Source organism: Danio rerio, chromosome 18 (assembly GCF_049306965.1).
Source record: "Danio rerio strain Tuebingen ecotype United States chromosome 18, GRCz12tu, whole genome shotgun sequence".
NCBI lineage: Eukaryota > Metazoa > Chordata > Actinopteri > Cypriniformes > Danionidae > Danio > Danio rerio.
In genome coordinates this window covers 37,971,039-38,115,217 of record NC_133193.1, presented here as the reverse complement: position 1 = coordinate 38,115,217, position 144,179 = coordinate 37,971,039, and the positions used below count along the sequence as shown (strand labels likewise).

The following is a 144,179-nucleotide window of genomic DNA, read 5'->3' as shown; positions in this document are numbered from 1 at the left end:
GGCCCCGAACTACAAAACAAAATTTAAAAGAATTTTAGTATTAGTTTTGCTTAAGTTGACTGATTGTTTGATTGATTGTGTATAAATAGCATTATAATAATTATATTGCAATTATTCATATCACTTATTGTTCAATTATTCATATTGCAATAATTACTCATATCCTAGTGAGTATTGATGGCAGATGGTCACAGATCAAATTAACCAGTGGATTAAATGTGAACAGTTGTATACTGAATATGTCCTGTAATGGAAATTGAGAATAAACTTTTTTTTTTTTAATGAAAAAACCCTTTACCCTTATTTTCTGATTGTATTCTAATAAAAATGATTACAAATGGTCATTATATCATCACTAAAAAAGTGTGATGGTGGCCTAAAACCTTATCCCAGTACTGAATATTATTAGGTCATTCCAGGATTTTATATATATATATATATATATATATATATATATATATATATATATATATATACTTTTTAGTGGTTACTTAAGAAAACACTTTAAAACATTTACATTTTAATAATCCTTTATTTCTTGAATGCTTGTCAGTACATTACACTTTAACCATATTTTAAAGCCAACAGCAGCATATAATTATGAAATTATATATAAAGATGTGCTTAAGACCCACTGTACTTAAATGGGTAAAAAACACAACTTTACCCAACTACAAATAATTCATGACATGTCTTGAAATATTACAACTAATTTGCAATTCATATACTAAGAATATTATCTTTGTAATACAGTGTTCTGTTTTAAACTGCAGTAACATGTACAGATTTTTCATAAGAGGTTGATTAAATTGCACTACATCAACAAAGAATGATTTTTGGCATCAAAAGTCATTATGTTGCAGTCATATTGCATCAGCCAGATAGGAGTGTCAAATGTGTTTATGTTTATTCAGTTCTTTCACACGAGTCTTACCGTCACTGAAAACCACATTTCCTTTTTTTGTATACTTGGTGGTTTCTCTCGCTTCTGCTCCTCCTCAGTTTAAAAGTCATGGAAGGACACAAGCCTTCCGCTCCACCTCCTTGTAGTACTTGGGTGAAAGCCCAGCTGCCCTGAGTCAAAAGAAAAACACATTTTCCAAAACAGGTCAGGTCAATTCACAGAAGAAACAATTAATAAAAACAGACAAGACAATTAAATGACCCCAGAAAAACATTTATTTTTTCATTGTACAAATCACCAATATTTCAAGCTTTTGTGTTTGTATTTTTTTTTCACATCCTCTTTCTAAAATACAGGGTCTAAAAAATGCACCTGGACACTTAAAATGTTAATAGCAAAAAGAAGAACATTGCTAATGGGAACATGTTCACAGCTAATGTGCTTCAAATAATCTTCTAAAAGTAAATGTTTTTTAGTCCTGCTATCTTTAAGTGTAATTATTGGTAACACTTTAGTTTACAACCCGCAAATTGCAGTGAAATAGCGGTTTACTTTTCTGTAAGTATAGTATAAGTATAAAGAACGTATGTGTAGGTATAAGGAAACAAACTGTAATGCTTGGGTAACTAGGGGGTAACAACCAGATATACAACATGCAAAGTACAGTGTATATTGAATTTACAGTGTACTTTTCTATAAAGTGCAAATGAACAAACCGTAATGTTTGGGTAATAAGGAAGTAACAACAACATATTCAACACGCAAAGTACCACGCAACTATATTGAATTTACAGTTTACTTTTCTGTAAGTATTGCATACATATAAAAAATTATGCAAGGGGGTGTCAACCTTATGCAACCAGCAATAACCTGCGTCAGTACATTAATAATAGTATGCTTATTCAGTGCTTGGGTTTTATATGGTGTGTTTGATAAATAAATAGTTTACAGCGGGTAATCTATCATAATCTATATCATAAAGATTTTTTTTTAATTAATTTAGTTTTGCATAACACAGCACTTTTACTAATGGGTGCTTATTGAATGATTTTTGACAAGTAGTACTTTCTGGGCAACAACAATAACCACCTGTTTATTAATTAATTTATTTATTTATTTATTTATTTTGTTTTAATAACTCATTTCTAATAACTGATTTATTTTATCTTTGCTATGATGGCACTAAATAATATTTTAGTAGATTTTTTAAGACACTTCTATACAGCTTAAAATGACATTTAAAGGCTTAATTAGGATAACCCCATTTTTTTTCCTAATTTAAAATATAAAAAACGTTTACAGATTCAAATTTTTCTGCTCCCACAACTCTATGGCTAGTTGTTTTGAAAAATTTAAAGATGTTTTAATATAATGTTAACATATTCTTCCTCTGTTAATTTATGTTTAGAGATTTTACTGCAAATGTCATAATCCATAACGCTGGAATTGCTCTTTTTTTTTTTTTTTTTTTTTTTTAAATTTCACTTCAGACAAATCTTTGGTTTTTAACAAAGTAGATTTTCTTTTGCATCAAAACCAACTAAATCCATGTCTACTTTTAATGCAAAACCCTCTAAATCCACCATTGGGACAAGGCGTGTAATTAGAATTTTTTTACCTGCTGTTCTTAGAATGGTTCGACATAGTGGGAAAGCAGCTGAAAAATAGTTCAAAAGAAGTGAGCCTGTGGCCTGAAGAGGGTTGATTGGTGTTTTTTTTCATACTGAGAAGACTCCAGAATATGCCTTTTTTGTCTTATGCTTTCTTTCTTTTTTCTGCAGAAGTTGCGAGGAGAGCTATTCACCTTCATCACTGTTTACTACAACACTGTTAATGGCTGATCAGACAGGAAACATTACCTGAACATCATTCTCACAACCCTCTTGTATACTCTTGAGATCTCTCTGTAGATACCTTCAAGGCACTTAACCATAAAGGGGGGCCAAAAGGGACGTGTAGGTATTTTTGTTCAATGTGATGTGCCTCGAATTTGGGCCAACCAAGACTCACATTATTCTGAGACATCAGCCTACATAAGTTTCCACCACTAAGGTGCAAGCTCAGATAGTGAAGTAATGTAAGTGATGACTTTAGAGGAAACAGACCCAACTTTGCATTCACTGCGTCTTGTTCGTTTTGTGGACTGCACACAAAGCTTTAGAGATGCTAAGCAGCTGTTTGTGTGCTTTGGGGGTCAGTGAAAGCACAAGGCAAAGTTGTGTTCAAACAGATGTTGCTATTGACCTTTATGACTATTTGGAAATGTTGGACTATTGTCAGAATCAGGGGAGTAGGGTGCATACCAACTCATCATCACATCATCGACCACCCCCATAACCCCATCCCCCCACAACCCACCCTATTCACCCCTCTTGCTTTTCATTTTCGAGATCACTAACATCACTATCAAAACCCCTCAATAAACACAGGGAGAACATGCAAACTTTACACCATAATGCCAACTGGCTGAGCTGGGACTCGAAGCAGCAACTTTCTTACTGTGAGAAGACAGTGCTAAACACTGTGCCACCTTTTTGACCCCATCAAATTGCACTAGCCTTTTTCATGCTACTCAGGTCTGAGTAGCATTAGACATTATCTATTTCGATATGTTGTTTACATGCCCACTTTAATATGGAATGCACACACCCGTCTGTCCTGTTTTCTGGCTTTCTTTCTGTCTATATAAGTTCAGTTGAATTATTTCTGAAGCACAATCTTTTTAAAGGAAAATTGTGACGTAGAAGCAAAGTAATTGGTTTAAATCTTTCACATTGCTGAATATTTATTTTATTCGGGTTACAGAAAGGTTTATCCCACCTCTCTCAAACCGAGTACAAATTCATTTGGTTTGAGCATTTTTATTAGGATTGAGGTGTTTATATGGAGCATTTTCATTGGGATTGGACACTTAAACAATAAAGATGCATTTTTCAGAGGTGACTGGTGTTAGCAGGAGTTAGACAGGATGTGTTTATTTTTACTTAAATACACATGCAAACACACAAAATAAATAAAATAATAATTCTGACCCACATTCATGAATGAGGCCCAGTGTGTATAACCCCGTTTTTTCTTTTTTTACACTTTTCTACTTTTTCTTTTCCTTTTGTGGAAAGCATCCAAAAGACCATGCATTGAAACACTAAAATCTGTTTCACATAAAGTATGTGCTGTGGTTCAAATTATTTCAATGACGCATTTTGACGTAAATGTAATGCCTCCTCCCCTGGATATTTTGGCTTTAGTTCCTAAAGAATAGCAACCTTAAAAGTATCACCCTAAACTTTGGTGTGAAATGTTGTTGCCAGTGAAAAGAAATGTATTCTAAACTATTTTTAAGGGTCACTGTGTCTTCTCACCTGTATGTAATCAATAATTTATTACTTAAAAATCAAACAGTTACTATGTAACCCTCGTTATGTGGGAGGGGGGTAGGGGTGTGGGGGGGATAGTCAGAAGCTAATCACCTGAAAGAGTAAAAAACAGGCCAATGAAATGGCGGCGTCAGTGTACACAGCTTGCAGCAATCACAATCATTTGTGTATAAAGATGCCAGCTGTGCATCGCAAAGATACCTTTTCTAGCTGAAAGCGAAAAAAAGTGTTAGAGGAGCGTGAACACGACACAGCAATGAAAGGGCTGGGTCTGCCTCCTTTGAAGGCATCGCTTGCCGGCTCACTACCTGTTCTTCAAATGGTGTGGTAGGAACCTTGGACACATATCCAGGCCAGGGTGTCAGGATCACAAGAGAGAAAGCCGGGCCGAATTCCAGGCACAAATCACTGACCGAAAATGTCTCTATGTCCCCGACCCTCTTGATCAATGCCAACATGATCAACAGAGAAATCTCAAGGATACTGAGTGGAGTGGTTTGAACGGGTCTCCGCGTAGGCTCATAAGCACTACAGAGAGATCCCAAGAAGACATGAGAGGAGTGCGCAGTGGATCTAATCCCCTCATGCCTTTTTGCTACCGGATGATAAGGTTATGCCTCCCAACGGTGCCACCATCCACCACACCAAGATGAGCAGCAATGGCAGCAAAGTAAACCTTCAATGTGTAAGATGACAGCCTCTGCTCTAACCTATCCTTAAAATAAAAGAAAGCACAACACTTATCTGGCAAATCCGGGGTTCTTATTAGAGAGAAGCGCACCATTCAGTGAATAAACTCCATTTCAGGGCATAAGCATGTCTCGTAGAGGGTGCTCAAGCCTGAGTGATGGTGTTATCCACTGCAACCGGTAGGTCATCTAAGTCTTCTTGCTCAATCTATGGAACACATGTCCAGGTTCCAGTGATCTGGGCGTGGGTGCCAGATGGAGCCCTGTCCATGAAGAAGAAGGTCCTTCCACAAAAGGATCGGCCAGAAGGGGGGTGCTGGAGGAGTAAAGGAGAGGAGAGTTCTGATATCCAGGTCTGGTTGGGCCAGAGAGGTGCAACTAGCAAGACCCGCTCCTCGTTCTCCCTGACCCTACACAGAGTCTGTGTGAGTAAGTTCCCTGGGGGGAACACATATTTGCGCATGCCCCGAGGCCAACTGTAATCCAGTGCATCCATGTTGAGCGAACCTTCTCCGAACTTCTCTGAAGTGCGTCCATATCAGATGAACAGACTTGGGGTGGAGCCTCCATTCTCCTGGGCTGCCAGGTTGAGCTTGCCGGGGATGTGAATGGCATGCAGCGATTTCAGCTGCATATGACTCCATAGGAGCAGACGGCAAGCAAACTAAGACATGTGGCGGGAGCGGATACTCCTCCTTATCAATTAATTTTATCCTCCTTACACTGGCTGCCTGTTAAGTTTCATATTAAATTTAAAATATTACTTCTCACCTATAAAGCTCTAAATAATCTAGCTCCTGTTTATCTAACCAACCTTCTGTCTCGCTACAATCCAGCTTGCTCTTTCAGATCTCAAAACTCAGGGCTTCTGGTAATACCTAGAATAGCAAAGTCGAGTAAAGGAGGTCGAGCCTTCTCCTTTACGGCTCCTAAACTCTGGAATAGCCTTCCTGATAATGTCAGAGGCTCTGACACACTCTCTCAGTTCAAAACTAGATTATAGACCTATCTGTTAAGTAAAGCATACACTCAGTGCATCACTTAGCGGGTTTCCACACAAGTTTCTACATCTTGTTTATATACACTATAAACAGCAGCTACGCTAATTATTCTCCATTTCCACCAGGGGATACTCATCCCGAGACCCTTAGATTATGCGGAGTCACTGATTGAATCCAAGACCAGTGACGAATTGATCCCACAGTGTCCATATCCAGGACCAGGCCGTATCCTGAGCTGCTGCTGCGCTGTTGGTCATAGGGGAGTGGAGAGCATGAGACTGATTCCAGTGATGCTCCAGGGACAGACAAGTTTTCGCTGAGGCCAGCTTACAGCCTTCACGCATGAGACTGCAGCTCTGCACAAGACTTTTGGCCAGCGGAGTAATTAAAATGGTCGTGCCGAACTGAGTCTGGTTCTCTCAAGGTTTTTTTTCTTCACTCTTCTATTGGTAAAGTTTTTTTTTCCCTCTCCGCTGTCGCCACTGGCTTGCATGGTTCAGGATCTGTAAAGCTATGCATCGATGAATTTGCTCTTCAGTGTTTGGACTCTCAGTAATGATTTCAAACCACACTGAACTGAGCTAAACTGAACACTAAAAACTGAACTACCCTGATCCAGTTACTATGACCATTTATGTAAAGCTGCTTTGACACAATCTACATTGTAAAAGCGCTATACAAATAAACCTGAATTGAATTGAATTGAAAACTCCACATACGGTTGAAATACTCCACTGTCGCCGTGCTGTCCCCTCTAGTACCAATAAAAAACGATGGAGAGCAAAATACACTGCCAACAGCTCCAGGCAATTGATATGCTAATGCAACTGGGATCCTTTCCATGGACCCGCAGCTGCATGCCCACAACACATGGCCCCCCAGCCCTTGTTGGAAGCATCTGTCGAGACGATGACATCCTGGACACTTGTTCTAGAGGCACTCTGGCCTGTTGAAATGCAGTGCCCATACAGGGGCTTAGGGCATGGCGGCACAGTAGAGTGACAGTTACTCAGTGTGCTCCCGCTTGCCATGCACGTCTGGAAACTTGATTGTGACGTCAGTGCTGAAGCGATGTCATATAGAGCAATCTGAGCGGCAAGACAGCAGCTGCGGATGCCAAATGCCCCAGGAGCCTCGGGAATAATTTTAAAGAGGCCACTGTCGAACTCCCTCAGACAGATCAGCATAAGCTCGGCACTCTCGGGAGAGGCACACAATCATGGTGATTGAGTCTAGCTCCAACCAGAGAAAGGAGATTCTCTGCACCAGGGCAAATTTGCTCTATTCTCAGTTGGTCAACCTCAACTGGTCGAGGTGCTGAAGCACCCTGTCTCTGGGCAGAATCAATTGATCCCGCGAGTGAGCTAAAATCAGCCAGTCATTGAGATAATTGAGTATGCAGATGCGTAAGAGCCGAAGGGGTGCTAGGGCACCCTCCGTGAGTCTTCACCAAGCTCAGAGAGAGCCCAAAGGGGAGGATTTTGTATTGCCAACCTCGACCCTCGAACGTAAACTGCAGAAACTGGTGGTGGCATGGAAGAATAGAAACATGAAAGTACGGCCTATTGCTGCAAACCAATCCTGAAGAGGCACACATCAGAGGATGCGCCTCTGCATGATCATTCTAAATAGCAGCTTGTGTCAGCGCTAATCAGGCTGGCAAAGGTTGCGCAAGTGGCAATTGTGCTGGAAGCGAGACAGTCCTCCAACACAGTCAAAGCTGCTGGCTAACAAGGGTGTGCTGAGAAAGCGGACTATGTCAATGTCTCACATATCAGCCAGGTTTATCCATAGCCCGCTTGGTGGTACGCAGAGCATAGTCAGTTGTGGACCAACACCTGTGCTTGAAGGCCATAGCATGCAGGGCAGAAGCAGCCTGGCCTGCGGCTGTGTAGGCTCTGGCCCTGAGGTTCACAGATAACTTGCACACCTTGGGCGGGATAACACGCATCTAGACGCATAACACGCATTTAGATGGTCCGACAGGGGGACTGGGGGATGAACAATCTCCAGACCCAGAGCAGAAGCAGCCCTGGAATGCACGGCCATCACATCAGCCTCTATATCTGATGCCTTAATCACCACCCTGGAGGGAGGGAACTGGTTTGGATCCTCGTCAGATAATGACAGCCCACCCTCTGATGCAGTGATGTACATCTGATCCTTGGTGTTATTAAGTGAGAGGTGACCATCCAAGAGAATGGAGCATTTCCCTTACTTGAAGCTTGGAAGGAGTGCGCTGAAGAGCGGGGGGTCCAAGAGCCTGAGGGCGGTAACCCTCACATCTGCCCGAGTGGTAACCGCAGTGGCGTAGCGCAAAATGCGGAGGTTGGGGGGGTTGGGGGACGGGCGTATACACATATACACATAGATGTACACATATACACATATATCTGTGATCGGGAGTTTTCCTGGATGTTAGTATGCATTTTTTTTAATTATGAAAATTTTTATTTGACATCACTTTTCTACATTGATGGATCACTTATCGCACGGGCATTCCTGACAAAAAGCTTGTATTTGTGTGTATGGAAATGTACTATTCACTCTCCCTGTTAAATTTGATCTAATCATGTGCTGAAACATAATCATACTGACGGAGGGAGCGATTCGTTTGTGAATGAATCTCCGTTATGAACGACTCTTTTGCTAGCCGACAATAATACAAGTTTCTGGCAGTGCAGCATCTCTTTGTCATATTTCTTTTGCATTGCTTGCTGATTTATTCAACAAACCTAGCATAAACCGAGTGTTTAGTGCGGGTTGGTGCTACTTTGCCTTATGGTGAATGCAGTAAGTAACTATAGCTATTATTATCAAAAACGTGACCTGTTTAGCACAAATTTCAAAACATACAAAAACGTAAAAAACTTAATCCTATGAAATGTTCTGCCTTTGTGCTTTGTTTCCTTTGTTTGCTCGTTACTACACTCGTAGACAGCGCTTAAGTCCAGCATCTTCACGTAATAACACTGTCTTGACTAGTGCGGTTGAATGACATTTGTCCTGGGAGCACTGTACCAATGTGGCGGCGCTATGGACGCATGCTCAGGGTCCCTATGCGATATCTAGTGTATATATCTCTGTCACAAATTGAGGAGCGGGGAAAGGAGGCGGGGTGGCGTGACAACGCGGGGAATCCTTTACAAACTAAGGAGCGATCACAAACTGAAAGTGGCGAGAGCGTCAAAGTAGCCAGAAGTCATTCATTTTTTAACGAGAACTGGTGGTGAGAAACAGCGGCGCGTCTTCATTGGCTATGACGCGGTCCAGCGGCAAGCAATTAGAATTAAGTAGTCCACCGCTTGAGCGGAGTTCAGAGAACACAGACCTGTAAACTTTGGTTCCGACCACAGTTGTTCCCAAGAGTTTGATTATTGCGGTTCCTGGATTTTCAATTATTAAAAATCACGACGACGTGGGGCCCTTAATCACGCGGGGCCCCCCCCCCGCGGTGCGTGCCCTGCGGGCCCGTCTGCTACGCCACTGGCCAACCTACTTGCAGGGGTGGTTTGTTCTTTTGCAAGAACAAGCCATAATCTTAGCTGCGCAACAGAGAATGCCATCGCGGTGACGGCATGCGGTGCCCGTAAGCACTGCATTATCATGCTGGACCTCTAAACTTCAGTGCTCGTGCTCATCCTTCGGGGACAGGAGACCATCTCATCCAGAAATGCACAGTCAGAACGACATCTTGAAAAAGATGTCGCACGACGAAAAAGAGCTGCACGACCGTGTTGCTTTTTTAGTACCCAGAGAATGCCCAGGCAAGGGAGAATACCCAGCTCAAACGTCTGCCACTGCGTGGAACACACTCTTTCACCGGGAGAAACAGTCTGTCAAACACTGGCAGCTTTCTCGTTCCCTTTCTCTTTTTCTTCTTTCGAATGAGGTTTTGAAGGAACCTGAAGACTTTCTTAGTATTGTGAGGCTTTATTAGCGAATAGGTATCTCTGCGATGCACAGTTGGTATTACGAATGGTTGTGATTGCTGCCAGCTGTGCATTTTATTAGTCTTATAGATGACTTACGATTTCTGACGAAATCCCCATAGTGGACGTTTCCACATGACATTGAACCCCCCCCACCCCCCATGTTTTCTTTTATGTTTTACGTTGAGAACATACTTGAGTTCCTTGAGCTTCTTTTCTTTAATCTCATCCAGTCGGGCTCTGCGATTGCGTGCCTCCTCCTCCAGCCGTTCTCTCTCTCTGAACATCTCCCGGCGCTGAGTGACGGCCTGCATCTCTCTCTCCCGAACCTGCTGCCTAACAGCATCTGCATGCTTTTGGATTTGCTGCTGCCGCTGCTCCTCTTTTTCATATTCTCTCTCAATGAGCTCCTGCTGTGCCCTGGAAAAAGATTACAAAGCATAAATATTTTATCTTAGTCCATTCTGTCTTAAACTTTATAATATAAAATGTTCTGTCTTAGTGTAAACTTTCTGGTTTGCATGGATCTTTGAGATGCTTGTATAAGTTTCAGGTTGACACACCTAAGGGTAGATTTTGTAATACTTAAAATATTGAGAATTATTTTACATATGTATAACTGAAACTAGTTGAAAGCTCACACTGAGAATGAATGAGAAATGGCTCTTTCCTGTATAACCGTGAATATAACGTATGTGCTATTTCTCACTTAGCACTAGAGGGATCCCTCACGCGAATAGTGACACTGTTACCCCGGACTTCTACATAATCCTTGAACCTGATATTTATTGCTTTTACCCACATGGTTTAAGCCACATAAATCCACCATCAAGTTGTGAAACCTTTATTTGGAAAGTGGCTGAAATTCCTGTATCTTTCTGCCTAGCCTGTTATGACCTTCTTTTAACTTTTTTTTTCCTGGCCTGTACCTGTAAAAATTTGCTGCCTGCAAATTATTTTACAGTCTATGTGCACTATTCCAGTACATTCAGCCTTTCTTTAGGTTCTTATTGAAAATCTAATTCATATTCTTAAAAGTATTGTTTTCAACATCTTCAGAGTCAATACTTGGATAGCTGAAAGCTCCACAATCAAGAAAATCCACCAAAGGAAGCAGTCACACTGATAGAAATACAAAAAAAAAAAATACAAATAAAAATGGAGAGAGTGATGAATGACATCTAATTTGCCATGTTTAAAGTGTTACATTGTGTGAATAAAAGTGACCTTACTTAAAATAAATACACATTGGGATTGAGAGACACTCCTTGATTTTACCATCATTAAATAAATCCTTAATTAATGATTATGAGCTTCAGACTTTTTTGTGATACTATGTATTATCTGTTCAGTCTGTAGGCATGCACTGATAATTCATAACCAAAAAAAAAAAAAATACAATACAAAATACAAAAGATGACTTCATGATCATTTTTGCACTTGCAGATAGGGTTTCTTTAAAAAGTGAAATTGCCAAACATTTGCCTGCCATACAAAACACAGCATTTTAAAATCAGAATTCACAAATCCATGTCAACCAGGATCATTTTGCCAATATTATTAATTATTTTTATTAATATGATATATTACTGAAATTGTATATCATCATTATATTAGTGTATACACATTAAAATTATGTATTTTCATACATAGTATGTAAAAAATATATTACACACATAAAACACACACACACACACACACACACACAAATAAAAACTTTAGTACATTTTTAGTTCATTGTTGTCATGTAAACACCCTTAGTTTTAATGTTTTTTTTTTCCACACAGTATTTCATTCCTTTATTTGGTAGTCAGCAGATTGTTATCATAGTTGCTCATTTGTTATCATAGCTACTTATACCTAGAGCACAACACCTGTCCTGTGTTGAACTTATTTATTTTTAGACAAAGCCAAAAAAGCATTGTATTAGTATAAATGATTGATTTTTCTTTTATGGTCAAAATCATTAGAAGGTAAAAATCATGTTCCATGTAACCATTTATTACATTTCCTACTGTAAATATATCAAAACTCAGTTTTTCATGAGTACTGTGTGTTTGTACCTCAGAACCCTTTCAAACTCTGCTCTCTCTCGTCCAGCTTCAATGGACAGCAAGTGTTCCTTATGAGTGACTTGCTCCAAACGAGCAGCTTTCAGTCTCTCTTCCACCTCCAGCTTTCTCTTAGCCTGCTCCTTCTCTTTTCTTCTCCATTCCCTCGCAGCCGCTTCCTGGTTCCTCCGTGCTCTGATCTCATCCTTACGGTTCAGAGAAAAAACTCATTTATGCAGAATCTAGACTGTAAATACAAAGCTGTCCATTCAACACTGTCCATAATCACTTAAATTAACTATCAAATTAATTCCGCCATCATGAATGTCCATCTCATATGGTACAAATGCACTGTATCCATTAATATTATCTTTACCTGCTCAGCTTTATGGTCCCTGTCCCTTTCTTGAAGAGCTCTCAGTCGTGCCACTTCCTTCTCTTTGTCTTTCTTGATTCGTATCTGCTCAGCTTCATATTCTGCTTCTCGTTCCTAAAAACACATCTTAGATGTATGTGGCTCTCATAGCATTTAGGTATATTCAGGACTAATCAGGACTAATTACACAGACTATATACATCTCTCAAACACACACATGCTGCTGAGTCTTGTTTCACAGTTTTGTGACATTAGGACGCGGTTTCCTTGCCCTGCCGTGTTTGTGTGTTTGTTTATGTTGTCTGCTACCTGCCTGTTCTGACCTAACGCCTGTTTTTTTTTACTATGACTCTGGATTTGCCTCCATACATCTGTTTGCTCCTGATTGTGACTGTTGCTTGTCCAACCATTCTCAATAAACCTGTGTTTGGATCTGCATTTTTTTATCAGTGTCCCACTTCACATTACACTACATTTTTGTTTTTAAAGATGAGGAGCTAATTTTTTTTTTCTGTTTAAACAAGTGTTTCTTATTTCTAGTCCTCATGATCCACAGCTCTGCTTATTTAGCATCATTCTCTTATTAAACACACCTGATTATTTGAACTGGGAGCTTCCTGCATAAATGGACAGGGTACACACAGGGTGCAAATTACAGGGGGGGTTGGGGGGATTGACCCCCAGATTTGGGCTTCTGCACATGCACAGATGTGTTGCTCAGCCACTGAAATCTTCTGGCGAAAAATTGATGTGACTATTTTCAGTTTCATAAGGGACCTTTTACAGCATCGATAATGTAGATTTTTATTTAGTTTAACAACAGAACGTCAGTAAATAGCGCTATTCCACCTAGCCTGCTTTACTGAGCTGAAGTTGCTTTTATATTCACAATGGTTCATTTTTGAACAATGACAGCCTCCCTATACTGTTTACCATGGTACTCTGAATGTTCGCTATAAAATAGCATGTAACTGTGACTTAGTAATAAGTGAATTCCTGCACATCGCCAGCCAACCACTAGCTACATTTCTAACTGCCGAATGACATGAACTAGTGGGTTGTCTGCTGTCATGTCGCGGTGTGCATGTTTGCAGTTTCAGGAGGTGTAGCTTTGAAATACTGTCCCTCCCCTGCCATCCAAAGATAATATGCTAAACGGTTAGCATTTTGGCAGATCACCTACTGCACCTTTAATAATAAAAAATAATATATAATATATACATTTTACCACCCTATAGCGGTTCATACCACTGTAGATTCATAATGGAGCCAATGCCTATGTGAGAAAAATACTAATTCAACAGTCTGAATCTGGGAGATATACACCACCGATATACATCTTAAGTGTTAAAAATACACCTTTCAAGTAAAATAGCTGTTAGTATTTAGATATAGCCCAAAAGTAAAGTCAAATTAGACACAGTTTTTATAGTTTAAGTTAAAGTAACCTCTGAAATAGCTAATCAGACGTTACTGTAGGTCGAAATACACTAAATATCCCTCAAAACAAAGTAAACCTGAATAAGTTTATTAGGAAATTATATGTAATTTCATTAAATACATTCATTTGATTCAATAAAGCATGTTAGGCAAATGAAGATTACCAAAATATACATTATACATTAACCCCCATTCGTCAATGTATAATTCGCACCCTGGGAACTTTGGAACTTGTTAGCATTAATTGAATCTAGGATATTTCTGCTACATATAAAGATCGTATAAAGATCTGATAAACATTTTAAAAGGTCTTTACTTCACTTTGCAACATTTGGAACATTCTGGGATCATTCGTTGATAAGTGCGATGCCCTGCTTGCAGTTTCTTCACACACAGACAACACTTACTACAGAAGACCTGCCAAGACACTTGAAAAAAAAATAGAGAAAAAGCAATAAAGACTTTCCTTACCAATTTATTGCGTGTGTACTCTACAGCACGTAGATCTGCTAATCTTTCTTCTTCCTTCTTTTGCTCTTTAGCAAGCAGATTCTCTTCATTTATCTTTTGAATCTCCTGAAGCAATTTCTTCTGCTCCTCCTTTTTCTTTTCTATACCCTGTGGTACCATCACACACAGAAATAAACTCAAATACACTGCGGCTTAAAACAGCTACTCGAAATTTGAAGTGATTTAGATATTCCGTTGTGAACCTTGAGCTCCTCCATCTGCATCCTCTCCATGTTTTCCAGCAACTGCTGACCCTCCTGTTCCTTCATCTCATCCTGTAGCAGTTTCTCCTCCTGACGTGTCTGTATCTGGTCTATGATGCACATCTTCCCCCTTTAATTACCCCCACCCATTAACTGTAGAGAGCAATACATTGTGTTGCAGTGTGTTCAGAATATAGAGTGTGAGCATGCTTACTGAATCCTCTGCTGTTTGCGAAGCTGTTCAATTTGTTCCTGAGCTTCTAAAGCCTGGCGGCGCTCCACCTCCATCATGGCGTCCAGTCTCTTCTCCTCGGCCAGCCACTCTGCAGAGTTTAGTTTCCTCTCCTGAATCTGTACATCCCGGACAGCATGGCACTGCACTTTCTGAATCAGCTGAACAAGCAGAAAGACAACATGTTGGCAACAACTTGTGGCTCACAGTTTGACATTTTAGTCTGGTGCTTTTTACCTCATTGAGCTTCTTGACTTCGTCCTCTTGTTCCATTCTCAGGGTGTTGGCCCGTTCCAATAGATACTGGGCCCGGTCCCTCGCCTCAGCTTCGAGCTCACTGAGGTTCTGGTTCTTCTGACGAGATAGGTCAGCCTGGCGCATTTGTGCTTTCCTCTGCTCTGCAGCATCCTTACAACATCAAAAGAACTAGATTTACTGAAGGACATAACAGTTTTTACTGTTTGTACAATGACAAAGTGATTCAAAGATGATTCCTTGGACTAACAAAAAAAAAAAAAAGTTAAGTGGTTGTAAACAATTTATTTGTGTGGAATTTAAACAAACAAATTTACTAAATTTTAGTTGTTTAACTTCAATCCATATACGTTTTTTGCAGAAATCATTTATTTTTTTCAGTGTATGACAAATGGCAGAGAGGGAGTCCATGAGCAGCACTAAGTTGGTGATGTTAGGTAAATTATAAGGACCGTCCCAGACTCTCCAGAGATCTGCTTTATACAGTAGGCAATAAATCTCATCATCTTTCATAGGCCCCAAAAATGCACATGCATACATATACGCATATGCATAATGCACATCAGGAATCACAAGATATCTCTAGTAGACCAAGCAATTAAACAAAAATTCCATTAAATTTGACATTCGTAGTATCAGATGAATGTAAACTGTCCAAGATTTCTTTGGTGCCTCGTATAAAGATTTTCTACAGCGTCAAAGTGTTCAGTTTATGGAAAGTGTTCATAGTTGATGATAATTCTAGGTACAGTAATTCAAATAGTGAAAACAGTGCTTAACAAAGAGATCATGAGGGGGTTTTCACCTCTGTACCAACATTTTCTTTGTAGCAGATGAAGCAGGCAACCAACATATTTGGACCTTTGCAAAAGACAATGTCCAGCACAAAATCCCAAAGTTTTGTAGGTATCCAGACACTGGTTCACAAAATTTACAATAAAGATCTGGGAATGTTATGATATTTGATAAAAGATTCTGAAGTGCACAAATGTTTATTACAAGCACTACTACGTCATACACATAAAAATAAGAAGAGTCAAATTTGATTTCATTCCAACTTTTTTTGTAAGTTTACAATGGATGCTTGTTAATTACAGTAAAACAATTTATTCCTTACACATAGATTTAAAAAGATTACTGTAATTTGGTATATACACTGCTGGTCAAAAGTTTATGTTATTATTATTAATTTTATTTAATAATTTAAAGAAAATTATTCTGTTCATTAATGTGGCATTCATTAAATGTAAAAAAAAATATTGTTAAATAATTATTTATTAAATATTTATTTATTACTTATTTTATGTAGTTACTATTACCATCAATAATAATAATTATAATAATTAATATCAGAGTGATTTCAGAAGGATCATGCAACTCTGAAGACTGGAGTAATAAAGCTAAAATTCATCTTTTAAATCACTGGAATAAATTATTAAATTAAATGATAAACTACTTTTGAACAGTTATTTTAGAGTACAATAACATTTCACAACTTTACAATTTTCTATAGTTAAATAAATGCAGCCTTGGTGAGCCGGATACGCGTATTTCAAAACATTTAAAAATCTTACTGACGATTATGTATTTTTTCAAATACAAGTATTTTACATTGCAATACACCGCATGCTGTAATTCTCTAAATAGAAGCCTTTCTGTGGTAAAGTCTGTTAAGTTGCTGTAATAAAAAAGTAAGCTGCAGTATAGATGCAAGTTATTTTTAAAATGTAGTATCTAACATGTTATGCCTCTTTAAGATGCTTCTCATTTGCTTTTCAGTTGATGATGATCTGTATAACATCGAATTAAAATGCACATTACAAAGAACTTCAAGGGACCTTTAATAGCAAAATGCAAAAATATTACCATTAATGAGGCTGTGAAGAACATTCCACCAATCAGTACTATTGACTTTTAGCTTCACCAAGACTCGTGAAACACCATGAAGACATAATCGGGTCAAATGAAAGATTGTAATGTTGTCATTTACTTCAGAACTGTTTTTTTTTTTTTAGTGCATGTAATAAGAAAGGTAAAAATACTTCTAGTAGCAGGTCTGCTGTAAAAGTAGCTGGGGACTAATGCAGCGGTTACTGTTACTTTTAGAGTCCAAATGTATGATTTTAAAGTACTAAGGTCAAATTTCAGAGTTAGATTTTAAAATGTTTGGCTCACCATGGCTTCCTCGAGTGCTTGGCGTTGGGCCTCTAGCCTAGCTGTTTTCTCTTCTTCACTGGGAACATGAGACTCTGCCATGATTCGCCTGAACTCATTCGAGGAAAGAATGACAGATTGCCCAGATGGGTCCTCACTTGGGATTCTGGTTCAAACGAACAATACACCAAGAGCATGATTAAAAATGGTGAAATACAACTGGTGAAATTATGCAAATCTGAGATAAAGACATACGCTTAAATTATTATGTAATTTGTTAAAATTCCTATTTTTACTGTTTTTCACATTTGCTGATAGACATTGATTTTTAATGTAGATTTAAAAGTCTGTTAAAGACAATTAAGGGTGTGATGTTGTTGTGGCAACCAGATACATTGCACACAAAATACTTGTCCTTTGACCGTGCAAGCAATAAACATGTAGAAAGCAAAAATGTTCAACACAATTTCAAAGTAAGCTTTAATTTAGCAAATTAAGAATTATCCACAGTGACTGCACTTGCCTGAGATCCCTGATGAGGTCTTTAGTAATGATGCGTATTGTCTCTGACTTTGGCTCTTTAGATGAAGGAGCAGAGTGTGACAGTGACCTTGTCCTCTCATTCTCACCTTCAGGATGGTTGTGCATATCAGCAGTGGAATGCTGATGAAGATACCAAAAGACAATTGGAAATAACAATCCATTTAACAATCTATAAAACATGCTAGTACCTTTTTCATGCTACTTGTCTACTAGAATTTATTTTTTATACTAGTTTCATTTTCATTAAGTATTCATACTTATTTGCCACTAAGTGCGAATAAAGTTATGAGAACGACTTTCTTGAAGTGTTTTCTTACAGACTGATACTGCATGGCACTTAAAGATAGGCTTCATTTTGTTCTAAATAAGATCCTGGCCTATATCTAATGCCACTCCAAAGCCTCCAAAACCTGTGAGGAAAATAATATATAGTATACTTTAAGTTTTCTTTCTTTTTAAAGATACATTTTTACACTATTAGTTCTTACTTGTTAGATACTTATACATATTATATATATATAAACTATAGAAAGATGAACTATTTCTTCATTTAACTCACTCTTCAGCAGGTTTCGTCTTAGTTGAATGAATTACTTTAGAATATGTTTTACCGGTAGATGCCCTTCCTGCCGCAAACCAGCACTGAGAGAACTCTACACTCTCTCTTACCCACACATGATGGTCAATTCACAGTTTATCCAATTCACCGACAGTAGACCACGTCTTTGGCTTGTGGGGGATACCGGAGCACCCGGGGAAGAACTCTGCAGAGAAAGGCCTTCTATAGCCCAGTCGGGACTCAAACTAGGTACTTTCTTGCTGTTGTCCCAACATTGCTGCCAACCGAGCCATGTGCCGCCCTTATTTATTAATGACTTATAATTAGATATTATTGATTAGCTACAAGTACTAAAAACTTCTAACTTAATACATACTAGTTCACACATTTGAACAAAACTGAACATTGAAAAAAATACATTATTAAGCCCATTCTATAAAAACTTAATTAGTTAGAGTCTACACTGTAAAAACAACTGCTGATATCCTGACAACAACATACATTTTTATTAAACCAGTAATAATTCTGTACAAAACTATGCACTCTGTTTTAAGTAAGTGTTCAGGTAACAGAAGCCTCAAAACATTTGGCTGTGTGAGAACTCACACTCTGTACCCTCCTTCACTATACCCTACACCTGATTAGTCTACTTGACCGAGTGAAAGAACAAATAATTTAATTCAGACACTGGTAAACAGATTGAAAGAGAAACAAGAAATCATTTAAAGCTAAGCCACAGCTTTCGATGTGCAGTAATCGGTTTAATTAAAACACATAAAACACACTATAATAACACTAATTGGGTTGGGTCTCACCTCCAAATTTTGATTCAGAGTCAATAAATTGAGACTTCCACATTTAATATGGGCTTTAGATTAGCTCATAAGCAGTGTGTAGAGATCTTCATGGCTTTGGTCAAAATAATTTTTATTTAGATTTTTAAAAATAGTTTTTATAACTTCAGTAATGAAAAAATCCTTAATCTTTCACTTTGCCCAAAAATCGACATCTATAAAAAGTGACTGTAAACACTAAAATTCAAAGCTTTTGAAAATGTATTTGTCCAACAAAATCCAACATAAAGCCGATCAATCATATACCTAAATGGAAGTTTAGTGTCATAGAAATGTTGGATATTATGACATTTGGTCCCACTTTAAATTAAGTGTCCTTAACTACTGTGTACTTACATAAAAAAAATACAATGTATTTACTGTGTTTATAATGTATTTGAGAAAACTTGTGGTGCTTTTGAGTTGGGATAGAGGTTGGGTTACGGACAGGTTTGGTGGCATGGGTAGGTTTAAGGGTGGATTAAGGTGTAAGGGATGGTCAACAGTGTATTTACAAATGTAATTACAGATGTAGTTACATACATGTATTTAATCAAGCATAAGTACACAGTAAATATATTTATTTACACAATAAGTACATTGTAACAAACTATTAATTTATGTGTAAGTACATATTAGTTAAGGCCACTTAATATAAAGTGGGACTCCTGAAGTAAGATAAATATTATCTATAACATTAAAATAAGCATATCTTTACATAAACATTTAACTGAAAAAATAAACATTTTCAAATGGTTTATTTATCTTAATGGTTAAAGACTTGTCTACTTTCTATAAGTTTTCGGTTGGCCTTGACCTCTAGAAAAAGAACTAAATGTTTAAATGCACCCAAGATATTTTTAACAAATTTCCTGTTCCCAACTTCATGTGAACATTTTGGCAATGGCCCCTTCCTGTTCCATAACATGAGATGATCAAGTTGGTGTTGAGAAACATTTACTTCCATGCACCACTCCTGACCTTAACCAGACATAATTCCTTTGGGATAAATTAAAGAAGAGATACAGGCCAGTAGACCTTCTAATTCCCACATATAAACATCTAGAAAAAACGGTCAATAATTCCCACACTCTGAAACCTTCCAAAAAAAGTGAAGCTGCTATCGTTGCAAAGGTGGGGTCAACTTCATGTTGAACACAGATTTAAACTCTTGATTAGTAATGTGATGTGTAATGTGTATTTAAATAGCACATTTATTGTGTATGGCCATCCATCCAAAGTGCTTCACAATCATCTCTCCACACCACCACCAGTGTCCAGCATCCACTTGGATGATGCAACGGCAGCCACAAAACAACGACGCCAGTGCTCTCACTATACATCAGCTATTGGTGAAGACGAGAGATGGTGAAAGAGTGAATTCTGTGAATGGGGATGATTGGGGCTCTACGAGAAGTGCCATGGGATTTTTTAATGACCACAGAGAGTCAGGACTTTGGTTTAACATCTTATTTGAAAGATGGCGCTTACTGACTGTGTTGTGTACCCTTCACTTCACTGGGGCATTAGGACTCACACAGACCGCAGGTTGTGTTCCTCCTGCTGGCCTCACTAACACCACTTCCAACAGCAACCCGGTTTTCCCAAATGGTCACCTATCCAGGTACTGAACAGACTCAACAATGCATAGCTTCAGTAAGGTCTTGGGCTGCAGGGTGATATGGCTGTGGCTAAAGTTATGGATTTGTAAGATCTCAGCAGAGGGTCACTATAACTCCAAAAACAGCATCATCATTATCAGCTGCAGTTATTACATCACAGTTCAAGTTTTCATGTCAATGATTACCAAAGAAACATTGATGTTTTGCTCTTTGTTCTATTATTTATGTTCAATGATTGGGCTTCCGAGAATCCTGAAAGGTCCACATTGATAAATAATGCGGCAGCTGTTTTAACGTTAAAATATGATGCAGTTGCCTCTTCTTAGTTAATAAATTAGTTTGACAACAAGCAGGAAATCTTCATAGGCCAGTGACAATACCACATTGAAATTGCCTATAGGTGTAAATTATTAACATGCTATAATATTACTTTATTGTTTGCGTGGGTTTCCTCCGGGTGCTCTGGTTTCCTCCACAGTTCAAAGACATGCGGTACAGGTGAATTGGGTAGGCTAAATTGTCTGTAGTGCATGATTGTGTGTGTGGATGTTTCCCTGGGTTGCGGCTGGAAGGGTATCCACTGTGTAAAACTGTGCTGGATAAGTTGCCGCTTTATTCCGCTGTGGCGACTCCGGATTAATAAAGGGACTAAGCTGACAAGAAAATGAATGAATTTTACACATCATGACAATGGTGTGTGATGATATTTACTGGTACCTGAATAAGTAGTAGTTATAAGCTATATAAAAAAGTACAGCATAATAATTAAGTACGAGTATCTAGCACTATATTGAATAAAATACTAGTCAAAATAAAAACCATTTTCTAAACAGATACTTAACCTAAAGAATAAACACTAAGCTTTATTTATTTTAGTAAGCTTTAAGTATTTTATGTTTTGTCAGTTTAGTGTCTAATTTGTACAAATTTGTACGAGTTCAATTGTACGAAAATGTACGATTTTAAAAGACGTGACAACCAGCCTTGCCCCTAAACCCAATTGTCATTGGGTGATGAGCAAACTGTACTTAATTTTATGAATTAGATCGTCCAAATTCATATGAATTAGCCACTAAATCAAAAAGTTCCAAATTGCCGTGAAATTGAGGTGTAATTTATTGAAAATATACTGTATTAGCATCTAAAAAACTACAATGAAAATGAATATCAATAATTTTTATAACTATAAAAAACTGTCCCTTTATCTTTGTAATGTGTATGTGCAGTTTACCAGTTTGGGGCTCCCAAAGAGACTCTCGTCCACATGAGAGGTCAGAGCTCGTGTGCGATAGCGGCGAGTGAAAGCACTGCCGCCTGAAAGCTTTCCACTTGAGGATGCAGCACTTTGAGGCTGAAAGCATGTGAATCAAAATCATTTTTATATTTCCTGGAACAAATATCCTGTGAACAGCTAATTATAACTATAATTTGTGACTGATGATTACTACAACAAAAACAGTTCAACTTTTTTTTATTTTTTTTATTATTATTACATTTTACAACATTTATGTAAACACCCATAACTGTTATCTATGGAAAAGTGTACCTGTTATGTTCTATAGACACCATTATTGGTTGCAATGTAGTCACACAGCCAGCATACTTAAGTATTAGGCCTGTTTGCAAGCAGTACATAAAGTCTGAACAGTGTTAAAGATTATTTTTAAATGTTGCCAAAAAAGCAGCTGTCACGATGTAGCAATTACCTATATGTGTGTTTAAGTAAACTCTTATCAGCATTAATATACAATTTTTTCAGCTAAATTGCTATGTTTTTCAAAACTAATCTAAAATGCTAAATAATAGGCCTGATTGTAGGGATAGAATAACGTTAAATCCATTGGCATGTATAAAGTTTGGGTAGTTAGATTCTTAAGTTAAATTCTGTTAGAAATGAAAAAGCAATAACATTTTATTTATTTAGTTTTCAAAAACATGTTATTTAGGTGGTATTTATTTTGTAGAACATATTACAGAGTAACAATCCGATAAATGCTATTATTAGGCATTTTTATGAAAAAAATGAGACAACGTTACAGATGCACACTCAAAATCATATTGTTTTGATCACTGAACAAAGACATGCCCTAATTCAGAAATAAATAAAGCAGCTTATTAATAGCAGTTTATAGTTTAGTATCGATAAATTAAAGCAGAAATATTTAACAACCTTCGGACAAAGAAAAATCTAATAAAGCAGTACTTACCATTTCTTTTCAGCTGTGATGAAAAGGCTCAAAGGACAGACGTTAGCACGGGTACACAACAAGGTAAACACCTGATCGTCAACCAGGAATTTATGAATGAAACAGGTGTTGAAATGCCGCTAAAATAAAAACAACCGGAGAACAGCAATAGTGTTCACCAGTGTCCACAGCTACTTGCAGTGAACTGTAACGTTGCGCACCAAAGAAGTGTTTGTTGTTTGGCTTCCATGGATACGCCGTTACTGCGGGGACTGCCTCGCTTCAGCCTGCCTTTGTGTACAGCAGCAAAAGCGCATGTTTGCTGTTAACAAGAATCATCAATTGATTATACGGTTATCACACGCGTCTTCAGTCTTTTATTTTGGAAACTCTCATGGTTGAAATATTGTCCAAAGTCTTTTATTATGTCACGCATTTTGCTGAGAAAAACAAAACAAAATCTATAATTTTTATGGCTATAAATTATATTCTGTTTAATAGTAGCCACTAGCCAGCTAATGGTCTTGGTTTCTAGTGGTGATGTTTGCCTTCTATTTACAGCAATAATCATTTTTAATGAAGTATTAAATTTGAAAACGCAATAAAAATCATTCATTCATTTTCTTTTCAGCTTAGTCCCTTTATTAATATGGGGTCGTCACAGCGGAATGAACCGCCAACTTATCCAGCACATGTTTTACACAGCGGATGCCCTTCCAGCTGCAACCCATCTCTCGGCAACATCCATACACACTCACACTCAGACAATTACCTAATTCACCTGTACTGCATGTTTTTGGACTGTGGGGGAAACCGGAGCACCTGCAGGAATCCAACTGACCCAGCCGAGGCTCGAATCAGCGACCTTCTTGCTGTGGTGCGACAGCCCTACCTACTGCGCCAACGCGTCGCCCCAACAAAAATCATTAGAATGTTAATAAAAAATAATAATTTAGAACAAACAATTAAGCTATCCCCCCTCTTGTTTCTAAATAAAATAATGCACTGAAATGAAGTTTACAATGGACCAATGCAAGTTCTCTGTATGGTGTTTAAAAATAAAATTAACTTTTTTTCTAATGTTTTATTTGTACACTAACAAGAAAGGTTTAAATTCTGATATGTACAGGGTGTTTATAATAGTCAAAAGTGCAGAGGAAGTTACAATTAAAAGACCAGGAGTCAGAAATACTATTCCCAGACAGCACACATACGTTGGGCCGACGTCGGCCGAAGGTCAACACGTCGGCCCCTTTAATTCTAACATCGGTATATGGTCGGCCAAACATACGCATGATCGTTCGGTCGTGTGTTCTATTGTTCCAGCTCAACAAACGTCGGCTCTGCATCGGTTAACGACCAGAGGCCGACGAAGCACTTCATAAGCACTTTATCTCTCATGCCCATGAAAGAATCCGGCAACATATTTGGTTTACAAGTAGGTTTTTGCGTGCATAATAAATTAGACAAATGCGACATGCATCATGTCTATACTGCGTCGGTCGGTCCAGCTTTAAATAGCCTACATTAATACAGTAAAACTGACCAAAATGCCTACAATACTTGATTTCAATTCATTAAAATATAAAAAGTTTTATTGTTATGCTTTAATAATGAAAACGTTGTTTTTTTCTGGTGTTAACTGCTGTTTGCTTTTTTTTATTGTGGCTTTTTCTAATACATTTTCCCAGTGTAAAAATCAAGTATGTTCTGCAATTCGGCTGTTTAATTAAAATAAACACCTTTTTACAGAGTGACATCTTTGTTTTATATATACTTGCATTTATATTTATTGGTTATTTATTTTTGACAGTGAATCTGATGCACAAATAAAGTGTTTGTTTTGTAACAGTTTAGTAGTCTATAAAGCTCGTCTTAAAGATAATAGCGTATATAAAACTGCTAAATACATTTTAAATTCAAGATTTAAAATACAAGGTTATTATTTAAATTGTCTATGGAGTGATCATGTTTATAAATGTAATACTGCAAGACTTTAATGTGCGCGCGCGCGTCTTCCAACACTGGAGCGGAGGGGATGTTGCTATGGGAAACGAAGCTACAACACGACACGACACCACCTAAAAGACACAACACGACTTCTCTCAAGCTGCCGTTTTGACTGTTTTCAGGTAAGTTTAGTCCCTAAAACAAAGCAAATACTACATAAAACTGTTCCTCACACATTTATTATTGGCAATTGATGAATATTCAGTTGAATATTATGTTATATAAGAGTGGTAAGTCTTCGTAAAAGTCCGTTAGCATATTAGCACTGGTAACGTTAGCGTCGGGGTAATATTACGTTAACTTACTTAATGTTAGCTCTTGTTAAACTTGTTTGTTAAAGTTTTGGCTTTTATTTATTCTTTATGTGTAGATGAGAGGTTTTGTCAATGTTTTATTGAATGCACTTCATATGTAGTCTAAAATACGCATTGTAATGTTACTGTAAAGGACCGTGAATCAAAAGTTCAATCGTGTTTTGATATTTCATGGTATCTTAAACTAAATGTTAAGTAAAAAAGTGTTCTGTGGTTTCAGGAGTGAGAGAATAACCTCCTGCTACAGAAAATATAACTCAAGATTCCTAAATTTCTGAAGGGAGCTGATCACAGAGATGCAGGAAAGACAGGTAACTTTAAGCAGAGGATTAATTCATATGAATTTCCATTGCACATCATTATGCACATGTTACATGTCTATATATTATGCATCTGTTACTTGTCTTTATTGCAGTTGTTTTAAGAAAGTTTTGACATTTGAAACATGTGAGTGGTATTAAATTTCACATCACATGATTCTTCAGAACTTAGTAAATATATAGATTTGCTGCTAATGAAGTAATATTTGTGATTTTCATTTTGTTTAATTTTTTATGATTAATTGATTTATTAAATCTTAGAAAAAAGTTTACACTAAATTATTTGTCATCACATCTGTTTTTAGCATTGATAGCAATCCGAAATGTTTCTTGAGCAGCAAATCAGCACCATTTGATAATCACCATTATATTAGTTCAACCTCAAGCACTAAATCAACATCTTAAAAAAAGATTTCTGAAAGATCAAGTGACACTGAAGACTTGAGTAATGATGCTGAAAATTTAGCTTTACATCATAGCTATGAATTACATGTATATTTACACTGTTCACCCATCCCTTACACCTTAACTCATCCTCAAACAAGTCAATTTAAGCCCTAAATGAATAATTTTTGATTTGTACAGGCATGATATGCAACTTGTATTCAGTCGTTTTGTTTTTTCTTTCTTTTGCTTTTGTTTTCCACATCAACTGAAAAGGAGGTCTAAGTTTAACCTAAGTGCCGTGTTGCTGATGAACATCTTTATATGTAAGTATATTTTTGACTGACTGCCAGACACTTGTCAAACAGTGATGAGCAAACGAGGTGCCGTTCTTTTAAAAAGATCAGTGAGATGCAAGTCTGGAGATTAATATACATTTTAATTCAAAATTGATTTATCTGGAAATATTTCATAATGTTTTGAGATATGTGCCCTATATGCATTTAGATGTCCATGCATGTTTAAAATACTTTTAAATTTAACAACGGCTGCAAGTTATAAAAACATAAACAAACACAAAAATGTTAATGTAAATTGAGAAAACATTTTCATCAGTTTGACAACATACACAATCTCACAAATAGCATAGAAAAAGTGACAAAGCTGTCTTCTTTGTCTGTGTTTTATTACTCTCTTTGCACTCTCGGCCACTATGTAACAGTGATTAGTATAATGTAACAGTAGACAGATGAGGAATGTGAATATGTAGTTTAATTTTAAGGAGCATTACTACTGGAACCATTTTTTTGTACAAATATATATATATATATATATATATATATATATATATATATATATATATATATATATATATATATATATATATATTTATTTATTTATTTATTTATTTATTTATTTATTGATTTACCTGTTAAAAAAATTAAGCAAAAAATTAATTAAAAGGTAGATCAGCTCCTGACAGACATGTTAACAAATCAGTTTAACTCTTATTAAATTTATTCATTCATTTTCTTTTCTGCTTAGTCCCTTTATTAATCTGGGGTAACCACAGCGGAATGAACTGTCAACTTATCCAGCATATGTTTTACGCAGTGGATGCCCTTCCAGCTGCAAGCCATCACTGGGAAACAACCATATACGCTTATTCTCACTTATACACTACAGACAATTTAGCCTACCCAATTCACCTGTACACCATGTCTTTGGACTTGTAGGCAAAACCGGAGCACCCAGAGAAAACCCACGCAAACGCCGGGAGAATTTGCAAACTCCACACAGAAATGCCAGCTGATCCAGCCGAGGCTCGAGTCAGCATCCTTGCTGTAAGGCAACAGCACTATTGTGCCACCACGTCACGCTCTTATTAAATTATATTTATATAATGTTGTGTTTCAGTACATGCTATTTTGGGAAGACAAAATATATTCATAAGCTCTCAGAAAATTCAATAAGAGAATTAACTGCACAATTACTTGAAATGTGTGGATGGGATTACATTATTTGTTAACCCAAAGTGAGTTTCTCTTTCTTTGCAGTATTGGATGCCTGATTGCAGTTCAACTCCAAACTCAGTTGGACCAGCTGATCAGTGTCTTCAGTATTACCACAAGCTACTGGGCAGATGTGTGGACATGACAGCTATGAGCCAAACTTGGGACGTTTGGTTTTTAGGTAATACCAGTGACAAAGTATTCAGTAAATTGCTTATAATAAAAGATGCTCACTGCTTACCCCCTTATAGTTAAGTTGTTTGCAGTTTCGTTGTTGGAAAAATACCATACTTTTTCCTTTTTTATCAGCAGGTGGAGAGACCGTCTGGGCAGCAGAAACAAGACAACTTATCATAGTTGAGTTGAGATTAGTATTATTAGCTTGACTAGTTTGGTTGCAGACTTCTTCAATACTTAACAATTTGTATAAGTTACAAGATCAATGGTCCTGCTATCAATGTTTTTGTAACTTAAATTCATTACAGTTTAGATACAATCAAATGTCCAAACCATCTCTGAGTGAATGACATCAAGGAAACAGGATCAAAAGATCATTTATTATAGGCCGTTTCATAGGTAACAGCACATCCTTTGTGAAAAATAATTTATTTTTGTGTCATCATCACAAGACAAAATACATTTCAACGGATTTCAGTTGGTTATATTTTTTAGGTTCTCCTGATCATTCTGTTCTCCTGGTTGTGAGGATGTGCAGAGGCTGTATTTGTCAGTGTTAAAAGACTTGTGCAGGTGTATCCAGACATACAAGCAGCCGACAAAGAGTTCTGGAGCAGGACAGACAGGTAGTTCACAGTGGCTAGGCTAGAAGTTTATACTTGGGTGACCAGAAAGTGGCCTCCGCTATTTTGGGGGGTCCATACAAATACACCAGTGTAAGCGATACTATTGCACAGAAAAAATTAAATGAAAGAATTAATTAATCGGTTGAACACAAAATATTTTAAAGAAAGCTTAAGTATCAAGGTGGCAATATACAGTATGTTACATTGTAGTACATGAGCTGGCTAATACAGAGTCGTAAATGTTTAGTTGTTAAGATTAGTTAAATACTAAATCCTAAACTTGAGACCGGCTGCATATACAGCTTTAACTGAACTGAATTTAACTAGAACTACACCAGCATTCCAAGTGCTCTAGACTAGCTTTTTGCACTGGTGCGTCTAAAATGTTTGATGGCATTGCAATTAACACTGCAATTTTACATGTTAATTTTTTTTTAAATCACAATCCATATAGGCAATATTGACTTGTAAATGATTAACTAAAATCGGGTCAACACACATTATGGGGATTGTGTGTAGAATTATTAGGAAATTAATGAATTTAATCCATTTTGAAATAAGACTGAAACATTAAAAATGTGGAAAAAGTAAGCGCTATCAATACTTTCCGGATGCATTGTATATGGTTTTTAGTGCGTTATCAAAGACTTAAAAAAATAGTCCAACATTATCTACAGCAGCAAAAGACCCTCCACATCAAAAGCTACTGGTCAGCTCACGATTCAGCAAACATCTGAAAAACAAATAGCTTATTATGCCTTCACAAGAAATCAGTGTTTTTGAGTCTAATGAAGATAGTACTATTTTATTAAATTATTGTTTAGCCTGGCATGTTTACTGTTACAAAATATTTTAAATGTTTCTTAAAATAAAACATATTGTGTTCAATGGGGGAAAAGTAGCTGTTTTTTACACAGAGATTAAAAAAACACATTTCAGAGCAGTAATCACAATACTGTGAAACTGTGATATTTTTATCCAAGATTATACCCTCAGAATTTTTTTATTTATTTATTTTTTCAGTTGTCCTATATTCTGTTTTTCTATGTTCTTGGAAATGCTGCTGTGTATGAAAATGTGACGATATATCCAGGTTCTATAGTTAATTCTGAAATAAATCTTAAAATGAAACAATATTTAAAAATGCAATATTTAATGTGTTAGACACTAAATAAACATGTCAACTCATTTATATTAATCTGATTCCTTAACAGGGCCGCACGGTGGCGCAGAGGGTAGCACGTTTGCCTCACAGCAAGAAGGTTGCTGCTTCAAGCTTCGGCTGGGTCAGTTGGCGTTTCTGTGTGAAGTTTGCATGCTCTCCCCGTGTTGGCGTGGGTTTCCTCCGGGTGCTCCGGTTTTCCCAAGTCCAAAGACATAGGTGAATTGGGTATGCTAAAATTGACCATAGTGTATAAGTGTGTGTGAATGAGTGTGTATTGGTTGCAGCTGGAAGGGCATCCGCTGCGTAAAACATATGCTGGATAAGTTGGCCTTTCATTCCGCTGTGGCGACCCCAGATTAATAAAGGGACTAAGCCCAAAAGAAAATGAATGAATGAATGAATCCTTAACAGTTAAAATTAACCATTTGAGCGTGCTTAGTGTGGGGTATGTTGTGCCATTAAATTGTCAATAGGTTTTATTTTTTTCTACATTTTAAATCTGCTTTAGCTTTCCTCTTTCCTATAAACCTGGAAATATAAAATATATATATTTTTGGTTTTTAACAAATTGCTTATTTTATTCTTAGATTGGTGTACGCTGATGGTCTGCTGAGAATTCTGCTGAGTTGAAGGGATCCTCCTGTCAGACAACCTCTCCAAAGTACAACAGGACTAGTAAGTAACATCTTAAACATACACTACTGTTTCATAGCTTTTAGGTTGGTATGGTAAATTCCAGGGATGTAACGGTATCAGAATTTCACGGTACGGTAAGACCTCGGTATGAATGTCACGGTACGGTATTTATTGAATCATTTACAGGAAAAAACAAAACTTATGAAAATACTCCAAAAAAGTGCCAAAAGTGTCAATGACATACAAATTAGTCATCTATCTGTAAGCTTTGAAACACTAACTTCAATTTTAATAACAAAAAAATATTAAACCATGTAAAAAAAATAAAGTTTCAATTTAGTATTGTTGAAAACTCATCACATTCAACATTTAATCACTCACTCACTTAGATAGAGATGGGTTTAAAGGAAAATTATCATATAAATATAATCTGGTAAAAGCTGGTATCTCTGGGTATTTACAATGTCCCCTGCAACAGAAAAAACCCCTCTCATTTGGGACTGAGGTTTCTGGGACAAGAGAGATATGACTTGGCCCAGGTTGACAGCAGTGTGGTAACGTTGTGCATTGTCTTTTCCCCACTTGAGAAGACAAACCATGAGTGAGATAGAGGTCTCATGTCTGCATCAATCTGAACAGTGTGCTGTGTTTCTGCAGTCCCCATGACTGATCATTAGTCGTATTCCCCAACTTGCAGGCACGTGCACACATAGGGCTCAACCTGTGCAGTGTACATGCCCTTTTTAGTCTTGGATAGAAAATGCCCTTCCAAAACGATCAAAAGTGCCCCCGCGACGCGACACAACCTCCGTCCAATCCAGCCCTTCAGTAGGCGCGCGACAACACCTCTCTTGAATATGCGCGCTCAACCCCCCCTCGGCGCTTTACAATACGCGCGCCACAACACAGCTGATCAGAACGCGCGCGACAGCACCGCTATTCAGCACGCGCGCGGCGACAACACCCGCTTTAGGTTCGATCATTTCTATCTTTTTTTCATCTCCGCTACTAGCAGCACACTCCATTTCCGCATTACTGGATCTGTAGCGACAACAGACCGCAAAAGATTATGGCCACGCCTGGGCTGATGGGAAATGTAGTTTCAGCTACGTCCCGTTCGCTTCATTCGCCTGAGCAAATTTTCTCAGGAGACCTATAGTTTTACCGAGTCATGCGACTTCGGTAATATCGAAAAATTTAATATTGCGGTATGACGGTATTTACAATACCGTTACATCCCTAGTAAATTCTCTTCTGATAGTGTCAACTTTATTTAATTAATACAGTCAAGCAGTAATACTGTGAATTTAATACAATGTATATAATTAATAGTGTCACATGATCCTTCTGAAAAAATAGTACTCCAATGTACTGATTATCTCCTCAAGCTGTTTTTTTTTAAATATAAAACATTTTAAATAAACATATTTTTAGTATTCTTGATGTATGAAAAGTTTATTTTTAAGAGCATAGTATTTATTTGAAAAAAAAAAGCTTGCTCTTTGATGATTGCTAGCAATCAGACATGTTTCTTTAGAACAAAAAGAATTTGTGCAAAAAAGTATTCTCACTGAGCGTTGTCCAACTGTGGTCCAACACGTCATTTAAGTTTTCAAATAAGCCTAAAAGACTTGATTAGCTGCATAAGGTGCATTTAATTAGAGACTTGAATATATCATTTCTTTATATATCCTCCTCTATAGCCTACATATAGTAGAAGTTGTTTGCTGAAAAACCTTTTTGTAGCAGAAATAAAGCTATGATTAGGCCCACTCGGATTTTTCGCAGAACTCCGCAAATGTTTAGCCTATCATTAATTCTGTTTATTTACTTGAGTAAATGTGTGTAAATCTATATTTATTCAGTTTTTTAATTAATTTCAGTAATATTATTGACTAATGTGAAAATGTTCATCTGATTTATGTACAATGCAGTTTGTACAGTAATATTTTCTGTCTTACTAGATATGTTATATGAAAAACTTGCTTTATTTACCAAATAAAGTGAATCTAATTGGATTTGCATTTTAAACATTAAATAAAACTTAAAAATATATTATTTTTTATTTCATATATTAAGGTTTTAGTTATGATACTCCCAAAATAATTCCGCAGAAATCCGCAGACTTCCACCAAAATTTTAAGCAGAAATAGCAAAAAACATCTGCAGATTCCTCCTGGCCCTAGCTATGATATATTAAATGTGGTGTACAGTGTGACATTTTAGTTGACGAAACTTAGTTTAATTTGCATGTAATGTGGTATCTGAAGATTAGACATATATTTAGATACAGATTTATACTAACACAATGATACTAAAAACCAAAAAAAAAAAAAAAAACATTCATTATGATTTCACAAGGAATTTAACTTTCAAATGGCTTTTCTGAAAATTAGTGCTCAGACACACTCTTTACGTTTAAATTAAATGACACATTTTAGCTAGGCACTTGCATAACACATACTCCAGTTGTATGTCATGAAACAAATAATATATATTTGTGGTAATATGAACTGCTGCAATGCTAATCTTTCTCTTTTTGGTTTCTTGCTTTATTTAAGGGTTCCCACTACAAGGATTAGATTTGGCTACTGCAGTCCCGGTTTGGGCCAGCCTCACTTGTGAAGACTAAAGATGAAGACAACATACAAGAACAATTTAGAGAATGGCGACACATTTTTTATTCCACCTATTTATCCCCTTTTATGTGTAAGCAACATTCCACAAGATAACTAAATGGCAGCTTATTTCTTTTCATTTTGTCTGTTTTCTTGGCACATTGTACACAATTTACAACCAGTTTTATATATATATATATATATATATATATATATATATATATATATATATATATATATATATATATATATATAGGTCAGAGCAAGAAAATGTTATGTTTTCTTCTGGAGAAAGTCTTATTTCTTTTATTTCGGCTAGAATCAAAACAGTTTTGAATTTTTTAAAAAACATTTTAAGGTCAATGTTATCAGCCCCTTTAAACAATTGTTTTCGACTGTCTACAGAACAAACCATCGATATACAATAACTTGCCTAATTACCCTGACCTGCCTAGTTAAGCTAATTAACCTAGTTAAGCCTTTAAATGTCACTTTAAGCTGTATTGAAGTGTCTTGAAGAAAATCTAGTCAAATATTATTTACTCAGTTATTAGAAATGAGTTATTAAAACTATTGTGATTAGAAGTGTGTTAAAAATATTTCCGTTAAACAGAAATTAAGGGATTTTATATATATATATATATATATATAATGACAAAATCTGTTTTGTGTTGTGCATTAGAGTTTGCTTAAAAAAACTGGTTATCTCTGAGAAAGTATTGTTATTTTATATTATTGATGTGTTATTAGTTCAGAGGAGATTGCAAATTGTTAAATTCCATTTATAAAAAAATTGTAAAAAATAAATTGACTACAGACTTTAATAAGATTTTATCAGACAATTATTTTAATTTGTATGATTGTATTTACTACTGTAAATATTGTTTGCTTGGTATTTATTTTGTGTTTGTGTACTCTTTTATTATTGTAACTCCCTGAAGAAAGTCTTTTGGATACTGAACACATGACTGGTATTATCTTGTATTTTAAAATTATAGTCTTGGAAACATGCGTTTTCTTTAACACTTTTTAAGAAATTATAAGCATTATAACATGTGTTGACACAAGTTATTTGTGTTTTTACTATAGTAAACTATAGTCACCCTTAGTGTACATGTTTTGAAGTACTTTTAAATATTCCTATGGTCTTAATGTAAATGCTGCAATGGACTTTGTATTTAAAATCTTTATTGCACAGCAGTTCAGCCATGGTTATAGTACAACTTGTTGGTTTTGTTTTAAACGTGGTAAAACATGGTTATGTGTGATAAAAGTATGTTAATCTATTTGTATGTTTGTGAAAATATTAATAAATCTTCAACTGTTATTGAGAGTGGTGTGTCGTGTTTATTATAAGCAGCTGCTGCAGCTAGTGGTCCATAAGTATGAGCAAAACGCCTGAGAACAGCGCCTCCGCGGAGCGGCCGGCATTTCCGGTTGCGTCGTCCTAACATCGGCCGGACAGCGTTTCCGATCATTTGCCGACGTCGCGGCGACATTTTGCCAATTAGCAAACGCTCCCTGAGCGACATCGCGCCGATGGAATTTTGAAAGTCGGCACGACGTCGGCCCAACGTATGTGTGCTGTCTGGGTTATAGATAGTTTTTAATATGCTGATAAATAATTTGCAGATTCATCATCAAAAGCCAATAGGCTACTCACAAAAAATTAGGCCACTTTGTGTGCATGATCAAGACTTTAGCAATAATTGTAACAGATCGGTAAATACCAGGTAACATAAGTAAACAATTCGGGTAGGTTGAAATATAGATAACTTCAAAATCTCCACACAACATAAATCAAAGCAATTATAGGAGAAACACAGGAAACTCTGCTCCTCAAGTGCCAGAACATCACAGATGTGCAGACAATCTTGGAAACAGAACAGTTGTAAAGCCAAATATCACAGACCACATTTTCACAGGAGTTATAGGAGTATAGGATTTCCAAAATCCAGATTTTAAATGATAGCTGTCCATGTTAGTTTTAAATTTAGCTGTATTAAAAAAAACCCTTATAAGTATATTTTGACATTTTTTGCAGAAAAAAATAATATAACTCAAAACTTATTTGAATTATGTCTGCTGTATGTTTAAATAAAATGTCTGATTTATTTTTTACCATAATTTTTGTGACAATTCTAAAATAAACATCGTTGGTAATCTAAATCACTAACCCTATTCCTGAGAGTTATGCCTTCCTGCAGAGTTCAGCTCTAACCCTGACCAAACACAGCTGAACTTGAAGAAGCAGACAATTAGAGACTGGTGTGTTTGGTCAGGGTTGCAACTAAAATCTGCAGAAAGGTAGTTCTCCAGGAATAACTTTCCTGATTTCAATAAAAAAAAAGTTTGAAACTGTTGATTTCTGTGCATATATTCTTTTAATCAATGCACAAAATGTTCTCCACTTCACTAATTATACAAATGCAGTCTAATTTCACTGATGTGTCAAACAACAGTAAATAAATTGAGCAACAAATACTGTATCTCCATATGGTCATAGTTGTTCCTTACCTGATCCAAAGAGCATTGCAAACAAAAACAAGATTGCCAGTACTGCGAAGTTAACAGAAAAGTTATCAAATTTAATTATATAAATGCATCCAGCGACAACCAACTTTTAAAGTTTTGTTAATTGGGAAATGTGTAACCATATGGTCAGATCAGTCTCAGTGTTTTGGCTCTTACCCCTTTTCTTGCAGGTTTGGCTCTTTGCCACTTTTCCTTGGATGACAAGTTGTTCAAGACCTGATAGGGGTTCAGTAAGGAAGGGTTTTCTTTGGCAGATTGTGGACAAATGTTTGTCATGGCAGTGTGGAGCTGAGATTCAAACTTGTCTCCCACATCACATTCCTCTGACTGTGACAGTTTATGGTTACTGACTGGAATGTTTTCTTGGTGAGTGTTAGGGTAAAAACAGTGGTGTTTTCTAAGATTTCTGGGTTCTAATTTCTGTGAAAGACCTCCCCCTTTAGGTTTTGTGTTGTTGCAGAACAGGTGGCTGTCATTTTTTCTTTCCCAGAGTGATAGCCAATGAATGTGTTGGCTAATGAACAGTAACAAAGTATTTCTGTTTCCTCTGCTGAAAAATAAACGGTTTCCTTTGAGAGTAAGCAGTTGCAAGAAGCTAAATTTGTGTCTATGCAGTCACATACTTTGGAGCTTGAGGAGGGGGATGATAGCCTGGATGTTTCCACAGAAGTGGTTGTTTGAATGGAGGTTGTTAAAAAAAATTCTGAAGTTCTAAAAAGTTGTCTTTTGAATTGTCTCATCTGTAATTAATGACCAACAACAGGATGTGATCGGTTTGGTGAGGATTTTTCCTGAACTGCATGACTGCATCTGGAAAACCTTGCGGTGCACTGTAAAAATAGTTAGTTCACTTAACTTATTCAAGTCATCCTGTTGCATTGTATTAACTTAATTCTCTAAGTTTTCCCAAGTTAAAATGTTTAGTTGACAGAGTTAAATAATTGAGCCATCTACTTATTTCAAGTTAACTGGACTTGCAAAGTGTAAATACATTAACTTACCTTATCAAGTTAGCAGAACTTGTAAAGTTTAGTTTAAACACAACTGACAACAAAACACTTTACATATTTTATTAAAGGTCTTTACTCCCAATTTAGCAATTATACATAACGTATTTACAACATAGTTGTCTTTTTATTTAGTATTTTTTCTTACAAAGTATTTCTTTACAACATAATTGTAAAGTAAAATTAATCTCAAGACGAGAAAATTTTTTATAAAATATCTGTAAAACTGTAAAATACGCAACTAACACTGCCTCTCTGGGAAAAAAAATGAGACAAGAACATCTGATCTCAACATATGTATTTCAATGTATTGAGTCTGTTTTGAGTCAGTATGTTTTGAGTCAGTGTACTCTTGCAGTGCAGATATCTGCTCCAATGTTCATCAACAGTTTTTGATTTCCAGTAGTCATTCCTCTGCTCAGCTCTTCTTCAGAATCTGTGTGCTTTATATTTAAATACAAACAATGTAAAAATCTTCTTTTTTTTACATTACAATATCTAAAACACTAAAGCTGAAAGACACAAACACAACATGTACACTAAATCTTGTTTAATAAATCATTGCTTGCGTGATAGCAATGCTTCAGCTTTTCGTGTCTTATAAGAATTCATTGATTGGTTGTTATAAAACTTGCAGCTCCTCTTAATTTATCAACACCAAATGCCCCACACTGCTTGTAGTAATCCTTTGAATAAAAGAAAAAAAAAAATAAACCAAAACATATTAGTGTACACAACCAAGATCAGATTAATCACTAAATCTTTGACATATAAATTATGTCTACTTTTGCTTAAATATTTGTTTACTGTAAGCATATTATGGGATATATTTGGTAAAATCTCACCTGTAGAAAGTCAGTCTTTCTCTGGGACTGCTGCAACTTTAAAGAATGAGAAAATAGGATTTATATGTTTAGTAAAATCATAATAGTAAAATGTTGTAAGTCAATCTGGCCCTGGAAATACAGGTAAAATCTCACCTTTAATATGTCAGTCTGCTCTCTGGGAACAACCTTTAGAATAAGAAAAGTATATTTAAATGAATTACTGTTTATATTTTTCCAAAATATATTGTACTGTATAATAATAGGAGATCTATTAAAATATATGATCACTTTTAATCTTTATAATTGTGGCCAAACACCACAAGTATTAGCAAAGGTCTAATCTGCTCTAGAAACATTTATACTGGGAACAATACATTGACAATCGTTCATATGTCATTTTACATGTTATAGCACATTTGAAGAAGCATTACTTACCAAATGTGATAATTGAACAATTCAAAAATCTGGTGAAAAATATCCCATGTGTTTGACTTCTTCTGGTGTTTAATTGGTAGTTGGCAAACTGACTTAATGGTGCATATTCTGCTACCTGCTTGATTGAAAGCATTAGGCGCAACTTAAAGGATGCTGGTTCAGCATATGTTTTTAAGTTGAGACAAACACTCTATTACAGACTAGTTGAGACAGCAAAAACTTCCCAGATTAAGTTTAAATACCAACTTTGTTGGTTCAACTTACAAAATCATGTTGAAAACAATAAAATGCAGATTCATTTTTAACTGTGTAGGCAGCACAAGACCCGGTATAAACAGCATGCGTATCACTGTCCTAAAGGTGAGAGGGATGAAGCATGAAATGCAGTATTTGATGGAGATTGGCTTTGCTAAAAGAGCCACCAGTCTTAAGAGTTTACCATGCGTATTAGTTCTAAAGGCAGTAATTTCTGTGATTGCACTGCATGCTATTCCAGCCTGATCTCACGAGAAAACGTAAGTATTTTACGTTTTGCCAGTTTAGTGGCTAATTCGTACGAATTCGTACGAGTTCAGTCGTACGAAATGGTACGATTTTTAAAAGGAGGCGTGGCGTTTCTGGAGAAAGTCTTATTTGATTTATTTTGGCTTAACTAAAAGCAGTTTTACATTTTAAAAGATGTTTTTAAGGTCAAAATAATTAGCCCCTTTAAGCTATATATATATATATATATATATATATATATATATATATATATACATATATATATACAACAGTTCTGTCTGGTTCTCGAATCTGATTGGCCGATAGCCGTGATATATTTAAGTAATATCAGCACCCGTACAGCCTCTTTACCCTTTGTGTATTACTCCACCCACATACAGCCAGCAAAAAGCAGACACCACAGATCTAAAGTTTAAAAGATGCTTGCTCCGCTGTTTAACTGTCAGCCTATGATTTGAATCCAAACCGGAAGAAAGTCGTTAAAAAAGGGTTTTTGAGATTCTCCATATTTAATTTTGTTTTTATATACATAATTATGCCGTCAAACTGTTGTATAAATGCAATATCACACTCCTAGCAGTGCGATATGGCTGTATATAGGCTGTATATAATTTTTTCTACTAATCTACAGAACACACCATCATTATACAATAACTTGCCTAATTAACCTAGCCTACCTAGTTACCCTAATTAACCTATAAGCCTTTAAATGTCATAAATTGTGCAACTATTTTATTTATGTTAAAACAGCTTAGCTAGAGTGCTGACAAAGTTATTTTTTATTTCTATATTTGTTTTACTTTTTAAAAATGATTTTACTTAGCTGACAGCAAACACCGTTGATCAATGAATAATATTTTGAAAGAAAAAAAATGGTGTAGTATCGAATTAGTATCCGAATCGTATCGAAGTAAAAATGTTGGTATTGTGCAACACTAGGTGCCAGATGGGGCCTTTAGAAATGCACGTCTCAGGGAACAGAATGCCATGACCAACCACAGTTACTTTATTCTCAGTAGTGGCCAATTCTAAAGGTGAAGGACTCTTGGTGGCTGTTTCTTTATGGAAGGTGGAGATGTTTTCTCCATGTTTTGTTCATATTTGCTAAAATCTTATACAATGCTTTTCACAGAGGTCAGTTAAATGTTCTTTGATTAGACTGGTCACCAATGAACTGTTAAAGCCAAAACAAATGGTAAAATACAGGTTGCAAATTAATTTTACATAGTTTAAATAAATAAATAAAATATAATTAAACAGCGTATATATATATATATATATATATATATATATATATATATATATATATATATATATATATATATATTGTTGGCTAAATAAATATAACATAGTTCTGTATGTGTGAACAGGCCCTTTTTGAAAATACCAGTACATTTTTTCTGGCAATTTTCTGGAAAGAGAAGTTGTAACATTATCGGTAATTGTCGGAATGCTGCTCTGTGTGTACGCAGAAGGAAGATTGTCAGAAATAACATGCTCACAATTAGAACGTGCTGACGTGAGACGTCTATTTCAGCCAATCAACCAACGTCACACATGACATCTCACAGGTCCCTTGCAGTCAAAAACCAACAAACATGTGCAAACATGTGGTGTTGTGCGGTAGGATGCCAAAAATAGAAAACTTAACTTTTACCATACACCACATTTCTTTAATGCCAACTGCAGACGTCTTTGGCTAAAAGGGAGCTGAATGAAGTGACGACCTAATTAGAAATGCTCGACTCTGCAGTTCTCATGTTATATGAGGTAAGTATGCTGAATCACTTTACATATAATTAAACTGCGGGAGATGAATGCTAAGAATGAAAGTGAAAGTGTAAGCTATTAAGGTAACGTTGGTTTTATATTCACACATTCATTCAGTGACAACTTGTGACACTCCCTATATTGTTTACCACGGCACTTTGAATATTCGGTCTGAAATAACCTGCAAGTGTGACTTGAAAAAGACATTAACACTGTTTATTTGACTGTGACTTATACTTTGATAGTCATTGGCTGCTAATATGATTTTGCTATTTAGAGTTTGCAAATGATACTTTTATGAAATTATATTATTAATGAGAAAGTCAGAATGTGCGATTATAAAACCAACTTTACCTCTATGTGTTAGTTCACATAACCTGCCGTACAGGTGTAGTTCGCTGTCAGAATGCAGTTGTTTTGCTTGTCGATGATTAATTACCCAGGCCTAGAACAGTTCCGTCTTCTTTCCTTGTCTTTGGCCAGGCAGAACCTCGGTTTTAGCACTACATAGTGTTAAATCTGGTAAGCACATGGAACATTATTTCTGGCACATGACCACACAGAACAACATTGTTGGCATCCAAAGACTTGAAGGCCTTTAACTTCTCCCTTGTAAAATCACTTGGAGCTTCAATGAGATTGTATATTTTGGGCTGGATGCTTGGACATTTCATTGTATCCAATATTCAATGGGAGCGTGCTATCACAAATGGACCTGTCAGATGAATGCTGCTCAGTTTACTGTTAATTTTGTCAAATTATTGTGCTTATCACTGGGTGACAAGCTGTTATACACCGAAAGCATTATGTAAATTATATATATAATTGTAAATGCTAGTGCTCCAGGTTTGTTTCTGCCACCTCCCTGCACGTGCATCCTGAATGTTTACAAACATGGTAATTTGTCTATATTTTTCCAGACACACTTAGCAGATAGATGTTAGTCAGATAAAGTTTCAGTGTTCATTATAAATGCCAATGTGGAAAACAGTATTGATAAAATGCTTGCAAACCTGCAGCTGAATGAGCGCTCCGGGGAGTGCTAGCACACAAACACATGTCCTTCATGACATGCGAAAGTGTTCCTCCATATGTTTACATCGAAGTTGTTCTCAATACTTATCCGTCCACAGAATTTGTCACCAGTTCTCTCTCTTTTTTCTGCTGTGTATGCCCTCCAGTCTTAAATAGCATATCTTCTGCTCAATCAATGGATAGACACAGGTGTTAGTCATGCATCAACTGAACTTTCTCTCCTCTTCTGAGAAGCGCTTGACCACACCTTGCGAATAGCTGTTATGTTTCAACATGTTTAAATGTGTCTGAATAATTCTGTGGTGTTTAATAATTTCATTAAATTATATTTGTCAGGTGACAGTTATAAAACATCCAAAACTAAATTGTGTTACATAAGTTGAAGTGTTAGTTTTAAAAAAAGTGTATGAACACAACACCACAATTATAATATCATGCAACATCTACAGTAACAGAAACAGTGTTTGAAACTGAGTACCATGCTCTACAATGTTTCTGGGTGTTTAATTGCAGGAAAATATTTAGAAAAATGTTAACCAAAAGAAATATCTTTAGTCAAACATTTAAAAAAATGTGTAAAGGCACTATAAATACTGAATGTTGACAGCTCTTCCCCTAAAAACATAAAGGGTCATCCATGATCTGACTAAATCTAATGGAGGTGAAAGTATTAAAACAAACAGCAGTTGGACTCGTCATAAAACTTGCTAAACTCTATCTGACCCTTGAAACAGACATGAACTTTTCATACTTCCATTCCAATGAGCACTGTAACCACACCAGAGATTACAAATTACCTCCAGGCACAAAATCTCTACACCACAATAACAAATACAGCAGTTGAAACACAATTATTTTTGAATTAATCTATCTAAACTCTATCTGGCCCCTTATGGGAAACTCAACTCACCTGTGAAACATGTTGACAGTGAATGAACATCTAGGATGTGCTTGCCAAGACAGAAATTGTAAAACACATCACTGAATCTTTGATGACAGTTTACTGGAAAGTACTCAATTTGACCCACATTAATCATGACTGAGGAATGAGCTGAAGGAAAGTAAATTAGTGCAATAGGGTGAAGACATTTGGAATGCACATTTTTACTGAAAAAATAAGAACAAAACCAATTCAGATTATTGAAATAATGAAGCCAATAAATATAGTGTATATTTGCTGGATAGGCGTCACAGTGGTGCAGTGGGTAGCACAATCGCCTCATAGCAAGAAGGTCGGTGATTTGATCCCTGGCTGTGTCATTTCTGTGTGGCATTTCTGTGTGGAATTTCCGCTTGGATTGCTCAATATGAGACCGCTTTAGCACTGGCTTCACAATCAAGTGTCTAGATGCGCATGGCACACAGACACGCACCAAGTGACTGTCACTCTGCTGTGACGCCGAACCGTCAGCCCCAGGATGGACTCTGCCTTTCTATGGGCCAAATGGCCTCTAGAACAAGTGTCCAAGCATGTCTTTGTATCGACGGATGCCTCCAGCACGGGCTGAGGGGCCATGTGTTGCGGACATGCAGCTGAGGGTCCATGGAAGGGAACCCGTTTCCATTGTCATATTAGTGCCTAGAGCTGTTGCCAGTGTATCTCACTCTCTGCTATTTTTCTAGAATTTTGTTCCTAGGTCCTAGAAGAAAAACACATGCTGGTCAGCAGGGCCGAAGTGGGACACCTTTTCAGCCCTGGAGTTTCAAGCCTCAGACCGGCCCACCTCAGTTCACGACTGACTATATTAAAATAAGGTCATTTCCAAATCAGTTTCTAATGACACTATCACGTCTTTTTTTGAAAAAAACAGCTGCTTTAGAACTTTAAATGTTCAACAACCCTACAGTATTATATGTCTTAACAATAAAAACGAAAACAATAAGTTACTCTAATGAGGATCGAACCCAGGTCCGCAGCGTCTTAAACTAACATGCTAACCGCTGGACCACAGTAGCTGTGTACAGACCAGAGACACATATGAGTTTTATAATCATTAAATTAGATGAAAAGAGAAGAGTTACGATAAAACAATGAATAAAAAGGCTGTGGTCAAGTAAATAAATAAATTTAAAAAGTGTGACTGCTGAGAGCAAAAGATTCTGAAGCTATGGACACCGGCCCTCGCGGCCAAAAAACGGACCAGCCCACCAGGAATTCTCCCGGTCCTCCCGATTAGCCAATCCGGGCCTGCTGGTCAGGACTCCTGTTGCATGTCTCAGCTCAGAGAAGCCCTGGTCGACCTGTTTGCTTCCTCCGAGAGCGCTCATTGTCAGTGTTTTTTTTTTTTTTTTTCCCCTGACCGAGGGCTCCTTTAGAATGTACGCACTGGCCCACAGCTGGCCTCGGGGCATGCACAAATTCATGTTTACTCGCGCAGACTCTGTGCAAAGTCAGGGAGGACGAGGAGTGGGTCTTGGTTGTTGCGCATATCTGGCCCAACCTGACCTGAATTTCAGAACTCTTTTTCCTCATGGCGGCCCCCCGCTGGCAGATCCGTTTGGGGAAGGACTTTTTTTCTCAGGGACAGGACACCATCTGGCACCCACGGTCAGATCTCTGGAACCTCCACATGTGGTCCATAGATGGAGCGAGGAAGACTTAGGCCCGGTTTGCAAAAGTGCGTTTTAGTTTTAAAACGGCGTTTTAGAACGAAAACAATCCACGTCCACACTAGCGTTTCACCCAGCTTTTTTGAACAGCTCTCTGTCTACACCAAAACACTGAAAACGCACTTCACGTGCCCACACAGCACAGCACTCCTGGCATGCGCTGCAGCATATCTAGCCAGATGAGAACTCTGCTCGTCTGAGTGTTCATCAAGGATCTCCCGCTAGATCTAATCTCACAATATTTGTTAAACAGCATATTTAATTTATCTTGTTGTCTATATCTAACTACATATTCCCTGACTTTAGTCTTTTGAATCTATTATTTGTTCTCAGGTAACGTGCTTTGGCTGAGCGCAATTAGTTAATAATTAATGTAACCACGTACATTCTGTGTATTGACTGATTGTATAAACTTAATGTATGTTATACTTTTATAAAGGCCATTATTGATTATTAAAACTGATATTCAGCAAAAGAGAGGGTTTGTTATTTTCAATGAAATTGAAAGGGGGCAGTGATGTTATAGGCTCCGTTTTGTTATGAATTTGTATACAGCGAAGATGACGCTCATATATACAGCTACATAACGCCTCAACATTTCTGCTGTCTGTTAAGTTGCTAATATCAAAATGAAAATAGCAACTCCTTATATCAGCTTTTCATTATATTATTAAAATAAAGTGAAACAACGTAACCAAGATGATGTGAATAAGGTCATAAAGTACACTGTTCCCTTTGAAGATTTACCGGTCCTCAGGAGTCTGTTTTCCATATCAAACTTGCAAAGTCTGAACTTACAAGAAGAGAATGCAGGACTTAACTGTGTGTAGGGTACTTCTTATTGAGGGAAAAGCCCCAATCAGAGTGGCGAATGACTGCAGCACCACCTCCGTTTTCAGATGTCTCCGTTTTCCCCATCCACACTGAGACGGAGCAGCAGCGTTTTAGAATGAAAACAGCCTCTTCAGCGTTTTCAAAACGCTCCATTTTTGGCGCTCGAAAACTCCGGCGTTGTGTGGACAGATGGTGTAACTGTAGCAAAACTTGCTACGCATATGCTTTTTTGAAAACGCATAAGTGTAAACGGGGCATCAGGTGACCCACCGGCCACGTAGGTTAACACCATCACTCAGGCTAGAGCACCCTCTGCGAGGCATGCCATTGCCCTGAAGTGAAGTCTTGTCACTGAATGGTGCGCTTCTAGCAGAGTAAACCGCTGAACTTGCCACATAAGTGTTGTGCTTTGTTTCCTTTAGGATAGGTTGGAGCGGAGGCTGTCACCCTCCACACTAAAGGTTTACGCTGATGCCTTTTTTGCTCACCTAGATGCGGTGGATGGCGGAACCACGGGCAGCCCTTTCATTGCTGTGTCCTGTTCACGCTCTGCATATTTGTGTGGACCACACTCAGAGGTTTAAATCCTCTAAGCAGCTCTTTGTCTGTTAAGGCTGTTGGCACAAGGGAAGTGCCGCATCCAAACAAAAGTTGTCCCACTGGATAGTGAATGCCATCTCCCTCCCTTATTTCAGCCAGGGCAAGCTGTGTCCCCCTGGAGTAAGAGCGCACTACACTAGGAGCGTCGCTTCCTATTGGGGGTTAGCAGGCAGTGCCTCTCTAGCAGTTATCTGTAGAGCTGCATGCTGGGCGACACCTAATATATTTGCAAGACTTTATCCTTTTTGATATCCTCATGGGTGCTGGTGAACTCCAATGAATAAGTTAAATTTAGCTTGGTGCTGTAACACACTTGCTGCGCCTTTCTCTTTAACACAGAGATACTTGTGCTTTTTTAACTCTGTTCAGTTGAGTTCCCCTTCTGGCGAACCCTTCAGAGTTCCTCCAAGACCCCCAGCACCTGACTCAGCGAAGGAATCAGGTGCACTGCCCATTTTGTTGTTGGCATGACCGCTGGTCAGCCCGCGTTCTAGGTATAGGAGCCTGCTATGCGCGATCCCCACTGACGATCCCAGATGCTTCACTCAGCCACGGTATAGTTCCCCCTTCGTAGGCGGGCCCGTGTCTCCTTACCCACTAACCATTTAGGCAGCAGGTGGCCTCCGCAGTATCCTCCCTATTAGGACTGCACGCTTTCCCAATGTACTGTCATATTTTTAAATTCCTAGAGAATTAACTAGGTGTATTTTTATGACTCCTCCCAAAATATAAATTAGCCTTAAATTCTTAACAGATAAGTGAGGTAAATTAGGGCCAGTGTGCACGTTGAAGGGCTGCGTCTCGGTTAATGATGGTGCACTCATGCTAAGAGCCTGGCAAACCTCTCAGCAATGAAGTGGTAGAGTTTAATCGCTGTGGCGTTTTCTTTACATTTCCCCATAGTGGAAGTTTCCACATAGCATTGAAGTTCCCCTCCTGCTGGATGTAAGAAACAATTACTAAAGTAACCCTCGTTTCCCGAGGGGGGGAATGGAAATGCTATGTTCCTTCACCACAAGCGATTGTGCCTTAGCTGACAGCTGTAGTTCGGCTCTTCAGCTAGAAAGGTGAAGGTTGCAGCTGGAAGGGCATGCGCTGCGTAGAACATTCATTCATTCATTCATTCATTCATTCATTCATTTTCTTGTCAGCTTAGTCCCTTTTTTAATGTGAGGTCACCACAGCGGAATGAACCGCCAACTTATCCCGCAAGTTTTTACGCAGCGGATGCCCTTCCAGCCGCAACCCATCTCTGGGTCCACACACACACTCAAACACTACGGACAATTTAGCCTACCCAATTCACCTGTACTGCATGTCTTTGGACAGTGGGGGAAACCGGAGCACCCGGAGTAAACCTATGCGAACACAGGGAGAACATGCAAACTCCACACAGAAACACCAACTGAGCCGAGGATCAAACCAGCAACCCAGCGACCTTCTTGCTGTCCATGTGGTTGCTACAGTTCCTTTGCCATCTGAAACATATTAATTTATTCTTTTTTCCACTTCGTTTGTTTTTTGCCTCTGTGGGAATGTTTTGTATTTCCATGACATGGAATAAAGTGCTTTAGGTGACAGAATCAAACAGAAAAAATAGCACGGTAAGAACATAATGAATAAAGTTGTGACTGAAAAAGTTAACTTTTTTCATACTTAGTTTTAATTTTATATAAAGGTTACATTTCAGCTGTGATTTCAATGTTTTCAGAAGTTATTGTATAACAACATTGATTCAATGATATGAGAATTTTGTTTTCCTTCCAACCTAAATAGTGTGTTTAGGGTTTCATGGTGGCGCAGTTAGTAGCACAATCTCACAGCAAAAATTTCGCTGCTTCGAGTCTCAGCTGGGTTAGACGGTATTTCTGTGTGGAGTTTGCACCTCTTTTCTCCTCTTGCTCGTGTAGGTTTTCCAAACCGGATGTTCCAGTTTCTCCCACAAGTCTAAAGACATGCGGTATTGGTGAAATGAGTAAACTATTGTCCATATTGTATGTGTGTGAATTAGTCTGTATGCATGTTTCCCAGTGATGGGTTGCAGCTGAAAGGGAATCCACTGCGTAAAACATAAGCTGAATAAGTGGGCGGTTCATTCCGCTGTGGCGACCCCTGGTTAATAAAGGGACTAAGCCGAAGGAAAATGAATGAAATACTGTTTTGTATGTAATTGAGGGACCAAAAGTGAGGTGGTTGTGGTACTTATGACATTTATCTAAATAAAAATGGCCTGGAGTGTGAAATGACTGTATTAACCATAAATTCTGAGAAAGATAAACATGATAGTTCAAAAAACATGAAAGTCACCTTTAATTGCTGCCCAAAAGGTAATGACAGTGGTCAAGCCAGTACACTGTATGCTAACAATTAACAGTGAATACTTCACAGATATTTTGTTTATATGGGTAAAGCCAAGTCAACCAGGTTTTAAAATATAAATATGGTCTGTGAAGGCAGCCAAGAATATGAGGTCCAAGAAGCTTAGACCAATACAGGCTTCTTTAGATAAATAACATATTTAATTCATACACGGAATAATTCCCAACATTAGCCCTAACCAAAGTGGCAACCTTTGAAAATCCTATAAATAACTTTGAGGTTACAAACTCAGCAAATGTTTTTATTAAAAATTCATGTAAGCCACTAATTTCAAGTTAAACACAGAATGAGAGGAGCCCTTTTTAAGGACAAGAGTAGTCTCTGTTCATTTATATGGAAAAAAAATTAAAAATTGTAAAAAAATAAAATAAAATCCTGTGGAGCTCCAGTTTCCCCTACAAGTCCAAAGACATGCTCTATTTGGGTAAGCTAATTTGTCCATAGTGTGTGTGTGTGTGTGTGTGTGTGTGTGTGTGTGTGTGAATGAGTGTATGGATGTTTCCCAGTAATGGGTTGCAGCGGAAAGGGCATCTGCTGCGTAAAACATATGCTACATAAGTTTGTCAGTTCATTCAGTTCATTATATGAATTTGTATAATCTCATTCGTACAATTTAGTATGATTTTCTTACCCCCAAATGATGGTTGGGTTTAGGGGTAAGGTTTGGTGCCATGCCTCCTTTTAAAAGAACTTACACTTTTATTATCTCCGAACTTGTACAAATTAACCACTGAATTGACAAAACATTAAATAATTGTTTCCTCATGAGATAAGGCTGGTAAATAAATACCATAGCGGTTGACTATAATTTTGAACAAGTTAAATACCACACATTTTACAAGGACAATACATTTATGTTAGATTTTCCCCAACATGATAATAGAACAGTAAATGTACAGCAAACCATGTTTTACTTTTTAAAGTTACTTGAATGTCAATCAGGTTTGTATTTAGGCCCTAAACCTTTGACTGGGTACATTTCTTTTTACCCTTTTAATTTTAATTTAAATGTTTTTTGTTCGTTTTTACATTATACACAGATTACTAGTGGAAACATTACTCCCTTTAACACACAAAACATTGCAAGAACTTGATTTACAGACAAAAAAAAAAAAATGCATTTCAGGCAGCACAGTGGCACAGTGGGTAGCAGTGGGTCAGTTGGCATTTCAGTGTGGAGTTTGCATGTTCTCTTCGTGTTTGTGTGGGATTTCTCTGGGTGCTCCGGTTTCCCCCACAAGTCCTAAAATGTGTTATAGGTGAATTGGGTGTGCTAAAATTGTCAATAGTGTATGTGTGTACATGAGTGTGTATGGATGTTTCCCAGTGATTGGATTGCAGCTGGAAGGGCATCCGCTATGTAAAACATAGACTGTATTAGTTGGTAGTTCATTCCACTGTGATGACCCCAAATTAATAAAGGGACTAAGTCGAAATGAAAATGAATGAATGGAAATGCATTTCAATGCTTCTAATGCTTTATTTAGAAAATTGTTTGACATACAATCACAAATGGCAATGATTATAGCATTTCTTGCCAAGTGCAATATCTGCAAGTCGAAATTTAACTCACATTAGCAAACACGAGTCACACAATGATTATATGGAATCTGTCTGATTAGCACTTCTTCACAGTTGTTTGTGTATAAATCTAGAAGTTACAAAATAAATTATCTGTATTGCATACAATTAGTCTCATTTACTAATAATTATGTAGTGTAGATTCCTACTTTTGTATTTGTAAATACAGGAGAACTTCACAAAAAAATGGTGTGAGATTCACAACAGGTCCAATTGCACATTAATACAAAGTGTGTCTTAGCACATCACATTCCAAAATTGTAAACTTACCTACAAAAATATATTTAGTGCAAATTTATCAGTGAACCAAGACTTGAGACCAAGAAAAAAAAGTCATTTGAAGATTTCTCTCTACAAAAATGTTGACTTTTATTAGTAAATGAAGACCAATGTTTGGCTAGTAGTAACAAACCTACCAATCTTTCATTCAGTGAAAAGAAGTAAAATGAGAAATACTCAGCTCCAAGCTTATTGCTGTTAAAAAAGTAAGATAACCAGCAAATATGCAGAAAATATATTTGAGTGTGTTATTATAAAGAACATTCTTTAAAACGACAATTAAGTTTAAAAGCACCTTTTAAACTATAGCACATAGTCCTTCAGACTTGTCAAATTGTTAAAACATAAATTTGATAGACCTGAGACTGATAATATATAAAAATACAGTACAAGAAAAATGCTTATATAATGTTTGTATGATAACTCGGTATACTGTTGTTACTGATTAATAGCTTAACAGATCACTCCAAACAAGATCAGTTCACTGTAGGCAACAATGACAGATGTGCAACGTGTGATGCCTCTGCCATAATCATGCCTACACTAACTGACACTTTGTTTGATTTAAGGTTGAAATAAATGTTCAGCTTACAAATACAGTGACCATTCAATTACTGGGGTCAGAAATCTCATGATAGACCTCATTCCACATTTCTATCCATTTTTGTGATCCTTAAATTGGTAACATAAAAAATAGAACATGTGAATGTCAGAGGCTTGGTCAATAGGGTGTGACAGAAGCTTAGACCCATTGGCCTCTTTCTCCCAAAGGTAGATCATGCCTTTCTCAATAACAGGAGAGCTGCAGTGATCCATGAACACGTGATCCCAAGAGTCTTTAGTGACATTTCTCAACTTCAAATCCACCTGCCAAACGACTTGCAACAGAACATGACGCCAAGAGGTTTTAAGGGTCATGCTCTCCACTTTGCCAAAGAACACTAGAAACAAACACAAAAATAGTTAGGACCATTTACTCCACTTCTAAAATGTTATATTTTATGGCTTATTTCCACTGAGTAGTACAGTTCAGTACAGTATGTATTTATTATTGTTTCCACCATCAGAAGTACGATAGTACTGTAACACTATTTAAACCCTCACTTTAAGGTGTAGTAGGAGATCTGAGAAAACTGGCATAATAGCATTGAAAATGCACATCCCTTCCTGCAGTCTAAATCCATGCCTAAATCATGAACGGACACTGAATAGATGACCATAGACAACCCAATCACACTACATGGCTCAAATTAACCTCTTTTCTTGGTAGCACCGGTGCTCCTAACTTCAAAAATGTCACACCCACCAAAGATTATGAGCACCGTTACAACACGTTTTATATTAACAAATATAAAAGCTAGATCATTAACAAATATCAAAGCTAGCAAATAAACTAAAATCTACATGCGCCCACCGGTCTTGTATACACTACTAGACGTGAAAGAAATTAACAACTCTGCTGTTCTTTGGTGTAACTTCAGATGGTGTCTGAAACTAAATCTGTCAGTGTTGTTTTCATTCTCTCGGATGCAGACTTTTATATTCTTGCGGCTGTAGCTCCATGTCATTGGAACTCAGTAATTGACGGCTGATATTAACCAATCCATTCACGTTCTGTTCTAGCACAGTGGGCTAATAAGAAACACTTGAAGGCGGGACAAGCATTGCGGGCATTGTTTCCTGCAGCAAGTTGAAATGTCAACTGTTTTAAACCATTCCTGAGCGCTACGTTTGGTGTTTTTAGGTGCAAAATGCGTAATACGTAAATGCCTCCTAAATCCGTGCATGTGGTGAACATTTTGCTGTAAAAACTGGTTGCACGACAACAGTTTTATGCACTCGCACAAATGCTCCTAAATATATTTTGAGGTCGCACAGATAAAATTTCAGGTGCATATGCGACTAAAACAGTCGCAATTTCGAGCCCTGCACTAGATCAGGGGTGGGCAAACTCGGTTCTGGAGAGCCGGTGTCCTGCATAGTTTAGCTGCAACACTAATCAAACACACCTGAACATGATAATCAGTGTCTTCAAGATCATCAGAAATCTATAAGCAGTTGTGTGTGATCAGAGTTGGAGCTAAACTGTAGCAGGAACTGGCCCTCCAAGACAGAGTTTGTCCACCCCTGCACTTGATCATCTCATTAAACCGCTAGACAACTTTATAATACTACAATTGTAGAGACTGCAATTGTCAATATAAAGATTGCTAAAACTAAACTGTAAAAAGTTTAAATGTTAGAATGTTCTAAAAGAATAGGAGGGTTCAAAAATGGGTTTCAATATTGTTTTTGGATTATGGAATGTTTTTGTGATGCACAACTTTGAAAGGCGTGTGTTATTGCTATAATAATCTGTCAGATCTGTGGTTCAAGCGCGAGAGAAAAACAGTATCCTAAGCCATGTTTATTTTCATTCTGCTTAATCACGTGCCCCCCAAAAAGAAATTTAAAATAAACAAAACATTATGATGTCTTTAGACTGCTTCCTTTAATAACTACATTACACACTACTTGTGCTTTTAATTTCAGTACTTGAGTAGTACATTTTGAAATGAACTACTTGCAATACTTAAGTACAATAAATGTTGAATACCTTAGTACTTCCACTAAACTTCTACTCAAGTCACTTTTTGATGAGTACTTGTACTTTTACTTAAGTCTGGCTATCTAGTACTTTATACATCTCTGGTTGTGTTACGAGTAGTTGTTGTGGTGTAATATGGTGGTGTTTTTTTTTCTCTCTCGCTCTATCTCATTTCTAATTATTTGCAGTTGCAGTGGATTACGCTGGATTGTGATTGGCGCTTGGATTGGCGGTGGCTGTATTTAAAACCTCTGAGTGCATGGATTCAGTGGCTCCCCGCTCTCTCTCTCTCTCGATTCCTCATACATTATTCCCTGTAGAAATATTATTACTCGAGTAATATAAATGAGTGTTTGTTGCTGATGTCTCCTATATGGCGTTTTGTGAGATGCCGATGTGAAGTTGTACATTCTCACCGGAGAAACCCAGTTTTCTGTCTCCCTGTCTGGCTTGGAGCATGTTAGGGAGGTTTGGTACCTTCTATTTATTATTTTCGTTTTCTCCTGTGTTGTTAGTATGGAAGTAAGTTTTCATTATTTTATTTTATTCTCTACTATCCAGGGAAGTTTACTCTAATTTAGTTAACTTGGTTTATTATCATTCAATTTGGCTGAACCCCTCTTGATGTTCTTTTTGCTCCTTATTTTCTGTAAATAAATAATATTTTCTGGTTAATTCTCAGTGGTTGTGTTTTTGGTTTAAATTTTGGGGAGAGAGAGCTTAGGGGCACCAGGGATTATGTTTTTAATCCCTGTTACCAAGTTTTGGTTCAACCTCTTTTTGATTAAAGATTTTAAATTTAATTCATAACAGTTGGCTAACATAGTATTCGCAAACGTACCCCTGGACAAAAAAACATTTTTCTGAAAACAATCACCTCTTACACGTTGAAGGGTAGCACAACAAAAAGGTGGAGCTAGATGCGGCAGAAAATCATTGGTTTACAGAGAGTCATCACTTGAGTACAGAGGAAGCCAGGGTAACAAAAACACAGGAAACATCCTTTTTAAATACACAGCCAAAACATGACATCCTAATATGTAATGACAGCATGCAGGAATGCAATTTGGTGAACCCAAGGTCAAACAAAGGTTATCATCATCTAGTGACAAACAGCTACAATCCAAGAAGCAAGAACAATATCTGCTGTAAGTCCTTAATTGTTGATTATGGTGCCATTCACATCTTACATCTAAATCTGTGGAAAGCGTAAAGGGTGCTGCTCACTCTGTTTGCATACACTTGTAAACTGCAAAAAATGCTTTTCTTATTAAGATTTTTTGTCTTGTTTTTAGTCCAAATATCTACAAATTCTTAAATCAAGAAGCATTTTCTAGACAAGCAAAACATATTGTCTTGTTTTAAGAAATAATATGCCAAAATGAAGCAAGTTTTTTCTTAAATCAAGCTAAATAATCTGCCAATGGGGTAAGCAAAATAATCTTGTTTTTCGATTTGTGATAAAATTATTTTGCTTACTCCATTGGCAGATTATTTAGCTTGATTTAAGATAAAACTCACTTAATTTTGGCATATTGTTTCTTAAAACGACAATATGTTTTGCTTGTCTAGAAAATGCTTCTTGATTTAAGAACTTTTTGATATTTGGACTAGAAACGAGACAAAAAATCTATGTAAGAAAAGCATTTTTTGCACTGTACATTTGACAATGAACTTAAGCCAGCAAAAGTGATTTATGAATACGCCCTATGGATTTCATTGAACAAGGATTACATCAGTCATCACTTTCTGGCATTCATCTTACCTACAAATTAAGAGTACTGTTGGCAGTGGAAACGCAAGCATGATCAGGGTGACCTGTACCAAATTCTACTGCTCTGTACCGCTCAGTGGTAATGAGGCATATTATTTTAGGCAGCAACATAAAAATATTTTCAAGACACCTCACCTGGTTTTTTGCATATGTCTGGGATAAGCTCCATTAGTGGTTTAGTCCTGTAGTCTGCAAGAGGGGTGTGACGCTCCGGTGTTGGTTTAAGGTGTTCAGCACAGCAACTCCAGATGGACTTGTTGTAGTAGTAATGCCCACAGCAATGGTGATTCAATTTGGTGAAATATTTCACGGCCAGGGTTGAGGAGGAACAGCAAATTTGATTTTTTTCCAGCAAGTGGTTTCCACAGCACTCTACTTCTCCACTAGGTGTACTGTAAAGATGATCAGAGCAGCACCTCAAGGACGTGTTGTGGTGGTCATAGACTTTGGAACCACAACAGACATTACCATTTTTCTTGTTGTGTCTGAATAGACAAAACGCAATAGAAAAAACAAAGGTCAGGTCAGTTTTACATTTGCAAACATGCCAGAAAAATACTGCTGTACCTGGATTGAGTTTTCTTTGGAAATAGTGATGACCAATCGAGAATTAATTCTTTTTTTTTTTTTAACCGGATCTTCTAAGACAGCGGTTTTCAAACTTTTTTCATCAAGTACCACCTCAGAAAAAAATAGTCTCTCCAAGTACCACCAAAATAAGCACTATTCAAATACAGTAGCGTAGTAGGCCCAGTAAAGCAGCTACAACTCTGCACAGTTAAAAAAACGTGGCAGACTACCTCAGAAATATAGGCTATATGTCACATATGACATATTATATACATCATTTTTGATACATTTTTTAATGTGTGTAGCATGTACATGACATATTTAATTTCTCCGCGTACCACTAGAAGGAAGCATGCGTACCACTAGTGGAACACGTACTACAGTTTGAGAACCACTGTTCTAAGAGAACTGGTCAAACCAGTTCACCAAATCAAACTGGATCAATTTAAATAGTTCACATCTCCAGTAATCCTTATCCACAAGTTACTTAAGTTGTGACATGCCCAATGTCCTTTCTGACTCTGACTTCTCAATAAACATATTTCCCGAGTTCAGGTACTAGAACAGTACACTTAGATCAGATTTAAGCAGAGATGTATAGTAACGAAGTAGAACTACTTCACTACTGTACTTAAGTACTAAAAGGCGGTATCTGTACTTTACTGGAGTATTATTTTTTTCTCCTACTTCCACTTTTACTTAAGTACATATTTTCCATGAGTTTAATACTTTTACTCCGATAGATTTTTTATGTGCTGCATCGTTACTCGTTACTAGGGGTGTCAAAATGATTGATATCAGTTCAGTAATAGGTCATAACCGGTTATTACGTGATGACGTCATTTATCTCCTATGCGCGATGTCGCAATACTATGGCGAAGGACGGAGGCGCGAGGGCGAGGCGGCACAGCACTCCAGCCGCTAGTTTACTGTTAGGGAGAAATGTTGTAAAACTATCTGCCTATCTCTCGCTCTCTCACTTTGGACATTTGACCCGCTGGCCAGTTTGTAAGGTAACTTTTCCTCTCTTCTTAGCTGTTAAAGCTGTGGATCCAGACATGAGCATGTCTCATGTGCAATTAAGTTTTCTCCACTGTGTCTATTACCTGTGATAATCGCGTATTTTTCCCGCCATGGGTGAACAGCGCTTATATTTCTAAAGCCCTTTCTGTTGAGGACAATAACCAATCATAGCCGTGTAAGACCCGCCTGTCAGAGCTCAATAAGCAGGCGGGATAATATTGACATGAGTTTATTTGCTGTAAATGCTCGTGCTGTCTTCTGTGCATGAGTTTTGTTTGATACATCCAGAAAGAGTGTTTTCTTTGAGCAGGTCAAATTAAGGGCACAGTTTGTATATCTGACTGCTGTATTAAAGGACAAAATTTTATTACAAAAACCCTTTAACTGTCACACCAAGACAAAAGCAATAGAATTTTTTTGATTGCATTTCTTAACTCCTAATGTCGCTAGTTAACACAATCAGTGCATTTTTATTCAACACATCACATTATTTCTAAAATATCAGCCTCTACCAAATGGTTGAGATGTTGGTTTATGGTAAAAGTACCAGAATTAATAAATATATTACAGAAAATATGAACTGTAAGACCAATTTCATTAAAAACATGATAAAAATAAATAACAATTATTACTAAATCATAGCCATAAGCCATAAAATATTTCAGATTTTCATTTAACACAGTAATATACACATTTTCCTGTTTTTTTTTTTTTACAATAAAATCAAAATCAAGTTAATTAGTGAAGCAGGATTTAGTTTGCTTGTTTAGTTTAGTTTCACGAGTGCTTCCAGAAGACAGAACTCCTGTTCATTGTGGTATTAGAGAGTACAGTATGTATGTGAGTGAACATGCTGAATTATCTCATCAGTGAAGAGATTTTCTGGTTAAAGGGCCTGACGATGTAAGCTCTTGTACCATAGAAACTATTTACAGAGAAAAACAGTATCATAACCCATGTTTCTTTTCGTTCTGCTTAATCAAGTACCCCAAAAAAGATATTTAAAATAAACAAAACAATTAGTGTATTTTGACTGCTTTCTTTAATAACTACATTACACAATACTTGTACTTTTACTTTCAGTACTTGAGTAGTAAATTTTGAAATAAACTACTTGCAATACTTAAGTACAAAAAATGTTGAATACTTTTGTACTTCCACTTAAGTATGGTGCTTAAAGAGCACTTCTACTTCTACTCAAGTCACTTTTTGATAAAGCACTTGTACTTTTACTTAAGTATGGGTCTCTAGTACTTTATACATCTCTGGATTTAAGTATAGATGAACTGATAATACAGCAAGTGCGTGATTCAAATATTGATTTAAATACAACAAATATATTTCCTCCACATTCCATTATGCACAGAGCATGGGCCTACGGCAGCTGGATTAGTCCAAAAAGGCGCAGTACTTTTTGCGGTTGGGTCTGTTTTAGTTCGAATCATATTCTCACCACAAACAAACTGCTCCAGGGTTTGTTTGAAAGTCTCGGTACACTTTTTTTGTCTGCTTTTGGTGCGCACTCGAGTACGATTGCTACATTCACACCTGGCCAAACAAACTGCACCAAGAGGGAAAACAAACTCTAGCCCGATTCAACCAAACTAAATAATCGGCCCCTAAGGCAGGTGTGAAAGCACCCTTACAATGTCACGCAACTTCACAAGAACTTGCGAACAACTAACTTCAGACATGACTTGTACTTGAAGACAGACTTAGTATTTCTTATTATGTTCTTGCATTACTACCCAACATATTCACATAAAACATTATATTTTAATCCCTTCTTCATTTAGGTTTGTAAAGGCATGTCTAGGTGCTTCATATTATACTTGTGTACATAGAAGTGATTGAAGCACTTCATTGATTTAAAGGACTGTCTTAAATCTTTTCACAATAAAGGGTCCAGCCACATTACATTTGGCCACATAAATGTGTCTCTGTCGCCCGGAGCTGCAAAAAAGTGCTGGATTAAACAAGATGATAAAACATAAAAAAAGCAAGTAATGTTTCAAATTTCTGTCCAGAGAGGTCATATTTTGATTCTCGATTGGTCTCACGCAGTCTAGTAATGCGATTTCGCAGGTCAGAGTTCACCAAGCTTGAACTTTGCACCGCAGCAACCTGTGAAACTTAATGCATGATACTACGTTTCCGGTCTGACGCATTCACATACACATACGCATGTGTATGAATGGAAGTCTATGGGAGGAAAAGCCCAGTGTGACCGCAGCTTTAGGCATGTAGACATGGTCGAGGCAATCAGCTGCAGTTCAAACGGAGCATAAGAATGGGGAAGGAAGGTGATTTAAGTGACTTTGAACGTGGCATGGTTGTTGGTGCCAGACAGTGTGGTCTATGTATTTCAGAAACTGCTGATCTACTGAGATTTTTATGCACAACCGTCTCTAGGGTTTACAGAGAATGGTCCGAAAAAGAAAAAATATCCAGTGAGTGGCAGTTCTGTGGGTGCAAATGCCTTGTTGATGCCAAAGGTCAATAAAGAATGACCAGACTGGTTTGAGCTGATATAAAAGGCAACAGTTACTCAAATAACCACTCAATGCAACCGAAGTATGCAGTAGAGCATCTCAGAATAAAGCATCATGTCATAAAGCTCAAATCATCTCAGACTGGTTTTTTGAACATGACAAGGAGTTCACTGTACACAAATGGCCTCCACAATCCCTAGATCTCAATCAAATACAGAACCTTTGAGATGTGGTGGAACGGGAGATTCACATCATGAATGTGCAGCCAACAAATCTATAGCAACTGTAGCAACTGCTTGATGCCATCATGTCAATAAGGACCGTGTGATGTTTCTCATATATAAATAAATATATATATATATATATATATATATATATATATATATATATATATATATATATATATATATATATATATATATATATATATATATATATATATATATGTCTGTCTGTCTGGGCACAGGTTGGTCACAATATTCAGTTGTAGTACAATGAGTATGTGTTCTTCCTGCAATCAGCATTTTACAATGATTTTTGAAGAATCATGTGACCTGAGCTGTTGCTTGGAATGCAGTCTATTTATTTTTTATGTTTCGAATTCATTTCGATTCAAATGTTATTACTTTACAGTTCCATGTATTTATTTTTAAACAAATACATTTCAGATCATTTAAACATTCAGCACAAGTCAAGTTTAACACATAAACAACAATCACAACAAATTTCTCCAGAACACATTTGTTTTGGTGAGCATCCATTAAAAAACCCTACATTATTTTGGACAGCTACTGTAACTGAATATTACAGTGACTGAGATTATTATGGATTTGCTTATTATGCAGTGACTGTTGGTCAGTAAAGTTGTTTGTGACCTGAAGGTTAGTTTTTTTTTGTTTATTTTAACACCCTGATGAAAATATTTATTTCAAATTATACCTTTTGCATATTATTAGTCTAAATAAACTGACCATAAACTGTGAATTTTTATTAGATAACTAAATTAACTTAATACTTGTATAATATATAAGGACAACATTATACAAATACAACATGCTAACATCAGTCTCAGGGGGCTTCTGGGAGCAGCTTACAAAAATCGACATAAGCATGCCCCACACATGCAAGGGGTATAATTGTGCATCGGCCGCAAGATGCAAAAAAAAACAACAAAGGATAGCTATTCAAACCAAAGTATATTCAGACAAAGCAAATCTACACTGTTTATCTTGGTTACAAGCTTACTGGTACTCCAGTATAAACTCAACTCTGGATACCAATATCTACTCATCGGTGCATTTAATCACTTATGTTTAAAATTTTCACTTTTTGCAAAACAAAAAAAAAGAACACCTACATCTCCAAATGACTAAATGCTGTTTTGTTTAAGCCGACTAAGAGAAGACCCAGTCCAGGAGAAGGTCACAAAGAAGGTTGCTGGCCCTAACAACTAGAGCTGTGAACCTACACTGGTCTCACGATTCGGTTCAATTCGATTTCTCAGTGCATCACGGTGTACTGACGATGCTTTCCATACACAATGTTATATTTTGGGGGGAGGCTACAACAAGCTGTTACAACACACAGACACACAGCCCCACACTGTCTCTCATTCAAACACGTACACAAACATAGACAGCACCAAACAAACTAACAAACTAACACACACACAAACACAAACACACACAAACACTTAAGCCCTCGCAATATGCGTTTCGCTAGGAGAGCTCATGCTGAGCAGAGCAAGGAAAAAAAAACGAAAAAAATAAGCACTTTTTTAACGGTCCCTTACTGAGAGCTCCAATCCGCGCAAGCTCTCCTGGCTAAATGCATATTGCGAGGGCTAAAGGGAGCAGTGGTCGTAATGTAGAGCAAAAAAAGAGAAAAAGACAGCTGTGAAACATAACCAGCTTTGTCTTTTTGTAGGAAACACACTTTTAGGGTTGGGTATTGAAACCTAGAGATGGTGAAATGAAGCTTTCTGAACCAGTGAAGCGCTCGACTCAATTGTATCGGAAAAAGGTTCGTTACTCGAAGCTTTCTAAATCAGAGCTCGATGAGGACCTCTTCTGGTTAAAGTGTGGGAAAGCACTGTGCTGCCACAATGTCAAATGTTCACAACTGACCAACTCATTCATGTAGTAATACAACAACAGCAATATAAACAAATTACTCAATTACTGTAGTTTTTACACAAGATATATTACAATACACAACTGATGACTTTAGTAAAATCCAAGGTATTCAAAAATTTATCATAATACAACTAGTCATGTTCCAAGTGGGAATCGAACCAGCGATTCCTGCATGGGAGGCGAGTGCTCTAGAAGGAAGCTATGTAAGTGATGTTTCAGAGATGCCAGCCAGCTGGTCTCTGTTAAACACAATACTACGATATGCGGTGGTTTTCTTTAAAGAAAGTTGTAAAAAAAATACGCTAATACACTTTAGTATGGTTCAAAACCTTTTTACTAAAAATTACTATTGTATTTTAGTTTAATTACTGGTTTGTGGGACTGGTGCAGTGCTTTGAAACAGTACAAATGTATGTAATCGACGCCTAATCTCTCGCTATACACTTTACTATGAGGGTGTTTAAACCTTTGAATCAAAATTAGAAGCAGTCACGTGGGTATAGACGAAAATGAAGCTTCGGACGTCACTGATCACGTGATGATAGCAAAATGAATCAAGCTCAGGTACACTGCTTCACTATGAGATGTATCGTTTTTTTAATACGTGCTTCGAAGCCTCGGCGCACTTGGAACCGGTATGCACCGGATCAAATCAGCATATGAATTTCGGTGCCTAATTTCGGTGCTGCAATAAGAAGATATAGCAGGTTGCGCACCAGACGCTCAGCGATGTACAGCGCCATAAATTCGCAAGTCAGCGGCTGTCCGCAGTGCCCAGGCACGACTTATGACTGTTTATATTTCTGCCATGCCACAGAGCGCCATCTGAATAGTTTCATTTTAAATAACATGCGAATGTGCACGTCTGGTGTGTGATCAACTGTCATGTGCACGCCGTGCCGCGGCTCTGAGCGGCGCATCCGCTGACGCCCTTAAGAAGCACAAAAGGGTGCGTTAAAGGCACACGTGAGTAAGCGTTGTGTCACACTATCTCTAAATGTTTAAATCTAAACAGCTTTGAGGGATACGGATGTCAGCGATGTCAGGTGTTTGTTATTGTAGCTTATAGTAGGCAAAGCGTGCAGTACAGTGCATGCGGCGAGAAACTCACTTCATCAACACGCATGATCGCGTTCATCTAATTTGCTTAAACTAATCATTCTAAAGTATGGCTATATTTTATAAGCAAGGATTCTGACACACCAACATGCAGCAGATGTTACTAAAGTTGCGTGTAAGGGAGAAACACGTCAAACTTAATAACATGTGAAGGCTCATGGAATCACCTTAAAGGTGAGGAATGGACTGTCTTTGACAGCTTGTGACATCATCTGAAACATTATCTGTGTACGTTTTCCTGGACACCAATACTCTGATTTTAATATGATTAAGACAATACTCTGATCACGAGTCTACCACGTAAACAGTGATGTTTGATCTTAAAGGACCACGGACACAAACTGCGGAGTAAACATTAGGCTGGTCGTGACACAATGATGTTAGTGATCTATGTGCTAAAACATTTAATTGGGAATCATGAATGTAACAGCATGTAAAGCAGCTCATGTAAACACCTGAATCATATTATTGTCTTATTCAGATTAAGGCAAATCATTAGATCACTGTTGTCCATGTAAAAGTAGTCACAAGCCCTAAACCCAGAAAAAAGGTGCTTTCAGATTTTGATGACAGCCCTCCACAGGTTAGTAGTAAGCTAAAGTAATGTTAATAGCATAATGCAAATCTTGCATTTATGCTAATAAACAAATGATCAAAAGAAATATATTAATGCAATTCAAATAAATAAAATATGAATTGATGTTTACTTTAAACGTATTATAAATACTTATTTATATTATTAAATTTTAATGATATATATATATATATAATTTTTTTTTTTTTTGTCGATTAATTTTGTGGCTAAAAGGTATCGGTTCAGGCACCGTTTTGGCACGGTACCGTTTTAAAAGTATTGATTTAAAAAAAAAAAAAACGATACCCAATCCTAGGGGTAAGAGGTTTTTGAGTTATTGTCCCTATAGCTGAACGTTTCAGGAGTATCGAAAACAAAACCAACTTAACCGCGCTCATTTCTGGATGTACAGCGCCTTAGCATTTGCCTATACTGCCTATGCCACGGGCTGGCCCTGAGTTGGCTCCTGAGTGAGATAAATGACATCAGTACATAATAACCGGTTATGATTATTACTGAACCGTTACCGAATTCTCTACTCTGCATCGCGGTGCACCGAAAAAAACAAATAATTTTGACACCCCTACTATCAACATAACTAGCTATGTACTGTATGAAGAGAATGTACTGCATAGCTGACAGATATCCAAACTGATATTTTGAGCCAGACCACCACCAAGTGCCAAAGAAATCATCTGTGTACTGTCTGGGGTCAGTACTGTCATCACACAGAACTAACCCCAATAACGATAAAGTGCTTTGAGAGGCTAGTCATGTCTAGTCAAATTATATCAGTTTGCATAACATCCAAACCCTTTCCCAGACAAAGTAATGTCTTCCAACTTCCAACTAGCTCTTACTCACCAAGACTCTGTGGGCTTACCTGTGTCCATTACAGCAAATATGGATAAGAGGATCGAAGGTTTGATTTCCACAACAGTGCTCGCCAATTTGGGGACGAACAGGCAGATGGCATGTAGTGTTTCCTGGAGAATATACAACACCTCCAATACATTCTGACTTCTCAGGCATATCTCGATGCAAGATTCCATTACAACACAGAACGTTTCCCTCGGAGAAAGTGTAAAGGTGTTTTCCGCAGCACTGAGGACACAGATATACAAAGTTGTTTGTTCAAAGTTTTTGAATACTCTATATAAATTCTTCAAATTCTCCATATGCACATTTTACTGGAAAATTACAGAATCATTTAACTTTATGGGATGTTTAGGTCCAAAAGTAATTCTACCTTAGTAAGTTCTGATGCCTTCCTGTACAGAAACCCTGAGCAACAAATATGTGTCTGAGGATCATAGGATCCACAATTCTCTAGAAGAGAATGAAATTAGTGAGGGAGTGGAATTATTGCTTGAATAACCATGCAACCACAATCATTTCCATGGTGACTAATAATTCACTCAAGTTATACACCTGGAATATATCAGTTTAGGCCATTTACACAGTTGGCATAATTTTGATCTTATTTTACATTATAATCCTGACGTGTAAGTCATGCTTTCCAAACCATCCAGGGGTGCGTTTCCCAAAACCATCGTTAGTCAACTAAGGTCACAAGTTCTTCGTCACAAGCATAGTTTGTTGATTGGCCTTTTCCCTCATCCATCGCTCCAACGAACATTCGCAACTGCTTCGCAAACTTGAGCACTTGCAACTAAAGCTCTGGAACTGTTAGAAACATAGTTCCGACTGTGTTCTATTCCCACTTATTCCCCCTATGCCCTATTCATATAGAACATTCTAACATTCAAAGTTGGAATTATTAAAAATAAAAAAAGCATTAAGCTCATCTCCCTTAGGTGTAATTTGCTTTCAAACTATTTTTACAGTTCAGTTTTAGCAATTTTCATGTTTACAATTGTGCTCCCTTCGCAGTGCACTTTGAAAACATTAATGTCATTTTGAACACAGCCTCAAGCGAAAGATATAGGTGACCTATTATTTAAAAGAGGAATTTATGTTATGTCTCCAAAGCTTGTGAAAACAAAAAGCATACGTTAATTCTTTTCATTTTTAGTGGGTTATTTATTAAGTATCTGTACTGTATATGACAGTTTGCATGTGTCAAATTGTAAAAGTAGACTTTTCTAAAAAAAAAAAAAAAAGAAACAATACCTTACTTTTTTTCATTTTTTAATGCATAATAATAATATTAATTATTATTATCATCATCATCCTCATAATCATCATTAGTATTAATAATATTGTTATTAAATTAGGATTTTTTTTCATTTCCTAATATGTAATAAATTTTAAATTTTATTTTATAATAAATAGACTTTTATTTATTTATTCATATGATTTATATATAATATTAGAATATGTATTAGCTTTTGTAAGTGATTTTTTTTAGAATAGGATATGTCATATTCTCAATATTTTAAAGGAAACAAAGGTTCTATATGTGGCATTTTCTTAGAATTCGGTTAATTTGGAAAGCGAGTGCATGTTTTTACCAAAACTAATATTGGATTTTTTTTTTAAATGCGTGTTTGTGTAAAAAATTTAATTTGCACAAAGAAATGATGGGGTTCTTCTCTAAAGAAGTAGTTCCTCCACCCCGTTTAGAGCGACATTATGGGCGTTTTACGTTATGACTAATTTGGTTCTGTAATGTAATGTGGATGTATCTGTGGAGGAGAAACTACGGTAAAACACTCGTCACTACATTGTTCTTTTCCCAAACGATGCATCATACTATTATAGCTCAGCCGTGAGTTACGTCGTTGTTTGGGAAACGCACCCCAGAGTGTTTTTTTTTTGTTGTTGCATATTTTAAAGTTGAAAATTTATATTTTCTGATAAAAGTTCCCTACACTAAGATCATGTCAATTAGTGACAAGTGTGTATAATAAGAACATAAGAAAAAACAAAAATGGAGATGGTGCTAAATTATTATGGCTCAGATAAATGTTTTGTGTTTAATTGTTTAGTTTTGTGGCAAGTAGCTGTATAATAAACAAGAAACTGAAAATCCATCAGCTGTTTTCGCAAAATAAAGCCCTCCAGTCTATACAACAACTCTCTGCTTTGCGTTGTTAACAAAACTATTACCTAATTACCATAGCTAGCATTAATATTTACTCAGCAACAGTCACCAATTAATAACAGCAGTCTATCGGAAATGTAAGTATACTTGAGGTGACATGCCGTCAGAACACTGAACACTTTTTTTGATGAAAAGGGCCACTTGTCAGCATTTTCTTGCAAAAACATTTAATTAAAAACAAAACAAATGTGAACATGCCAACTAAGAAGGGAACTAGACTTGCTTTTAGTAACAAATAGATTAGACTACGAGGATATTTACCTGCAATATTGTTGTGCGCTCTTGTAGGTTTTTCAAGTCCCACATAAACACAAACACACAGAGAAAATTATGATACAATAAAACTATATTTTAATAAATTGTTAAATGTCTTTTGTTATTTTTTGGATTTTTAATAAACTGAATAAAATGGTTATTTATTATTATTAATGTTATTGTACGCAATAATAATTAAGCCGGATGATAATATGTTGTAAAACCAAAGTACAGTAATATATAGTCTACTGAAAATATTATAGTCACTATGTTTCCATGTTTAGGATTATAGAACCTACTACAAATTTCTACATTTTTTTAGGTACCATGGCTGTGGGACATTAGTTTTGCATTATTTATTATTGTAAACTTAATCAAACCATGATTTTGGTTGCTGTAATTATTTATGCATTTTCAAAAGATACACTTTCCAAAATGAAACCTGTTAAAGCATTTTGATATTTTTGTATTCAACAAATGCTGTGACTAGATACGGCTTTTATGTGTCTTTTAAAAATAATTTGAGGACTCATCTGTGACAGCATAGAGACTTACCCAGAGGCCTGAGAGCATTGTGAGGATTCAGATTTTTCAACTGTGAGAAAAATACACTGATTATAACATACTAACAACACTGTTTGCCATTAATTTGATGTTAATAAAATTATTACTGTAAGAGCTGTATACACACACCTGGTTTAGTCTGACAGCAAGGATCACTTTTGGGCTTTATTGCTAAGACTAGGTCTTGGTCACAGCAGCACTCGGTCAGTGTGTCAAATAGTTCCTTGCCACAACATTTCTTCTTTTGTTGTTTTTTCAGCAATACATCACCACAACATATATGATTCGTTGTTTGGTAAGGGTCTGTAAATGAATGTAAGTAAGAAAAGTAATTCAGTAACTCAGAAAATGCTGGTAAGTACAAGGTATAATTGTATTTGCATTTTTCTGTTCAGGAGTCTCATTTAGGGGTTGTGACCAGTGGTTACCCAGGCAAGGAATAAACTTTCCTTCTTGCAAAAAGGAATACCTGTGTGTGCTTGTGCGTGAAAAGGACAGAATATGAATGAGTGCGAGCAAAGGCTGTGTGGATTGTGTGCATGCCACACAAATGACAGTAGTCACCATGCGCAAGTTAAGGAAGACATCACGTTTAACTCTTGATCATCAACAGTATTTTCAGCCAATCAGCCTTCTTATGTTTACAATCACTCTCATTAGTTGGTGATTGTTTTGTGTGCAGTAAGCAGCAAAAATAAATAAAAGCACCGTGGCCTACCTTAATTATATTTGTATTTTCAAATTGGCAGTCACTCATATTTTCATTTTTTTTAAAGCCACGATTAAATCTGAATATGAGCCTGATCAAAAAAGATCTTGAGAAGATAAAACTGCGGATTAACTAAAATAATTTCCTGTTCCAACAATGCAAAAAAATGGGTAGCTCTGTCAATATTTTCAGAACTAAGAATATGTTACTCTGGTTTGAAACACCTATTATAAAGAACTCACTGTAGTACACTGAGCAACAACCTCAATGCCAAAGAGTGTTAAAACTGAACTATGGTAAACAATGGCAAGGTATTAGTCACACCAAGTGCATTGCTTACCCTTGCCACAGCATTTAGTGTGAGCACTAGTTCGAATGAAAATACTGCCACTACAGCAAATCTCATTTAGGGGATTGTAGGGTACAGAACCACAGCAGTAAGTCACAAGCTGGCTTAATCCCAGAGTTAAATTACCTGAAACACATTCAAATAAAACACAAATCCCATTCAATATTCAACTTTTGTAATTTCTCTGTAAACCATTACTTTCACGACTCACCAGGTATAGACCTACCATTGCAGCAGGAGCTTCTTAAGATGTTGTAAGACTGATTTCCACAACAGTGCAGGTTATTGCTGCCTTCCATCTCGCCACTAAAACCTGTGTTTCTGGTGGTTTTACAAAAAAAAAAATAATAATAATAATACATATATATTATATACAGTTGAAGTCAGAATTATTAGTCCCCTTTGATTTTTTGTTTTTTGTGTCTTTTTTAAATGTTTCCGAAATTATTTTTAACAGAGCAAGGAAATTTTCACAGTATGTCTGATAATATTTTTTTTATCAGAAAGTCTTATTTGTTTAACTGTGGCTAGAATAAAAGCAGTTTTTAAATTTTTTAAAAGCCATTTTAAGGACAAAATTTTTAGCCCCTTTAAGAAGATTTTTTTTTTCGATAGTCTACAGAACAAATCACCATTATACAATAACTTGCCTATTTACTCTAACCTGCCTGGTTAACCTAATTAACCTAGTTAAGCCTTTAAATGTCACATTAAGCTGTATAGAAGTGTCTTGAAAAATATCTAGTCAAATATTATTTACTGTCATCATGACAAAGATAAAATAAATTAGTTATTAGAAATGAGTTATTAAAACTATTGTGTTTAGAAATGTGTACAATTTTTTTTTCTCTGCGTTAATCAGAAATTAAGGAAAAAAATTAATAGGGGGGCTAATAATTCAGGGGGCTAATAATTCTAACTTCAACTGTATGTATCACTAATTCTACTATTACTAAAAAATAGTCTCTTGTGAAACTGTAAAGGATATGTGCAGTTACTTACTGCTTCCCCCTGTCATGATGGCAGATTCCTGAAAAAACAAAGATATGATTCAATATAAAAAGTGTTGTCTTTGCAAAAAATACGTTTCAATCATTCAATTGACTTAATGTAAGTGCATGACCTTTAGTCGTTCACACTAAACAAAATTATTGAATGAAAAAATGAATGAATGAATGAATGAATGAATGAATGAATGAATGAATGAATGAATGAATGAATGAATGTTATGTCTGTGGGCAACCTCCCACCCACCTGGCTCTATTCAGTTCTATGATAGCCTAAAGCAGTTACTTTCACAATTTCTAAAAAAAATAATAATAATAATAAAAAAAAACTTCCATAAAGTAGTCAAAAAGGAGAATAGGCATAATCATTCTAGTGGTAACTTAGCAAATGATAAAATAAATACGATTTTAGCAAATGATAAAATAAAAAAGGCAAACCATTTTTGTTGAATTTCTACCCCAACCAACCACTATTTACAAACAGGCTGCGCACATGAAAATGGACTGCGTCACGTGTGAAGAGACATTTTTCAAGTTCTCAAGAGTCTTGTTATCGGTTCTTGGCAGTTTTGACTGTAGCAGGCTTGTTTGTTCAAATAAATTAGCTGTTACTCCAACAAGCCTTTAAAACAGGCATGTTTTCGTTCGGCTAAGAATGCTAAGCAGTTCCAAACAAATACAGACAAGAAACTATAACATTATTGCCATATGCAGCATTTCTAAAGACAACATATGCGCGCACATACAGCCATTCTGCAACGAAATACTGACTGACAACTTGCTATGATAGATCGATAAAGAAATAGCAGAACTCTACTCGGAATCACATTCAACAATACAGAGCACGTCTAAACGGAGACAAAACAACGGCTTTTATCATAACATCAAACAAGCGCTAAGTAAGATACACCACAGGATAAAATAAGCTGTGTACTAGTGCAAATATCAAATCACGCTACCACAGTCATAGAGTACTTTCCCTCGTTGCTCTGTCAACATTGTATCCAGTGTAGGTGGGTGTGTAACTATTCCTTGCTTTACACTTCCAGGCTCAGTTGGTGCGTGTGCGCACATCAGTAATCTGATTCTGCGCTCTGTGCTTCAGAGCGCGAGCAACAGTTCGTCACTCAACAAATGTAAAATAATTTCTATGGATCAGATTCGTCTCTCCACCACCAAAAAAGTTAATAAAAAATGAGTAACAAAGTAAATAAATAAACATAAGGAGAAAAAGCTTGCCATGTATTGTTTTGGTGGTTAAAGAAATAAATACTAATAATAATTGAAATGATAAAATCCACATTATTTAGACACATGTGGAATTCTAATGGCCAGTGTTAAATAGTAAAGGTGTAATTATAGCAGTGTTCCCTTGCTTACCTTGTGCAGAGGATGTGGCAAAAATCCACAATATTGTCACCACACCTGGAATACAATTAATTAATTAATTAATTAAATAAATAAATAAAAAATATATAAAATTACATTTTTACAATAAAAATCGAAAAATCTACAATATACTAAGCAACTAAATAAAAAATGAGCTGTCATACATGAAGTTGATCTGTAGACTTTCATTGTAGTCAATACCCCTGTTCAAAAGCTTGAATTTCCAAGCTAAGTGAGATGACAATTTATGTACTCCAAAAATAAAATTTAGGTCCGCCTCCACAGGCTGCATCACTGGATTAAGGAAGGATCACATGTAGTTTTTGATTCCTTGCAGCACCTAAAGGAAATGACAATTATGGGCATTCTATTTTAAATATCTAGAGCTTTAGATCTGATGCCCTTTTGAAGTTTTCATTTAGCTAAACATGGATCTGCGTGGGATCATGTAAGTAATCCACGCAGCTCACTGATAAGACTTTACGCTGTAGTAATAATCTCTCAAAGGTTTCTCCTGTAAAGTACTGCATAAAATTGCTTTGGAATATTGCCATTGCAAAATAAACAAGAAAAGAAAATCTGAAAAAACCTGGTGGCAGCAATTCACTACAAGAATGATTCAAAATGATTAAGCAAGCCACTGATAATTTTCTGAATGGGCAACTGATCACTGTACTTTTCATGTTTCATTTTATTATAGTGTTTCTGAATTAAAGAATATTTCTAAAATATTAATATATTAATAACAATAATAATAATTATAACATTATATATATATATATATATATATATATATATATATATATATATATATATATATATATATATATATATATATATATATATATTGTGTGTGTGTGTGTCTGTGTTTAATTTCATGCAGGCATATATTTCTGCAGTAACACATTCACATATCCAGAATCAGTGGTTTCCTCAGATCATCACCAGAGGTCACCATCACCAGAATATTGACTGTATCCCCAAACTCCACTTCCTACTATCCACTGAACACATTTGCACCTGTTCCATGTCAGATGGATTATTTTAGTCACACACATAAATTTTTCCTGGTAACTCCTTTTGATTACTGTGTTTGACTTTGGATTGTTAGCTAATTTTTCATTCTGTATGTTTTCTGTGGTAGTTCTGGGTAAATTGTCAAGAAAGTTCGGAGAAATAGATGGTCAAATTGTTGAAGAGCCTCCTGTGTATACGTCTCCTGCTCCTGGACAGACATAGGATATAGCAGCTTAATTGGAGTTTACCTGTGATGAAATTAGTTGATTGGACATGATTTGAAAAGGCATATGTGATACACACAAAGTGTATATTCAATTGTGTTGTTTTGTTTAAATAAGATGGGTTTAAAAGTTATAAAATATGTTCGTGCAGTATTTGTTTGCAAAATAGTGGACATTTGCGTTTTCATGGAGAGGACTTTTATTTTGACACTCGATCCACGGAGCTGCAAGGGAGCAGACGTGACTCCGTGGTTTTCATTTCATTATCCTGTTTTACAGGTAAATATGGACAAACTAAACATAATATTACAGTGAATGTGTATTATTTTGACGTGTGGAATATGTACAAGTGTATAAGGTGATTTAAAAGTATGTTTGAGTGCCGATTATATGTTTTGTTTGCACTAATGTACAAAAATAAGTTGTTAAGTGTGCTCCAGTGATCGCTATAGCAGTCTATGTTATTGTAATATTTATTTTAAGGTAAAAGCCACCTGTTTAGACATGTAAAGAGTTAATTTATTATGGTTAAATGGCTCCGTGAGGCTCACTCAGCACTCGCGTTTGGCGCGCTTAATGGTCACGTGACCACTCACTGAAGGGAAGCACAAAGAGCTGCTGCAGCTAAGGGGTTTCTCCTAAAATGCCTCTACATGAGAGAAAATGGTGCAGTTCAGTTCACATTGACTGAGAATAAGAGTATTGCTGAGTGTATACTAGTTTTACAGCTTCATATGTACGTCTATAAATAATATATTTGTAATTAATAATTGTTAATACTGATTAAGATGTGTATTGAGTATTCTAAGGACAACTAAAAGGGAAAAAAAGAGAAGATAAGACAGAGTGTGATTGATTTTCAATGTTGTAGACACTAGAGTGATTATATGGTTGATTTTATCTGTTCTAAAGTGACAAAATGTGTGAGACAGACAGTTTATTGTGAATCGTGAATGATTTAAAAAGCAAATTTATTGTTATTTTCTGATGCTGTACAATAAATTAGCAGATCGCCAGAGGAGCTGCAAGGGAGCAGACGTGACTCCGTGGTTTTCATTTCATTATCCTGTTTTACAGTTAAACAGTAATCTGTCTGCTGGGTCTCCGGAGGCAGGGCCTGCAACACATACACTTGTCTATATAAGGTCCCAGAGTTGACAGTGCATGTCAAAGCACAAACCAAGCACGAAGACAAAGGAATTGTCTGTAGACCTCCAAGACAGGATTGTCTCGAGGCACAAGGCTGGGGAAGGATACGGAAAAAAAGTTCCAATGAGCACAGTGGCCTCCATGATCTGTAAGTGGAAGATGTTTGGAACCATCAGGACTCTTCCTCGAGCTGGCCAGCCATCTAAGCTGAGTGATCGGGGGAGAAGGGCCTTAGTCAGGGAGGTGATCAATAGCCTGATGATCACTCTGTCTGAGCCCCAGCGTTCTGTTGTGGAGAGAGGAGAAACTTGTATGGTAGAGTGGCCAGAGGGAAGCCGCTCCGTGCCTGGAATTTTCTAAAAGGCATCTAAAGGACTCTCAGACCATAAGAAACAAAATTCTCTGGTCTGATGAGACTAAAATTTAACTCTTTGGAGGGAATGCCAGGCGTCACACATCACCAGGCTAATACCATACCTACAGTGAAGCATGGTGTTGGCAGCATCATGCTGTGGGGATGTTTTTCAGCAGCATGAACTGGAAGACTAGTCAGGATAGAGGGGAAGATGAATGCTGCAATGTTCAGAGACAACCTGAATGAAAACCTGCTTCAGAAGGCTCTTGACCTCAGAATGGGCGACGTTTTATCTTTCAGCAGGACAATGACCCAAAGCACAAAATATCAATGGAGTGGCTTAACAACAACTTGGTGAATGCCCTTGAGAGGCCCAGCCAGAGCCCATATCTAAATCCTATTGAACATCTCTAGAGAGATCTGAAAGTTGCTAAAAATGACCAAAGACAGGTGTGCCAAGCGTATGGCATGATATTCAAAAGACTTGAGGCTGTAATTGCTGCCAAAAGTGCATCAACAAAGTATTGAGCAAAGGCTGTCAATACTTATGTACATGAGATTTTTCCCTTTTTTTTGAGGAAGTAAATTAATTTAATCCATGTTGGAATAAGGCTGTAACATAAAAAAGTGAAGAGCTATAGATACTTTCTGGACGCACTTGATACTCAACATTTAAGGAAATTTAGCAGCCAGTGAGTAGATAGGTGATAGCTAAGGGGGTAGATAGGTTGCTGCCTGTTTGCTGAAAAAATCCTGGAACAACATGTATTTAGATAAGATTATTGGGATATATTGGGTTTTATGGTGCATATTACAGCATTTTTATTTTTTTTATATGGTCTTAGGTCTTAAATTGAGATATAGGCTGAGAAGTAATATCTATTTTACATATATGCTAATACAATACTTTAATATCTTATAATAAAATGAAGTGACAATTATTGATATGTTAAAGAGTAGCGAGATTTATATAGTCTGCCCCCTTGAGGGCAGCTATAATGCTGAAGTGGGCCTTATGATAAGTTTGGCAGTCATCCATATGGTGTTTGGCGCAGTGAGCATGTTGACTTGACTGTGGAGACCATCTGTAGAAGAGCTTACTTTGGCATTTACATAAAAAAAAAAAAGTATTGCAGTCTTGCATCATCTGAATCATGTAAAAAAGAAAAGAGGAAAAGTCTGTCTTTTCTTTAAACCTTCTGACAATGATCAATAATCCCTTGAAAAAATCTTTTTGTTTTCCCATCTGTTTCTCTAGTGGGCTGTTTAAGGCCACAGAAGTCTCTCCAAGAGTTTAAAATAATAAGAAGGGAAACACTTTTGCACGTACACTATCTTTGATAGACATTAGTTTTTGTTCTTTTCCCTCTGTTAGACACACCTTTATCAACACTGAGAAAACTGACAATAAATCAATGAATGAATCAATCAATCAATCAATGAATCAATCAATCAATCAACCATTCAATCAGTCAATCAATCATAGCACTTATATAAGTGCTATCTGGATCTTTTAAATATGAAGACCACTAACAAAAGCCCTGCTCACACTATGGAATTTTAGCCACGATTTGGTCATTTGAGACAAATTTGGGAAATCTTAAAAGACTTTTGAAATCTTAGGCTAAAACCTGTGATATTTAATCGTTGCTTTCACATGTTCATAGACTGCCGCTTATTGGCTGTTGCATGATTTCCCTCCCTTCTGGCATTGTCAGTTAAACTTTCCTGTAATGTTACAACAGCTGTGACAAAAGTCAATCCAAAAACCAATGGGAGCATCAAATGTGATGATGCAACAACAAACCACTGCGGGGAAATGTCAAAACAGCTTTTTTTCCTGGTTATATTATTGAGGCACACCGTGTGCAAAATCGCAGCTACAGATTGTTTTTGTTTGCTTTGTGGGATCATTTCAAAAAACAAGATAGTGAAAGTGTCACGGATAAATGACCTCAAACTCTAGATGAGTTTTCTTTCATGTTTGGCACATCTTTACTTTTGTTCAGACGTTATGACAGCTGAGATATTACAGTGTGATGTGGAAGTCATGTTAGTGCAGTCTGACATTATTCTACAATCATTTTGGTTTATATATATAAAAAATTTAAAGTGTGAGCCTGGCTTAAGTGGCATTTTAGTCTTAAAGGGCTCATATTAAGGGTTTTTGAAAATGCCCTGCCATGTAGTGTGTAACACAGCTCTAAGTGAAGTGAAGTACCAGCTAAGGCTTACATCTGTAAGTGTACAGTGTTTAAAACTGTTGATTCATCTATAAAAGAATCTACTCATAGTCCTTTAAACGAGTCGCCTTGATAACAAGTCATTAGGTGTTTCGCCATGACGTACTAACGAAACCAAGTTATTCACGTGCACGCGCAAAACCGGGAGATTTGAAACCTGCAGCCCCGCCCTCTAACACAGAAACCCCCCCACACACACACAAACATTGAAACAAACGATTGAAGTCACACCGCAGATGGATATTATTGAGTCTCTACCCAAAGATGAAACCTCAGCATAAGGCTAGCTTTAAGCAGTTAGAAACTACTGGAAACTACATGCTACAAAGAATACTTCATCGGCGTTTGTTAAAGGAAGGATCAGTAAAGAGTAACTTACTGATGGACATGTCAGGATGGGTTTCTTCCTCCATTTCTCAAGTGTAAGTACGTGTGATTAAAGTTGTTGCCTCGTTTACTCTAGCTTGCATATGCATTTAGTTGTGATTTGTTACTTGTAACCGCGTGTACTGTATGAGGTTAACTCGCTATATTCTCATATTGCGTGCAAAGCCACATTAAAAACACAACGCGTGCTGCTTTGTTTACGGAGCTCCGTGGAGGAGGGTAGTGTGTGTGCGTGCGCTGTCATCCGGAGGTGTGTTTGTGTGTGTGCGCGCATTGTCGTCCGGAGGAGGATTAAGTGTGTGTGTGTTTGTGTGTGTGTGTGTGTGTGTGTGCGCGCAAGGACAAGGGCAATTTGTGTGTGTGTGTGTGTGTATGTCTGTGAAAAGAGCAGAGTGAGAAGCTAGGAGATCTCCAAGACAGTTTTTGGAGTTTTTGCTAAATAAATTGTTAGTCGTCTGTATTTTCTGTATTTACATTGACCCACTGACAGCTAAAATCCACGCCTACACTATCGAGCGTGTATGAACTGTGACTACTTTTATATTGCTGATTAGTCTGTCACTGAAGGCAGTCAACCAATTGCAACAGACTGTCATCGGTCCAATCAGCGCAGATTAGCTTGGTGCTAAGGAGTGGTTTGGGAACAAATGAATCACTGGACAATTCATACGGGTGTCGCTGGGAAAATTAGGTAAAATAAATGCAGATTATAAGACCATGAAAGTTTTTTTTGAGCTTGCATGCATATTAGACTGTTGTTGGAGACCCTTACAACCAAAATATTACCCTATTTCATGTATAATATAGGCTCTTTAAGTGCTGTTTATTCGTAAAATTGATACTTCTACTGCTATTTCAACTTAAAAAGTATAAAAGTAAATGATCAAATTTCAAAAGCTAACAATTACCCTCCAAGTTATTTAAGAGGTCTCTCAAGTGGTTTGGAGTTCCCAGTAGTAGCTTGTGGTGGAACTGTGGCATACAGAACAGTGTGTTGTTGTTTTTTCCCCAGTGACCTCAATGAATAAACAGTGATGGCCTGAAACCGTAACGCAGACACCATGCTCGACTACAGAAAAATTTCACTTTGCAAAAAAGTTGCAGCCAGATAGCAATTCAGAATTGGCCACTTCCCATGTGAATCATCTATTTATTTATTGTGTCTCGTCTTGAGTGCCTAACTTCAAATGCCCAAAGCTCTTTCAGCACACTGTAGGGGTGTTTATTAAATCTGTTGAAACACAAACAAGCTTGAGTTTATATCACAGTTTATATCACTTCCATATGACAGTGGACACACTATACCTGCAAACAGTTCTGTGTGTCACAACATTGTCACAACATTGATTCTGCATGATAGGTGCCCTTTAAGAAAAGAGTTTTTCATTTTTATTAGTTGTGTTTTCTATCACAACCTATGTAGAAGATCATTATTGAAGTACTGGAAACATTAGAATGTACCGTATGTTACATTTACAAATAAACATGACAGTATGTTCACTTTCAAGCTGAAAATGTACATGCTGGTCTAGGTTAAAGGTGCAGTAGGTGATTATCATTAGATGTCTTCAAAGTCTATTCATATTTCAATAGTGATGATTAAAGTAAATGATCTAAATGTATTTAAATGTATTTTTATATTCTGGGCATAACACTAATGTTCATCCAATTAAATATTGTCGGACCATCAAATAACTTAATTACAACATCATCTCAAACTTTTTGTCAACAAATTTAATTTGAAATTCTGCGCAGCCACTTTACAGTGTTGCCAATTTAACAACCTTGTCATTATATTTAGCGACTTTTCAGACCCCCCTAGCGACAAATATTTTAAAAAGCGACTAGCGACAAATCTAGCAACTTTTTTGTGTGTTACTGGAGATTTTTATAGATTATCATTTGTCCATACTGTACCACCCCTACTCAACGTCCCTTCTCAACGAGCTGCGGGTGATGCCGCCGGTCCCTCCCCCATCTCAGAGCACTGACAGGCAGCCCAGTCCTCGTACACCAGCCTCTCCCACCTGCAGACTGAGAGCAGATCACTCCTCTGCATACCAATGACAAATGATTTGGCACTGGGAGTATGAAGTTATTTCCCTTGTACAGTCACACCGAGCTGCTTCTCCTTTATTTTAACAATTTATTGAAATTACAATCGCAGATATTTTAAATGAGAGTTTCATAACTTGTCTGAGTTTATTACGTCTGAGAGATTACTGCAATTACACTACGCATCTATAATGATATACGGTATTCAAACAGCAATAAATTGAGTTAAATTGACATGCTTGAATAAAGCGTAGTGCAAATATAAAAACCCCTTTATTAACTATAGGCTGTTAAACAAACAGAAATGCTAGAACGTGATGACGTCAGTAATATGCAAATTGACGTATGATGTAATCTAGCGACTTTTCAGGCAGAGCTTAGCGTCTTTTTGTTGAAAATAGTTGGCAATAGAGCCTCTTTAAGCAAACAGATACATCACTCCCGCCATGTCGAGCATACACGTGAAGTATAGATCTACCGCTGACAGAGAGACGTCATCAGGCAAACTCTGCATCAGTCTGAACTTCTTTCTGAAAGATCAATGTGGTATTGTATGCATGAAAAGAAGGGTTGTTTCTGAAAGTGCTTCTGCCAAAAATGCAGAATCAACACTTTTCTAAACCCTGAATCAATATCGTAATTACGTTTGCACACTGGAGGGAAATGATGTTATGCACAAAACAACGATCTAAAGGGTGACACCATGGCTGAAGTATTACATTTAGACAGGTTTAGGTTTTAAAGGGCACCTAGTTTTACCCCTTTTTAAAGATTTAATATTAATATTATGGTTCTTCTAAGTGTGCCTATTTAGGTTCACTTCAAAACACAATTCAGATTTTTTTATTATAATGTGTTAAAAAAGAGTCATTTTGGGGGCGTGTACACAGGTCGTTGTTTTAGGGGTGTAATGCTTCACATGAAAATTAGTTTCAACTTCCTGCCCAACTTAACAAGTGGGCAGAACCAAGAGCTCCACCGCTGTGAGTATGGCAACAGACAGGCAGACAGAGAGAAGCAACATGAGTGAGAGGACCAGTAATTAGCCGTACATGTTGGACACAGCCCAAGCAGAGACCACTGTTAAGGAATTATAATTCCTAATGTGCCAGAATGTATCTAGTAGTAGTATTTAGTATGAGTAGAAGTTACAAAATCATTTGTGTCTTTGTATATTTTTACAGCCACTATGTAACGATGTATGTGTCATCCGTGTAGGGTTGTAATGATTAACAGCACTTTAATTTGTCATGATTAATTGATTAATAAGGCTTCTCAACACGCTGAGACTAATAACCACGCACACTGGATTTATGTCTATCAATATTGGTGGGCGGGTGATCTGCTCTCCTACATCAAGTTGTGGTCGGTTTCAAAACCGCTCCAATTGGTCACCATTTTGATGTTGTTAAATTGAAAAAAGTACCGGGTGTGTTTATATCACCCTAATATGACAATCTATACACTATACACACGTCTGTTCAAACTGATTTTTCCCCATAGGTGCCCTTTAAAACAATTTTAGCCACTCAAAGCGGTAACACTTTACAATAACAGTACATGAATAATGATGTATTAATATGTAAACTAAACATTACTTTATTATGAATTAATAATGTGTTAAGGTATGCACTAATTATGAATTAACTTTAACTGCAACATGATTCACATGAGTTCATGTGTGAATAATGGCTACCTTAATTACTTGTTAGTTCATGATTGTTTGTTAATTAATGTATTAATTACCACATTAGTTTATGCTTAATTTAACCATGATGAACTCATGATATGTTAATGTATAATTATGTTGTGACTTTACTTGGAGGGTCACATCATCATTAACCAATTCTTAACTTCTCATGAACTCCTTATGCACGTCCAACTAGTGAGTTTACACTGAATAACAATAGAAAAGTGTTCTGTCAACATCAACATGAAGAGGAGTTCATAAGTAGTTAAGGATGAGTTAATAGTGATGTGCCCCTCCAAGTAAAGTCATGACATAACTATACATTAACAGCTCTTGAGTTCATGTTGGTTACATTTAGCCGAAACTTAAATGTTAATTAATACATTAATTAACAACATGTACTAACAAGTAATTAAGGTAGTCGTTATTCACACATGAACTCATGTGACTCATGTTGTACTTAAAGTTAATTCATGACTAGTGCATACCTTAACTCATCATTTATTCATAATAAATTAATGTTTAGTTTACATATTAATACGTCATTATTCATGTACTGTTATTGTAAAGTGTTACCCTCAAAGCTTATGTAGATTGTGTTCTTGCTTATGAATGTGTTTATATGCACGGAAGTATGTTTCAGCCGATGAAAACATCTGGCGTTTTCGATAATATAGTTTGTTAAATAGACTTGGGCATTCGTTTAGGTGATGAAAACAAGCGATGTACGAGAGGATCAGCGAGCACAATTAAAAATGAAAAGTCACTCGTTGTCTTAGTGTAATGTAAAAAGATAACAGGATATTTCTGTTTTAGCACATTTAGCACATAGCATTTTTTTTCTCGTAATTTTTATACACAGTAGTTGAATAACAAATCATTGGGAATAACAAGATTGTTTGTTTTTTTGTTTTGGGTTTTTTTTTATTCATTCCAGGTTTTTACCCACTTTAGATAATGGCAATACTGTTTACATGAATGCGTCATTGTATTTACTAAAAAGTTTGGATAACATTTATCATTCTGCATTGTGTTTTATTTCCAATGCTTACTCACACACCTACCATAGTTTACTGTACAATAATGTTGGCTTTAATGTATCGTCTTTCGGACGAGACATTAAAACAAGGTCCTGATTCTCTGTCGTCATAAAAAAATCCCATTTTAACTTTTCGTAAAGAGTAGGGGTGTAACCCCAGTGTCCTGGCCAAATTCCCTCCATCTGCCCTTACAATCATGGCCTCACAATTTATCACTATCCATCAAATTGGCTGTATCACTCTCTCCACTCCACCAATAGCTGGTGTGTGGTGAGTGCACTGGCGCCACTGTCCTGTGGCTGCTGTTGCATCATCCAAGTGGATGCTGCACACTAGTGGTGGTGTGGAGAGACTCCCTTTATGATTGTGAAGTGCTTTGGGTGTATGGTCATACACAATAAATGTGCTATATAAATACACATTACGTACTTACTTACTTGGCTGGTCCTCCTTACATCAAATAAGAAAATCATATATGTTGCTGTTTATAGTAAATGCATTGTGGGGTATGCTTTCAAAATATATTTCTAGTTCTAGTAATGCTTGGTCAGAAATAACTATCAGTCTAGATCTGGATTTAATTAGAAGTGTCTGAATTGCATTCAGAACATGGAAAATCAGCAATTCCTTCTTTGAATCATTTTGAAAGTTTATTGCACCCTGAATTGAGTAAGCCTTGTTGTCGTTTTAATTAGGAGGTTTATGTGTGATCCCAGCAATGCAGTGGCAGGGCAGTAGGTAGTGCTGTGGCCTCAAACCAAGAGGGTAACTGGTTCGAGCCTCAGCTGGCTCAGTTGGCGTTTCTGTGTGGAGTTTGCATGTTCTCCCTGCATTCGTGTGGGCTTCCTCCGGGTGCTCCGCTTTCCCCCACAGTCCAAAGACATATGGTACAGGTGAAGTGGGCAGGCTAAATTGTCAGTAGTGTATGAATGTTTCCCAGAGATAGGTTGCAGTTGGAAGGGCATCCACTGTGTAAAACGTGCTGGATAAGTTGGCGGTTCATTCCACTGTGGTGACCCCAGATTAATAAAGGGTCTAAGCTGAAAAGAAAATAAATGAATGAATGAATAATCCCTGTTGTTTTATGGTAAATACATATAATGACATTGCGTTATCTTACAAGTATTTTTTTATTTATTTATTTTTTGGCCAGAACTTCCTGGAAAAATACGTTTTATTAATCTCAATGGGACCTGAGAAAGGAAAGAAAGAAACAAACAAACAAAAAGAGAGAAAGCAATATAGATCCATACATGCATACATACATACATATATGTATATATACACATACATACATACATACATGCATACATACATATCTTCCTGCTGTGAGACAACAATGCTAACCGCTGAGCCACTGTGCTGCAAATAGCTGTATCTTAGTGAAATATTGTCCTGCACTCTCATAAATAAAGGTACATGAGCTGTCACTGGGGTGGTACCTTTCCAAAAGGTACACATTTGTACATAAAGGGTCCACATTGGTACCCTTAAATGTATATATGAGTACGTAAAAATTGAGAGGAACACTTCTGTACTTTTCATTTTAAAGATTTATTTTTGGCTTTTTTTTAGGTAGGACAGTAATGAGATAGGAAGCAAAGTGGAAGTGAGAGGGGTAGGATTGAGAAATGTCCTGAGCTGGGATTCAAACTCGGGACACCCTGATGTGCTACTGCACCATATGTCAACCATGCTAACCACTAGGCTACTGCGCCAACACCTTTGTACTTTTTAGGTACTAATATGTACCCTTGTGGTATTAATATGGATCCTGTAAAAAATCTCTATTTCCAAATGTATACACTTGAGACTTGTTTTGTGGTCCATATATGATGTCAACATGTCTGTACTCCACTAAGAATCCAGTTCATGTAAAATAAAACTTTTATCAGGCATCTGATATGTTCATGTGAGTTTTCGTGTGTGTGTGTGAGAGAAAACAGTTAATGAGTGCACTTTTAGATGAAAACATAACATGTTTTCATATATGAAATATTATCTTCACAATTGTTCTATAAACACATTAGGCTGGTCTTGAGAAACTGCACCCATACTCCAGCTTCACCCCTTCCTTTTACGTCAAGATATCTGTATTCAATTCCCTAAGAAAACGTCACACCCAGGGCAGGACTTATTATTTTCAGTGAATACTGAATACTCTGGCTTTTATTATTACGGAGTAGCATAGCCAAAAAATTCACAAAAAAAGAAAATTGCATTGAGGTTTCATGCAATCACGTGGTTGAGGTAATAAAAATTCATTATAATAAAATTTAAATCAGAAAGTTTTTTTCTTATTTGAAGAACTGAAGTGTTATCTAACCTGGCCAGCTGATAGAAGAGAAAATTGAGAAAAAGAGTTGTATGAGTGCTAAAAAAAGTTCCCTTCAAGGAGATTTGTTCTGCATCATGAATAGCAATAAAATCACAATGACATTGTGTGATGACATCAGACTGTGAAATCTAGCCAATGTTGTGGTGTGACCTCATAGATTGGACAGTGAAGATACAACTGCAACTAAAATAAAGCAGAGTGTCTTCTCTTCAGCAAGCGCTCTGTGTGTAATAGTGTTCCTTTGTCTGGTGTTATTTGTTTCCAAGCATAACTCACTTTATCTTAAACAACAGCAATTTAGAGAACGTTTTAATGTTGATTATAATCAAAAATGCCTGTAGCCACTCAGGCTAGCACATGTTTGCATAAAACAGTATATAATTATATCTTTGTCTACATACAGTGGCTTTTGTCTCAGCCATATCCCTTGCTAATTTCAGGAACTGCCACAATGCAGGAGGTTTGAACAGTAGTGGTCTGGAACCTTCCAGAAATAAGACATGATGCAGTGTGCGCTTTCATTTAAAATAAATATAAATCTTGCACAACAATCATGGGTTTTATTCCTTGGCCAGGGATGAATGGGGCACATTTTTAGCCCAGGAAATTCCACACTCACCCAGGCCCTCTTTTAGTATATGAACTGATCACAGATTTGTACGATTTGGCCAATACAACAATATAAAGAGTGTGACACTTTAGAGTTTGTCAATCATTTCTGTATTCTGTCTTTGGTGAGTAGTTGGCAGTTACCCCTGATAAATCAGAGACTAAGACAATCGGAAATTAATGAAAGAATGTGTCCATTTTAGACAAAAATGGTGTTTAATCTTCCCATATAGCAAAATTTCTCTGGTCCTGCTCTGGCCCACACAATCAAGTTTTGCTTGGCCCACAGGCCGCAGCAAATTACGGTACATGACTGGACCAAATCTGGCTTCAAAACAAGGGCCAAACATGGACCATATCTGGGCCAAGTCTCAGCCAAGTTAATAACCCATAACTGGACCTGAACTGGGCCAGATAGGTTGGTGTGTCACAATTGCAATGAAATTGATAAACCCATGAAGTGTTGCGCTTTATGCAACTATGGGCATACTTTTTCTCAGTGACCTGATTGGTAGAATTTTTTTCTTTACTCAAAAGTTATTTTAATGTATTTCAAATGTGGGTCAAGACTGGCCAAATTCACGTGGCCCACATATCAATTTTTCAAATCTAGGCCAAATACTACGTTTTACATCTGGCCCAAGTCTTGTGTGCCGCCTTAAAGATGGTGCCACCTCTGCCAAACCCGGGCCATGTTTGACTCACAAGCTGTATGCCAGTGCCGGATGAATGCCTGCTGTGCCAGCTTTATGCCAAATCTGGGCCAGAATTCTTTACTACTAGGGTTATTGTCTCAATTCTACTATGTTATTTATACAGGGGATTAATCATGAGCAGAGGTCACATTAACTGAAATATGTCAGCAATGACAGATTTTTTATGAACAATGGACAAACTGTGATTCATCTCAAAATTGGTTTTGTTTTTTAGTAATGTTTTTATATATGTACAGTTGAAGTCAGAATTATTAGCCCCCTTTTGATTTTTTTTCTTTTTTACATATTTCCCAAATTATGTTTGACAGAGCAAGGAAATGTTCACAGTATGTCTGATAATATTTTTCCATCTAGAAAAAGTTTTATTTGTTTTATTTCGGCTAGAATAAAAGCAGTTTTGAATTTTTTAAAAACTATTTTTGGGACAAAATTATAAGCTCCTTTAAGCTAATTTTTTTTTTCCGATAGTCTACCGAACAAACCATCGTTATAGAATAACTTGCCTTATAACCCTAACTTGCCTAGTTCACTTTATTAACCTAGTTAAGCCTTTAAATGTAACTGTAAGCTGTATAGAAGTGTCTTGAAAAATATCAAGTTAAATATTATTTACTGTCATCATGGCAAAGATAAAATAAATCAGTTATTAGAAATAGGTTTTTAAAACTATTATGCTTAGAAATGTGCTGAAACAATTTTTCCTCCAATAAACAGAAATTGGAGAAAAAAATAAACAGGGGCGCTAATAATTCAGGGGGGCTAATAATTCTGACTTCAACTCTATATATAGTGCACTCTATATAGTGTATAGAACAGTTATGTCTGGATCTTCAATCTGTTTGGCTGATAGCCTTGTGATATTTTGTAATATCAGCACTTGTACAGCCTCTTTACCTGTGTTTATTACTCTGCCCACACGAGAAAGGAGAGGACTCACTGCATTTTGACAAGTATTGCAGCTGTTGGACCACATAATGTACTTTTGAGGCTTTCTGGGTGAGAATGTAGGTGTTTAGATTGAAGCTACAGTTTATTTATAAGAATAGCCTACTTGAAAATATGTTTGCACAATTTCAGAGATGGGAATTCCAGCACGTCCGTTGCCATTAGCCTGTCAAATTGAGCAAAGAGCAAAGAAATGGATGGTTGATGTTTCACTACAAGATGGTGACAGAAAATATTAAGTTCTTAGGGTGTGAAAAAGTTTTTCTCAAGAGTAAATTTAAAACTACAGCTGAACAAATCATTATAGTACAGGTAAGTGACATTCTAAGTTAATCTCTATTTTGTATTGCTGTATATATACCATAGTTATCTAGCAGTTTGCTTTGCTTTGGGTTTTTTTGGGATTATTTTTGTGAAATCCCGATTGCAACTGAAATACTGGGAGATCTCTATAGACTAGGGCTGGACTGGGACAAAAAAAATCAACCCTGGCATTTTGGGCCAGAGCGGCCCACTACATACAATCAAAATGCTACCCATCTGTGCACACCCTTGATATGTTTACCAACTCCTATTCTATAAAAGCACAAAAGCTGCATATATAGGAAATAATGAGAATTGACAAATTAAAAACTTTAAAAATGTAATTATTTTGTTATTATTTTAATAAAAGTATAATCCACACTGGAAGTCCATTTTGTGTGTGCCTTTGTGTTTTGAGGGAGCCTATATTAAATAATGAACTTAAAAACTGCCTGCTGATGCACACAGTTAATGTTGATTAATATAATAACGATAAATAATAAAAGAAATGTGTCAGAGACCCCTAAAGATGTTTATATATATATATATATATATATATATATATATATATATATATATATATATATATATATATATATATATATATATATATGTACAATACGTATTTATATGTATGTATATGAGCAATATTACATGAGTAGCAGTGCGATGGGGCTGTATATCGTCACTGGAAAAAAAAGAAAATCAAACATGGAGACTCTTAATACCCTTTTGTATGAGGAACTACTTTCTTCTGCTATTCATTAACATCTGCAGCTGATGTCAGAACAGCAGAAGCCCTTACTAACTCACTAATGTCACTTTAGAGCTAGTATTCTAATGATTCTCTAGCGGTAATGTGGAAAGTGATGACACATTTTACACATTTTTCACATTTTTGCTCACATTTTAAGATTAAAAGGCTGAACGGCATTAAATGTTATCTTAGTCTACAAAGATTTCCAAATACCTCTCTGTTGCAAACACACATCACAATAATAAACTAAAAGCCAAAAGCAACACAGTCACTACTGGAATGCTCTTTGTTTGTGATAACGAAAAATGCTAAACACATGAGGGCATCTGTTCTTTCATTCTGTTTACGGAACTACTCTGCAATAGCGAAAACAGGAGTCGCATTAGAAACAGATGACCATCTCAGTTTTAAGACTTTAGGATGAGTCCCATCTCACACTCAACACACTACAATTATTATGATATAAATACAGCACTACAACATACAAAAAAAAGAGATCAACTTAAAAAGCCGCTTACCAGTTTTATGATTTGATCAGCTGTAGTTTAAAATTACGCTGAGTTTTTCCTCATCTGTAAGGACTTATTATGCAGTCTCTGTTCCCCTGTTGTGGATGGACAACGTCAACCATATTTGGTCTGGTCAATGACTACGTTTACATGGACATCAGTAATCGAATTATCTGCCTTAATCTAATTAAGACAATTGTAGCTGCTGTCAAAAGCAATTCTCATATATTACACTCTATAAACATACACTTTACATTAAAAGGTTCAATAAATAGTTAAAGTGTTCAGATTAATCATAAAAATAAATAAGTAATGTATATTTGTTGTTAATGCACGTTAATTAATTTAAAGTTATTTAACTAAAACTATAAGGGGGAGGGGGGAACCTTTTCTTGTTATGTTTAGCTTGGGAATTATTTCATTGTTGCAATCAAGATATTCTTCCGTTGCACTACAAGTAGTACAGCTACAAGGTGCAGTGCTAATTACATGTTTTTAAGGATTAATAAGTGCAAAGAAGTTTAAGAGAAACTGCAACCCTTCAAGTTTATTCCTCTAGAATTAAAGAGGCCAATGAGGTATGTGTCGTATAGTGCTCACGGATGTGACATGTATGATTATGTGTCCGTATGTTAATTTATAATTAGCCAATTAAGTGTATTTCTTTACATTTTGAATGTGCACTTTATCTTTTGGTTGTATGTATGTTGTTCATTACATGCAACATCACCTTTAAAGGGTTAATTTAAGTTTATGTATTTATTTTCGTAGTTCTGACGGCAATATTGGTGACATAAAGGAGTGCAAGGCTAGAATGTACAAGACATACAACAGACTCGTGTCCGAATAAATGTCAGTTAAAATCAAGAATGACTGGAGCCTTTGTTTCATCTCGAGGAGAGTAACAACAATAACAAGATTAAGGTGTTTACATGAGTTGCTTTTTGAATGTTTCTTTCGTGATTGCGTTTTACATGTTATAGCACATGCTCAGATTAACGTCATTGCTTCACCACGTAATCCGCATTTTCTCTGAAGTATCATGTAATTTTGGATGTTTTATTATTATTTTGTAAACTTTAACTGAGGTTTGGCACTTCACTTTCATTCGAGCATACCTCCAGTGACAAACGAGATATTGGATGCAATGAACTGCTGGAAGAGTTGTTTTAATGGAAGTTCATACCACAAGCTGAATGGAAGAAAAAAAAAAAAAAAGCTCCGCATTTCAAGAGGCAGGTGTCTGTGGTCTGCACTGACTGGGTAGGTGCAAAGAGTGTCAAACAGCCGTGTGTGTGTGGACTATCCTGTCGTAAAATGCGGCAAAAAGCCCTACATGATGGTAATAATTCGATTAAGGTGTTTACATGTCTGTAATGCACTTTAATAACGTGACTAAAATCGGCATACTCCAAACGTCTTAATTTGATTTCTCTTTAGGTCGATTATGACCTTAATCTGATTAAATGAATCAAAAATCTCTGTTTACATGGTCGATTCTTAATTAGAGTATTGTCTTAATCGCATTAAAATTATTGGTGTCCATGTAAACATAATCAATGATAGGCTAATGGACGCCGATGCAGAGTCTCTCAGAAATTATAAGTATTTTAAAATAGCTACCATCTTTATAAATAAACTGCATAATTGCAATCTAAACAATGTATGACTTAAAAAGCCCCAAACGTACAGTATGTTGCCCAACAGCAGGACTATTTGTCAAACTGTAGAGTGTCCTCTGCTTGTCGCTGTATGTGGGCGGAGTAATCCAAAGGTGAAGAGGCTGTTATTGCAAAATATCATATGGCTATCAGCAAATCAGATTCTTTAACCCGACAGAACTGTTGTATACACACACACACACACACACACACACACACACATATATATATATATATATATATATATATATATATATATATATATATATATATATATATATATATATATATATATATATATATATATATTTGAAGTCACAACTATTAGCCCCCTTGAATTTTTATTTAAATATTTAAAAATGAAAAAATCTAATACACACACACACACACACACACACACACATTATACTTTGATAGTCCAATTTGGACAGTGAGCTTATTCCAACACTTATCTCAGAGTGGAATCTGAGACAAACATAATTTAACTTTGATAAGAAGGACTGTATGACATCATGCTAGGAATGTGGTTGCCTACTACTGGTGCAATGAAAATCCCCTGTGAGATGTCATCTGTTAGAAACCTTTGTAAGCAGAGCTCTTTTTCTTTCCCAACCCCCCAACTGAGGTACACATGTTCAGCTCAGCTAACACAGTTAAGTTGTCCAAGTTTATGTAGTTTATGCAAGCATGACATATTATTTGACAAAAATAGTACATTGTCTCATGAGTGTAAAACATAATGTGTGATTTCATACTAGGCATGTGATTACCCACTAAGGGTGCAATGAAAAACCCCTTGTTACATCAGCTTTGATAAAATCATTTATTTTGAAAAAAATAGGTCTTTTTGTTTCACAACCTCAGCAATATCACAAATTCAGTGTTACTTATCTCATTCACTATGTGAACAAGTGAAAGCTTTTTTATATCGAGCAGATTTTAAAACAAGTGAGTGTTTTATGTGCTGTTGAAGATAATTGCATTATTTTTTTATGATACATAATGACTGAAACTATAAAAATCTGTGGGAGAGTGAAAGTGGAGTGGTGTGAAAAAGATTTTGCTCCTTACAGATTTCACATTTTTGCTTATTTTGTTACAATTTAATGTTTTGGATCATAAAACAAATTAAACAATATTAGTCAAAAATAACATGAGTAACAGCTTTTGCAGTTTTGAAATATATATATTTTTTATTATTAAGAGGAAACAAAATACAAACCTACATAGTTCTGTGTGGGAAAAGAGTGTTTGCCCTCTAAACCTTATAACTGATAAGGCCACACTTAGCAGCAACAACTGCAATCAAGAGTATTCAAAAACCTGCAATGAGTCTGTTATAGCACTGTGGAGGAATGTTGGCTCACTCATCTTCAAGGATTTTTAAGGTTACGCCACAGCATCTCAATTGGATTCAGGTCAGGACTTTGACTAGACCACTCAAAAGTCTTTATTTTGTTATTCTTTAGCTATTCAAAAGTGGACTTTCTGGTGTGAAGAATCACTTTAGCTTGAGGAAATTAATGCTGCATTTACACTTGATGGTTAAATCCGATTTTGTGACTGTATCTGATATTTTGGGCATCCCGCTTACATCATCTTCATCATCATTTTTTCAAATGTGACTCGTATCTGATTGTCTGCATTTACACAAAACACAGCAAAGACGCAATGACCAGGAAAAAAAGAGCGGGCACTGACTAACAGCTGATAATTAAAGAGCGTTTTTTTCTCCATTTGTGTTTTTAATCTGTTCGCAGGGTTTGTTTTTATTATTATTCTTTTTTGACAAGTTGTTTTACTATAGTTTATGGCAGAAAAGTTCTCATTTGGCCATCTTTTTATGTAGGCTTTTATAAACCAGTAGGCATCTTACTGTAATGTCTATGGCATGATTTATGCATGTAATTTACAATATGCAACAGTTTCAGTTTATATAGTTTATGTGGCCAACATTGCACTCTCTCTTTCTCCCTCTTGTTAACATGCTTAAATAATTGTGCTACATGACAATATAAATGTTTTTTTGTTGTTGTTGTTGTTCTTGTATATTAGATTTAAGGTTTGGGACTCTGCTGAAGTCTGTTTTGAAATGAAAGCACAGTATTGACATCATTCACTATCGTTTTTTAATGATGTGCGACTCGCATTAACAGATGAAAATCCAATCTACCCACTTATGTACACTGCAGATACGAGGGCATGGATCCAATTCACATCGGACAAAATTTCCACATATGAACAAGGCCTGAGTCTGATTTGAGTGAATCGGAATCCATGTGATTTTTTTCCTGCTTGCATGTACATGGACAGAATCCAATTTGTGCCACAATGGAGAAAAAAAAAAAAGCAAAACACGTTCTCCACTTTTCCATGTTTTTGCCACTTGTAGATATTTGCTCTCAGTGTGGTTCATCGCAGTCCCAAAAGTTTAGATATGGCTTTATAACTTTTTCTAAACTAGAAGATCTCAATTATTTTCTTTGTCTCTGGTTTTTGAATTTCTTTAGATCTCAGCATGATGTCTAGCTTTTGAGGATATTTTGGTCTACTTCACTTTGTTAGGCAGTGATTTTTTATGGACAGATTTGGCAGTAATCAGGCCTGGGTTAGGCTAGAGAGATTAAATGTCTGTTAAAGTAGAGTTAAGATATTTTAAGATTGGGGCAAACACTTAGCTGTGTAGTTTTTTTTATTTTTTAGTTTTCCCTTAATAATAAAAATCGTCATTTAGAAAATGTACAGTGTGTTTACTTAAGTTGTCTTTGTTTGATGATCTGAAACAATAAAAACATGCAATATATGTAATTCATTTTCTTTTCGGCTTAGTCCCTTTATTAATCTAGGGTCGCCACAGTGGAATGAACCGCCAACTTATCCAGCACGTTTTACACAGCAGGTGCCCTTCCAGCTGCAACCCATCTCTGGGAAATATCTATACACACTCATACACTACGGACAATTTTTGCCAACCCAATTCACCTGTACCACATGTCTTTGGACTATGGTGGAAACCGGAGCACCCGGAGGAAACCCACGCGAGCACAGGGAGAACATGCAAACTCCACACAGAAACACTAACTGACCCAGCCAAGGCTCGAACCAGCGACCTTCATGCTGTGAGGCGACAGCACTACCTACTGAGCCACTGCGTCACATAATATATATATGCGTTTGCGTGGGTTTCCTCCGGGTGCTCTGGTTTCCCCCACAGTCCAAAGACATGTGGTATACGTAGGTGAATTGGGTAAGCAAAATTGTCCATAGTGTATGGGTGTGAATAGATGTTTCCCAGAGATAGGTTGCAGCTGGAAGGGCATTCGCTGCGTGGAACATATGCTGGATAAGTTGGGGGTATATTGTGCTGTGGCAACCCCAGATTAATGAAGAGATTAAGCCGAAAAGAAAATTAATGAAAGAATGAGTATGTATGGATGTTTTGCAGTGGGTTGTGGCTGGATGGCATCTGCTGCTTAAATCATAGGCTGGATAAGTTGGTGGTTCATTCTGCTGTGATGACCCCAGATTGGTAAAGGGACTAAGCCAAAAAGAAAATGAATGAATGAATATATTAATTTACTTTGTATTTAATACATACACCTATTAATTATTTTACAGATATATTCTTGTTCTATGTACTGTATAGTTGCTTTTGCAATACTGTGCAAGTCATGCTAATAAAGCTCATTTGAAGAATCCATATGGTGTGCAAAAAGACTAAACTCCTAACAATCCAGACAGTCCATGTTCTTTAACTGATTTAATTTTTCTGTTATCTGCTGCCCTGGGTCAAAAACACTAAGGCCCAATCCCGATTCTTCCCATTAGCCCTTTCCCTTACCCCTACCCCTTGTTTTGCGTGTGCCCATGAAGGGGTAGTTATGTCTCAGTTCTCTTTAGCTTGAAGGTGTAGGGCTAAGGGCAAGGGGTATACATCCCTTCAAATGAAGATTTTTCAGGACCACACTCGAAACCAAGGGGTAAGAAAAATTTCCCAGAATGCAATAGCCACAGCTGCACCTGGAAGTAAGGACATCCACTAATTAGTATTTTTTTGTCATTATAACAAACTTTTTTGAATTTTTTTGTTTAGAAAAGTCTAGTCACTGGGAATGAGCTTTTTACAGTGTCTGCTATAATGTTAATGTTTTTTTTTGGTGTGTTTACATAGATGAATATGGCCACTCTGTAAATGCACAGTACTGTTACGATCTTATTGCCACATTAGATCATTTTGATGACATAATATATGCCTTTAGTGATTACCTGAAGATAAGTACTAAAAAATAACACAACTGGAATCACTACAGCAGTCGCGATAGTCTGATCTCATATGAAGCAAGAGATCGCGAGGACATATGATGATGTGTACAGGTGCTGTAGTGCTGTCCCAATTCTTAGGGGTAAAATTTGAAGCCCTTCCCCTTAACCCTCGGTTATAAGGGCTAAGGGGAAGGGGTACAAAAATAGAATTGGGATTGGGCCTAAAGCTGATGCTCTTTCATGTCTAATTGATGGAGAGACAAAACGAACCACTAATGAATCCATTCTACCCGAGAGCCTGCTCATTGAACCAGTACAATGGGACATAATGACTGAGATTTATCAAGCTCAATCAAATCAACTGCCCTCTAACAGATCACTTGTTCCACAATGTCCTAGAGAAAAAGTACTACAACCTGTTCATTCTGTTCTGAGATAAGGACACCCTGGTATTATGCAATTACTCCAAAATCGCTTTTGGTGGCCTACTATGCAGAAAGACACCACAGAATTTATCCATAAATGTGCCTTGTGTAATAAGCAAAAACATTCCTGCCTCCAACCAGTAGGTCTTTTACAACCCTTACCCAGGTCATGAATTTCTTCGACTTTTTACTGACTTATCGCCCTTTCAAAGCAACACAATTATTCTCACCATTATTGATTCTCCTAGGCCTGCCACCTCATACCACTTTCTAAACTTCCATTTAAATCTAACCTTTTATTTCAATTCCACAGACTCCCAGATGATATTTTATCAGACCGTGGGCCACAATTCACATGAAGAGTATAGAGGGCATTCTGCCAAAAACACTTACATTACCATTAGCCTTACTTACGAGTATCACCCCAATCTAGTGGTCAGGTGGAAAGGTTATATCAAGAACTAATCTGATTCCTCATAACAAACTGCAGCAACAACTAAACTGACTGGATCTGATACTTAATATGGGCAGAATATGCAGAAAATTGTATCCATAAACATGCTACCGTGTATGTCACCATTTAAAGGCATCTTAGGATATCAACCATCATTATTCCCTTGCTCTGTTGAACCTACAGATGTAGTGGATGTCTGGTTACGGAGAAGTGAGGCTACCTGGGATTCAGATCATACTCACTTAAAACAAGCTGTAAGGAGATTCAAAGACCAAGCAAATCGATCTCGCCCTCATATGTATGAATACAGCACTGGTCAATGGGTATGGATGTCTACTCAAGACCTTTGTGTACGCCTGCCATGCAAGAATCTCTGCTTCCGGTATGTGGGTACATTTAAGATTATCAGACAGATTACTCCAGTATATTACTGCCGTCCCTTGCCTTCTAATTACCGCATCTCTCCCACATTTCATATGTCTTAGCTCAAACTGCTGGTCCAGTTGAACTGGAGATATGGCAATCAGTGCACTGTCTGCAGAATCCATCCTCATTGATGGAGAGGAGGCATATCAGTTACATGAAATCCTGAATTAGTTGACTGGGAGGGGTTTGACCCCAAGGAGAGATCTTGGGTCAACCCATTTTTGATCCATCTCTAATCCAGCAATTCTACCAACTTCACCCAGAGAAGACGGCTGCTAGACCCCGTGGAAGACCCCAGCATTAGTTGCCTCCTCGTATCAGGAGCTGCTCGCAGAGGGAGGGATCTGTCACGAGCTTTGTCCCAGCTAAACCCATCACCAACCAGCAGAGGTCATTATTAACCGAATACTGAAAGCTGTTTCTGGACTTCAAATCCCAAAATCCTGTATCTGGTGCTAATTGCCCAGCAACGGATGACAATCTTCACTAGAACATAAATACAGACTTTAATCTCTGTTCATTGTGAAGTCTTGTTTTGTTTGCAGACAATTCTGAGCGGTTTCTTATATCTCTAGACTGTGTTTTTGGTTGGCAACTTGACTGTTTCTCTGATTGTGATTGTTCTCTGCCTGCCCTGACCCCTGCCTGTGAACTCGCCTGATTTTGTTCTGCCTGCCCTGACCATTGCCTGGAATCTTGCCTATGATCCCTCTTTGTGTGCCCTGACCATTGCCTGGACTGATTACTCCTGCATTAGTGCTCAGTTGCCTATTTTAGTAAGTGTTACTTAATACTTTATTTCAGTTTATTGTACTATAATAAAGAATGTTGGAAATGGAACCACAACCTCCTGAGTCTGCATCATACTCGTACTTAATCCTTCTGACCTCTGGCATCAACAAGGCATTTGTGCCCACAGAACTTCTGCTTACTGGGTATTTTCACTTTATTGGACTCTTCTCTGTAAACCCTAGAGATGGTTGTGTGTAACGATCCCTGTAGATCAGCAGTTCAGTATCAGAAATACTCAGACTAAACCATCTGGCACCTACAACCATGCCATTTTCAAAGTCATTTAAATCAACTTTCTTGCCCATTCTGGTGCTCGGTTTTAACTGTAGCAGATTGTCTTGACCATGTCTACATTTCTAAATGCATTTAGTTGCTGCCATGGGATTGGCTGATTATAAATTTGTGTTAATGCGCAGTTGGACAGCTAAACCTAATAAAGTGGCTGGTGACATATTAAATTGAAAAAAATATAGTACTATAAATAAGGAATGAAACAAATAAATCTTAGTTTGAATCCTGTGATGTTTAATGTTACTTTTCTGTTAAAAATGTGTAAAGGTCATGTGACCATTAGGAAGAGTTCTCGGACTCTCCTGAGTTGGTTCTTACAAGGTAACTTGGCAAGACCTTGGCTGTTTCTCAATTCCAAGAATGCAGAGAACGGACTTGCGTTCTTGTGGAGACTGGTCTTGCCAGGTGTCCTCGGAAGAACAAACTCTGCAGACCACGAGAACAGAGAATGCGTCCTGTGAGAAATAAGATGCTGTGTTTTTCCTTATGGTCACGTGACCTTCATGCATTTTAAATGGGAAATGATTTAAACATTACAGAATTCATACAATGATTTATTGTTTTTCAAAATATATACTCTGCATAAAAACATTATCAATATATGTTGCACAATACAAATAAAAATAAATTAATTAATAAAAAAAATAAAATTAGCAAACACCCTTCATGTGTTTACTCCTTTATTAAGATGTCCATGGTAATGTTTATAATCACCGTCTCATTTAGGGGAACTCCTGAAATAAATAAGTTATATCTCTGAACTTAAATAAATAAATCTAAAAAAAATTCTGTGCTTCCCACCCCCAGGCACAATGACTTCTAGGACTTCTAGAGCAAGTTCGTTGCTCAAGTCTGCATTGGTGCATCCTCGATATCAAGAACACATCCGGAAAGTTTCACGTGTCCTCCGTTCTTGAGTACTGGAACTGATCTTTGGCAGCAGATCATGACATTACACAAGAACACGAGGACACAAGACCACTGAAGAACGCATATTGAGAAACATCAATCATGATTGAATGTCAATCATCCACACATCATCCACATTTCTTTCATATTTAATTTTCTACCTTTCTGGAGAAGCAGGAGCAGGTTAATCTCCCATTTACAAGACTTTCATGCAGAGAAATCTCTCCAGGTCTTAGGATAATTATGCATTCAGACGTTAATGTCCAAACATTTTCAAAAGTTCTATAATTTTATGTGATTTCATGTTGTTGTTGTAGATGAAATATAACACGAAAAATGCTATTTAAATATTTTCCAGTCATGCAAACATCTGTACGAGAGCCTCTCTACCTCTCGACGGTTGGTTCCACGCATCCACCATATTTGTAGTATATTTACATATGTAGTATATACATATTTATTTACCCACATTTGTAGTTCTAATGAAATTCACATCAAACGCACAAATGTATTGTGGGCAATCTAAGCGGTTAAAGTATGGACAGTTCTACATTTTGAATTTTTACAGGGAAATAGTAAACCATCCGGGGAACCTTCTTATCAACTTACTACAATTTGGTACTTACTTATTTTATTTTTAAACATTATTTAGGATGTATAGCATGCTAATTAGGATGCATCAAGTGTATCTTCACTAGAACATTTGCCAGGATGTGTGTGTGTGTGTGTGTGTGTGTGTGTGAGTGGTGAGTGTATATGGTCCATGTAATCAGTCCCGAACAGCTTCAGCTGTGTGTGTGTGTGTAATCAGGAGGTTAACTGAACCTGGTGTGTAAATGCAGGGTATGATGGGATACATAGGCTGTTTCTCAATTCCAAGAACGCAGAGAACGGTCTTGTGTTCTTGTGGAGACCGGTCTTGCCAGGTGTCCTCGGAAGAATAAACTCAGGAGACCGCGAGGGCAGAGAACGCGTCCTTTCAGAATTGAGATGCTGCGTTCTTCCTGATAGTCACATGACCTTTACGCATTTTAAATGGTAAATTATTTAAACATTACAGCCTTCATACAACGATTTATTGTTTTTCAAAATATATGCTCTGCATAAAAACATTATCAATATATGTTGCACAATATAAATAAAATTTCAGCAAACAAACACCCTTAATGTGTTTATTCCTTTACTAAGATGTCCATGGTAATGTTTACTTTCACCGTTTCATTTAGGGAAAATCCTGAGGTAAATAATTCATATCTATGAACTTTAATAATAAATCTATATAAAATGCAGCGCTTCCCACCTCCAGTTGCAATGACTTCTGGGACTTCCAGAGCGAGTTTGGTGCTCAAGTCTGCATCGGTGCGTCCTCGATATCAAGACCACGTCCGGGAAGTTTCATGCATCCTCCATACTTGCGGTCTTGAGTATTGGAACTGAACTTAGGCAGCTGATGATGACGTTTCACGAGAACATGAGGACACAAGACCGCTGAAGAACGCATATTGAGAAACAGCCCATAGTTTGTCTAAATGACAGGGTGTGTTCTCCAGTGATCTGCGAGGCCTACATTGCTGGTGATCATAACAGAGTCTGTCTTGGTAAAGTCTTAGACACAGAGAATGATTTGCATAGTTTTTTGCCAGCAAATAAAAAACAAACAACAAGTACTTACTATATGTGGAAGAGATCAATAAAGTTGTCAAATAAACTTTTTTTTTTATTCTTTTCAATGACACATGGGCTGTTTTGATGATAAAATGTTGTTTGTACCACATTGTTTAACCATTTGGGCCAAGTCCTCTCTGTGAAGTTTTCATCTTTTTTTTTTGTTGATGAGACCTACTTGTTTCATCAACAAACTTGATGATGTAGATGGAGCTGAAAGACTTGAAATTGTATTCTCAGGCTTGCACTATCAGGCACGTGCAGTTCACCATAACAGTAAGAGGTAGGTTAGCAGACTGCAGAAAGCAGAAAGCAGACTGCCTCTGTGTGAGATCTTAACAACAGACCAGCAGTTCACTCAAGTCTGGTCTGGTCTGCTCAGTTCAGACAGCAGGCTTTGTCAACAGTGTGGTTATAGGATACTGTGTTACACTTTTATTCCGTCAATTATTCACAAAGTCCAACATTCTTAAATAATCAAAACAGGAGACAGAGAGAGACAAATAGACAAAATACAAGACAAGTTTTAAGCCAAACTTCTGGGAATCAACCCAACACATGCACAAAAAAACAGACACACAGTATCCCTAACACTGGTCTATGCAGATGCAACAGTTATTTCTTTGAGAGGTGCAGGTCAGGCTACCTACAAATGAGTATTCAATGTTTGGTCAATGGACGGCATATAAAAGTTACTGACAAAAAGATAAATAAGTTAAAACAATAAAGCCTAAAAACATCTCAAAGACTGTTCATGAAAACAAAAATAGAAACATGTTTTGCATGAATGCACATATTTAACCAACAGAATCCAGTCATTTACTGGAATGAAAAATATCTTTTTGCTATTCATTTGAAAACAACAAGGCACACCCAATTTCTGTGAGTCCACATATTTTCCATGTTGGAAAAAGTCTGAGATGCATATCATGCTGGCACTAGTGTGACAGTTCAGATTCTTGCAATTCCTAAGGAACGGCTACTAGGGATGTCTGGTGATTTTTTTTTCCATTGTGGTTTCCCGGAGTTGGCCAGTGTTTAAAAACATTCCTAACAAGCTTTATCCACCCTCAGAATTCCAAAGTTATGTGAACAAGTGAGGGAGTCTCCTCCTAATGAACATCACTTAAGAATATAAACCAGACAAGTTCCCACACATTATTCAGGTCTTTAGTAATGTTTCAGCTGCCTGGTTGGCATTAATCAAGAACTCACTTTTGGCAAATTATAAAAGGTCATGCAGCTGCACATTTCAAATCCACTGAACTTTTTGACTTTCTATTGTCTGTAAAACACACACAGAAATATATATTGTAAAGAAAGCTGGAAGCTTGTAACCATTGACTTCCATAGTATTTCTGTAGTATTCACAAATATATTCACAAATCATATATGAATAAAACATATAATCATATATTTATAAACCATAAATCATCATAAGACACCAAACATTAATTGAGATGCTAATGGGATTAAAAACAGTACTTAAAAACAAAACTTTTTTTTAAGGTTTAATCTGTAGTTGAAACAGGTGTGTAAGTTAACAGTTTAGAAAGGTCACACTGGCCACTGTAATAGGTACACATTGCTACACCCCCTTTTCCCTCAGAAATGCCTCATTTTTTTAAAGGGTCACGAAACACCAAAACACATTTTTTGAGCTGTTGACAGTCGTATATGTGTCCCACACTGCTAAAAACACTATTAGGACACCTATATTTCACTAAAAAGTGTAAATTGGTTGTTTTTGCGTTATTTCAAGCAAATTCGTACTTCCTGTTTGAAACGAATTTTTGAAGCTGCGTCACGGTCATGACATAATAGCGTGTATTCCAGCGTGCAGACTGGGCGTCTGTGCCAGAGTGAGTCTTATTACGTCTTACAGTGTGATGCATTAATGCATGAGCAAGGCTTGGGTCAAACCAATCAGCGCGCTCTATTGTGCAACTTCATTAATATTCATTAGCGTCACCGTGTTAACGCCACAGAGACGCCACGTTGTGTTGGCAAAACAAGCGTGAAGTGTTGTTTTATAGTTTGCTGCCATTAAGTTTCGTTTTCATTTTCTCTCTGTGAGAGCTCAGCTGGTTCACGTGTGGATTAACGGTGTACGTGACGCTCGACAACAATAACTTACGTGTCTAAGGAGGAACATTGTTTACCTGAGAGCTGTTCTCATCTGCAAACGCTGAAATCCGGATTCACTTGTAACGTTATTCTCCTCTTCATAAAGACACGGCTCTAGTTGCTGGTGATTGTCCTGTCTCTACAGATTTGGTAAGTGAGCGACCAGTGCTCTTTGTTTATTCAGTTTGTTCGTATCGAATTAAGTTAACTATTGCACTGAGTGCAAACATAGCACCGCATTTTGTGACCGGAATAACACACGCGGCTTTCTGACGCTACCTGCCGTGTGCATCTAAAGCAGGTCGCACACCAGAAGCGCCGCTCGGCGGCGCGCCGCGCAGCGCCACGCAGCGCCATCTATTTTAGAATTCTAAACATAGGTTTCTATCAGGATACACACACCGGCACCGCAAGTCGGCGGCGCCCGGCGACGGCTCAGGACGCAGTTCATTTTTCAGCCGCGCCACAGAGCGCAATCTGATTAGTTTCATGTTAAATATCATTCGAATGTGCGCGTCTGGTGTGCGATACTTTAATCTGTCATGTACGCGCCGTGTCGCGGCGCCGAGCGGCGCTTCTGGTGTGCGACCTGCTTAAGTTTCCGGGAAATGCAGAGTTTTTTTTTCTCTCATTCGCCGTGCGGTATCAAACATTGCATGAAAAATACACGCTTAGAGCAGTTCCTCGAATCAAATATCGCGTTTGTCGTGAGGGGCATGAATGAATTCCCTGAATGAAAGAGCCAAACTGCTGTTAAAGTCCAACATTTAATAATTTGGCAAATAATTCGACTACAGATGTCCATGTAGGTTAAACACCATCACTTTCTCCTGTGTGTGTATTTTGACTGAAACTCGCGCGTGCCCAAATAGACACTCCCACACCATCCCACTTTAGTTCCTCCGACACTCCCCCCTAAACAGAGCTAGACACGCCCACTTTTCTGACTTTTTCCAAAGTAGAGGTGTGAAAACACCCTGCTGAAACGAGGGGGTTTCATGGCCCTTTAAATCATAGATTCCACACTTTTTTAAAGGTAACATTAGCTTCACAACCATGATGCCCAGCTCTCTCTCCCATTCCCCTACAACCAAAGGTGCTTGACTTAATTTAACTATGGTGGCTGTTTAAGTTTGGTGAACTCACTGTCTCATTTTCTTTTCAGCTTAGCTTAGACCCTTTATTAATTTAGGGTCGCCACAGTGGGATGAACGACCAACCTATCGAGCATATGCTTTACGCAGCAGATGTCCTTCCAGCTGCAACCCATCACTAGGAAACATTCATACAGACCCATGCACACACATACACTATGGACAATTTAGCCTACCCAATTCACCTATACCACATGTTTTTGGACTTGTGGAGGAAACCGGAGCACCAGGAGGAATACCAAGCCAATCTGGGGAGAGCATGCAAACTCCACACAGAAACACCAACTGACCCAGCTGAGGCTCGAACCAGTGACCTTCTTGCTGTGAGGCAAACGTACTACCACTGCACCACCGTGGAGCCAAACTAACTTTCTTGTTCATCAAATTAGGTTGAGATGACCGGAGCTTTGTACTGTCCTGCTGAAAGTAGCCATGACAGGATGGTTACACTGTGCTTATAAAGGAATGAACAGGGTCAACAACAATGTTCAAGTAGAAAGTGAGGTTTAAGCAAAGTTCATATGGTACAATCGGGCCCAAAGTGTGCCAAGATAACATCCCTCACACCAGTAAAACACAGGCCTCAGCATTTGGATCCATATATTGTTAGTTGTTTACAACAAATTCGGATCCAGCCTTCTGTATTTTCCTGCACATTCAAGATTATATATTAAAAAGTGTTTTTTCCCTTTACTTTTCTGTGGTCAAGTTTTTATGAGCTTGCAGTATGTGAACTGTTGCTGCTGTAGCTCATCTGATTAAATTTTCATGTTTTCACAAATTCAGAGATGCTTTTCTTAGCTGTGACATCCTCAGACCTCAGTTGTAACAAGTGGTTATTTAAGTTATTGTTGTTTTTTTATCAGATTGATCTAGCTTCCAGCCACCAGGCCCTCTCACAAAAAACTAGCATGTCACATTCAAAGACATTCAGATCACCCTGTTCTAATGCTTGGTTGGAGCTTCAGAAAATCATCTTGAAAATGTCTACATGCCTAAAAGCATTAAGCTGCGGACGTTTGATTGGCTGATTATATAATTGTATCAGTTAGCAGTTGCACAGATGTTCCTAATAAAGTGGCCATGTGTGTAAGTGGGGATTTAATATTTAGCTCCAAAACCATTTTGCAGAAAAACATGCAACATGCAATATTCATGCAGCTTTAATATGATTTGAACAGAAGTGAACGTTTAACTTTGCCTTAGTATTAGACTGTCACTAAACAACACAACACATGGGCTTTAAGGACCCAAAGTTGAACATTCAAACAAATATTGCATTCTAGAAGACTTACTTGAGTAAAACCTGGTGTCTTCTTAATAAGATATCTGAATTGCAGAATCTGATTTTCAGAATGACTGCCTTTTGGTCTGTATTCTTCTCCTGAAGCAGATATAAAGACTGGCAAATATTGTCAAAATCTTCTTGAAAACAGGGACGAGAGGGGAGGGAATACGGAGAAAAAAAGCGCAAGAACTAAGCAGCAATACAAGCCCTGCCCTTCATTCAGATGACTCTTAATGCGTGATATACAAATTGTAGTACATCGGTACTATATATATATATATATATATATATATATATATATATATATATATATATATATATATATATATATAATTACATTATTCATTTTTCGGTTGGTTCACAAAAGTCTTTTATATATTTGTGCACTCAAGTAAGCAAGAATAATCAAGAGAAGACCCAACGACAGACTAAATCAAAAGACAGAAAACAACAAATCAAAAAGCATTATGTCATTGTATTTTCTGTAATGAATAGGAAACAATTAATTTATTCTATAAACTGCTTGTCCTGTAGCAAATGATCCATAATCTGCTTTAAAAAAAAATCTCAAATTGCAGTATTTTAGACAGGCATTTTAATAGAATTAGATTTAAGAGAGTTTACAGTAGGTGTCACGTTTAGCCTAACATCTCCGAGTTTCCCCTCCGATTTTAGGATTATTTTACAGTTAGGGTTTGGTTTAAGACAGGAATTATGTTCCTGAATGATTATATGGGTATTTGACGTGGCGTTCCTTTTAAATGTCACACATGCAAAAGTGAATATAAATATTATTGCCTTTAATTAAAATACAGTCAGTTTTTAGACATTTCATTGTCGTTCATAGATCATGGAGTTATAAAAAGTGCTGTGCTATAATTAGTCCTTTTTTATTTTATTTTTTGAGTAAAATCTTTATATTCTGTCATACAGGGCTTTTTAAATTATCCAAGCACAAAGTATAAAACAGCAGGCACTAAAAAGTATTAAGGGCATGTTTGAATCCACTTTTACTTTTTAAGAATGGGAAAAGTGTGCCTGTGCATGGTCTAAGGGTGTACTCACATTAGGCTTACTGAATCAGGGGACATGGATGTAATATTTACCAGGCATACAAGCACTGGCTTTTTCCAGACAGCTAGAATAGATGTGGCAAAATAGTCAAAAGTGGTCTCTGTGTGTCCTTGGTCTATGCATTCAGCTGGTGGAATAAACACAGCAATACACATTCAGATATTTGTCTAAACACACAACTAACTTCACCCGGAATTCAAAGCTGGAAAGGATGTCATCATGTGCATATATCTTCTCTATGTTTGTGTGAAGGCTATCCAGGAAGTAGAGAGAGAGATTTCTCATTCCAATCACTGGTGGCAGAAAGAGAAATACTGTAGAATCCACAACGGGACGCTGTCCCTGACATAAGGTAGCCAAAAATAGGAATGCCTGGTGGCCATAAACAGAGTAGTTGAATACCTTAACCATTTCTTCTTTAAAGCAGTTACAGGAATAACAAAACTCTGCCTCTGACTCCGATTTAAGGAAGGATTAGCAAAGACTAGTAATGTCCTATCTTGGTAGAGATTTTAGTACACAATTCAAATATGAAGCAGATTCTTCTTCCTTCTGATCACAACCTGTAAGTGTTATTAAAATAGTTACCTCCTTGTTATCTACAGCTTGCAAAATATGTATTTAATTGTGTGTTATAACATGAATTCGCTATTCACATATCGCGTCTAAAACCATGTGGAAAACACAATGTGTGCCGATGCCCTTACTGATTTAAATGTGGTTCGGAGCTTGCGATAGACTGGCATTTGTTGTTGCTATGGCTACCATCAGCTGTCCTTACACAGACGGTCAACTTTCAAAACAGTTTAACTTGTGTGTCGATTAATATTGAATGTATATTTTTGGTATTTTTTGGCGTTATGGTTAAGAAGAGTAATTGTCTAGTGTTTGAGGGCCTACTCACACTGTGCCATCCGTACCTTGCCCAGGCCCGTTTCCGGGATCGTTTGAGAAGTGTAAGTGCGCTGAATTGAGCTTCGTTCCCTTGGGCTTTGGTGAGGTACGTTTGTAATTTGAGTGCAAAACACGCCAAAGCCCGAAACTGAAAGCGAGGCGTGACTTTTAATGGATTGTTTCATATTGATTTATTAATCATTCTTACTGTTCAGTAATCGCAAACTGCCTTAGTTTATTAAAGACACAACCCCCTCACTGCACGACAGCTGTGCACCTTCAGCAGACATCCTCATTCCTGCAGCACGAGGGGTTTATGATTATGAGCGCCAAAAGTGGTGGATCTGTTCGGCGAAATATCTGACTGCGTCACCGCATCCCTAAGGACTGTTTTGTGACATATTTGACTGCATGTCTGCATATCAAACGACTGCATATCAAACGACTGAAACGCTATAACTAGAGAAATCTCTACTGTGCTGCTGAGTGACAGAGCTTCTCACTGAACAGCACAGCAGCGATGATGTAAGCGTGCCGAGGCCCGATTGTGGTGTGAGTCAGGGCCGTCAGGGGAGACAGGATGGGGGACAAGCAAGTTCGAGGCAACTGTACCCAGTGTGAGTATGGCCTAACTGCATTGTTTTAAAGGGCCATGAAACCCCCGCCACAACAGGGTGTTTTCACAGCTCTAGTTTGAACAAGTCAGGAAAGAGTCCAGGGGGCTATTTCTTAAATGTGGTTAAGAAAAGCGGGGATTAAATTCAAAAGCCTGACTTCAATTATCTGAACTAAACGTGCACACTTAAATTGGTTCCATAACAGCAAGTTGAAAATCATTTGATCTGACTAGTCTGAGTTCAGTTTAATAATCTAAATAACTGCTCGTGCACCTTTCTGTCGTGAAACCTTAAAAGTCGAGCATAGATACATCAATTATGTTTTGTGCTACCATGGCAACTTCGAGAACTGAAAGAGCTCTGAAATGAGACACAGCTGTTCACAGCGAGTGAGCCGCGAAACTGCAGATTGTTCAATAGGCTACATTAGTAGCAATATATTTTTAAATATATGCTATTATTTAGACCTATTAACATAAAATTACATATTTGTTATAATACCTAGTAATTGTGCTTGACAGCGCGCATGTGCATGAGAGAGAGAGGATTTGCCCTTACTGCCAATTGTTGCTTGCAAGGAAAAGTTTTAATGCATTGCAGGCTCACTGTAACATACAAAATGTTCTAAATGTAAGCACATAGGTTTAAAATAAATAAAGAGTCGTGCACGCACAAGTGGTGGGATTTTTAATTTGCTCCCAAACCTGCTGCAAATCGTTGCTTTCCCTTTGCCACTTGTTTCCTGCGGCCCATGAGAAAATATCTTTACATTAAAGTGGCGCTGCTGCACAGCACGTATCATCTCCGGATTATTCCACTCATTTTACAGCTTTAAAGTCATTATTTAAGAAATGTAGTCTTCTTCTTTAAATTCATCAGTGTCTCCTTACCCCCGTGCTCGCGTGAGTTTCCTCCAGGTTCTCTGGTTTCCCCCAAATCCAAAGACATGCGGCATGCGCTATAGGTAAATTGAATAAGCTAAATTGGTTGTAGTGTAGGAATGTCAATGAGTGTGTATGGATGTTTCCTAGTGAAGGCGTCCGCTGCATAAATCATATGCTGTATAAGTTGGACGTTCATTGAGCTGTGGTAACCTCAGATTATTAAAGGCACTAAGCCGGAAAAAAAAAAAAAAAAAAAAAAAAAATATATATATATATATATATATATATATATATATATATATATATATATATATATATATAAATATATATATATATAAATATATCAAGAGAGAGAGAGAGAGAGAGAGAGAGAGATAAGAACACCCCTTACAGATTTCTCTTTTAAATTTATATTTTCTACAGGATGCTTTACAATAATATATTTGTGCATATACATTAGACTATTCAGTACCAACGTTATTCAGTACCAAGTTTGTTATTCAGTACCAAGGTAAAAAAAAAAATATATATATATATATATATAAAGTTAATATATGTATAAAGTTAATAATAGTAAAGTTTTAATCATTATTAGGAGGTTAAGTAAATTAAAATGGCATCAGTATATGGCAAGTGAATGTTAACATTACTTTGATTAGGCATGAACTTAAGACTTAGCCCGCGCCGGACCAGGCTAGTTTCCCAGCATAAGTTGCCAGGGTAACTAAGTTTGAACTATCATAAATTTGATTTGTGAAACCAAATCCGCCATTAATAAACCTGCCTTACCAAAATAAGCCTGGCTTTTTCTGTAAGCTTGGTTTATGTAATAGCCCCCAGCACTGATTAGGTGGGAATGTTGGAAGAGGGAAAGAGGGAAGGTTTTGCATAAAAATGGGAGTTTTAGTTCAGGCACGCGCTGATTTTCACAAAGACAAAACAACACACAGACGCAGGGGAGAAATACAGTGGGCCCTATCATACACCCGGCGCAATGTGGCGCAAGGCATGGCGCAATAGTCTTTTGCTAGTTTCAGCTTGGTGCAAGAGTCATTTTGAGGCGTTGCGCTACACTGTTTAAATAGAAAATGCATTAGCGCTCATATGTGCGGCCATAGGCGTTCTGGTCTAAAACAGAAGGCGTTCTGAGGCGCACTGCTGGCGCGTTGCTATTTTGAGAAACTAAAATAGATTTTTCATTAGACCAAAACAAACCCGGTCTAAAGTCCTGCGCAGAGTTGCGCCTCGCTTACTCTCTGCTTAATACGCACAAGAGAGCAATAGGCAAATATCTTTACATATGAAAAAAATGTAAATATTAAGGATATATATAGTATATAAATATAAAGGATTAAAATATTACAAAACATATTATTTTCTAGCCTACATAAATATGAAAAATCACTGCTTTTATGTCTTCATCTCGGGAGGCTTTTTCAGTTCATTCATAACAATTTGCTTTTGTATAATGTTATTATTATTAGCAGTATTATTTATTATATCCATATTTATATTTGTTTTATTAAAAACAAGCTTAGATTTGCCCACCTGTCAGGTTTTAGACCATCTGGGGCACAGCATGTGTTTTAGGATATAACTCAGGTTTTTGAGTACACTTCGTTATGATTGTTCATTTATTCGTTTGCTGCAAATTAGAACTAAATTTAGAAATAGTTTTGAAACGAATATTTGCGCTTAACAAACGCAATTATTTATTTATAGACTAATTGATGTCTATGCGTAATGGTTTCCCTGTCCAAGAGCAAAAGTGAAAGTAGTTCCATTATCTCTCATTCTCATGCAGTAGATGCTCTGCTCTGCAGTTTTCTGTTAAAAAAAAAAACTGTTAACTGTTAACTGTTTGCTAGTAAAATGCTCAGTTTTTCCACTTAGACTTATTTTACGTCCTGTAAATAGCGAATAGTGTGTTTACATGGACATTAGTAATCAAATTATTAGTTTGTCCACTTTAACTGCATTTTGGCACTTTTACTTTTTTCATTTAGGAACATTTCATGCATGTTTCCTGTGACAAATGAGATATTGGATGCGAGGAACTGCTGGAAGAGTGTAGTTTGAATGGAATGTTTGATACCGCACGGAGTAAGAGAGAGAGAAAAAAAAAAACCTGACTATCCTGTCAGAAAATGCAGCAAAAGACCTACACGACAGTAATAGTTTGATTAAGATGTTTACATTCTAAGAGCAGCAATTACAGCAGATCTTTCAGTCCACAATATTTTAGTGATATTACTGTTGTACTATTACTTCCACTTGTTTTAATTATGGTTGGCAACACAATGTGGCATCTCTCTATCATCTGAACACTGTAACAGGTAAAAACAGTCTTTGAAGCTATCATGCATATTAATGAAGTTGTTATTCAAACCTGAAGAACGAATTTGTTCGAAATAACGCGGAAACAACCAATTTTTACTTATTTTGTGAAATATATGTTTTCTAACAGTGTTTTAAGCAGCGTGGGACACTTATATGACTCAACCTGTCAAAAAAAATGTGTTTTGGAGTTTCATTTCCTTTCATTTCCTTACTGATTCTTTGCATTGGGCTTACACATATACGCTGTGCTCTAGATGAGGCACTGTTGGTGGGCCTTTCTTTCTGTCTGGCATTGAATGCAATCAACCAATTACAACAGACTGGGTCATCGTACCAATTACCACAGATTTAGCATCATGCAAAGAAGGGGTTTGGGAAAAAAAATCAAATAAAAAATAAATCGCTGAACAAATCATATGTGAGTCATTGGCATAAGGTAGATATAATTGCATAAGACATGAAAGTGTTTTTTTTTTACTTTGCATGCATATCAGCCTGGTATCCTAGCCAAAACCAAAATATGACTTTTTATAATGCATAACAGGGGCACTTTAAATAATGCTTACCTGCATGTTTTGAGCCAATTATGTTTATTAAGCTGATTTGTATAATGTAAACATGTCAGTTGGATTATGTAAGCATGTCAATGTCACGGGTAGAAGAAGGAGTGAACTCAAGTGCAGAACACAAAGTGTTTATTAAGGAGAAAGTCTTTGCAAAGAAACAAAAATGTGCTGGGGGAGTGCCGTGGAAAAACAGTCCAGAAACAACGGGAGACTCGTTCACTGGCAGCCCTGGACACAAATATGGGGTAAGTAACAGACCGTTATACACACACACCAACGACAACAGACTGACAAACATGAAGGGAAATGACGTGCTATAAATAGGAACAAAGGGATGAGAAACAGGTGGAGCGAATTACTCCGATGACCTGTGAATACTAGAAAAGCAGGTGACTGAAGGTAATCTGTAACCTAGAACTGGAGAGAGTGAGAACACAAGGTACGGTGACAGTACCCTCTCCCTCAAGAACGCCCCCTGGCGTTCCCTGAAGACTCACCATGGGTCTGATGAAATTGATCAATGAGAGAGCGGTCCAGAATGTCCCGAGCTGGGATCCAACACCTCTCCTCCGGGCCATACCCCTTCCAGTCTATCAGATATTGATACACTCTGCCCCTCCTCCTCACGTCCAGCTGGCGGCGCACTGTGTAAGTAAGTGTACCCTCAACTAGTCTGGGAGGTGGAGGAGCAGAGGTTAACGGCTGTAGGGGGGAGCGAAAAATGGGCTTTATTTTAGACACATGGAAAACCGGGTGAATGTTTTTAAACTGAGGGCTTAATTTGAGTCGAACTGACCCTGGACTGAGGACCTTGACGATGGTGAAAGGTCCAATGAATTAAGGTCCCAATTTACGTGAGGGAAGTCTGAGAGGAATATCGTTAGAGGACAACCAGACTTTCTGACCACACACGTAAAGAGGGGGTACGGAACGGTGGCGATCCGCAGATGCCTTGTTTCTGTCGCCAGTCCGGATAAGGGCTTTCCTGGCAAGCCTCCATGTTTGGAGACATCTTTGAATGAATGCCTGGGCAGAGGGAACAATGGCATCTGGTTCTTGAGAAGGGAATAGAGGGGGTTGGTAGCCTAAACAGCACTGGAAGGGAGACAAACCCGTAGACGAGACCGGGAGGGAGTTATGCGCATATTCGACCATGGTTAATCTGGAAGACCAAGACGACGGTTCCTCGGACGCAACACAACGCAGGACCCTCTCCAGTTCCTGATTAGCTCGCTCAACCTGGCCGTTAGTCTGTGGATGGTACCCTGAAGAAAGGCTAGCGGTTGCCCCCAGCTGTCGGCAAAATTTTGACACAAATTGGGGACCCCTGTCTGAAACCACGTCAACCGGGAGGCCATGAATACGGAAGACGTGGTCCAAGATAATGGCTGCTGTCTCCCTCGCTGAAGGTAATTTGGGGAGGGGTATAAAGTGTGCCGCCTTCGAGAATCTGTCCACCACAGTGAGGACTACTGAATTGCCACTGGATGGGGGTAACCCAGTGACAAAGTCTATCGCTATGTGTGACCAGGGTCGCGAAGGGACGGGCAGTGGCCGGAGAAGCCATGCTGGGGGTCGATTCGAGCCTTTAGCTACTGCACAGACCGGACAAGCCAATACAAACCGACGAGTGTCAAGAATAGTGCCCAACGAGCCTGACGAGAATTGAGACGTTTGGCTGATCTAATGTATTCTAGATTTTTATGGTCGGTCCAGACCACAAAAGGAACCCCCGATCCTTCTAGCCAGTGACGCCACTCACCCAATGCCAACCTGACAGCCAGTAACTCCCTGTTCCCGATGTCGTAATTTCGTTCCGAAGGTGTTAATCGATGGGAAAAGAAAGCGCAGGGGTGTATTCTGCCGTCCGACGAGGACCATTGGGATTAAATAGCTCCCACACATACTTCTGACGCATCCACCTCCACCACAAACTAACGAGATGGGTCTGGATTACTTAAAATAGGTGCAGAAATGAAACGTCTCTTTAATTCAGAAAAGGCTGTCTGAGCCTGGGGTGACCACTCAAATCGCTTGTGGATGGAGGTAAGATTAGTCAGAGGTAGAACAACCTGGCTAAAATTGCGAATGAACCGCCTGTAAAAATTGGCAAACCCCAGAAATCGCTGGACCGCCTTGCGACTGTCTGGGGTGGGCCAATCTGCAACTGCTTTCACTTTGGCAGGATCCATTCGCACTCCCTCGGGCGACAGAACAAACCCCAGGAACGAAACCGACTGTGTATGGAAGTCACACTTTTCCACCTTGGCGAAGAGTCGATTCTCCAGCAGCCGCTGGCGTGCTGGACATGTTCCCGTTCATTCTGGGAAAAAATCAGAATATCATCAAGGTAAACGAACACAAAACGATTTACCATGTCCCTGAGCACGTCATTGACGAGTGCTTGGAAAACCGCCGGTGAATTGGAGAGCCCAAAGGGCATAACGAGATATTCAAAATGACCAGTAGGGGTGTTAAAGGCGGTCTTCCATTCGTCCCACTGCCTAATCCGAACTAGGTGGTAGGCATTGCGGAGGTCTAATTTTGTGAAGATGGTTGCTCCCTGCAGGAGTTCGAAGGCCGATGACATCAGTGGCAAAGGATAACGATTCTTTACAGTGATGTCATTCAACCCCCAATAATCTATGCAGGGACGCAAGGAACCATCCTTCTTCTCCACAAAAAAACCCCGCCCCAGCTGGAGAGGAAGAAGGACGTATAATACCTGCTGCTAGAGAATCATGGATGTACTTCTCCATGGCCTCCCTCTCAGGTTTAGACAGAGAGTATAAACGCCCCCTAGGTGGAGAAGTGCCAGGTAAAAGATCAATAGCACAGTCGTACGGGCGGTGCGGAGGGAGAGATGAAGCCCGGGACTTACTGAACACAGGTCTCAGATTATGGTAAACGACAGGTACTCCAGTTAGGTTCACTTCCTCCTGCAACATAGAAAAAGAAGAAAGGGGAGAACAAGCAGAGCCAAGACAATGAGACAAACAATAGGAACTCCAAGAGGATACGGAGCTAAGAGTCCAATCAATCTGTGGATTGTGCTTAACTAGCCATGTGTGACCCAAAACAAGGGGAGCAGTGGGAAAGTGAATAAGGAGAAACTGTAACTGCTCCACGTGATAGCCTGAAAGTGTAAGAGTGAGGGGAATGGTGCAGTGGGTGATATCAGCCAGGTGAGAGCCGCAAAGTGTTTTGGCTGAAATGGGGTTATCCAGGAAAATCATAGAAACACCCAGCCGCTTAGCTAAGTCTAAGTCCATAAAGTACCCTTCAGCTCCTGAATCGATTAAAGCAGACACCTGTTTAATGGAACCCTTAACATGTATCCAGGCTTGGAGAGACGCCCGGCCCCCAGACAGTGCACGTATATTCGTGGCGCTCACCGTCAAACTGCCCTTAGCTGGCTTACGCCGCTCTCTGATAGGGCAAGAGGCCACCTGATGCCCCGCCTCCCCGCAGTAGAGGCAGAGATGGTTGGAAATGCGGAAGCGACGCTCCATCGCCGACAAGCGGGCTCTTCCGATCTGCATCGGCTCCTCCTCCGAGAACCCCGACTGCTACTTTCGCCCCGGTGTTCCTGGGAGAAAACTCTTCAACTCCGCCTCTGCGATGACGCGCTCTGAGAGTGATTCTGTTGTCGACCCGGATGGCGAGATCGACGAGTCTGTCGAGAGTAGATGGCAGCTCGAGCGAGAAGATCTCGTCCTTGACATACTCTGCCAGGCCGTGAAGAAAGTGGTCCCATTGGGCTTTGGCATTCCAACCGCTGCTCGCCGCCAGGGTACGGAACTCGATGGAGTAATCCGCCACCGAACGCTCCGCTTGTTGAAGCGCCGTTAGCGCCCTCGCCGCTTCGGTCTGCAGCGGGGAGCGGTCAAATACCTTCTTCAGTTCGTCAGAGAAGGCCTTGAAGGAATTACAGCACGCATCTTTGTTGTCCCACATTGCCGTTCCCCATTCTCTGGCCCGGCCGATCAGGAGAGTTATCGTGAAAGCCACCTTGGAAGTCTCTGTGGGAAAACAAGATGGCTGGAGCGAGAATGTGAGGGAGCACTGGGAAAGAAACGATCGACAGGAATCTGGCTCACCAGAGTAAGCGGCGGGTGGATTAAGCCGGGGTTCAGCCTGTCGTGGAGTAGTTATCCTCTCTTCCGGCGTGGGGTTCGCCGGGGGATCTGGGGAAGCCGCTGGAGGGCTCGGGAGAGCGAGCTGTAGCTAATCGAGGCGCCCGGCGAGCGCGACCAGCTGTTGGGACACCTCCACAAAAGCTTGGTGGGAGGCAGCGATCTCCTCTTGTTGTCAACCCAGTAATGCGCCCTGTTGGGCGAGCGCTCGGCGAATGTCGACATCCTCTGCTGAGTCCATGATTTGGTCAGTCTGTTCCTGTCACGGGTAGAAGAAGGAGTGAACTCAAGTGCAGAACACAAAGTGTTTATTAAGGAGAAAGTCTTTGCTAAGGAACAAAAAACCCAATCGGGTGAGTGCCGGGGGAGTGCCGTGGAAAAACAGTCCAGAAACAACGGGAGACTCGTTCACTGGCAGCCCTGGACACAAATATGGGGTGAGTAACAGACCGTTATACACACACACCAACGACAACAGACTGACAAACATGAAGGGAAATGACGTGCTATAAATAGGAACAAAGGGATAAGAAACAGGTGGAGCGAATTACTCCGATGACCTGTGAATACTAGAAAAGCAGGTGACTGAAGGTAATCTGTAACCTAGAACTGGAGAGAGTGAGAACACAAGGTACGGTGACAGTCAAACGTGACAGGTAACCAGTACACCGATTTTGAGTTGTTTTAGCAGTTTATTCATTTTTGCACATGTTGGATTGTGAATGCAAGGTATACTGTGTCATTAATATTTTGTATACTCCAATACATTCTTGTCTTGATAAAGCAGAAAATATTGTCATCAACTCAAGCAGTTGATGCAAAATCATCCACAAAAATAAAAATGTGCTCTGTTTGCAAGTACTGTAAAGAAGTGATAATTAAGGGTGTAACAATACGCCTTTTTATATTGAACTGTTCGGTACGAGACTTTCGGTTCAGTACACATTACAAACCGAACAATATATTTCAGACTAACATCTAAAAAGATAAAAGAATGAGTACAAAATATAATGTTTTCAGTGCAACAATGCTCAACATGGCATCCCAAATGACATAGCAGACAACATGCTTCCTTCCCGCTGTCATGTTAAACAGTAGACCATCGCTTTTAAACTCGTTAAATGCGTTTCCCAGTTCAGTTGAGAAATGTGTGTGTTCTGAATCTGGCTCAGGTGTGGTTTAGTTGGCCGGCCATGGCCCGGTTGGAAGAGGTGTGCCAGAGCTTGATTCACTTGGACTTTGGTGCAGTACACTTGTAGTGTAAGTGCGAAGCATGCCTAAGCCCGACGCTACATCATTTTTAGGGGACTGCTTCATATGGTTTCATTTATTATTCTTACTGTTCAATAAATGCAAACTCAGTAATTCATTTTCTTTTCAGCTAAGCCCTCTTATTAAACAAGGGTCGCCACAGTGGAAAGAACCTCCAACTTATCCAGCATGTTTTTACGCAGGGATGCCCTTCCAGTTGCAACCCATCACTGAGAAACATCCATACACACCCATTCACACACATACACTATGGACAATTTAGCCCACCCAATTCACCTATACCGCATGTCTTTGGACTTATAGGGGAAACTGAAGCACCTGGAGGAAATCCACGCAAACATGGGGAGAACATGTAAACTCCACACAGAAATACCAACTGACCCAGCCAAGGCTCAAACCAGTGACCTTCTTGCTGTGAGGCGAACATGCTACCCACTGTGCCACCGTGCAGCCTGACCGCAAACTGTCAGTTTATTAAAAGACACAAACCCCTCACTGCACGTCAGCTACACCTTTAGCAAACCTCCTAATACCTGCAGCACCAGGAATTTTTTTAGTGTCAAAAGTGGTGGACCTGTTCGGTGGTGTTTGACTGCGTGTCACTGCATCCCAAACCACTAAAAATAATACAAAAAAATTAAAATAAAGCAATCTCCACTGTGCTGTTAAACTGAACAGTCGCATCCTCGATGACGTACAGTAAGCATGCTCAGGTCCGACATGTAAAAATGCAATGTGAGTGCAGGCGGAGGGGGAGAGGGGATGAGGGATATCACGCTTTGGCACGGTTCAAGACAACTGTACCTAATGTGAGTGTAAGTAAGTTCTATTTTTAACTTTATTGCATTTTTATAGTTCTGTTATTTGTTTTTTAACTGCCATGTATGTTACAAGTGCTATTATGTGTTTAGTTGGTTATTTCCAAGTCATGTAGAATGGGGTGTCATGTTTTGTAATGTTATGCTAATAAAAGGGATGATAAGAATCATGATTTGCATAACTGAATTGGCAAATCGTGGCGATATACCATCGGAAAAGCTATTTATGTAACACGATGTGTTCTACCTGTATTACTTACAAACACACATTTGTATGCAATGAAAAATTAATTGTTCAAGTGCGTTTTCCAATCTCCACTGCTGCCATACTCTTCCTAATCAAATTTTTGGGCATGTGACCCTCTGACTTTTGAGCTAAATTAATTTCATAATAATTCAATCGGTTATGTGCTGCATCCTTATAACCTTTTGATTTTTGCTTTGCTCTTCCTGGTAAAAAAAAAAAAAAAACAGCATATGCTGCTGATGCAGCTAGTTTGCTGGTCCTGACTCCTGAGACCAGCATCTAAAAATGCCGTACCAGCACATGCTCTTTATTTATGTATGTATTTATTTATTTTTACACACACTTCAATCAATGTGCATAAATTTGGCTTAATGTTGGAGTTTTGAGATTCACATATTTAGTGAGTGTCTATAAATTTCAGCATTTAAAACAGGAACAGTATGAGAGATTTCATAAAATCATGTTTAAAGTGATCATATAAGTATCCGGTATAACTTGCGTCTCTTTTTTATATCTTGGATATTTAAGGAAAAAACTAAAATTATATTTTTCTCTACCAATGGGAGTAACTGATGTTGATGTTTAATTGTTTTTCAGAAACTGAACAATATACTGTTAAGTATCAGTGTATTAGTTCCAGATTACCTTTGAATGAATGGGATACTTGGGAAAATGTACAACTGAAAATATGTACATTGCATATTGTGATTTTAAGACTATAAAGTTATTGGGCATGTGTCCAAATATATATATTTTTTAATAACGAACTGAATTCTGAGTTTGAAAAATATAGTTTAAGCTATTTGGAATAAGAATAAACTATTGTTTATCAATTAAAGTATATATTTTCACTCATTATTTCAGTTTATTTTCTCAATATTGAATTTATGTCACCGACTAATGATCCCGCTAATGACCCACGTACCCTTTATAAGCCGCACTCAAACACTCAGTCTTTGCGAAGTCTTGTTCAGCCCCGGCCAGCATTACTGAGCGTTCTATCCTGCCTGATCTCCTGTGCATTACTCCAGCCCGTTTCTGACTCTGCTTTGCCTTCTGCCTGCCCACGACTTAAGCCTGTTGCACGGACTCTGATATTCGCTGCCTGCCCTCGACCCAAGCCTGTTACACGGACTCTGAATCACGCCGCCTGCCTCTGACCCATGCCTGGTAAATCACTCTGTGTCTTTCAGCCGCCAGCCCTACGACCTTTATTGCTGTTATTGTTGTATGTTCGCACCTTTGTGCGTGTTGATTGTTTGAGTGAAAGTGTGACTAATAAATACTGCATAATGGATCCCTCCGTGTCAGTCTTCCCGTTACAATTTATTAATTAATGTGATGCTGATATGCATATACATTTATATTATCTATTGTTTGTAAATGTTCCAGTATGAGTAAAAATAATCTTTATTAAATCTTTCTTTTTATGTTACCTGGTAAGAAAGTCATTTATAAATGCAATCAGTTTCATCATTATTTACTGATCCGTTAATGCCTTAATATAGTGTCATATCGTCACCTACAGGGTGATTTAAATTAATATCTGTACTACCTTTTATTCAATATGAAGTTAATAGTTTCCAAATCTAATACTGAATAAAAATGTGTACTGATTGTACTTTAATAAATATTGACCTTGTTTTTTTTTTCTGTTTTTTTGTTTAGGTTCATGCTTATCTGCACATCTAGGCCTCAAGACTAAAGTGTTTGTCTTTCAGTGTTTCCTTGGGCAGTTTAGGAGGAAAAGAGACCATAAAACATGGATATATGGTAAGGAAAATAATTAATATTGTTTTTTTTTTTTGTGTTTTCCCTAATCATTTTGGATATACAAATCTTCTTTTAATAACTAGATCTTATTTCACAGGTGCAATTTTAGGATGTTCAATGGGCTTTGCTAATACTGTGCAGGTTCAGTCACCGGTTCTAAGTTGCTTTCAACATTCCAGAGCACAGTCTTTCTACCTAATTCACCCAAAAGTACAGCAAAGCAACGTGGATTTCTCTTCCATTAGTGGTATGTATTATATTCTATACTATGTACAAGATTTTGCAGTGTATGTTGGTTCTGCATCTGGGTTTTCAATCAGGCCTAAGACAATTTGCAGCTTCTTTTATTGCTTCCTTTGTCGTCAGATGTGAACACATGACATGTGTGGGGTTGGGTTAGGGCTAGGAAATTTTTTTGATTTTTTTCGATAAATTCAAATTTATGTTTTAAGACGATTTGATTTTATATTAAATCGAGATATAATGATTTTTTAATAAAAATATTAGATACATTATAATTGCACCAATGCGCTTTGGTTCACTCTCTATATGAAGCAGGTCGCACACCAGAAGCGCCGCCCAGCGAAAAAGCCGCACCACAAAGCGCCATCTGATTAGTTACATGTTAAATATCATGCAAATGTGCGCGTCTGGTATGTAATACTTTAAACTGTCATGTGGGCGCCATGTCATGGTGCTTCTGGTGTGCGACCTGCTTGACTGCCTGTCTGTTTCAATGATGGTAGTGACGGTCTGTGTGGATTGTCAAGACATATTCCCTTATCAAGTAAAAACTCGATCTCTCAACTTGTATGAAGGACATAAAAACCTGCCATGTGAAAAACTGCACCAATCTTAGTTCGAAACGCGCTGATCTTTTGGTTTGAACATGAGCAGAGGTGAGCAGCTGTAGTAGTGAAAATTAAAGTACCCGCCCCATGACGTCATTTAGCAGACCTAGGTGAAAGCCAGACAGGCAGCATAATACAGAGTGGTGCAAAGCGCATCAAATGATCGATATTTAAAATGGAGTAAAAAGAAAAATAGAATAAATATATTATTTTATATTAGACACAAATCTGGTGCTTTTATTTGCTCCTGCTATACGTCCACAACTTCCAACACAATCTCACGGCAATTCGAAACTTTTTCATTTAATTCTAATTCGTATGAATTCGTACGATCTAATTCGTACAATTTAGTACGATTTGCTTATCCCCCAATGACGGTTGGGGTTAGGGGTGGGGTCAGGTGCTGAACGACTGAACTCGTACGAATTTGTACGAATTAGCCACTAAACTGGCAAAATGTAAAATACTTGCGTTTTCTCGTGAGATCAGGCTGCAACTTCACACACCAGGTTAAATTAGGCTTTACAGTTTCCATGTTCAGTCCTTTACTTCCACTGTATCTTTTTAAGAAAAATGCAGCAGCATTACAACCTGTCATTCAATCAGAAGAAGACAAAGTCAAAGCTGAGCTGACAGCCAATCTTTTTTCTAGGCTCAGCAAAACTTGCAAAAATTACCTCTGTATTTCTGCAACTGCAATATTTACACATATTTTTTTAAAAATCTTCTGCAACGATATTTACATGTGAATTTGTTTTGCAACTATTTACACGTTGTTGATCAATTTATGTATGGCATGGCCATTAAAAATACAATGTTTCTTAACCAGATGTTTTTTTTAAAGTTACTTACAAAGAAAATGTTACTTCAGTCATGTTGTTGTAATGTTTTAAGTTGACTAGTTACACACACACAAAAAAAAATCTAAATCAAAATTGTGAATCGGTCAAACTTTATAAAAAAATTGATTTTTTTTTTTGCCATATCGGCCAGCCCTATATGTAGTACATTAGTTTTCTTTTTTTTAAATTATGTATGTAAAATAAATGTACAGTTTGCATACTTTTTTAAGTAGTTGGCTTGTGTGTGTGTGTGTGTGTGTGATTTCTTAAGTGTTGTCCTTTTACTGTAGTGCTGTTCAGTGACTCTTCTTTTCTAACAGCAATTTTACAAAGACATGAGCTTGTTTGTGAATATTAATCTAGGAGGGCTGGACATAGAGTTTAATTTATGTCATGCTACAAACTACTGGGTCAAGGTGTGTTGTTTTTCTGCTAATGGTTAGTTGCCAAATATTTGATGATACCATGCAGAATTAAAGTTTTTTTTTTTTATTATTATTGTTTTACTTTAGGGCTGCACGGTGGCGCAGTGGGTAGCACAATCGCATCACAGCAATGTTTCCTCCAGGTGCTCTGGTTTCCCCCACAGCCCAAAGACATTCGTTCTAGGGGAATTGAATGAACTAAATTCAACTAAGTTAAACCAAATTGGCCGTAGTGTATGTGAGTGTGTGCATGAGTGTGTATAGATGTTTCCCTGTGTTGGGTTGGGGCTGGAATGGCATCCGCTACGTAAAACATGTACTAGATAAGTTGGCTGTTCATTCCGCTGAGGCGACCCCTGATTAATAAAGGGACTAAGCCAAAAAGAGAGTGAATTAATGTTTTATTTTAAAATTAAATCCAAGGTGTAAAGCTGTTTTGGCTCATTTCAGATGAAATGGACAGTTCATTCAACAATGAAACTGTGCTGTTAATTTATTCATCCTCAGCCAGAAGCTGTAGGTTACCTTGTACTTCAGTGGGACAGTAAAAATATTTTTACCCATGCTTCTTGGGGATTCATATATTACATATTGATGGTCATTATCTCTTGGAAAGTCAAAGCCATATTAATCCCCTACAGCTTGGATGGCCTGAGAGTGAGTAAATTAACTGATTAACTAGGTAAACTGCGTCTTTAAAGTTGTTTTCACATAAACATAAAATGTCACTTGTCTTAATACTTCAGGTTTCCTGTAGATGTTTCTAGTGTTAGTCTAGTTGTAATGGCACTCTACACTACATGTCTAGACATCTCTTTAGAAAATGTGATCACAGATAATACACAGGTGCATCTCAATAAACTAGAATGACATCGAAAAGATAAATACGTTCAGTAATTCAATTTAAAAAAGTGAAACTCCTTTATTATATAGATTCATTACACACAGACTTATTTTAATTAAAGTCTTTTTTATTTCATTTTTATCATTGTAGCTTACAGCTATAATAAAAACTCAAATCAGTATCTCAAAAAAAATTTGAATATTACTTAAGACCAATAAAAAAGGATTTGTAACACAAATATTGGACAACTGAAAGGTATGAACATGTACAGCAATCAGTTCTTGTTGTTTTTATGATTTACTTCAGTAATGTAACATGACATAAAGGAAGTCGGTTTATGGCACTGCTGAGGTGTTATAAATCCCAGGTTGATCTGATAGGAGCCTTCAGCTCTTCTGTGATGTTGGGTCTGGTGTCTCATATAATCTATAGCAGTGTTTCTCAACTGGTGGGTCGCGGAGTGTGTGATAAAAAAACAACAAAAGTTTAATATTTAATTATTTTGCTTATAAAGGACTTTTATTTTGAAATGCACGTGCGACAACCGTACCGTTTGACATGTGAAATTGCAGCGCAAGTACGACCCCGAATATGTAAAGTGTAGATTTACATAAATTGACGACAAAAAGGCTTGAAACCTCAGTGTGTCATATGTAGTGAGGTGCTCTCACAAGACAGCATGAAACCCTCTAAATTATGAAACCAAACATCCCAGTTGCAAGGAAAACCTGTGGACTATTTTCTAAGACGACTCCAATAGCTGAGGGCATCACAAAAGTGCCGAACATCTTCATGTTCAAAACAAGTACAAGTATATCTTACTGTGCTCACTGTGTAGCGAAGGCCAAGAAAGCCCACACAAAAGCAGAAGAGCCAATAACTGGTGATTACTATAAAAATGGTTATGATTATTTTAATAATCTGACTTTAATTTGCTGGTTTCTGCTCAGTTCAACGAGATCAGTGTTAATGTTTTATTAACAGTTCAGTTTAGTTAAAGGTAATTGAACTTTTTCTCACACTAACCACTGTTTACATGACGTTTTTACTCTGTAATATTTCTATAATTTGATAGATTTTGTTAAATGACAGCAGTTAGATATTGTTTATTTAAGTCTTGGTGATTTTCTTATGATTTCTGCCACTAGTTGTGTTTGTTAACAAATAAACACAAATAAATTATAATTCCTAAAATTATATTATAGTTTCTAAAAATTTGGGTCGCGGCTTGATGACCATGTGAAAATGTGGGTCTCATGGCCAAACCAGTTGAGAACCCCTGATCTATAGTGAACAGAAAGATGAGTCTTAGGTCAGTTGAGTTTGCTGGCCAATCAAATACAGGGATAGCATGGTCCTTAAACCAGGTATTAATACTTTTTGCAGTCTGGACAGGTGTCCAAGTCCTGCTGTAAAATCAAAAATTTATGGAGATGCTAATTTGATTTTTCAGCAGGATTTGGCACCTGTCCACACTGCAAAAAGGATGTGTTTTAAGGCTGAGGTATCCCTCTATGTGATTGGCCAGCAAGCTCACCCGACCAAAAGCTCTTATAAAAGAAACTGTTGTGCATTGTGAAGAGGAAGATATGAGACACCAAATTCAACAACAAAGAACAGCTGAAGGCTGATATTAGGGAAACCTTGGCTTCATCAGCAGTGCCACCAGCCGTCACATTGCTGGAGTAATTCATGCAAAATAGCCCTGAACAAGTATTAACTGCTGTACATATTCATAGTTTAATCTTTCTATGTTAAATCCTTTTTTTATGGGCTTAAGTAATATTACCGTTTTCTGAGATTTCATTAGATGTAAGCCACAATAATCTAAATAAAAATTAAACAGAAATATATCAGTCTATGTTTAACGAATCTATATATGAGTTTCACTTTAATTGAGTTACTGAAATTACAACTACAATTTTTACAACTTTTTTATAACATTGTAATTCATTGAGATGCAGCTGTAAATTGATGAGAACTTTATTTTATACTTCATATTATACAACTTATTGTATTATATTTAGACTGTTTTCTTGTTAAAGTAACCTACATGTACCTTCTGCTAAAATTGTTTTAAATGGCATATACTGCTATTTCTTAGTGTAAATAGCATCTACTATCTATTAACACATAAGTGTACAGTAAACAGCATTTACTGTTTATTAATGTTGTGTAAATACCATGTTTTAACTAAATGGCATAAACCAAATAATGAAATTTAGTTTATCAAGTCCTATAGTGCAAACACTGTATGATTAATTTTTAGTGTAAATAGCATCATACTTTTAGTAACACTGCAATAGCATCTACCTTCTATAAGCACTAAAAGTGTAAATGGCATATATTTTCTATAAGCACAAATTAGAGTGCAAATAGCATATACCATACTTTTTGTTGCTATAGTGTAGCATCTGATGCTATTTAATAGGGATCTAACGGTATAAAAATTTCATGGTACGGTAATACCTCGGTATAAATGGCACGGTACGGTATTTATTAAATTATTTAGAGGGAAAAAAATGATTAAAAAACATTAAGTAAGTGCCAGAAGTGTTTATTAAACAGTTTACCTGAACACTGAACATATCAATGGCATAAAAATTAGCCATCTATCTGTAAACTTTCAAACAGGAACTTTAAGTTTTCAATTTAAATAACAAAAAATTATTAAACCCCCAAAAATTTAAAGTTTCAATTTAGTATTCTTAAACTTAAAAAAAAAAAAATTAGCAGCCTTTATTGCAGCTGGACCATGTGCTGAATGAGTATTTAAAAACACTTACCTCGATCAGTCACGCACTCACAGGTTTTTTAAGGAAAATTAGCATATCAACATTATCTGGCAAAAGCTGGGCTCTTTGGGCATTTACAATGTCCCCAGCAACAGAAAAAAAAACCTTTCACTTGGGACTGAGGTTGCTGGGACAGATAGATAGGACTTGGCCAAGGTTGACAGCAGTGGGTAACTGTGGCTAGGGGGCGTGGCCGAGAGCCGTGGGAACGGTGTGAGGCCACCGCGTAAGTGGATACACCTGCGGTGCGCACCTGCCTCGGATCCCACGGAAGGAGCTCTGGACCATAAAAGGAGGACCAATGGCAGAGGAAGGCGAGAGAGGACCGGGCCCGGGCATATTGTTTTACTTTTGCTTTCAGTTTGACACAGCCTTGGCGTTTCATGGCTGTGATGGGCTTCCTAACCCCATTTATCACTGATCGTGAGACATCCAGCAATGTCCACAGGTCTCAAGCCCCTTTACCCAGCACATCTTCTGACCAGTCCTCCATCGGTTTAGAGCCAGAGGATAGCCTGGTTGAGGGAGAGAGTCAGGCCATAACCCAGCATGCCCCATCAAGCAGAGGAGATGAGACAGGGATTGAAGGCGACAATCAGAGAGGCAGGCAGGTAGAAGCAGGCAGGCAGGCGCAGACGGAAACCGTGAGGGTTCCTGACAGGGGAAGAAAAAGAAAGGGGCATGAAATGTCTACTTTTGAAAGAGAGATGTTGACAGCATTTGAGCCACTTACACAGATGGCCACAATGTCACGTCTCCCACTGCCTCAACAGCATTATTATTATTATTATTATTATTAGCATTATTATTAACAGCAGTATTATTACAAATAATAAAAAAATATATACACTATTTAACTTACACACTTACTTCTGTAAGTTTTATTAAAACTGATGTTGTATATTCTAAAATACTTGTTACATGTTTGTATTTGTAGTAATATTACACTTTTGATCTAACAAGGAAAAAATTAACATGTTACACAAATAAACAAATAAAAATACACAAATAAATAATTTACAATGAAGTCATGCTTTTGCAGTGTTTTCACTTTCACATGAACAAAAATACAGATACATATATACATACATGTATGTGTGCATGCATATATATATATATATATATATATATATATATGTATGTATGTGTGTGTGTGTGTGTGTGTATAAATACACACACACACATGTGTGTATATGTATATGTGTGTATGTATGTGTGTGTGTATATATATATATATATATATATATATATTAATAATAATAATAATAATAATAATAATAAAAGTCACTTACATCATATCAGCAGTAGTAACAGTTTTGCTGAAACCTGGAAGTAATGCGGGCATTTGTATGTTTTCTCCTGAAATCTACACAAAAAATTAAAAAATTAAAATGCAAACATGGTATAGGTTGTGACGCATAGCAGTAGAATAAAACAGCATGCCATAATACATGTATGACATAATTGGAATGTACTCTGTTTTTAATATAAGTGTGGATAGCTCTTAAAAGAGCTTTTATGGCTTTAAAAAGAGCCTTTGGTGTAGTCTAGGACCTCGGCTGCCATGGCACTGCACCCTCCTCGGTGAAATGTGCACAGTATGCATCCCGGAGTTCGATAGCTCTACAGCTGGCATTGTTGGAGCCCATCCTTGGTGCATCTCTCAGGGCCTCAGGAGCTGAAGGTGTGTCGATGGTGTGTTCAGCTCTGCGTGTGCATCTCCCACTTGCCAAGGTTTTCTTCCTTAGGAAGTTGTGCAACACGCATGTGGCCATCACACATACCTCTGCAACCTTTGGACTCGTCGCGATGACACGGCGACACATCTGCCAGCGAGCAGAGAGAATGCCAAAGGCACATTTAACAACCAGCCTAGCACGGCATAGGCGGTAATTGAATGTTCTTTTTTCCATTGGGATGTGACGTCCAGGGTATGGTCGCAGGAGGTTTTTCATCAGCGGGAAAGCCTCATCCCCCACAAACACACAGGGCAGTGGCCCCCGCTGCTCTGCTCCAGGGATAGCAGCATCTGGTGGTAGGTCAAGCGTACCATCTCTGAGACCCTCCCCAAAAACAGAATTCCGGAGTGTCTCACTGTCACTGGTCCTGCCATAGCCACCAACATCCACAACACGAAAAAAAATAGTTGGCATGCACAACAGCCAGGAACACCAGTGAGTAGGTCGACTTATAATTAAAAAAGAAGGACCCAGAATTCGCAGGCGCTTGTAGGAGCACATGTTTCCCATCAATGGCACCAACACAATTGGGGAAGTTCCAGCGTGCGTGGAACTGGTCATCGATGGCCCTCCAGTCCTCCTTTTTGGGAACTGGCATAGTCTCCTCCACCAAAGCTGTCCAGATTGCCCTGGCCACATCCCTCACAATGCCTGTGACAGTTGAGTGCCCAACACGGTAACTGAAGGCGATTGTTTTAAACAAATCCCCAGTTGCCAAGTACCTGGTGGGAAAAAAGCAACATATAAGATTACATTATACAGATAACATAAAAAAGATGCATATAAATTACTGTGTATTATATAAAATATAGACTAAGTAATTTATCCACTCAATAATGTTGAGTGGTTGTTTAATTTATCAGTGATCATAATGATAGTTATCTTTACACATTTACACACAAACATTCATATAAATATAAAACATACACTAACAGATATGCATACACACACATTCATACATATAACATATATATATATATATATATATATATATATATATATATATATATATATATATATATATACACACACACACACAAACACACACATACACACACTCCAGATAATCTACTTTAACTTTTATTCACCAATGATCAGTCTAATTTGTTCGATAACAGTTTATACAGAATTTATCTATCTATTTATAAGTTTGTTATTAGGTTATTCTTACTGTAGGCAGATAGTGAGTCGCTGGGCAGGCCCAATTGCTAACCGCATCACTGAATCTGCCTTTGTGATCAGTGGTCCGACTCTGCCCAGCAACTCATCGAAGGTTTCCGGGGACATCCTGAAATACTGCTCAAACAGCATCGCATCCAGGCGCAGCTCCCGGACAAGACCATACTCTCCCAGTTGTTGTCACTTTTTAATGATCTAATGCACCCAAAATCGCAGAGTATGACTTCACTTACGTTGAATATTCACAACAATCAAACCTGCAATAGCAAGCGCAACCACGTTGGAATCCATCTTGTATCAAAATACCATGTTTTGTTGCTGAGTTCCGCTCTAATTTCATTGGCTGATGCTGCTATGACGATCGCTTTACAGCCAAACTTCAGACACGCCTTCAGTCAAGCGTTGACGCTGAAGCCCCGTTTTAATAGGGTGTAAGGCCCACTGGTGGGCCACTGCCCACCTGTTTAGAATCATTGGTCTAGGGGGTTGAATCAAGATTGCGATCTTGTTACGATTAATTATGCAGCTATAATATATAATATATATATATATGACAGTTCTGTCTGGTTCTTGAATTTGATTGCCTAATAGCCGTGTAGTATTTTGCCAGTAACCGCACACAAAGGCCTCTTCACCCTTCACTTTTGTGGATTACTCCGCCCACATGCAGTCAGCAAGAAGCAGAGGACAGTCTACAGTTTAACAAATAATACTGCTGTTGGACAACATAATGTAATTTTGTGGCTTTTTTTGCTGACAATGTAGTTGTTTAGATTGCAACTATGCAGTTTGTTTATAAGAATAGTGCCTTAAAATATTTACAATTTCTGAAAGACAGCTCGTCGGCCGCCACTAGCCTGCCATACTGAGTAGACCAAAGACGGTTGACATTTTCGTCCACAAGAATATGGCTTTTAAAAATTAAAAAAACTGCTGTTATTCTAGCTAAATTAAAACAAATCAGACTTTTTGTGAAAATTTCCTTGCTCTGTTAAACATAATTTAGGAAATATATTTATAAAAAAAGAAAAAAATGCAAAGGGGGGCTAATAATTCTGACTTCAAGTGTATATATACCTGAATTAGATTGTTACATTTAAAAGAGTTTGGGTGTTTTTTCTTTCTATTTTTAGAGATTTGAGAAGCAGACATACTATTTGTGTTATGATATCTAGTTGGCTGTATGTGCTGCAAATAATTTTAATTTGTTAACTGTGCGGGCTATCAGTTGGTTTAGCCAGTCTGCTTCCTGACAGACTTTCTGAGCCACAGTTATTCAAGTGCCAGCCCTAAGCTATAAGCCAAATTACCAGAGAGGAGAGCAGTCCCAGCCATGTTCTCAACATATATAATTAATAGGTATATGCACAAGGAATTTTGATTTTCAGTAACTTTTGGTAAATTGTCATGCCATTACAAAATTGCTGCCTTTAAGATCTGTTTTCTTTTAATATCAAAGATCTTACTGCCAGATTGATATACAATATAACATAGGTATCAGACTGTACAAGAAGCACTGCATTAAATTCCATTGTTCCACACCTTGTTTTAAAATATAAAATTGTATTTTACCACATGATTTTCTATAGAGTTTCTGTGCTCCCCTGCTGCTCCTTGACATCAAGATCCTAATCTTGAATCAGGGTCTTGGCAGCAAAATCACTGTGTGGGATGGTGTACTATGAGCAATGTGTGTCTAGGGAACATTACCGCAGGCCACAGGAGATACATGTCTCGTTTAAAATTACCTAGCAGATGTTACAGAGCTACAGACACACATTTGGCAGACTACAGTAAGTGCTACTACTGTGGTGGAGATGGAGTGTTGATGTCAACCGTTTGATTGTCCTAAACTATTTCACAGTAACTCTGAAATTACAAATTATAAACATAAAGACAAAATAGTCTGCCAGAGTACCATTTTTAGACAGCTGGACATCAAAGTTTTTCATGATTTGAATTTATTTTTTGATGGGTTTTTTTTTTGTGTTATACTTATGTAACATATTTTATATATATGTCATGTGTGTATATATTATTACATGTTATCATATATATATATATGTGTGTGTGTGTGTGTGTATAGTGGGTAGTGCATCGCCTCACAGCGAGAAGGTTGCTGGTTTGAGCTTTGGCTGGGTCAGTTGGCATTTCTTTATGGAGTTTGCATGTTCTCCTCATGTCACAGGTCTAAATGCACTATAGGTAAATTGGGTAAGCTAAATTGTCCATAGTATATGTGTGTGAATAAGAGAGAGTGTATGAATTTGAGAGTGTATAGAAAGTGTTCCCCAGTGATGGGTTGCAGCTGGAAGGGCATCAGCTGTGTAAAACATATGCTGGATAAGTTGCTGGTTTGTTCTGTGGCAACCTCTGTTAATAAAGGGACTAACCTGCATCACAACAGAGCGAGTAGATATCCATAGAATCCGAATTTTCCCGGCAGAGCGCACATCATGCCAGCTTTTTCTGTGTGCACCATTAATACAAACAATGACGATAGCTGCCTGCACTTGTGCACGCCCACAAACAAACAAAACTCGCTGGCTAGAAGGGTCTTATTCCCAGGAATAAGTTGAAATCATGACCCATTTAACCTCATGGGACCACCGTTATCTGATGCTGCTTTATACTGAACATGACAAGTTATACGAGTTAGTTTGAAAAGAGTTAACAAAGGCTGCAATTATTTGATTAAAATAAATATAAAAGGTCTTAAAATAATATTTTAATTTAAAGTAATTGTTTTTCATGTTAAAAATATTATTTATTCTTGTGTTTAAAGCTTTTGTCATTAAGCTACATCAGTGTCTCTTTATTAAAAACTCATGGTGTGATGAGAGAAACATACACCCAGTTAGATAATTTTGTTCTCCTGATCTGAAATATCTTTTGCTTCGGTGTCAGCCATACTGGCTGCCTAGGGAGTTCACAGCTGTTATCATTACGGCTGTCTACATCCACCCTCAAGCCAACACAGAGCTCGCATTCAGGGAACTGTATGGGACGATAAGCGAGCAGGAAACTGCACACCCGGAGGCAAAGTTTATTGTCACAGGGGACTTTAACAACGGTAATCTAAAAATCACTCCAAAATACAATTAACACATCACCACAAACACGCGTGGTAATCGTATTCTGGACCATCGCAACTCTCCATTCCGGGACGGCTACAAATTCCTCCCTTGCTCACAGTTTGGCAAATCAGATCAATCTTTTGTTCCGCTCTTGCCTGCTAACAGTCAGAAACTGGAACGGGAACCACCCACACTTAGGACGTTTCAGAGCTGGACGGACCAATCGGATTCCATACTTCTAGACTGTTTTGAGCATGTGGATTGTGAGTGGAGGGTGCGTGGGTTTAGGATGATTTAATGGGCCCACTTTTGGAGGCCCCCTGAGTTACTGTTAGGGGGCCCAATTCAACCTCTTCTAAATCCCTTTGCAATCCCCATAACACAATCCTGCCGCAGCATCTTTACCAAAAAACATTTGCGTCAACAGATTACTCTCCCAGGAAAAGATTATTACTAAGCACAGCCATACTTTTCGAGGGCTAACTTTGTGCTTTGCATCCAGACACCCTAACACCATAATACCCTACCTGTACAACCCCACACCACCTCTACATCCATATAAAAGCAATGAGGACAGACATAACATTGATAGAGTTGCATTAAAACATCTTAGACCAGTTGCGCACAAAACAATTTGCTCACATGTTAAAAATACACATAAAATGTGTCTCCACCAAAATCTGGAGCCATTTGGTGTCATTTTGGGCAAACCCAGTACATGCCCCAGATAAGAATATACCAGAAGTCTGACACATCTAATTGATATGTAGGAGTGGCTAGTATGTATTCATATCGGGCATAAAAGCCATAAAAGCATTGTCCATTCTTGAATCAAATGTAAATTTGACTACCAGAAAAAACGCATCAATCTGCTTTTTATTAGTCAATTATTAGCGGTTTTTAAAGATGATAGATATTTTAATGTATCTTTGATCTTTGACTAATATGTCCAGCATTCTGTCATGGCATGCAGTGCACATTCATTTGTAAGCAGGACACACACACACACACACACACACACACACACACACACACACACACACACACACAGAGTCTTTTTCCAACACTACCTTATAGAGCCATTGGGAAATTTGCTGCGTATGAAATATCTGTGAGAAATCTTGTGTCTAGACATGTCTAGGTTATGCACATCTATGAAAAGGGGGCCAAACACAGTTGATTTTGGATTTCAATCATGGAATAATGGGTGTTGCCAGATTAATAAAAACTTATTATTACATGTTATGTTTCAGTCCCTCAATTGTGCTTTATGTTAAAAGATTTAAAAGTAAAAGTCTTTGATTATGTCAAAATCACACAGTCACTGTTGGAAAGTGGTAACATATACAGATGTAAGGCTTGAAACTTACGCTGCTATTCTGAACCAATAATCGGAAACAGGAAGCAGCTGAAGGATGGCGTGTTTAAATCCATTATTTATCTGACTCCATTGTAATTAATCTGACTCCATTAAAGTTGTTATCATCATTGATAAAGAGAAAGAATCTCTACGTCTTAAAGCAGGCAAAGTTGTTTATTAAGTTACATGTTTAAATATACAGACATTAGAATGAAACAAACTAACATACTGTATAAAGAAATTAGCTGTAACGTATGCACTGCTGAGCAACAAAGACAGTGAAACTGCCTTTGTTAGCATATGAGGCTACGCACCAGTGTGCGGGAGATGCAGAGTAAAAGCCATTCTCCCAGATCAACAGTTACCTTTCTTTCTTATACCCTGAGCAAAGCATTGTCAAACATGAGTGAAAACCAACCCCCAAAACCAGCTGAACATGAGAACAAAGTTGAAGAGATGAAGTGGGGGAGAAGTTCATTAACATACTCTCCTCAGGCCATGACCCAACAATAGTAAATATATTGTAGATTGAAATACAATTAATTAATGTCTCTGTTGATTTCATCACTACAACACTGAAGTCATAAACTGTCAAATGACACCAAACATGACAAAGTTATCTGAAGGAAGAACACAAGCAGATGAATTGTATGGTGAAGAGCACATGGTTACTGTAAGCAAATGGCAGAGATGTGTATCGGAGCTGTGAGGAACTCTGCCTCACCAGGAGGACCCCTCCCATGCTTGGAATGTCTCAGTAGTCCTTCATTAGCATATGTAATGAGACCATGTCTGGGCACTACAAGTCCCAGCAGGCTTAGCGCCATGCAAGGAAGTGTTGTTGTTTATGTGCGGACACTTTATTTCCTGATTGCGGCGTAAATTAACAACAGGTTGTAGATTGCTCAGCGCTATATAAGTGAGTCAAGGTTTGTTTGCCATTTTGCTGTCGTTGTTGCATTCTGGTCGCGGCACGTAAAGGCCGGTAGGTAGCAAGTTTATTTGTGTGATGTGCGGTCTCTCTCTCTTTCTCGCAGAGTTTCCTTTTTTTTTAACGCATGCATAAACTGACATTTATAGAGTCAACACTTCACGTGAGGGGTAGCTGATGAGCAAACAACATTTAATGCTGCCAGATCTTCATTGCGAACTTATTTAAAGAGGTAGTTGTTTTATAATTTTAATAAACCGTTTTTAGTATTGTGCTTTAATGATATTATCCTTTTTATTTCTAGTGCTATTACGGGATCATTGTTTGCTGATTGTTGCCTGAGTGTCAGCATGGGAAATTAAGGATCTTAGAGGTATTGTTTAAAACAAAGAAGGGTTTTTATCTCTTAATGCATGTTTTATTTATAGGATGTTTTATTGTGTTTGATTTCTTTATATTCTGAGTTTCTGTGTTGTAATAAACTGTGTTTCCCCTTTTTAGGGATGCACGGTTGCCGTTTACTTTAGACTTACAATAATATTTTTGTTATTGAATCTTTGTTGTTGACTTTTGTTGTATGCGAATTTGGGTTGTTTATTATGTTGCTAGGTTGACAACAATTTGTATTTTCCTTTGTTAAACTTTTCTTTCTTTTGTAGGTTCTGTTTTGGATTTGCTTTACCATCAGTGGCCACTGGGTTCCCTGCACTGTGTGGATGGCGGTGGAGAAAAGGTGGTTGGGATTGTGTGGTGATTTGGTCACTGTTGATTTTTGTGTTTTTTAGGTTGCAGTGTGATTGCTGTGAGCTGAGTGTGGTGAAAACACTGCTGCTTGGGTACCTCATCTGTCCTCACTTTCTGGGTAACCGGTGGCCATTAGTGGTTTGTTTTTTTCTTTTCTTTTATTTAGTTTATTTACTTTTTTTTTCCTCCTTATTTGCAATAAAGATGGAGACAATTTGTATATTACAACTTGTGGAATAAAAGATAATTGTCCTTCTAATTGTAAGTCACTTCATTTACCCTCTGCTGAATCATTAACACTGACAAAAGTCATCTGGTCACAATTGGCGTAGTCGGCAGGACTTATTTAAAATTGATTTAATTTAGCAGAGGCTGTTGTGAAGTGTCTTACTCTATCGATTGTGCAACTTTAAATGTTTTTTTGCATAAGTTCAGTGTAAGTAAACGGTGACCGTGCATAAAGGATTTCGCAGACTCTGCTTTGTGGACCCTGGATGTCATTGTGCTGATTGAACTGTCTTCCAGAATTCACCAACAGATATGGAGCAAGAACTAATGGACTTGAGGGAGCGGGTTCAAAGCTTACAAGCACAGAATGAGGAGTTGATGAGACTGCGTCCCCCATCTAGCAGTGATGCCCCTAGCCAACCTCACCCTTCTGTTTCTAATGACCCATCTTCAGTGTCTTTTAACAGAATGCTTTATGTGCCCCGAGAGAGGAAGTGCCCACGTTTTTATGGGAACATGGACTCTAACTTGAGTATTGAGGACTGGATTGACGAGGCTAAGGTGTGTATTGAGGGTAGAGGTTGGGCTGATAAAGAAAAGGTGGTCTTTCTGTTGGATCATCTTGGGGGAGAAGCTAGAATGGAGGTAAAACTTCATCCACCTGTTACTAGACAAACTCCAGAGTCTGTTTTTGAAGTTTTAAAAGATTTGTATGTGGGAAAACAGACATTTGTACAATTACAGCAGAGGTTTTATGAGCGAAAACAGAAAGAAGGTGAATCATTGACTGAATTTTCTCATGCTTTAATGTCATTGATGGACTTGATTCTTAATAGTAATCCAGGTAGTGTTCCCAATTCCGATAGAGTGCTTCGCGATCAGTTTGTTGAATATGTCCAAGATGTAACGCTAAAATGTGAGTTGAAACGACTTGTGAGGGAGAAGCCTTCTCTTACGTTGCTCGAGGTTCGACGTGAGGCTCTTAGATGGGTAGAAGAGGGGAGCGGGGAAGCAACTCTTTCATATTCCCAGCCATGGTGTAATGCCACTCAAACCAGGGTAGTTGACCAGGAACCTAAGGTTAGATTCCAGGAATCAACAGAGTTAAAAGAAATGAAAGAAATGTTGAGACAGCAACAAGCACAATTAAATGATCTTACCCAGCGTCTTGATAGACTTATGCCTACAAAGAATGATCCCCCTGCTGTTGCTTTACCAAGGCAAAATACATTGCGGCGATGCCTACGTTGTAACAAAATGGGGCACATTGCCAGATTTTGTCGTTCACCTTGGCCTACAGAGTCAAACTCCGGATCACCTCAGGCAAATGTAAATGAGATTTCAGTTGGGGAATCCGATACTGTAGCCCCTACTGCAATTTTAAGCCAGATTGTTGAAGGGACTAGGGAAGCTTCAAAGTCACCCGTTTGCCCTACTATTTTACAGCGACTCGTGGGCAAATGCCCTCTTGTAAATGCACAGATTGGGATGGGAGTAGATATTTCTTGTTTGTTGGATACAGGATCCATGGTAACTACGATAACAGAGTCATTTTTTGAGAAACATTTCCATCAATTAGGGGTGAATGGTCTTAAGAAATGTAACTGGCTTCAATTAAAAGCAGCTAATGGCCTTGAGATCCCCTATGTGGGTTATTTTGAAACCGACGTGAAAGTGTTGGGACAAACCCTTCGAGGACAGGGCATTTTGGTTGTGAAAGATCCAGTTGATGTTTTTTTTCATCAAAAGAAAGAATTTACTCCTGGCCTCTTGGGCATGAACATTATAGGACAATGTTATAATGATTTGTTTGAAAAACATGGCCCAGCACTATTTTCAGTTCCACAGGTTAGGCAGGCAGAACAAGGTTGGAGAGACTATCCCAGTGTCACAGGGTGGAGGATGCCCCTGTTCCTGGCTTTGTTGGGTATGCCAGAGTGCAGTCCTGCCAACCTGTTCAGATTCCAGCTGGAACTATAAGGTTAGTGCCTGCTTTGTGCCCAAAGAATATACACAGTGGGACAGTAGTGGTTTTAGAACCCCAAAACCCAGAGAACGGGGGGTTACCCGTTGGAGTGCTAATCTCATCTGCTATGCTGCAGTGTGTACAAGGTATAGTCCATGTACCTATAGTTAATGTCGGCACAGAACCTTTATATTTGCCCCCCAGAATTAGATTGGGTAGTTTGATTAATGTTGAAATCATAAGTTCATCTCAGGGCATTTTCTTTCAGGGTGATGGGTCACAGGACCCTAATGTAGTGGTTGTTCAGTGCCATGCTGTTACATCGAAGTCAAGCATTGATATGCAAGGCGTAGAACTGTCTGGGCTTTCAAAGATTGAGGAGGAGGAAGTTAAGAGATTGTTAATGAAATATTCAGACGTCTTTTCAAAACATGATGGCGATTTGGGATGTACAAATTTAATAGACCATCAAATCCCCTTAGTAGATGATACACCAGTACACCAACGCTATCGTAGAATTCCCCCCAGTCAGTTTGAAGATGTGAAGGCTCACATTAGACAGTTGTTGGACAGCCACATTATTAGGGAGAGCAGTAGCCCATATGCCTCCCCAATTGTATTGGTGAAAAAGAAAGATGGTTCTTTGAGGATGTGTATTGACTACCGCCAGCTGAATGCCAGAACCCATAAGGATGCCTACCCTTTGCCAAGGATAGAAGAGTCGCTGGATGCATTGACTGGAGCAAAGTGGTTTTCAACTTTGGATCTGGCAAGTGGATATAATCAGGTACCGGTAGCGGAATCTGATCGATTCCAGACTGCTTTTTGTACCCCATTTGGGCTGTTTGAATTTAACAGGATGCCATTTGGACTGTGCAATGCCCCGAGCACTTTTCAAAGATTAATGGAGTGAATTTTTGGGGACCAGAGTTTTCAGTCGCTGCTGCTCTACTTGGATGATGTGATTGTTTTCTCAACAACTATTAAGCAACATATTCAACGACTGGGGCTGGTGCTGGATAGGCTGAGACAACAAAACCTTAAGATAAAACTCAGTAAATGTTGCTTTTTCCGGTCAGAAGTACGTTATTTGGGGCATGTGGTCTCTTCCACTGGGGTTAGCACAGATCCAGAGAAAATATTGGCCGTAGCTAAGTGGAATCAGCCACAAAGTCTTCAAGAACTCAGATCTTTCCTTGGCTTTGCTAGCTACTATCGACGGTTTGTAAAGGACTTTTCAAAAATGGCTGGACCCTTGAATGCATTGGTAGCGGAGCTGATTAGGGGGCAAAAGAGTAAACGACCTAAGATTAACCTGGGGTCCAATTGGACTGATTCTTGTGAACATGCTTTCCAAGCCCTTAAAATGGCTCTGACTAACACTCCTGTTCTGGCTTATGCTGATTTTAGTAAGCCTTTTATTCTGGACATTGATGCAAGTCACCAAGGTCTGGGCGCTGTGTTGTCTCAAGAACATGGAGGTAAACATCGACCAGTGGCTTTTGCAAGCCGTGGATTGCGACCACCTGAACGTAACATGCAAAATTACAGCTCTATGAAATTGGAGTTTTTGGCCCTGAAATGGGCTGTTACAGAAAAGTTCAGGGAGTACTTGTTGGGCCAGAAGTGCTTTGTGTACACTGATAATAATCCACTTAGCCACTTGCAGACTGCAAAGTTGGGAGCATTGGAACAGCGTTGGGCTAATCAACTGGCAGATTTCGATCTGGAAATAAAATACAAGCCTGGACGTTCAAATGTTAATGCTGTTGCTCTTTCTAGAAAAACTCCATCTGTGGTTGAACTTGCTTTAACGACTCCAGTGCCAAAGGAGTTACATCAGTATGGTCCCAACAGTTGTCACACAGTTGCCAGTGAAACCATGTCTGTCTTTCCAGAACAGCCTAGGGAAGATCTTGGTGCGTTACAGGAAGCGGATCCTGCGATTGGGCGTTTTCTTGTTTATTGGAATCGCCAAAAGACCCCTGATGCACAAGAGAGAGCAATGGAGTCATCAGAGGTGCTGGAACTCGTGCGGCAGTGGGGGAAGCTGGTGAAGATGGAGGGAGTGTTGTACCGAAAGTTTCATCCTCAAGAGGAACATCGAGAAATCCGCCAGGTTGTATTACCATCTGTACTCAGGGAAAGAGTCTTGGCCAGTCTACATGATGATCATGGGCATCAAGGCATTGAGCGGACCGCAAGTTTAGTGAGAACTCGTTGTTATTGGCCAGGTATGTTTAAGTTTATTGAGGAATGGTGCAAGAGATGTCAGCGTTGCACTCTGGCTAAAGTGGTACGACCAAGAGTGCGAAGTTTCATGGGGCACCTGATGGCCGAGAGACCATTGGACATCCTGGCTATTGACTTCACATTACTGGAACCTGCATCAAATGGGCTTGAAAATGTACTGGTTATGACTGATGTGTTTTCAAAGTTCTCACAAGCTATCCCAACTAAAGATCAAACTGCAGTAACAGTGGCACGTGTTTTAGTGGAGCGTTGGTTCTACTTGTTTGGAGTACCACGACAAATCCATTCCGATCAAGGAAGGTGCTTTGAAAGCAAGTTGATCTACGAGTTATGCAAACTATATGGCATTTCAAAGACTCGCACCACACCTTACCGACCACAAGGAAATGGGCAATGCGAAAGGTTTAATAGAACCATGCATGATTTGCTTCGTACATTGCCACCAAAGGAAAAGTGTCGCTGGCCAGACCATCTTGCTCAGGTAGTCTTTGCGTACAATACCACAGAGCATCAATCTACTGGGTACTCTCCTCATGTCCTTATGTTTGGGCAGGAGCCACATTTGCCAGTCGATTTTCTGTTGGGATTGGATAATGGTTTCCAGAGTGACGTAGACTGGATGGTGTACCATAAGGACAACTTGGAAAGAATATTCAACAATGCCCGAGCTCGTCTTCAGTGTGCCACAGAACATCGTGCTCGAACAAATGACCAGCTTGTGCGACATGAGAAGCTAAAAGAAGGCAAGCTTGTGTATCGAAGAGCTCACAACATAAAAGGCAGGAACAAGATTCAAGATGCTTGGGATTCAACCCCTTACAAAGTAGTGCGGTGCCTTGATGAACTTGGAGCTGTGTATGCTATTGTTCCTGTAGAAGGTGGCAATATTAGAAACCTCCATCGTTCTGAACTGCGTCCAGCCTATACCCCCCCAAATGATTTTGGCCTTTTAGATCAGGCAGACTATCAAGAAAACTTCACTGATGAAGAGGGAGATATTGTAATGATGTCCCTGGGGCCTGGGGGTGTGTTATCTCAAGAAAAAGTTAATCCGCAACCTAGAACACAAATAATAGAAGATATTAGTCCATCTTTACCTGTAGTGGTTGATGTGGAGGACCAGTCTGCTCCACGGCCGGAAGGAGCGGTTGTAAGGCGTACGAGAAGAGCAAGAGCTGGACAGCATTCAAACCCATACCATCTTCCTCGGCCTGTACATGTCAGTGAAGCTGAGTTGCATAGCCATGTTGCTCTTCCAGTAACGGGGCTGTCCAGCAATGTCCTAAATGGTTTGTTTCGCCCATGGTTGTAGTGGTTTAAGTTAATCGACGAGACGTCGATTTAAATTTTGGGGGGTAGATTGTAATGAGACCATGTCTGGGCACTACAAGTCCCAGCAGGCTTAGCGCCATGCAAGGAAGTGTTGTTGTTTATGTGCGGACACTTTATTTCCTGATTGCGGCATAAATTAACAACAGGTTGTAGATTGCTCAGCGCCATATAAGTGAGTAAAGGTTTGTTTGCCATTTTGCTGTCGTTGTTGCATTCTGGTCGCGGCACGTAAAGGCCGGTAGGTAGCAAGTTTATTTGTGTGATGTGCGGTCTCTCTCTCTTTCTCGCGGAGTTTCCTTTTTTTTTAACGCATGCATAAACTGACATTTATAGAGTCAACACTTCACATGAGGGGTAGCTGATGAGCAAACAACATTTAATGCTGCCAGATCTTCATTGCGAACTTATTTAAAGAGGTAGTTGTTTTATAATTTTAATAAACCGTTTTTAGTATTGTGCTTTAATGATATTATCCTTTTTATTTCTAGTGCTATTACGGGATCATTGTTTGCTGATTGTTGCCTGAGTGTCAGCATGGGAAATTAAGGATCTTAGAGGTATTGTTTAAAACAAAGAAGGGTTTTTATCTCTTAATGCATGTTTTATTTATAGGATGTTTTATTGTGTTTGATTTCTTTATATTCTGAGTTTCTGTGTTGTAATAAACTGTGTTTCCCCTTTTTAGGGATGCACGGTTGCCGTTTACTTTAGACTTACAATAATATTTTTGTTATTGAATCTTTGTTGTTGACTTTTGTTGCATGCGAATTTGGGTTGTTTATTATGTTGCTAGGTTGACAACAATTTGTATTTTCCTTTGTTAAACTTTTCTTTCTTTTGTAGGTTCTGTTTTGGATTTGCTTTACCATCAGTGGCCACTGGGTTCCCTGCACTGTGTGGATGGCGGTGGAGAAAAGGTGGTTGGGATTGTGTGGTGATTTGGTCACTGTTGATTTTTGTGTTTTTTAGGTTGCAGTGTGATTGCTGTGAGCTGAGTGTGGTGAAAACACTGCTGCTTGGGTACCTCATCTGTCCTCACTTTCTGGGTAACCGGTGGCCATTAGTGGTTTGTTTTTTTCTTTTCTTTTATTTAGTTTATTTACTTTTTTTCCTCCTTATTTGCAATAAAGATGGAGACAATATGTATATTACAACTTGTGGAATAAAAGATAATTGTCCTTCTAATTGTAAGTCACTTCATTTACCCTCTGCTGAATCATTAACACTGACAAAAGTCATCTGGTCACACATAGAAGGAAATATATATCATATTTTCTCAGCTTACAAACCCCTCTCAGGTTCATTGGACCTCAGAAATTATAAAAGGTCCACATGTGACCTCAAATTAAAGCTGAGTAGAGTAATCCAGTGTCTTCTTTGGCAGAGTAGTGCAGACTGATGATGATCATTGTCAACGACGCTCAGAAGATATGCACACAGAACACCTTTTCCTGTCAGGTGTAAGCATAGTCAGATGATCACATGGGGACACTTGTCAGGATGTCTTGTCTGGATCCTAATGTCCATTTCACAAGATGTATGTCCGTCTCTGGCTTAGCAAGCCAAGTAAACTCTGATATCGGTGGGATTTAGTATATCTTGTGGAGGGCGTCGTCAATTCTCCAGTGTTTGTGTTCCACACTGAAGCTGCCTTTACCTTCATGCACAGAAAATGATTTGCAAAGGAGAGCAACCCATGAAAACTGAAAGAGGCATTCATTGACGATGTATAACTGGTGACAGAACAGCAAAAGAATAACCATGGCAATGAGAAGAAAAAACATATCTGGCAAAACTGGCATTTGTCATAGAGGTTATATGGCAATATAAGCATGTAGTAGTTCAAATATCAGCATTTCAAATGAAAACTCAATGTCCGAAGACAAAATAAATGACATATAATGTAATGTTTGCTCAGAATATAATGTAGGGAAAGTAACAACATGATAGGGATTATAATCTTTCTGGTGTTTAGAAAGAAAGCAAATAAAAATAAAATAAAAACAATTTGGTTGATTGTGAAGTGGCCAAATTAAATCGGTTTATGTTAAAAAGATAAAGTATATGCTTTGATATACAGGATTTAAGAGTAAGTGAAAAAAGTTTTGAAGAACAAGACAAATAAATGAGACCCCTGGAATGATAAAAAAATATTGTAATATATGTTGATTCCAAACCCCTCTCTGATAGTAGGAGCACCAACAATATAAATGAATATGGTGTAAAAACAAAAATGGGACTTTTAATGTTTCTGGAAAAATTTACGTGTCTTTGAAAAAGTCCACCAGTAATGAATTCAAACCCCTCTCTGATAGTAGGAGCATCATCTAAAAAACATAAAAGACACCGTTAATGTTTCTCAAAATATTTGTCTTTATCAAAAGTTTGGTTGATTTCAGGACTTGCTTTTATAGTAAGAGTATAATATAATTAATGTGATCAAATTCAGAAATTTCAAAAAATTGACTTGGTGATGACTTAACTGTAAAAATAAAAAGTGATCAAAAAAGGTTAATATCATGAAAGTCCATTCAGTTTTTAAAAACAAAAATTGCTGTAAGCATAAAAAGATTCAAAAAGGTAAAAAGCAAAATGGTTTAGGTGAACAAAAAGTAAATGGAAATTTTCCTTATTGGAAAGCACACCGCTGATGTAGGGCTTTCCAATATGAAAATATTTTAGTTAAAAAGAAGAGTTTAAGTTGACTATGTGTAGAGAGACAAATGGAATTGTTTATGTGATTGTATTTAACTGTGTGAATGTGTTGGTGTGACCATGCTCCGACCAAAGGTAACAAAAGTTACTATTGACAATTGTGATGCAAATTTGGTCCTGTTGTTTTAACAGGAAGCCCTTGAAATGTAAGATTGGGTTGTGATCAGGCTCAAAGATCCACACCTTGGTTTGTTATTAGAGCATGGTAAAAAGGACAAGTGCATTGATACTGAATCCTGCTGAAAGGAAAGCATTTTTATATTAATGCAATTGCGAATAACACTGTAGCCAGGTGGCAAGTTTTGTGCTCCTGTTTTATGGTTCGGCTGCAGCTATATGGAAAATAGCAGAGCAGTCCACTTATAGGAGACAATCAAATCCAACATTAACACAGTTCACTAGATATTGTTTAACAATTCTAGTAGTCTATGTATACATGTAGTAGTACAAACAACTATTGTGTGTTTATGAGGAAGGCTGCATGTTTAACACAATCTCAGGTTTGAAAATGCAAAAAGGATCAGTGCAGTCAGGGTGTAATATTATTAGGTTATTTCTATTGAGCTGTTAGCCCACTAGCAAATGACGCTAATAGCTGGAGACCTTGCATAGCCATATTTGTCAACTCGGTAATCGTTTTACTTTAAGTTGAATTTTGGCTGCTTCTAGAGTGTTGTTCTGTGTCCTTAGATTGAGACTGTCTACGTCTCAGGAAATAGGGCGGAGGTCTGCCTCTGTTCAGAGACCAACACTTTTGTTCAGTGTGGCCCATTTTTAAACAGGAACAACAGAATCGATCTTGTTTCTTGCAAGGTATTTTGCTAGATTGTCTAATAGCTTTAACATCTTCATGACACCCTGATGCTGCTAATTCACTATGCATTTGTCTGCGTGACTCGACCTTTGTTCCCCAGTTCACAATGTCTTCAAATGTGTTTTTTGGAGGACTAGCACCAGCCATGAGCGCTTTCTGAACGTGGGGCCCTGCATGTTCAACCAGTAATCCCAAAAGAATTGGATTGTTGCGTGTAACATCATCTATGCCAGAATATTCTTCAAAAAGTTCAAACTAATTTTCTGCATATGTTTCAAACGATTCTGCAATATTCTGTTTCCGGTTGTAAATCAACTCCCATTCAGCAGGGCTTTTACCACGCAGGTCACAAAGGCAGAGTTTTAGTCTGTTCAAGATCTCACTCTCAGACTCATTGGGGTGTATTGGCTGTATAATTGTGCCTTCAATTAAGACTTGTGGGGCCTTATAGATTAGACCATTTGGAATTGAGGTTAAAACAATTTGCCAAATGTCTTTTGGTTCGAGTTGAAATGCATATTTGTGCCTAACAACTCGCCTCCACCATGGTTGGAAGGGCCCTTTAAGAGGGAATGGTCCAATCTCTGCTTTAAACGAGTTACATTCATGAACTGTTAAAGCACGTTGAATGTTTGTCTCTGTGCCGTTTGGGTGTTTCATAACCTTTAAAGCTGAAACAGGCACCTTTTGCAGAGATATATCACCAGCTTTCTCCGATTCTGAAGTCATAAGCTTGTTAGCTTTTGTGTTTCTGACAGGCATTAGTTTTTGCACAATCAAATTGTTTTTCAAATCTTCAATTATGTCCATGTATTTCTCACATCTTTTAGCCAATGCTAATTGATCCTCTAGTAGTTTGTCTAGCTGTGATTGGAGGTGTTCAATTTTTTCCTGTGACTTTTGTGCTTCAGAATCTGCTGTGACCAATTGTTCAGTTTTCTCCTTTAAATTTGCAAACACCTTTTTTAGGTTATTGCGTATGATAGAGGCATTCAGGTAATTTAAAGCCTCAATGATTTCTTTGTGTTTACATTTCTTTTGTTTGATGCCCACTGTTTTCCACCATATGGAAATGTCCTCACTAGTAGAGTCCAAATCAAGGCCTTTTCTAGTGAGTTTATACAGTACAGGCTCAACATTTTCAGTCCATAATGTAAACAGATCATATTCGTTATAAGTATTCCACTCCATTTTGGAGGACATTTACTTGGATTTCACAGTGAGATGATTACTTGGATTATTCTGTTACTTCTAATTCCTGTTTCATACAATTCATGCAAATGGAGACTTTCCCTACTAAGCCATGAAGCAATGAAAACAGACTTACCCACTCTGTGGTTAGAAGTTCAGCTTTAAGCCATTCAGAAGAGTTCTTATTCTGATGACCATCGTGTGTCCAAGAGTAAAATAATCCATTTCCAGGATAAGCAAGATTAGATAAGATTAAAACTCGCCAAAATTATATCGCGTCGGGTTCGCCAAATTGTAAGGCTTGAAACTTACGCTGCTATTCTGAACCAATAATCGGAAACAGGAAGCAGCTGAAGGATGGCGTGTTTAAATCCATTATTTATCTGACTCCATTGTAATTAATCTTACTCCATTAAAGTTGTTATCATCATTGATAAAGAGAAAGAATCTCTACGTCTTAAAGCAGGCAAAGTTGTTTATTAAGTTACATGTTTAAATATACAGACATTAGAATGAAACAAACTAACATACTGTATAAAGAAATTAGCTGTAACGTATGCACTGCTGAGCAACAAAGACAGTGAAACTGCCTTTGTTAGCATATGAGGCTACGCACCAGTGTGCGGGAGATGCAGAGTAAAAGCCATTCTCCCAGATCAACAGTTACCTTTCTTTCTTATACCCTGAGCAAAGCATTGTCAAACATGAGTGAAAACCAACCCCCAAAACCAGCTGAACATGAGAACAAAGTTGAAGAGATGAAGTGGGGGAGAAGTTCATTAACATACTCTCCTCAGGCCATGACCCAACAATAGTAAATATATTGTAGATTGAAATACAATTAATTAATGTCTCTGTTGATTTCATCATTACAACACTGAAGTCATAAACTGTCAAATGACACCAAACATGACAAAGTTATCTGAAGGAAGAACACAAGCAGATGAATTGTATGGTGAAGAGCACATGGTTACTGTAAGCAAATGGCAGAGATGTGTATCGGAGCTGTGAGGAACTCTGCCTCACCAGGAGGACCCCTCCCATGCTTGGAATGTCTCAGTAGTCCTTCATTAGCATAGAAGGAAATATATATCATATTTTCTCAGCTTACACAGATAACACTGTAAACTGACTTATTTGCAAGAGTGGGATAATTTTTCTGAAGAATGGCAGGCAGTTTAACTAATCTGGACAAACAATAGGCTCAACTATCACAAAACAATAACAGATAACAAAAGTTCACGCGAACTTTTACTATTAAAGTATTATTTTTATGTCTTGAGGACTATGTAAACATGTGTTATGTGATAGCTTAAGTGGCACATAACTAAAGAATGTAATCCTATGCCTCCTCTCATATTGACGAAATCTTAACAATCTAGTTTATTCTGCAAAAGTAATTTAAATGGTTATTTTCCCTTTAGTATTTATTGTTATTTAGACCTATGTTCTTTACACTTAACAGCATAAGACTGAAACTGTATTAGTATTAGTAATGTATTAGTAAGTATTAGATGTTGAACCACTACATAAACCAATAGGAACATATTGCAGTGCTACCATGGTTTCAGAACTGCAAAATTTAAAAGTTAAATTTCCAGAAGTACAAGATCTCTGTTTTTTAGATACTAGCAGTAAAGAATCCTGAAATGTGTGAGCCCCTGTTAAAAGAACACCAACATGAGCATCTCAGTCTTTGAGAGCAGAGAATTGTCAATAAATAAATAAATAAATAAATAAGGTTCATGAGAAGCAATATATAACATTGTGAAAAGTTCCAGAATTGTCAGACTACGTTTACACAACAACAAACATTAGTAGCGTTGTTTGTTTTTGCACTCCCCTAACCATGTAATATGCACAAGCATAATGTCATTATTGTCAAAGATTTTTTATTTTATTTTTTTATTTTATTTTAAGTTTACATGACCATGCAATGGCATAATTTTTAATATAATACAGTATATATATATATATATATATATATATATATATATATATATATATATATATATATATATATATATATAGTTTTCAGTCTTAAAAATTATGTTTCCATGTAAATGAACAGTCCGTGTAAATGAACAGTTAAACAAAAATGTTTAATGATTTTGGCTGAAAATGTTGTCATGGAAACAGCCCCTCACTCTGTATAGAGTAAGACTGAAAACTTTAGCTGAATGTGCTCAACATTTAAGTACTCCATTGGCATTGGCATTGCATAAGAAAGTGTCATGCTGTGGTGTTAAATGAAGGGACACACTTTGGAACACAGAACCCAGAAAGTTCTACATCAGTTCAAATCATCACGATTTCAGCCATGAGGAAATAACTTTTCCTCACTCTTTGACTTTTTGCTACTCACACTTTTTCCACCACTGCTTTTGGAGGACTTTTCTTAAGTGTGCTGCATATTGAGAAGGCCAACCTCTGTAAGAACCTTGTATGTGATGCTTTTAATTTATTTTAAATCTGTGTGTCTAGACTTTTCTAATTTATTTTCATGGGCAGTAAAACAGCAAGTTGATTTTAGACTTCCTTCTGGAATTAATGCATGTTGACAGATTATTAAAGACTGAATGGCCAGATTTCACTAAGTCATTTTTTGTTGAAACAATTACTGTCATGGTTTTTTTTTTCTTGGAATGACTTAACTTAAAGTGCTGTAAAAATTTTGAGGGGAATTTTTTTTTTTTAATGTACTTTATGATATGTTGCTATATGGCTACTGCGCCACTGCTTCGCCCATTTAAATATTTTCTCCAGTAAATATTATAACAAATAAATAATAAGTCTAGTATATCCAGAAGCATCAGAATACTGTAGATACTAGCAAACAATATGTACATATTATACTATATACTATACTACACTTGTCTTATCTGCCTCAGAGCAAACTTACTTGAACTGTCTCCATCACTGCTCTTATCAAATGTCCAATCTGCATAATTCTCATGGTCACTAAAACCCATCTCATCCTCACTTTCATCTGCAGCAAGAGCCAGTTCTGTCCTTTTCTTCTTTCACTTAACATAGAACATGCCCAGGTAGCAAAGAATTCTGGCCCAGATTTATCATAAATCTGGCACAGCAGGCATTCATCTGGCACTGGCATACAGCATATGGGCCAAACATGGCCCAGGTTTGGCAGAGGTGCACCGTCGTTAAGGTGGTATGCAAGACATGGGCCAAAATGTCAAATGTAGTATTTGGCCCAGATATTACAAATGTATATGTGGGCCGCTATATTTGGTCTATCTTGACCCACAATAAAATCCTGTTATTTATTTAAAGCAATTAAGAGTAAAGAAATATTTTAATTAATTCATTCATTCATTTTTATGTCGGCTTAGTCCCTTTATTAATCCGAGGTCACCACAGCGGAATGAACCGCCAACTTATCCAGGTTTTTTTTACGCAGCGGATGCCCTTCCAGCCACAACCCATCTCTGGGAAACATTCACACACACACACACACACACTACAGACAATTTAGCCTACTCAATTCACCTGTACCACATGTCTTAGGACTGTGAGGGAAACCGGAGCACCCAGAGGAAACACACCCGAATGCAGGTAGAACATGCAAACTCGACACAGAAACGCCAACTGACCCAGCCTAGGCTCGAATCAGCGACCTTCTTGTTGTTAAATACACAACTAGATTGACGTTATGACATACCATTGTAAGTCTCATTTTATTTAATGCTCAGAATCTATGACTTGAAGGGAGACAAATCATACACAGTTTTATTCAGTATCTACTCTATTAATCTTTCCAGCAAACAATGAGCTGGTGGACTCCCTGTATTTTTTGGAACAATTTCAGCAACTTGATATAA

At 37.7% G+C, this 144,179-nt stretch overlaps 2 protein-coding genes and 2 long non-coding RNA genes across 15 annotated transcripts; 2 read left to right on the top strand and 2 right to left on the bottom strand.

Moving 5' to 3' along the window:
• Window positions 1-956: 956 nt before the first annotated feature.
• On the bottom strand, window positions 957-23,076 carry cfap45 (cilia and flagella associated protein 45). Its single transcript, NM_001082996.2, is given in 12 exon segments — window positions 957-1,074; window positions 10,099-10,323; window positions 11,967-12,160; window positions 12,331-12,444; window positions 14,242-14,388; window positions 14,484-14,613; window positions 14,698-14,876; window positions 14,953-15,123; window positions 17,146-17,290; window positions 17,648-17,787; window positions 21,913-22,032; window positions 22,889-23,076. Coding segments are annotated over 12 exon segments (1,632 nt in total). The 5' UTR covers window positions 22,892-23,076; the 3' UTR covers window positions 957-1,010.
• Window positions 23,077-48,620: 25,544 nt separating this feature from the next.
• Window positions 48,621-100,592, bottom strand: si:ch211-195m9.3. Of its 12 annotated transcripts, none has more exons than XM_073929994.1 (15): window positions 100,438-100,576; window positions 79,228-79,838; window positions 71,137-71,314; window positions 68,803-68,924; window positions 68,630-68,674; window positions 67,245-67,272; window positions 66,469-66,563; window positions 66,234-66,368; window positions 65,314-65,487; window positions 65,176-65,215; window positions 64,627-64,646; window positions 62,548-62,627; window positions 62,182-62,402; window positions 53,521-53,870; window positions 48,621-49,965 (listed from the first exon to the last, which is right to left on the bottom strand). In XM_073929994.1, exons 4-15 carry the CDS (start codon window positions 68,825-68,827, stop codon window positions 49,679-49,681), a joined length of 1,500 nt encoding a protein of 499 aa, XP_073786095.1. In that variant the 5' UTR covers window positions 68,828-68,924; window positions 71,137-71,314; window positions 79,228-79,838; window positions 100,438-100,576; the 3' UTR covers window positions 48,621-49,678. The 12 variants fall into 12 exon arrangements, with proteins under 12 accessions (XP_073786095.1, XP_073786096.1, XP_073786094.1 ...); XM_073929995.1 differs by having other exon boundaries at window positions 79,232-79,838; XM_073929993.1 differs by lacking the exon at window positions 71,137-71,314 and having other exon boundaries at window positions 68,803-68,978.
• On the top strand, window positions 70,086-75,259 carry LOC141378750 (uncharacterized). The gene is made up of 2 exons (XR_012394047.1): window positions 70,086-70,158; window positions 70,957-75,259. It is a non-coding gene; the product is annotated as an uncharacterized lncRNA (long non-coding RNA).
• Window positions 95,623-140,990, top strand: LOC141378748 (uncharacterized). Its single transcript, XR_012394045.1, has 3 exons — window positions 95,623-95,735; window positions 128,125-128,940; window positions 136,871-140,990. It is a non-coding gene; the product is annotated as an uncharacterized lncRNA (long non-coding RNA).
• Window positions 140,991-144,179: the final 3,189 nt, after the last annotated feature.

Coding starts and splice junctions, on each gene's coding strand:
- si:ch211-195m9.3 (XM_073929994.1), bottom strand. CDS start 68,827: ATGAAAGTCTACAGATCAACTTCAT. Junction 68,675..68,802: donor AGTCTACAGATCAACTTCAT/GTATGACAGCTC, acceptor ATTGTATTCCAG/GTGTGGTGACAATATTGTGG. Junction 49,966..53,520: donor AGACATATGCAAAAAACCAG/GTGAGGTGTCTT, acceptor GTTTGTTTCTAG/TGTTCTTTGGCAAAGTGGAG.